General features: G+C 43.3%; 3 protein-coding genes and 7 non-coding genes across 11 annotated transcripts; 7 read left to right on the forward strand and 3 right to left on the reverse strand.

The window, feature by feature from the left end:
• The first annotated feature begins 28,460 nt into the window (after nt 1-28,460).
• On the forward strand, nt 28,461-32,990 carry LOC142185398 (C5a anaphylatoxin chemotactic receptor 1-like). Its single transcript, XM_075260823.1, has 2 exons — nt 28,461-28,508; nt 31,619-32,990. Exon 2 carries the CDS (start codon nt 31,638-31,640, stop codon nt 32,682-32,684), a length of 1,047 nt encoding a protein of 348 aa, XP_075116924.1. The 5' UTR covers nt 28,461-28,508; nt 31,619-31,637; the 3' UTR covers nt 32,685-32,990.
• A 9,199-nt stretch (nt 32,991-42,189) lies between these two features.
• LOC142185463 (TRPM8 channel-associated factor homolog) lies at nt 42,190-51,135 on the reverse strand. Its single transcript, XM_075260893.1, has 7 exons — nt 50,531-51,135; nt 47,210-48,198; nt 45,702-45,796; nt 45,404-45,617; nt 44,652-44,891; nt 42,772-43,106; nt 42,190-42,441 (listed from the first exon to the last, which is right to left on the reverse strand). Exons 1-7 carry the CDS (start codon nt 51,133-51,135, stop codon nt 42,190-42,192), a joined length of 2,730 nt encoding a protein of 909 aa, XP_075116994.1.
• An 8,594-nt stretch (nt 51,136-59,729) lies between these two features.
• TRNAR-ACG (transfer RNA arginine (anticodon ACG)) lies at nt 59,730-59,802 on the forward strand. Its single transcript has one exon. It is a non-coding gene; the product is annotated as a tRNA-Arg (tRNA).
• A 785-nt stretch (nt 59,803-60,587) lies between these two features.
• On the forward strand, nt 60,588-60,660 carry TRNAR-ACG (transfer RNA arginine (anticodon ACG)). The gene has a single exon. It is a non-coding gene; the product is annotated as a tRNA-Arg (tRNA).
• A 365-nt stretch (nt 60,661-61,025) lies between these two features.
• Nucleotides 61,026-61,098, forward strand: TRNAR-ACG (transfer RNA arginine (anticodon ACG)). Its single transcript has one exon. It is a non-coding gene; the product is annotated as a tRNA-Arg (tRNA).
• A 5,065-nt stretch (nt 61,099-66,163) lies between these two features.
• TRNAR-ACG (transfer RNA arginine (anticodon ACG)) lies at nt 66,164-66,236 on the reverse strand. Its single transcript has one exon. It is a non-coding gene; the product is annotated as a tRNA-Arg (tRNA).
• Nucleotides 66,237-70,536: 4,300 nt separating this feature from the next.
• On the forward strand, nt 70,537-70,609 carry TRNAR-ACG (transfer RNA arginine (anticodon ACG)). Its single transcript has one exon. It is a non-coding gene; the product is annotated as a tRNA-Arg (tRNA).
• An 879-nt stretch (nt 70,610-71,488) lies between these two features.
• TRNAR-ACG (transfer RNA arginine (anticodon ACG)) lies at nt 71,489-71,561 on the forward strand. The gene has a single exon. It is a non-coding gene; the product is annotated as a tRNA-Arg (tRNA).
• A 2,216-nt stretch (nt 71,562-73,777) lies between these two features.
• On the forward strand, nt 73,778-104,134 carry SYTL4 (synaptotagmin like 4). Of its 2 annotated transcripts, none has more exons than XM_075260547.1 (17): nt 73,778-73,850; nt 88,776-88,927; nt 90,295-90,510; nt 90,811-90,926; nt 93,744-93,852; nt 94,716-94,832; nt 96,280-96,406; nt 97,282-97,372; nt 97,464-97,567; nt 98,126-98,212; nt 99,856-100,034; nt 100,833-100,935; nt 101,037-101,198; nt 101,900-101,990; nt 102,217-102,316; nt 102,471-102,679; nt 103,636-104,134. In XM_075260547.1, exons 2-17 carry the CDS (start codon nt 88,809-88,811, stop codon nt 103,773-103,775), a joined length of 2,070 nt encoding a protein of 689 aa, XP_075116648.1. In that variant the 5' UTR covers nt 73,778-73,850; nt 88,776-88,808; the 3' UTR covers nt 103,776-104,134. The 2 variants fall into 2 exon arrangements, with proteins under 2 accessions (XP_075116648.1, XP_075116647.1); XM_075260546.1 differs by having other exon boundaries at nt 96,277-96,406; nt 103,636-104,133.
• On the reverse strand, nt 82,620-82,692 carry TRNAV-UAC (transfer RNA valine (anticodon UAC)). The gene has a single exon. It is a non-coding gene; the product is annotated as a tRNA-Val (tRNA).
• Nucleotides 104,135-105,086: the final 952 nt, after the last annotated feature.

Consider the following 105,086-nt stretch of genomic DNA (forward strand, 5'->3'; position numbering starts at 1 on the left):
CCATCTTTTCTATAACCTTGGAGTGAATATGACAGTGATGGAGTTTCTTCATTTACAGTAACATGTAGACATTCAGACATGATCGTATAGACATCACACTCATTATTTATTGGACTTGGGCTGCATCCAGGAATACTTTTCTTCACAATTAATTTTTAATTTATTACGTTTGCCTCGTTACAACAAATCATCTTTAACCAGAGAATGCTCCGGGGACAATCACATGAAAGCCAACACAGGTCTGAAGACATTGGGATACAAATAAATCAGCAACCCAATGGAGTCTTTACACTGATGACGTATCCACAGGAGGTCGCTGGAGCTCATCTGTTCGGGGTTCAGGTCTCGGCCCCCACAGGGCAGATCCTGATATTCCAACCTATCCTGCGAATAAATCATCAGTATGAAAACTCTATTTGGGTTTCACACCGGGCCCCACGTGGTGATAACACCGCAGTATTTTACAGTCACAGCAAAGTGGATGGGAATCTTATGAATCTCATCCCCACTTTGCGGAAAAATGTGCACAGCGGAAACGATGCGATTTCTAAAACCGTTGTGATTTTTGCAATCACAGAATGTTATTATATCTACGGAAGTGCTGGCGGTTTCTCTATGGGTATAATTGTAGCAGAAAGTCTGCAGAGACAACCTCTGCGTTGCTGCTACAGCACTTTTTTTTTGCTGCGGGGCGCTATCGGGGGTCGTAGCCTTAAAGGGTATTTTCCCCTTTAAACAATGATTTACCATTTGCATTTAGAATTTAAGGGATTGTCTAATTATTCTTATTATACCTTTCTTGAAGTGATTGAGCGGTCACATTTCCGAGTCAAGAGGGGTCAGGGTGTGCAGAGACCAGTGGGGTACCTGGAAAGCCTTTGCATGGGAGAAATAGGGGAGAGATGAGACCAGGGGAAACTTAGCCCCAGTGCAAAATATGGAACGGGGCTGATCTTACTATGTCATTCCTAATACTGGTTCTACAGAGTCCTTTGGACCTCAGGGCCGGGTAGTGATGGCTACCTGTACTGTCCTATAGATTTGCCCCACAGGTCAGGGGAATTATAGCAGTCTGATCTCTTTTTTTAATTTAAGGGATATTCACATCTTAGGCCGGGGCCCCGCGGGCAAATGGCGGCGTTGTAGAGTGCAGGCAAAGTGGATGAGATTCATGCGAATCCCATCCCCACTTTGCAGAAAAGATCGCGGCGTGTCTGCGCTGTGATTTGCAAAGCCGTTGTGGCTTTGTAAATCGCAGCATGTCAATTATATCTACGGAAACGCCGGCGGCTTTCCCGTAGATATAATGTTAAGAGAAAGTCCGCAGAGGAAAACTCTGAACTTTCTCTTAAAAGCGCTGCGGAAAGAACCTCAATGCGATCATGCCAGCGCTTTATCACTGCGTTTACAGCCCGTGGGGCCTTAGCGTTATAAGAAATTATTCTGTATACATGGGATAGTGGATAACTTGCAAATTGATGGATATTTCCTTCCCGAATCTGAATGGAGTGATGGTTGGGACAGACGCACATTGGAAGTGTTGGAGATAGCTGAACACTGCTTTGTTAGGAAATGAAGACACAACTCCCCGTTCTCCTGGTTTGAAAGTTAGTCCCAATGCTATGGAGAGAGGATAAGTTCTTTAGATGGCAATACCTCTTTAATTGCTAGACAACCACTTTAAAAATTCTGCTTAGACATCTGGGGAAAGCTGGATGATACCCAATGTGGTTGTAAGCTACAGGTGTCATATGGCTTCTCACCCGTGTATCTATATGATTATAGGGATTCTAGCAATAGAATCACTTTCTCTACAAAGACCATGTCGGAATAGCTTCATAAAGACTATTCTTCTCCTATCTTTATTATTCTCATCTGTGCTGCCATTTTTGTGAATTTTCTTTTTTCTTCCACATGCAAATCAGTTGTCAGAAATCACTGGGTGCGTTCCCTGTGCTGTCCGAAGACTCTCCAGCGATGCTTCTGTCTTCTTCTCTCGACCATCTCTTGGCCGCATCATCGGCTGCGTCATCAGAAGGCAGAGCCAACTGCGCGTGTCAGTTTTGTCATTTTCCTGTGGCTGTATGGACACTCGTGTAAGAGGCCGCAGGACAATGTCTGAACGGACATGCACACACGGCCTATGTCGGCTGATGATGCAGCCGATGACGCGGCCAAGGGGTGGTCAGGAAAAGAAGACAGAGGCGTAGCTGGAGAGTCTTCGGACAGCACAGAAGATGACTCCTGTGCTTTTTGAGCAAATGGGAACGCCCACTGTACTTTCTGAAGACTCATTTGCATACGGAAGAAAAAAAGAAAATTCACAAAAATGGTAGCGTGGTGCAGAATAATAAAGGTAGGAGAAGAATAGCCTTTATAAAGGCTATTCCAAAATTGTCTTTAAAAGGGGTTGTCCCATCACAAGCATCCTATCTATACTACTAGTTTATGTGGATTTAAGACTTTTCCTAAATACATTGCTTTATCAAAACTGCTTTGTTTGGCCGCTATCTTAATTTTTCACTTCATTGTTTACACTGCATTTCTATGACCACAGGGGCCTGTTCTGAGCTTATCTGCTCAGTTCCCCAGTGATGTAGCTGCTTACTCTCAGGGGGGAGGGAGGGGCTGAGTGCTGGAAGCAGCTCTGAGCTGTGTATGTCTCTGCCACAGACAAGTAACAGAGCTCCTCAGATAGGGGAGGTGAGAGCTCCGGGATTTCTGAGCTCTTATCTCCTGCTCTTCCACTTATCAGCCAGTTTAATTGAATTTGGCTGATAACGGCTGAGATAGGGAGTCCGGTACCTCTGCATGTAGTACAAACTGACTCAAATCCAGCTCTGCTACATCAGCCTCTACATCAGCTTGGTAATTCATTTACAACCAATCCCTCATTACTGACTGCAAACATAGCAGATAGCAGAGCAAGGGAAACTCCGCCCACCAATGTGCTGAGAAAACTAGGAAGTGGAGAGAGCACAGAGCCGGCAGGTTGGTGAAAAAGCGAGATGGGACTACCCCTTTAAGCAGATTGCTCTGTGAAATTTTGGAGACATTGAGTGACAACCCATGAAAGCAGCTGTGACAACATATATTTTTTTGTAGCCACCAAGCTTTTCCAGAAGTGCAAATTTTAAGTATCTTGACAAAAGAGGATGACTGAATGACTCCAAGGTCTGATGCAGACATTGCTCATTGTCAGTATTATCTCTCACTTCTACACATATTTGGAGACACAAAATCAGGATCTTTATGTCCCAACTCTTCATCATTTGCTGTATTAAGTCCATTAAACTACAATATATACACTGTGAGTTTTTTAATGTATGAAAATGTATTTACAGCGAGTGGATCCCACAGCAACCCTGCTCTGTATTTCTGTATATACTGACCTTCTATACATCGGTATCTCTTCCCTTTCATGCTGCATTTGGTGAGGTTTGCACTTTCTATATGTAGTTTTTTTGAGTTGCTCTCCAAGAAACATTGTTATATTGCAATAGTTAACACTAAACATGCACCAAACCACTGTCTTGTGTCATTTGTCCCCTGAGCTGTGAATGCTATTGACAAGTGAGCGCATCTATGCACTAGATCTGTCCTGTACCCCATATAATATAGAACACTGGGACTACAATGGCAACATGGTGGCTCAGTGGTTAGCACTGGAGCCCTGGCTTTGAATCCGCCAGGGACAACATCTGCAAGGAGTTTGTATGTTCTCCCCGTTTTTGTGTGGGTTTCCTCCCATACTACAAAGACGTACTGATAGGAGAAAAAGAAATGTACATTGCGAGCCCTATATAAGGCTCACAATCTACATTAAAAAAAAATTAGGTTGTAATTTACCTCATTTTTCTGACAAAAATTAATTTAAAAAAAAGTGATTGGGCAACTGTGGTCCTGTCCAAATCCCACCCTCAGTCTATTTGATTATGTACCGATTCCCCAATATACATTTATGTTATTTGCAATAGTTATATATGGTTATTGCTTTTTTTTTTTCTGAAAATTCATGGAAATTTGTCTTCAGTTAAATGATGTGATCTCATTCTGACCTGCTGGATATTACAGACCTTTCCAAAATGTATGGACTGAGTGACAAAGACAGATGGACAGAAACCCATATCATACGTACTGAGGAAGAACCCGCAACTCCGGTCACAAAATTATAATAAAGAAGATAACAGTGTAGCCTCCCCACCTGTATACATATGGCCAAAAGTATTGGCCCCCCTGCAATTCTGTCAGATAATACTCAGTGTCTTCCAGAAAATGATCACAAGCACAAACTCTTTGGTAATATCTTCATTTCTTTTGCCTGCAATGAAAAAACACAAAAGAGAATGAAAAAAAAAGTCAAATCATTGATCATTTTACACAAAACTCCAAAAAATGGGCCGGACAAAAGTATTGGCCCCCTCAGCCTAATACTTGGTAGCACAACCTTTAGTAAAGGTTTCAGTAAAGCTGTGACAGGGCCCCTGATAGTGGTCCTTCGTTGCGGCACTCCATTGATGTTCCAGTTCCTCTGCAATGATGATGATGGTCCTGGCGACTTGTGCTGATGTCACTGACTGGGTAGTGAGCCACATCATCACTGGAGTGCTGGAGCAGAAGCCAAGGCTATATATATATATATATATATATATATATATATATATATATACAGTGGATGACTACCTGCTATTTATTTTCTCAGATCTTGTCGCATGGCACCTTCTTAGTTTATTTCCATTAGGGCAGAGCTACAATGTCTACAAGATGTCTGAGGTAGCCTGGGGCATGTTCCTGTCTCATCATTGGCTCAGGATGCTGTTTCCGCCATTCCTCTGCTGCTTTGTCTCCTCCACTACTGGGCATAAACACAAGGTAGCTGCAAGTTCACCAGCTGCTAACAACCATATTCCTGAGGTTTGGTGGCTGTCTGTAGCACAGGAGAGGGGGATCTGGAAATATGGATTTTAGACGGTTGTCTTTTTGTAGTAGTGGATGTAGTTTGCGTGTGATACCTCTTAGCGTCTCCAGGTGGGGGTTATAGGTGACAACCAGGGGCACCCGATTGTTTTCCTGTTTGGTATTGTATTCTAATAAATCTGATCTTAGTATTCTTGTGGCCCTGGTGATTTGGTTATCAATTGTTCTTGGATGGTAACCCTGCCTCAAGAATGTGTTTCTGAGGCCTCCAAAGTGTTTGCCTCTATCTGCAGGGTTTGAGCATATGCGATGGTATCTGATGGCCTGGCTGTATAGAATGGAGTTCTTTATGTGTTTCGGATGAAAGCTATCCCATTTTAGGTAGGTAGGGCAGTCAATTGGTTTCCGATATCTTTATCTTTATGGTTTTGGTATCTTTATGACTGTGTGCAGGAAGTTTATTTCCGAGAAGGAGTGATTGAGCGTCAGGTTGATGGTGGGATGGAACTGGTTGAATTGTTCATGGAAGGTTTTCAGCTGTTGTTCAGACTCAGTCCAAATGATTAGGATATCGTCAATGAAGCGATAGTAGGCCAGAGGCCTGGTGGTGCAGGTGGATAGGAAGTCACTCTCAAGCTTGGCCATGAAGAGATTAGTGTACTGTGGCGCCATTTTACTCCCCATTGCGTTGCCAGTCTGCTGTAGATAGATGAAGTCACCAAAGGAGAAGTAATTGTGGGTGAGGATGAATTTTGTGAGTTTCAACACCGATTCAGCGTTCATACCTCGCTTTTCCATGAAAAACTGGCAGGCGTCTACACCGTCCTGGTTGAGATGTTGGAGTTCAAGGATTCTACATCCATGGTGGCCAGGATGGTTGCATCTGAAGAAGAAGGCGAGAGCTTCGAAACGTTATAATCTGTCATCATTATGAGTTAGCCATTAAAAAAGGTATCACCTACTGAAGACTTGCAAGTTTTTTGTTTTTTATATTTTCTACAAATGTTAGTCTGTCTCAATCCACATCAGACACTAGAATGCATGGTCCCTCCATCCCCCAACCCTATTACCATCCTGACAGCTCCTGTTGTTTCACTCGTTCACTGCCAAAATCAGCTTCTTTGTGACATCTCATATATGGGGTCTATAGATGTGTATTTACGTCTGCCACAATCAGTTTATCCAGCAAATACTGCGCTCTGGCTTCTAGCCAGGAAATTCCCAAAATAGGAATACTATGGAAAGATTTCCCCGTGTGCAACCGCCATTGATATTTTTGGCATTTTGTTACAAATTTCTAATCATGAATTCAGGAGAAGAAATCAACAAAATTCCTTTATTTTCTAACAATGGGACTTGATAGGTGGTGGATTATCAAATATTCTGGATTATCGGAGTATTATATCAAAGACAATTAGGAATTTGCTATTCCTGCGTCTGATCTTGTGCAAATGTGTATTATATAGCGGACAGCAAGTACCAGATTTTTAATGCCAAACTAAATGAATTTGCTTTGCAGTCTAATGTGTTGCACATATATGCAAGGTTCAGCACGTGATTTTACCAATATCCTGTATGTTATTAGACAATAGGCAGGGTGAGGGCTCCTGTGCATGTGTCGGGCTGATGTTTATTGCTGTCTGTGTTGTGGGAGAGACGCAGCATAATGTACCAGAGAACCTTCTGACGTAAATGTAATTCTCACTTCAGCTCAAGGGTACATGCAGAATAGTCCAAATGCAGTGAGAGCAGGGGGGAGGCTTGGAAGTCTCATGATTTCTGTGTGTGATGATGGTGCTGATGAGACTCCAGCTTCTCCCCGGGAATACAGAGCAATGCTGACATTCTGAGCCAGGCAGCTGCACCGATGGTCACTTGCTCCTGCGTTGCTGACATTGCTTCATCGAAATAACTGTCTAGAATGTGGATTAGATAAACCAGATTACAGTCGATTTTCCCCCACACTGGAAGAAGAATGACGCACAGGGATGTGGATTCCATTGCTATGCCCAACCAAGACCCAAATTTTTCTGGGGACAAAAAGACTAAGACCCCTGCACTGAACAACAAGCAATGGGTCAGGCTGGCAACCGTCGTGGCTTATTTCTTGTGTGTTTCTCTTGGAGCTATTGTTTTGGCAGTCATCTATGGTCTAATTTGGACTCCAACTAAGCCAAACAATTCTTCTGTAGGACAAGCCGTTCAGAACTCTCAAGGAACCAATTCTGACACCCTTGTCCCCCAGTCCTTGCATATGAAGAAGCCTGATTTGGGTGGGAGATCCAAAAGAGGATACAAAACCTTTCTGGTTCAGAGTTCTGGTCCCGATGGGCAGGGTCCACAATTTCAGCTAGTTCGAAAGAAGATCCCAACACCTCTCCATACCCCAGTGGAGCTCAACACCAAGAAAGAAGGGAAGCCCCTAACACCCAAATGTGGCTCTAAGGTGATGGAAGGCAAAGATGGTCCAGGGGGGACCTCAGAAGAAGCAAGTGGAGCTAGACCTGACTGTGACTAATGATGGGACTGCAGTGATGGTTGGTTGGATATGCCTTCTCATGACAAAATGGAAGCCAAATGCTTTCTGTGATTACTGTCTTTATGTTGGTCATTTATGACTTGAATGGATCTCAGTGGACTTTCTATATATTTCTAACACATCAGGGGTGATGGACAGACATGGCAGTCTGTGGTCAGCCATAAATTTACATGACTCCTTTGTGGTGACATGTAATATCCTGTTTCACAGCTATAGGGTATATAAAGTATATGCATTTATGTGTTTGTGATATTTCATGTCTGTGTTTATGTCCATGTATGAATATTAACTTTACTTATACATAGAGCCATATATTTTACTATTACGTGATCCGCCATGCGTACGTAGAATACACATATGTGCAGATAACATGGCATAAAATGCAAAACTTCTCTCTCTGCAATGCTACAGTATTTGTGTGTCTGCATGCATACGTGGCACTAAGAGATTAAAAGCACACTGGATAAGAAATGAGCATGTCTCAAGTCCTGTTTAGGTCTCAAGGGTCAAGGAGCTGCAGAAGTGATATAGACAGATCACTATGGAATACAGGTAGTACTTTATGAACCACCAAAATATCTGCAGGTGACAAATATCTTTCATATGTGTATGTCTTACTGGTAAAGGTTCACCTATTGTGACCTGTTATTATTATTGTAACGGTGACTTTCTCTCGTTCCTGCCTCGCCTATACCTTTCTTAAAACATGCCATAAATATTTCTTGTTGGAACCCTTCTTTAACATTAGTTTGATTTCATATCTATCATTATGTGCATTTCATATGGCAACCTATACCCATGTGACTACAACTTAGAAGGAATCTACCACCACCAAAATTGCTTATAAACCTAATGACATAGTGATCAACTTTTAGTCCAAATGCAAATTAGCTGGTTGGTGCACCAAGGGAGTGGCTGCCCCTGCCGGACCATCCATTTTCACTTATGGTTACTTCCCTCTACCTAGGTTGATAGGTTCCCAATGTGTGGTGACCAAAGGTGCAAATGCTCTGGTATAAGAAATGCATCTACGATATGCAAGTAATGACCCTACAACAGCACATAAGTAGCTTAGAAGCAACTTTGGTGATGGTAGACTCCCTTAAAAAAAATTTCTTGAATTTTGTCTAACATTGAAGATAACACTCCTACAGTATATGGTACAACATTGTCCCTGGTCACTAACTTTTTCAACAAGCTTTGCACAAATCAATAGTACAAGCAAATGTACTGTATATACTTGAGTATAAGCCGACCCGAATATAAGCCAAGGCCCCTAATTTTACCACAAAAAACTGGGAAAACCTATTGACTCGAGTATAAGCCGGGGGGAGGGGGGGGGGGAAATGCAGCAGCTACTGGAAAATTTCAAAAATTAAAATGGTTGGAGTTTTTGGGTGCAGTAGATGCTGGGGAAGGGGAGGGGGTGTTTTGGTTGTCTGTCTGCCCCTTCCCTGAGCTTGATGACTGGGTTTTTTTCCCCCACTTGGAATTCAGCCTGGCTGACTATAGGGTATCTGCAGTGCTCCTATTAACCCCTTCCCGACGGAACAGGAGCACTGCAGATACCCTATATTCAGTAGACACAGGGATACCTAATGTGTATGTGTTTCGCAGTCATTTTCTAGTTTTATATGTATTCTAGGGAAAGGAGGGATTTAGAACTTTTATGTACTTTATTTTTTTTTATATTTTTTTTTTCTTTTGCTTGACTCGAGTATAAGCCGAGGGGGGGCTTTTTCAGCACAAAAACTTTGTTCAAAAATTCAGCTTATACTCGAGTATATACGGTAATAAACTTTATAATGTATCTGATAAAAGAAAAATGCTCATTTTCCCTCAGATCTGGCTCCTTTCCCTCATCCTGCCTCTCTCCTAATCTGACACTCATTCTGAAATCTCTGCAGAAACAAGACAGATGTACATAGAAGTCTAAGGAGAGAGGAGCTGAAGTGATGAGAAGGAGCTGAGTGAGATCGGAGAGGCACTTGCACAGGCAGAGGCTGTTGGAAATGATATGATACTTGAGAAAGTACTGGCACTGCCCGGGTATTTAGTGTGGGTGTGCCATCGGAACCCAAGCGGTTCCAGTCTCAGATTGTCAGGAGATGTCCAAATGAATTAATTATATTGAGCTCGAGAAGAAGAATGACCAGGATACAATGTGTTCTCTATGATAATTCTCTCAGGTTTATTGAGGCTATCATAACTTCTTTCCATGTCAAATGGATTATACTAAGCAATAATCTTTGAAGAGGGTGAAGTCCCCCCTTCCATCTATCTAAGGACTGGATACAGTCCAAATGGCCGTGTCTTGACCAGCCACAATTAAAGAATATTTCTCTCCAAAGGGGATTCTATACCTCACAATTGGGACATGTCCAATACAGTGGTGGATTAAATCTCAATTTATGCTTTTCATCCTCAGGGGGCCCTCAGGACCGTTATTGCCTCTCCCATCTTCCTGTGTCCAGTTTGCCTCCAGGGGGGCATTTCAACATCCTTCGTCAATTTACTCACATTTTTAACACTCTCCTCTCTCAAACACAATGTCTCGAGCTGATTTTCCCAAATCCTTCATCTGCTTGCTTTTAAAGTTACCCATCTTTGCTTAAAGGGATATTCCCATGAACATAGTCATATCTATATTTGTAGAGAATTAAAAGTTAAGCATTTTTGCACATAGAAGTAGTTAAAAATTCTGCAGAATTTTAAAGATTTTCTCTATCTTTGTGATGACTGTCTGTTGTCTTAATTGGTTGCCAATCTATACAACCACGAATACAGAAACTTTCTATAGTCTGGCACTTGTCAGGAACCCAGCCATGATTTTCTTATTATATCAGAGTTATCAGACAAGGACACTACATGTATGAGAAGATAACCTGACCACAATAAGGACATCATGGCTGGTTATCAGGAGGGGACACTACATGTATGAGAAGATATCCTGACCACAATAAGGACATCATGGCTGGTTATCAGGAGAGGACACTACATGTATAAGAAGATAACCCGACCACAATAAGGACATCATGGCTGGTTATCAGGAGGACACTACATGTATGAGAAGATATCCTGACCACAATAAGGACATCATGGCTGGTTATCAGGAGAGGACACTACATGTATAAGAAGATAACCCGACCACAATAAGGACATCATGGCTGGTTATCAGGAGGACACTACATGTATGAGAAGATAACCTGACCACAATAAGGACATCATGGCTGGTTATTAGGTGGACACTACATGTATGAGAAGATAACCTGACCATAATAAGGACATCATGGCTGGTTATCAGGAGGACACTACATGTATAAGAAGATAACCCGACCACAATAAGGACATCATGGCTAGTTATAAGAACACTACATGTATGAGAAGATAACCTGACCACAATAAGGACATCATGGTTGGTTATCAGGAGGACACTACATGTATGAGAAGATAACCCGACCACAATAAGGACATCACGGCTGGTTATCAGGAGGACTCTACATGTATGAGAAGATAACCTGACCACAATAAGGACATCATGGCTGGTTATCAGGAGGACACTACATGTATGAGAAGATAACCCGACCACAATAAGGACATCATGGCTGGTTATCAGGAGGACTCTACATGTATGAGAAGATAACCTGACCACAAGACATCAGATTTCACCACTTTGATTGTTAGAGAAAATCTTTAAAACTCTGTAAAATTTCTGATAATTTTTCTTTGTCACATCTGTCCCCTTGTCACTGTCACAGGTCTAGGTGTAGAGGACGTCCCCTTGTCACTGTCACTAGTCTAGGAATAAAAAATATCCTTAGAAAGTTCTTTGTATTGTCCCTTCATGTATTTGTACATTGTTATTAGATCTCCCCGTAGACGTCTTTTCTCTAAACTGAATAACCCCAAGTTTGTTAATCTCTCGTTGTTCTCCAATCCACCCATCCCCCCAATCATTTTGGTTGCCTGTCTTTGCACTTTTCAAGTTCACTTATGTCTTTCTTATATATCGGGGCTCAAAATTGCACACAATATTCTAAGTGTGGCCATACCAGTGATTTGCATAGAGATATAACTATGTCCTTGTCATGAGAATCTCAATCTCTTTTGATGCAAGAGACTGCCATTAGGTCCCAAGATGAGATTCTCAGACCCCTTGTGAGACCATATGCTGGTTCGGTTGGCCCTGGGTTCCTCCTAATGCAGGACAATGCCAGACCTCATGTGGCTGGAGTGTGTCAGCAGTTCCTGCAAGATGAAGGCTTTGAAGCTATGGACTGGCCACCCGTTCCCCAGTCCTGAATCCGATTGAGCACATCTGGGACATCATGTATCGCTCCATCCACCAATGTCACGTTGCACCACAGACTGTCCAGGAGTTGTCAGATGCTTTAGTCCAGGTCTGGGAGGAGATCCCTCAGGAGAACATCCACAACCTCATCAGGAGCATGCCCAGGCCTTGTAGGGAGGTCATACAGGCCCGTGGAGGCCACACACACTACTCAACCTCATTGTCACATGTCTTAAGGACATTACATCACAGTTGGATCAGCCTGTAATGGGTTTTTCCACTTTAATTTTGGGGGAGACTCCAAATCTAGGCCTCCATTGGTTAATACATTTTCCATTGATGATTTTTGTAAAAACTGTGGGGGTTTCTGGATGGGACATTAAACTGGGGGCAACTGGGAGTGGATTAGAGATAGGTTGGAGGAGCCTTTTTTTAGACACTCAGCTGACACTCAGACATCTTATATGTTAGTGGATCAGCTGAGAGACATATATGGCTCTTATAAAATTATTAAAAATTAAGTTTTAGTTGTTCCATTCTGTTAAACCCTTTTAATGCTGGATTGTTTCTCCACAGAACTATGTATTGAATTAAACATTTACTAATAGGAAAGGAACTTGATGAGAATGAAACAGATGAGTATTTGGCCCCAGTCAGACAAAGACTGTCCGGCTGCAGAATGAGCAGGCATAAATCAGATTATTCTACTTCTGCCGCTGTAGAAGTGAATTTGGGATTAAAAGCGTATCCCTACTCCCTGGGACATATTTAATGGAGAGTCTAATCTGGCCTAGTGGCCTTTGTTGAGGCAAATAAACTAGGTCAGCTGTGCGGGGGAACAGATCTGACACAAAATACCATTATCATAATCATCTAGTTGTATCACGAGAGCCTACGTATCAGATACAAAAATACGCTATCATGTGTGAGATTAAAGATCTAATCGGAAGCTGTGTCAGAAGAAACAGTAACGGTTAAGATAACATACATGAAAGATATGCAGAATTCTGAAAGTAATTCTATTGTTCAAATAATGTAAATGAAGCAACTCTGCAAATAGTCTTTATTAAAATACCTTATGTATACAGCTCCTATGCACATCTATGTGTCTAAATGGCTGCAGATTACGAATAAACCCTGCGTAGTCTGACCTGCAGTCATGTTTTACTCCATTATGTTTCCCCCCTCTTTGCTATTAACCTCAGTGGCGTAACTAGGAATGGCGGGGCCCTGTGGCAAACTTTTGACATGGGCCCAAAAAACGCCTCCCCCCCCCCCCCCGACACCAAAGACCTCGACCGACCACCTCCTCAGCATTCCTGCTCGCTCTATTATGCCCCTTAGTGGCCCCTGCACACAGTATTATGCCCCATAGTGGCCCCTGCACACAGTATTATGTCCCATAGTGGCCCCTGCACACAGTATTATCCCCCATAGTGGCCCCTGCACACGGTATTATGTCCCATAGTGGTCTCTGCACACAGCATTATGCCCCACTGTGGACACCCATAAACAATTATTATACTCTGGGGTCTGAAAAGATCCCAGAGTATAATAATCGGAGACCCAGGGGGGATAAAAAATAAAAAAAAACACTGTCACTCTCCTATCTCCCGGCTCCGCTGCAGTCCTCCACTGTCGGCCTCCGCTGTGGTCCATCTTCTATGACGTCAGACGTCACATGACCCAGGATGCAGGCCGGGGTCCAGGGCCGGCTCCAGGTTTTTATGGTCCCTTGGGCGACAGAGCCTCAGTGGGCCCCCTTGTAAAGGAGGCAGGGGAGTCGAGACACTGTGCGTTACAGATGAAGCAAGTGACGTCACCAACGTCATACCTCCCAACTTTTAAAGAATAGAAAGAGGGGAAAAATGTGCGGCGCGCTCTGCGCGCAGCGGCAAATTTGGCTCCACCCACTCATTCATTTATCATGTGCTCCCACAGAGTATAATCCTCCTACAGTCACCCGTAAATGATATGCCCCCCCTCCATCTCTCATATATATGTTCATATATATATGTTTCATATACACCTTTCCTCTGCCCCCAGTTTCATGTCCCCCCTCCACCTCTGTCCCCAGTTTCATCACATTCTCCCCCTTCATCTGCCCACAGTCTCACGTCCCCCGTCTCTGGCCCAGTGTCATGCTGTTCCACCCCCCCATCTGCCCCAGTGTCATGCCGTTCCCCCCTCCCCTTCATTTGCCCCCCCAGTTTCATTGGGCCCCCTCCATCTCTGTCCCCAGTGTCATGCCATTCCCCCCTCCCCTTCATTTGCCCCCCAGTTTCATTGGGCCCCCTCCTTCTCTGTCCCCAGTTTCATGCCGTTCTCTCCCCACCCCCTTCATCTTCCCCAGTGTCATGCCGTTCCCTCCCCTTCATTTGCCCCCCAGTTTCATGGGCCTCCTTCATTATGTTCCACCTTAACATAATACAAAACAAACACACTCATACTCACCTTCCATCGTTCCCCCGACGCTCCTCTCTCCGCTCTCTCACTCCAGTCACATAGCGATTAAAGCAGGAACTGTGAGCGCAGCTCCTGCTTTAAAGACGCGGCCCGGCGTGCGTGTGTAAGCGCGATGTGATGACGTCATCGCGCCTACACATGCAAGCCGGGCCGCGACTTTAAAGCAGGAGCTGCGCTCACAGTTCCTGCTTTAATTGTCTATGTATTCAGCACATCGGCGTCCGTCGGACACCGATGTGCTGAAATCGGGACAGGCAAGTGCTGGGGCGGGCAAGTGCCGGGGGCCCCCAGAGGCTCTGTGGGCCCCGGCACTTGCCCGACTATGCCGTGCGCTGACGCCGGCCCTGCCGGGGTCATGTGATGTCAGAGACGTCAGACGACTAGGCCTGAAGCCTGGCCGGATCGTGGAGAGGTAAGCAACAGTGATCGGGCCTCCGATCATTTCAGACCCCCGAGTATAATGATAGTGTTTGTGGGGCCCGTGGCGTCACTTACCGATCCCGGCCCCTGCCAGGATCTGTAAGTAAATAGAGTAACTCCTATTTTAAAAAAAATTAAAAATGGGGGGGCGTCCCCATCGCTGCCAGGGAAGTGTCTCCAGTGATGCCTCCTCCTTCGTCCGCAGCGTCATCTTCAGCGTCTTCTTCCGGTGCAGGCTCATAACTTCTAGGCCTCGGGCCTTGGCCAGAGCAGACTGCGCAGGTGCATAGGCCACGGGGGAAATGGCCGCTTGCACAGTATTGTTAGTGGCCATTTTCCCGTGGCCTGTGCGTCTGCGCAGTCTGCTCTGCTCAAGGCCCGAGGCCTAGAAGTTACGAGCCTGCGCCGGAAGAAGACATTGAAGATGACGCTGCAGACGAAGAAGGAGGCACTTTCAAAATTCTCTTGCTCATTAACAGATGCTCAGTAAAATCCAAGATGGTGGATACCGGATGTCCACGTGCTAGTCACGCCTACAGACCCATTTATTCTTGACCACTTGACCAATTGTATTACATGTTTTATATATGATGTCAGCATATGTTTTTCTATATTGTGAAAAAGCCAACCCATAAAATCATGTGACCAGTAAGGTATAAAAATCTGTGTCTATTGGAAGTCTGTGGGCAGACACACCATAGCTTGTATGCTCCTGTTTGTTAACAAATAAAGCTAATCTTCTTTTGTTTGATGTCATGATGTGGTAAGGATTTAGAATTTTCCCCACACCTAGACTCCATCTTCTGCTTATCTCATCTGACTCTAGTAGGCCTCAATTGGTGAATTACTCTTTATCACAGCGGATTGATCCTTCTTGGGTTGGTGTGCCCATGTAGACTGCAAATGTTCCCAGAACCAGATAAACACACTCCTGGTGCAGAAGCTCCACTATAGTCAAGGTATACAAAAGAACAAAATTATAAAAAAAATTCCAGCATGCCATATAAAATATAACTGGTTCCTATGGTAATGTATAGAATGTTAATGCATTCTTTATTGCTATAGTTGGTGTTGGGTCAGGTTTCTCCACGGACAGACCACAGGTGGATGCCGGCAGGGTCGGACTGGCCCACCGGGAAACTGGTGAATCCCCCGTTGGGCCCCGAGCCTTGACTATCAGTCCTCATTTTATCAATGCAAATGCATTGGTCAGCAGCCCCGACCTGGCCCCTTACCATCCCGATCAGGCCCCTGACCAATGCATCTTCATTGGGAAAATGAGGACTGATAGTCAAGGATCCGGGCCCAACGGGGGATTCACCGGTTCCCTGGTGGTCTAGTCCGACCCTGCCTGCATCCACCTGTGGTCTCTCTGGAGGGAAACCAAATTTTTATCTGGACACAAAGTCCTGCATGTCCAACTTTTGTGTCTGGACAAAAAAACGGGTTCCCCGCAGAGAGCCCACAGGCAGGCATCGGCGGTCATCTTTGCAAACCCATTCAAGTGAATGGGTTTTAAAGTTGAATGCTGGGTTGCTGGGGCTGAGGACGGAAACCCAGCGGAATGGCAAACATTGGACAGGGGCACAAGTGTGAACAAACCCTAATTGAAAAACATTGCAACACATTGATTTAGAAAATAAGAGATAATCTAACATTTCCTGTTCAGGTCCCACTTGTGGCGATTTTCTTTCCTTCCACATGCAATCCACATCCGTTTTTGCAACCTTCCTTCTATGTGGCGAGTGGTACTGGTTACATCAATTTCCCTCAGACCAACTTTGTTTTTTTAACATCCTGTTTAATAAATGTTGTAGGTTCCTGATCAGAAGGTGAAGACGGCCCTCACTCCCCGCTCACCCGTCACATGAATATAGCAAAACATGTAAAAATCCACTTTCCCCTTCATGTTTGGTAACAGGACAATATAGTAGTATTGCAGTCTATGGAACAAAAGAGCTTATGCTCAAACACCTTAGCAGGGGCTAAAAAACGTTAAGAAAAGGTTTTTGTTTTTCTTTAAATGAAAAATGCTAAAAGTTTAAATCACCCCCCCCCACACACACACACCCCAAACACACTTCCCTAGATCACATATAAATATAAACTAATACAAGTACACATTAACACACAAGGCCTCCCTGAGTCTGAAAATGCTCAATCTATTAAAATATAAAAACATTTGCCCCACACGGTAAACGCCGTAGTAGGAAAAAAACATTATAATGTCTGAATTGGCGTTTTTTTTGCCAAAAAAATGGAATAAAAAGTGATCACATCAAGCAATTCCCAATATGGTATCAATAAAACCTACATATTGTCCCACAAAAAAAAAACAACTTACACAGCTCCGTACACTGACATTTAAGAAGTTACAAGTGTCAGAATATGGTGAGTCCAAGAATTTTTTTTTCTTCAAAATTTAGAATTTTTGTATTAAATTTTGTATTTTGTACACGTTATTAAAACACAAAAAAAAAACTGTTCACCGTGATCACCATGAGTGTACTGACCCAGAACATCAAGCTAACATTGCATCACCTTTACGTCATGTAAGGGTTAAAGAAACAGTTCAGCAAAAGCACTTTTTGCTCTTCTCTGCACCTCTCACCAGATTGTCTGACACATTCAACACTTATTTTTTGTATATTCCTCCTGTCGGTCTGATCATACATCATCTTCATGGGGTTTTTTTTCGCTTTGCATTGTAATTCCTCAGCACAGAATCACATGGACAGCTAGAGGCAGGACCATTTGTGTGGGGTAGGGTACTTTAGTATACTTACCCTTTTTTCTTTATAGTCTCCTAAAGTCTATTAGACCACAAGAGCAGTATACAATTCGGGGAAGGGGGTCATCTTCTTCACTATAAGGATAGGTTCACATCTGCGCCAGGCTCTGTGCTGTCTGGGTCCACTGGGGCAGGGATCCCCAACTGCCGGTCCGCGGACCAGTACCAGGCCGCGGGGCATGTTGCACCGGTCCGCGTACCGGCGGCGAGGAGTCAGCAGTTGCTGTGGAGCCGGCAAGTGCCCGGAGTTGAGCCAGGACCCCAACACTGACCCTTGGATGTTGCTCATCGGGATAAGGTGAGCAAAGTGCGGGGTTGAGCCGGGACCTGCTGTATGTCTGGGATTCTAGTACTATGCAGGACATGCAAGTACTAGACACGGCCGGAAGAAGACGCAGTGAAGACCTCGTTCCAGACGAAGATGGAGGCGGTGCTGGAGAGTTCTCTCTCAGCATGAGGCCGCCCCCAGTGCTGTTTGAGTGCTGGGGCCCGCCCCCAGTGCTGCGAAAGAACTCATTTACATACCGAGAAAAACTGGAATTTCAAGTGAACAGCGGAGTGGAGAAGACAACAAAAGGTAGGAAACGAATAACCTTTCTTAAGGCTATTCCGACGTTGTAGGGAGAAAAAAATTTGTTTGAAAGATAGGATCCCTTTAATATATAGTAATGTCTTTGTAAGTTCTGTGTTGTACTTGATGTTTGCGACTCTCTTTCAGGTCTTTCTTGGACAATATATACATATCAGATCCTGTTCTGAGCCTTGATGTAAAATCCTGAGAGCACCTGTTGATAATAATATTGTTGTGCGCCTATATGGAGTGTCTTTATATACTTTGATTTATCCTAGTTTTTTACTGTGTTGAATCTTACTGCTCATGTTTTCTTTTTTTAATCTTATGTTGTAAAATCTGGTTTTATATCAATAAAAATCAAATTTGAAAAAAAAAAGAAGAGTTTTCCCAATGATAGAATGCATTTAAAGTGACAAAGAGAGAAGTCCTCCATGCTGGACTTTTCTCTCCTCTAACTCCAACACAGATGTGGACCTAGTCTTATCCTACGTGAGTGATAGGAGGTTATATAATCATCATCAGAAGCTTAGATGAAGAGCCTGTGGGCGACAGTCCATGTAATTTCATAGAAGAAGCAAGACTGTTGTTTTTGGAAAGCACAGAAAGGCACGTAACTATGTGATCACATGACCCAATTGAAGAGAATGGATCCAATGGATGTGAACCCAGGCTAAAGTAAGCAATACTCCCTGAATTATACACATTTGGGGAATAGGTACATAATGAAAGGAATAAAATTACTGGACTGTCACTTTAAAGTTCACATAAGTAGCAGCAGCTCTATCCTTCACCAGGGACGTATGGAAGCAGTGGCGTAACTACCGCCGTAGCAGCAGAGGCAGCTGCCACAGGGCCCAGGACATTAGGGGCCCAGGGTCAGCCGCTACCGCTGCTATCATTATACTCGGGGGTCTTTTCGGACCCCCGAGTGTAATGATCGGCGGCCCGAGAGAGGTAAAAAACAAAAAAAACACTGTTACTTACCTCTCCACGATCCGGGCAGGCTTCGGCCTAGTCGTCTGACGTCTCATGACCCCTGCATCATGTGACGTCTGACGTCATTGAAGATGGACTATTTCGGAGGCCGACAGCAGAGGAGTCGGGAGATAGGTGAGCAACAGGTTTTTTTTTTAAAATGTTTTTCACCCTCTGGGTCTCTGATTATTATACTCTGGGATCTGAAAAGACCCCAGAATATAATAATTGTTTATGGGTGTCCACAGTGGGTCATAATATTGTGTGCAGGGACCACTATAGGACATAATACTGTGTGCAGGGGCCACTATGGGGGATAATACTGTGTGCAGGGGCCACTATGGGACATAATACTGTGTGCAGGGGCCACTATGGGGGATAATACTGTGTGCAGGGGCCACTATGGGGGATAATACTGTGTGCAGGGGCCACTATGGGGGATAATACTGTGTGCAGGGGCCACTATGGGGGATATTACTGTGTGCAGGGGCCACTATGGCGGATAATACTGTGTGCAGGGGCCACTATGGGGCATAATACTTTGTGCAAGGGCCACTATGGGGGATAATACTGTGTGCAGGGGCCACTATGGGGGATAATACTGTGTGCAGGGGCCACTATGGGACATAATACTGTGTGCAGGGGCCACTATGGGGCATAATACTTTGTGCAGGGGCCACTATGGGGGATAATACTGTGTGCAGGGGCCACTATGGGGGATAATACTGTGTGCAGAGGCCACTATGGGGCATAATACTGTGTGCAGGGGCCACTATGGGGTATAATACTTTGTGCAGGGGCCACTATGGGGGATAATACTGTGTGCAGGGGCCACTATGGCGGATAATACTGTGTGCAGGGGCCACTATGGGGGATAATACTGTGTGCAGGGGCCACTATGGCGGATAATACTGTGTGCAGGGGCCACTTTGGGGCATAATACTTTGTGCAGGGGCCACTATGGGGGATAATACTGTGTGCAGGGGCCACTATGGGGGATAATACTGTGTGCAGGGGCCACTATGGGGCATAATACTGTGTGCAGGGGCCACTAAGGGACATAATACTATGTGCAGGGGCCACTATTGGGGATAATACTGTGTGTAGGGGCCACTATGGGGGATAATACTGTGTGTAGGGGCCACTATGGGGGATAATACTGTGTGCAGGGGCCACTATGGGGGATAATACTGTGTGCAGGGGCCACTATGGGGGATATTACTGTGTGCAGGGGCCACTATGGGGGATAATACTGTGTGTAGGGGCCACTATGGGGGATAATACTGTGTTCAGGGGCCACTATGGGGTATAATACTGTGTGCAGGGGCCACTATGGGGGATATTACTCTGTGCAGGGGCCACTATGGGGGATAATACTGTGTGCAGGGGCCACTATGGGGGATAATACTGTGTGCAGGGGCCACTATGGGGGATATTACCGTGTGCAGGGGCCACTATGGGGGATAATACTGTGTGCAGGGGCCACTATGGGGCATAATAGAGCACGCAGGAATGCGTAGGAGGGGGTCGGTCAAGGTCTTCGGCGCCGGTGTCGGTGGGGGCCCCATGTCAAATGTCAAAAGTTCGTCACGGGGCCCCACCATTCCTAGTTACGCCACTATATGGAAGTGAAATACAAGAGTTCACCGACCACCACAACATCCTGATATACAAAGTACGAAATTCTATTGACTTTTGCTTACTATGTAAAAAAAAAATAATGTGTCATTAAAACTGAGAAAAGGGAAGTATTCCATCTTTAGGAGTCTGGTAGACACTTGCAGATAACATTGATTCAGGAACTGACTATTCACTTGCTTCTCTGATGTTATTCACTGTACCCTAAGGGGTAAGGCCACATGTGGCAGCTGTGATGTGAATGTAAGATGACTGTTAAGTAATTGTTGTTTATCACTTGTCACCTGCAATTTAACTATATGAACTATAATCCAGTCAGGAGCAGACGTCCCTTTGGTAGATAATATGTCTATAAAGATTAGGGTGGCAGCAGTAGTGGCTGCCCCAGGACTTGGGATATTAGGGAGGCCCCTGATGTTTTTTTTTTCTTTTCAATAGGCCTTTACCTGATGGAGTAACCTCAGCAGGTAACGGGTCCTATTTGCTTACCATTCCCCACTCCTGCTCCCAGACGCCTGCGCTTCCCCTACTGCGGGGGCGGCTGTGAGCAGGAGCAGGGATCAGTAAGTGAGGCCATGGGCCCGCGAGCCCCAAAAAACACCACTATCATTATACTCTGGGGGGAATTTCAGACCCCGGAGTATAATGATCAGAGGAAGAGGGGAGGGGAGGGATCTGTGTTACTTACTTCTCCTGGGCTCGGGCAGGCTGTGGGCCTGTTTGGTGACGTCCTAGGCCAGCCCAGCGTAATTACGTGTCATGATACAGACCTGGCTCACGTGACGTCTGGTCCAACATTGAAGATGGCCGAAAGTAGCGAGGAGTGCGCTGGAGCCAGGTAGAGGTAAGTAAAGTTGTTTTTTTTTATGTATGTATCCTCCCCTCAGTCTCCAATCATTATACTCTGGGGTGTTTCCACTTACTTACACCTCTTACAGTATAGAACCATCTCCTAGGGTAGGCTATTCCTCAGATTCACAGTCCTTACAGTATAGAACTAAGTCCTGGGTGAGTTGTTCCACTTATTCACAGCTCTTACAGCATAGAATCAGCTCCTTGGGTAGGCTATTCCATAGATTCACAGCCCTAACAGTTAAAGTTCATTTTGTTGCTCTGATTTTTCTTGTTTCCCAGTGAACAATTCTCCATTACAATTATTTAGGGGACCTACCTATTCTGACCTCATTTTTTGGGGGGGATTTATGTATTTCAAGAATTTGGGGGGGTTAGCCACCTGCATTTTATTATGTATTTCAGCTGATTTTATTGCACGTTTACAGATGTTATCAAGCACTTTGTAATTCTCAAAGGTTACAGTTGACCCTTCAGATTTATATTTTTTAATTTCAAAAGTATTACGTTTCGATTACAGGACACATATCAAGCAAGAAGACAATAGCAATATAATTACAAAGATCCTACTAATAGTATAAATGTAAAAGTTTGTGAGTTTGGATGTTTGTTCCTCAATCACACAAAAACAGCTGAATGGATTTGGATGACATTTGTCACATAGATACTCTGTAACCTGGAGTAACACATCGGCTACTTTGTATCCCGGTAAATGACATGGCTTCATGACTGTTATGAATTTATGGTCACATACTATATTACACTGCTCCTGCAGCAGCTTATCTCAGGTCCCAGGTCTGTTATCTCTCTATGTAACCACACAGATAACCCTCAGTCCATTGTGTACAAGCATCTGCATATTATCTGATCTGCTCCAGGCAGTGCTGACACACTGGATGGGAAAACACCTTTAATCCAAATTGGCAGTTTGCTAATATTAAACATGGGGAAAAGAAAATCTAATTTGTTGCAAAATTCTTAAACAATGAGAGCTATGAAGGAGCCAGAAGTCACAGAGTTCTCCTCAAGCGGAGCTCAATGGGATAGAGGCAGCTGTCAGTGTCAGAGTGAGTGCGCCTAGGAGCGTTAGAGAGCACCAGGGAGAAGGCAGTGCTGAGGAGCAGCCAGGCCGGCAGCGGGGGGAAACACCAGAAATCGCCTGTGTACTCGGAGTTAGCTGGCTCACCTCGGCTCTCCGCTAAAGAGTTCGCTCAGGGCTGGTGTGTTGCTGCGGGGGAATCAAAGAACGTTGGAGCAGTGAGGTGTCCAAGATGGCAGCTGGACTCTGAAGCCAGTGTAGGCCACAAAACACCATAAGTCATTATACACTGCTTGGTGGCTAAATCTTCAGTGTTTAGGCAGTATAGCCGGAGACACGGTGCAAAGATGTGAGTTGGATGGTGTGAAATCGGGCGGATAATGGATGGATGCCCAGAGATTCCGTGGAGAGCACAGAAATGTGCGCCCATACTCTTGGCTAGCTAGTCATTCCCCCAAACTGATAATAATCTGTCGAAACTTAAAACATAAAATAATGAAGGAGGATAAAAAGGTGCCAAAAACCAAAACTAACATGGGAGGAGAGTATAGCTCTATAGTGCACATGAATGGAAGGTGGACAGTGAGAGAAATGATCTTCTCCAATTGTAGGCGATGTGAATTGCATCAAGAGTGACACTTCCCACAAGTCCCACATTATTAGAAATGATCAGATCTCAGTGTTGGATCTTCTACAAACTGGCCCTGCAAAAAGTTGAGTCTCCTCCGTGAAACTCGGTTCGTGTGTTGGACGGATTTATCAGCCTGAACATCATGCCAGAAGCCGGACTCCTAGCAGTATAGTTATCTATGATACCAGGAGTCTCTGCTTCTCCCTGCCATACTGTCCTGTAGTGTGATAACAATAGCAACTGAAAACTCCAAGTAAAATGATGGCTGACTTGTGAGATTGGTTGTGAGTCACTGGTTTATAACAATGGCTAATTATAAAATATGGGAAGTATCTGGTTTCTATATTGCACCATTATCCAATTCTCAGTAAGCAGCTGCAAATGTAACAATGGAAACTTCCCTTTTGATTTTCTTGGTTGTGTTCAGGAACATCCTTTATGTATACATGTAAACCACTTTCTACTCTAGTTTATAATAGGGATACGGACACACATTATAGATGTGATGTTTAACAAACAAGCAGATGGTTTGGTTGTAAGCAATGTACATCATACTTACCAACTTTCTTGGAAAAGACCAGGAGCAGGGGCGTAATTACCAGGAAAGCAGCGGAGGCAGCTCCACAGGGCCCGGACATTTTGGACCCCCCAGTATAACGATCGGAGGCCCAGGAGAGGTAAGATAACATAAAAAACTGTGTTACTTACCTCTCCAGGCTCCAGGCAGGCTTCGGCCTACCTGCGTGACTTCATATGACCCGTGACGCAGGGCCCCGGTCACATGACGTCCCAGAAGATGACCGACAGAGATGGAGAATGCAGCGGAGCCGGGAGATAGGTAAGTAACAGTAATTTGTATCCTTCTGGGTCTCCGATGATTATACTCTGGGGAAGGCCATTATTCCAGAGTTCCCCCTAAATTTTTTATCCAATTTTAGCACTGGTAATGCATATACATGGAGCAGGACATTAACCCCTTAGCGACCCTTGACGTAACTGTACGTCATGGGTCGCATGGGGATGTATGGAGCGAGCTCACACGCTGAGCTCGCTCCATACACGGCAGATGCCAGCTGTATCATACAGCCAGGACCTGCCAATAACAGCAGCGGTCGGTGCCCGAGCCGATCGCTGCTGTTAACCCTTTACACACTGCGGTCAAACGCGACCGCAGCGTGTAAACAGCGCAGGCGGCATGGGCGCCGCCATGTTTCCCCGATCGCCGCCCTCCTGAACGTCACATGAGGGCGGTGATCGGTTGCTATGACAATGCTCCTATTGAAGGCTTCCAGGCTTGTCTCTGCACGAGATCTATTAAACGATGCCAGAGGCATCGTCTAATAGAAGTGCTGCGATTTTCCTATTCACTGCAATACTGTAGTATTGCAGTGAATAGTATGGGCGATCAGACCCCCTAGGTTTCAAGGTACCTAAGGGGTCTGATCATAAATGTAACAGAAGAAAAAAAAAAGTTTTTAAAAGTATTAAAAAAATAAAAAAAATATAAAAGTTCAAATCACCCCCCTTTCCCTAGATCAGCTATAAAAGTAATTAAAGAACATTAAACATAAACATATTAGGTATCCCCGCGCTCCAAAATGCCCGAACTATTAGAATATTAAAACATTTATCCCGTACTGCGAACAACGTAGCGGCAAAAAAAATAAAAACAGCCAAAAAGCGTTTTTTTCAACACTTTGCCTCTTATACAAAATTGAATAAAAAGTGATCAAACCATCAGATCTTTCCCCAAATGGTATCAATAGAAATGTCATCTTGTCCCGCATAAAAAGACACCACAACCAGCTCCATACATGGAAATATGAAAAAGTTACAGGTGTTAGAACATGATGACACAAATTTTTTTTTCTATTTTGCAAAGTTTATCATTTTTTTAAAAGTATCAAAACATTTCAAATACTATATAAATTTGGTATCACCGCGTTCGTACTGACACGTAGAACACAGGTAACATGTCATTTGTACCAAACAGTGAACGCTGTAAAAATTAAACACATAAGAAAATGGCGCAAATGCATTTTTTCTCCAATTGCACCTCATTCTGAATTTTTTTCCAGCTTCCCAGTACATTGCACAGCATATTGAATGGTGCCATTACAAAGTACAATTTGTCCCGCAAACAATAAGCCATCATGTGACTCTGTGAACTGAAAAATGAAAAAGTTATGGCTCTTGAAATGTGAGGAGGGAAAAACGAAAATGCGAAACCAAAAAATGGCCTGGTCCTTAAGGGGTTAAAGACGTTTTCCAGCCACTATTCTTAGTGTTTACAATCAGGTGGTCATGGGTGGAGAAAAAGTTTCTGTAAACTTTTTAGCACGACTGTAGGTCCCCAACCTTTTGTTCACTGTGAGCTACGGTCAGTACAACAAAAGTCAATTTTGAGAAATATATTCTGAAAATACTTTACTGTAATTATACTAGCTGCACAGGTAACAGATTATAGCACCTACGTTGGTACTGACAAGAGATTTGGATACATATTCAATATTGCCAGTATTTATGCCATATTGGAACCAATAGTTATGGCCATAAGTATTCCTTCCTCGCTCCTTCCTCACCCCTGAAACTACCAAGATGCTCGTCCAGGCCCTCATAATCTCCCGCTTAGATTACTGCAACACCCTTCTCCATGGACTCCCAGCAAACACCCTCGCCCCCCTCCAGTCCACCTTAAACTGCGCTGCTCGCTTAATCCACCTCACCCCCCGATCTTCATCGGCTGCTCCCCTCTGCCAGTCCCTCCACTGGCTACCTATAGCCCAGCGAATTGAGTTCAAGCTACTAACGCTAACATACAAAGCCATCCACAACCTGTCCCTTCCATATATCTCTGAACTAATCTCCCACTACCTGCCCACACGCAACCTCAGATCCTCCAATGACCTTCTACTCTGCTCTGCTCTCATCCGCTCCTCACACAACCGCCTCCACGTTTTCCCCCGTGTAGCCCCCATACTCTGGAACTCCTTACCAAGACACATAAGACTGACCCCCACAATCACAGGATTCAAGAAGGCCCTGAAGACTCAGATATTCAGGAAGGCCTACAACCTCCAATAACACTATCACCGCACCACCATCTGTACAGTCTCCCCCTCTCCTTCTGTCTCTCCCCCCTTCCCCCATAGATTGTAAGCCCTCGCGGGCAGGGCCCTCTACCCCACTGTGCCAGTCGGTCACTGTTGGTATTATATCTACCTGTATATTTTGTGTATTGTATGTAACCCCCAAATGTAAAGCACCATGGAATTAATCTAATAATTTACAGCACCATGGAATTAATATAATAATGTGCAGCACCATGGAATTAATATAATAATGTACAGAACCATGGAATTAATATAATAATGTACAGCGTCATGGAATTAATATAATAATGTACAGAACCATGGAATTAATATAATAATGTACAGCACCATGGTATTAATGGTGCTATATAAATAAACAATAATAATAATAATAATAATAATAACTGAGGACTTCCATGGCAAGCCACGTAGATGGGGCTCAAGAGTCCCCCTGGTTGGGGACCACCCTTAGAGTTTGGAGGGACGCACCTCAAGTGACAAGGAGGAATGGAAATATCTAATTAATGTGAAGGAGTGTGAGTAGTCAGAAGAACTGTGAGGGTGAGTAAGTGGGAGATTCTATTGATCAGATATGGCGAAACTTTGTCATACTGCACTGACACAAGGATGGGAGAAGTATACAGATAAAAGGGAAGGGTCAACGTCATTTATGGAGTTTACAAGTTCTAGTAAAAGGAGTGGAGAATTGTTTATATGCAGATGTCACTTTTGGCCCATTTTCACATTCATAAACAAATGCCTGATATCCTATTCTACTAATATTATTTGTGAAAGTTTGTGGGTTTGGATGTTTGTTCCCCAATCACGCAAAAAACGGCTGAACAGATTTGCATGAAATTTGCCACATACATAGATAGGAACCTCAATTAAAACATAGGCTACTTTTTATCCTGGTAAATGACGTCACTACATGACTACACGTCACTACAGTGAAGGAGTTTGGGTTCACACAACACTAAAGACCTGTGATGACATCATTACAGGTCCTTGAGCCATTCTAGGATAGGATCATGCTAGGCAGTGGGCGGAGCTACATGCTATTTTGTAGACGGAGCTATATAGGATGAAGCTGCGCAGTGTGAAAGCTGAAGAAAATGGAGTCTCATGGAAGATCAGGAGACTACAGAACATGCAGGCTGTGTGTGGGCAAGAGGAGTATATCAGGTGTAGAGTTTCAGTGAGTATGACGGGGAATGTGTTGTTCTGCCTCTGATGGGGGAGGGAGGTGAACTTTGGCACATTTCAGCAACATCCATTCAGCCCTTTGTAACACAGAAGCTGCTCAGACAGTCACATAACAAAACCCCTGTAATCACAATTGCCTGATGTAGCAGAGCTTACGCAGCGCTGTAGCACACCTCTGTAGGCTCTCCATATGCAAAAATGTACATACAGCTGGGTATCCTACGCATATGCAGCGATGTAGCAGAGCCGAGACGCGGGAGCAGGTGGATCATCCACAACAGCAATTGGCTAAATATAAGTGGCTCAGCGCCAACACCAACCCGCGGGCAGATGCTAGTAAACAATATAAAATCAATGTTTATTAAGAACTCTTAAAAGATAAATCACATCATCCGCCCAATATGACATTGGTGTGGGATAATACCTATGAATCATGTCTGGGTGACAGTTTTGGTACCTTGCCATTATCACGGAGGTAGTCTGGGTGGGTATTATTCCCCAGTAACCTCATATTGGGTGGATGATGTGATTTATGTTTTAAGAGTTATTAATAAACATTGATTGTATATGATCTATTTCAGGCATTTGTTTATGAATTTGACACATTAATAGACAAATACCCAAATATCACTTTTTAATTTTTTTTTTTTTTTTTTTCATTTACCTGCTTTTCACCATCTATGTGGCTTCATCTGGGGGCAAAGATTCAGTTTGTTGCCGTAAACTTGTATCCAATTACCCCGTCCAGCTTGTATCTATGCCCTTGTTAATATTCTTCTTCCACATTCATCATATAGTCTCTCAACAAGTTGGACAGTAATTGATGCCTTGCAATCATCTTTGTCTTATTCCACCCTCCACTGCTTGGTACATCCTCCTTTGGATATCATCACTGACGAGTTTTACTGAAACAGTAGGAACAATCTGTTGTAATCCCCATACGTAGGGGGTTGTTCAATATCCTATCTGATGTACTATATCCTGCAGTGACGTTCACCACCAAGACTCTATAAAAGAAGTCATGCAACTAACCCTTTACTGGAGAGCCGCCACTAGCCATCCAATCCTTCACTCCTGGTAAGTCTGATTGCATGTACATTTTGCAAAAATATGGGAATGTCAATGATAGGCGTAGAGAGTAATATATCAGGGAGAATGAATTATATACTTAGCACTAGGAATCATAAGTACTGCATACTACTCTACTTATGTAATGCATAGGGTAGCAGTGATAGCACTAAATCTGTAAAGTACTGATTGTTCAGTAATATGTTACTGGAGATGTCACATACAAATATATTGTTTAATATTGTTCAATTACTGGTAAATTCTGAAAAACAGAAAGTACTTATCAAAATCTGTAACCAGAACAGATCCTTTTAACTTTGGAATCCATAAACTTGCCAGATACTTTAGATTGCAGTCACCCAAACTGACTCCTCAATACACATGCACACTTGGCCGTGTTGAGGGGTGGGAGAGGGGAAAAATCTTCTGCTTAAAGGGGTTGTCCAAGACCTCAAGTGTTTTGGATACTGAAGACCTGTCCTCAAAATAGGTCCTCAGTATCTGATTGGTGGGGTCGACACCTGGACCCCACACTGATCAGCTGATCCGGCTGTCTCTGCACCAGAAGCTGTATACATGGTGAAGAACCTTCTATTCAAGTGAAAGAGAGCAGGGCTGCAGTTATCCCTCGCCTGCACTTAAGTGTCTATAGGCTCCATGCACTGTATTGTGGTGTCCAGGAACTGAAGTTCTGCTCCCATTCACTTGAAACCATATACAGTCTATAGGTGCAGGTTCTTGGTATGGGACCACACCAATACTTTGAATGAGTATCCAAATCATTTGGGGTCTTATATAAGCACTGCATCATTTTTTGGATAGAATCTTACCATCCTAAGAACAAAAGAACCAGGTAGATGGACCTATGCCTTTGGAGAAATGGCCACCGAAAACCATTAAAATCAGTAAGGTTGTGAGACACACATCTAATCTGTATGCCAACATATCATCTAAATTGTGATACCCAGGGGTATATGCCATGTGCCTTGGTGAGGAGATCATAATCTTTAGGGTACTTTGATGCAATGTGTTCAATAGGGGTGGCTTAAAATATTGTCAAATACTGATTTAATAAATAACCATGAAAGATAACAGGATCTCCCACAACCAAGAGTCAAGTGTTGGGGATGTGACTGTGCTATGCTGAGCCAGACACTCAACATAGAAGATATACCCCAAAATAGAATGAAGAAGCCGCTCGGTTCTCCCCCTCCCCTGTTTTCTTTCTTTTTCTTGTGTTTTTGTTGTATTCTTGTTATTGCATTTTTCTTGTTACTGTTCCCTGCAATCTGATGGGATATTTACAGCTGGTTCTTTTTGTTTCTCTCCTGATTGATATTCTGCTATTTCCTTTATTATTGACAAAGCTTTAATTAAAAATGACAGTTATTAAAACAAATATTCTTGCCCCATCCATATATTGTGCAAAGGGCATTTTAGGGGCCCCATATCTGACGTGTGATTTGTATACTGGCAAATTTATACTCTAGTCATGTGTACCTGTATCTCTAGAATGCAAATTATTAGTGACTGGTTATAAGTAGAGATGAGCGAGTAGTTTTCGATCGAGTAGGTATTCCATCGAATACTACGATATTCGAAATATTCGTACTTGATCGAATACTACTAGCTATTCGCAGTAAATATTTGATTCAGAACCAGCGTTGATTGGCCGAATGCTATACAGTGTATAGCATTCGGCCAGTCAATGCTGGTTCTTCAGCAAGCTCGCTGTTACGAGGGAGCTTACTTTTTCTCATAGGAATGAATTAACCAGCGTTGATTGGCCAGTGTATAGCATTCGGCCGATCAACGCTGGTTCTGCCAGAGGCTCATCTGTGAGGAGGCGGAGTAAGGATCGGACCACAGCAGTCTCCATTGTGGTCTGATTTTAGACTCCGCCTCCTCACAGACGAGCCTCCGGCAGAACCAGCGTTGATTTGCCGCAGGCTCGTCTTTGCTAGTCAGGAGAGCTGGCAGCTTGCTGTTACGAGGGAGCTTACTTTTTATCAGCGCAACTGCAAGCGCTGTGCGGTTAAAGGGGCTCTATCACTGGGAAAAGTCATTTTTATCTAATCACATGCTTGCATAGGCTTTAGAAAGTCTATTCCATACTTACCTTTTGTATGTAGCTTGCCTCAGTGGTGTCTGAATAAGTCCGTTTTTATTCATATGCTAATAAGCTTCCAGCCAGTACAGGAAGTTCCCAGCAGCCCTTGTCTCTCCTATTATCTTCTATGCAAACAGGAAGCCGAGTCATCATCATCATCATCATCAGTCTCCCATAGAAAACAATAGGAGAGGTGTGCATGATCTATCGTGCACCATTCTAATTAGTATATGAATAAAAACGGACTTATTCAGAAACCACTGAGGCAATCTACATACTATAGGTAGGTGTGGAATAGACTTTCTAAAGCCTATGCAAAGGTTTGATTAGTTATACATGACTTTTCCTAGTGATAGAGCCCCTTTAAAGCGCACGGACCCCATAGACTATAATGAGGTCTGTGCGCTTTAACTGCACAGCGCTCCTCCTAAACACTCTCCTCCTGCTATTCGTGGACTTGGTGACTCTCCTTTAGTCGAATATTGGCTTCCCCTGAAATGAGCATTTTTTCCCATAGACTATAATGGGATTCGATGTTCGATCGAGTAGTCAAATATTGAGGCTCTACTTGAAACGAATATCGAATCTCGAATATTTCACTACTCGCTCATCACTAGTTATAAGTGATGCTTTTACTCCTTTTAGTAAAGAACTAATTTGCATTCCTTTTCCTAGGACCCATTACCTGGAAGACTCCCTATATTGCTTATAGAGGATCTTTCACCACTTCCAACTCTCTGCATGATTGAATAAGCGTTGTTCCACCGATTCTGGCACAGGTGGAATTTTTTCTTTAGCTCTCACCACTCTTGAGCAATCTGTGTTCTTAGTTTTCTGTGTTCTTACCTGAAATCTCAAATAGGAACAAACAAAAAAAGATATATTGAAAGATTCAAGGAGTTGAAGTTGGGGAAAGGTCAAGACAGCATTTGATAATGAAATCTTGATAATAACTACATTGGTAACACTTGTGAGGAAAATGAGTCACGCTATTTTTTATGTTTTACAGGTTGAAAGATCAATTTGCTATGGATTTAATTTCTTCCTCTACTGAATATTACGACTACGGCAATGAAACTTTTGTACATTCTACTATGGGACCGGCAACTATTCCTCCAAGAACAGTCTATGAATGGATTGCTTTATTTCTCTATGTCATTGTGGTCGCGGTTGGTGTACCTGGGAACGCTTTAGTGGTGTGGATAACTGCCTTTGAAATGAAACGCTCAGTGAACACAGTATGGTTCTTAAATCTGGCAATTGCAGATCTCCTGTGCTGTCTCTCTGCTTCGCTGAGTATCATGACCATAAGCTTAAGATACTGGCCCCTGGGTCTCTTTGCCTGCAAGTTTAACGCATCTGTTCTCTTGATCAACATGTTTGCCAGCGTCTTCCTCTTGACTATAATCAGTATTGACCGTTGCGCCTTGGTGGTAAAACCTGTATGGTGTCAGAACCACAGAACTTTGGGAAAGGCATACGTGGCATGTGCGTTTACGTGGATCCTGGCCATCATCTTCAACAGCCCGTCCTTCATCTTTCGGACCGTTGGTATTTCCTATGGGAAAGAAATTTGTACACTTGACTATTCAATAATAAGAATTGAAGATCGACAACGCGTGGAAAACTTCATCGCTGTTTTTCGTCTACTAGTTGGCTTTATCATTCCGCTTCTTGTTATTATCACCTGCTATAGCATACTAATGTATAGAGTGAAAGTGCGATTTACGCAGAACACTAAGACGATGAAAGTCGTCCTTGCGGTTATCATCGGCTTCTTCGTATGTTGGCTTCCTTACCATGTGGTGGGAATGATTCTCGCTTTAAATCCCAATAATTTGGATTTATATAAATCTTCATTACAGGTGGATACCATACTGATCGCCCTTGCTTTCATGAACAGTTGTATTAACCCCATCATCTATGTGCTAATGGGCCAAGATTGTAAAAGCAAATTAAAAAAATCATTGAGATATATTCTAAAAAACGTATTGGCAGAGGAAGTGAGTCAGTCAGTTGACTCCAAAAAGTCAAAATCAATTTCAGAAACCCGGAATACAGAAGCCTCTGTATAATGTAATGGGGCATAAACCTCTATAATCCAGGCACTTGAGACAATGTAGTGTAACTGGTATAAATATGCAATATAGTTTATGATTTATTTTTAGTATTTAAACATCCCGATCGCGTAATCCATTCTGTAAAATTACTTCAAAAATGGAGGAAAATCGTAATACCAGTGAAGGGGACGCAACCGACAAGGATTCAGGATCTCCCTGCAAATTTGGACAGAACTTTTTCAAAATTAACAAGACTAAATCCGAAGTGGCAGGGACAGGACAAAAAGTGTCTGCGTACTGCAAGGCCTGGCCGAACAAGCTCATCACGGGTCAAATAAACTCAACGTCCAACTTCCTTAAGCACTTATGGCAGGGGTGGGCAATTTTTCGAGTTTTGGAAATAAACTTAAACTTAAAGGTCTTTTTCCATTTAGCCTGTGTTCAATTGTTCTATTTTTTGTTTTTATTAAATTTTTGGTTTACATTTTTCAAGTATTTTAGTATTTTTAAAATACTTTTGAAGTCGTATTTTGTACTTTGTATTTAAAATACTTTCCCAAAGTATTTTCCTGAACACTGATCATGTCATACTTAGTTCATGGCAATATAGAACTGAGCAGAAATAAATTATAAAATTTGTATTTTATTAATAAATACAGTATAAAAAGAAACAATAATAAAGGAGACGCAACACAGAACATAGTTAAGAAATAACATCATGTAAAATGGCTCTGCTCATACAAACCCCTATAGAGATTTGTACGCGTGCGGCATATAGTACTCTTGTAGAACATTTAAGCTCATTGTGACAGTATTTGTATATGTACACAGCACTTTATATTTTGTATACCTACAGGTGTTTGTACACTCCTCATTGTGTTTTACTATGGTATAGTATATTTTGGTTCTTGGTTCTAGTGTTAGTTGATAGAAAGTCAAATGCCATTAAATTAAATAAACATTGATTTCATTCATTATATTGTGTCTTATTCATGTAGCTGCAGTGTTCATTAGAGGTATATGTTGGGAGGATTCCCCAATGTATACCTTGATGGTTGCATAGGAGAGATGCTGCTGTATCAATCATGGTGCCTGGAACATGATGGTAGCTGCTTGACCAAGTAACACAATGTGCATGTTTTAAACTTTTGGATGTCACAGTCAAACAGGACCATGGCATCCAAGGGTTTCGCCATATAAATGTCCCCCATCAACCTTGGGTGGGGCTGCCATTATGTATTTTCTGCAGTCCAGGGTCTGAACAGTGACCCTGGGCTGCTAGGAGCCCATATACCTAGTTGTTCATGCCCCCAGTGGCGTAACTACCGCCGTAGCAGCAGAGGCAGCTGCCACAGGGCCCGGGACATTAGGGGCCCAGTGACAGCCGCTACCGCTGCTATCATTATACTCAGGGGTCTTTTGTTTAGTGATGGCTTCTGGGCACTGATTCCACCATGGAGGACATTTTGAGACATAATCCTACAAACTGTTCTAGTGGACACAGGGACTTGAGGTGACCAGGCTTGTTGGAGCTCTGCTGCAGTGGAAGAGGGGCTGGTTTTGATTTTCTAACCAACAAACGTTCCTCCTGAGTAGTTGTCTTGCGGGGTCTCCTGGACCTGGGCTTGTCTAAAACATCTCCAGTCTGTTCAGATCTTTTTTTAATTCTTTGTACTTGACGCTGAGACACATTAAAGGTGCCAGCCACCTCTGCAGTGGATCTGTCACCACTGACTGCCTATGTCTGTGATGTCACCACTGACTGCCTATGTCTGTGATGTCACCACTTACTGCCTATGTCTGTGATGTCACCACTTACTGACTATGTCTGTGATGTCACCGCTGACTGCCTATGTCTGTGATGTCACCGCTGACTTTCTATGGCTGTGATGTCACCACTTACTGCCTATGTCTGTGATGTCACCGCTGACTGCCTATGTCTGTGATATCACCACTTACTGCCTATGTCTGTGATGTCACCACTGACTGCCCATGTCTGTGATGTCACCACTGACTGCCCATGTCTGTGATGTCACCACTTACTGCCTATGTCTGTGATGTCACCGCTGACTGTCTATGTCTGTGATGTCACCACTTACTGCCTATGTCTGTGATGTCACCACTGACTGCCTATGTCTGTGATGTCACCACTGACTGCCCATGTCTGTGATGTCAGGGAACCAGATGACATAAAGGACGACAATTCAATGTATGTTTGACTGGACAGGTCTGTACATGACAGGCTGATTGTGGGGTTTTAATGCAGTTTTTGATGACAGAAAAAGTAGTGTTAGCTAACAATATACACTGAAATCCTGGTAATTTGGGGGAAAAACACAGAATTTAGATTATTTTCACTTGCCTTTGCAATATTTTTAGCAAAACCATAAAGCATCCATAAACCTGTCTATGTGTACAGGTAATGCACATCATATACAGAATGAAGATGATGATGGAATCAGATTTATTGTAATGGCGATATTAGATAAGAATGATGGCCAAACAAATGGAATCTCCGCAACAAGATCCGGAACCTTCTTGTAACTGTGGTGTACGCTATGGAAACTCCAGCACTAAGGGGGTATTCACACATTGGGATTTGGTACTGAACGTGAGGTGGAATATGCCTCAAAATCTGCATCAGATTCCACTTGAAATCTGCCTCGCATTCACTTCTATGGGAGATGACTGCTGATCTCTTCTTATTCCAAATATTACAAATTGTGTTATCTTCACCTGCACTGTGAATTTAGGAACAAAAATCGTAATAAAAGGACGAGGGTCTAATGAGATTCGCTGTATGACTGTGATATATATAACTGAGATATATGACTGTGATATATGATGGTGATACACATGACTGTGATGTATATGACTGCAATATATGGCTGTGATATATGACTTAGATATATGGCTGTGATATAGGACTGTATTATATGATTGAGATAAATGGCTGTGATATATGACTGTATTATATGTTTGAGATATATGTGTCAGGATACGGAGTCGCCGCGGTCTCCTTGCTGCGCGGCGTCTCCCTGGGAGACGTGTTAGGAGTTCTATTGGGTGTGCTTAGGTCATTAAGGGTTAATCTTATCCTTGCCTTCAGTCTCCATGTCATTAGCCATCAGGTGTGTTCTCTGCTGCTATTTAAACCCCACCCAGGCATGGATCCTTGCCAGCCATTCACTTTGTGTTTCCTGGTCCCCCTGCTCAGTCTTATGCCCTGTCTGTTTGTATTCCATATGTTTCTTGGTTTTTTTTAGACCCGGCTTGTATTTTTGACTCTCCCTTGTCTTTTGATTCGGTACCTTTATTATATCTCCTGGCTTGACCTCTTGCTCGTCTGACCTCGCCTTCTCTTCTGTGTCTTGCTGGGACTTGTGGTCCTCCCTGGTTCCATGCTGTTTAGTCTATAGTTTTGCATTGCAGTTACACTGTGCTTTCTGTTCAGGTGTGACCCCGTGACTCCAGTCCCTAGGACTTTCAGGGCCTCCTCTTCCCTTATCCTAGCCGCCGGGATAGAAGCGTAAGGAGTTGTGGTAGGCGCACTTCAATTAGGAAGTGCATGGGTCTGCCTCATCTCAGATACTACAGCATAGTCATAGCCGCAGGGCCTACGACCCCTTTTGTCATTAGTTGCACAGTGTTGCTTTCCCAGCTGTGTCACTTTGCACTGCCTGACCCTGACTCCAATCCTTACATAATGGCTGGCCCTTACCCTAGACATGCCGCCCGGCGGTTTAGTATGGATGCCGAACACTCCGTAACTGACCGACTGGATGAACTGTCAAGGCAGGTGCAGGGCATGGCTGGGTTAATTAACCAAGTCTCGCAGCGTCTGGAGGCTTTGCCTGATCCAGCATCAGCAGCTGCAGGTTCTTCTATTCAAACACCAGTTTTTCCCATATTGAATACCCGTCAGGATCCTAAAATGCTCTTGCCTGACCGTTTTGACGGTAAACCAGACAGATTCCGAACATTTCGGGAATCTTGCCATTTATTTTTTCGTTTTAATTTCCTTTCTTCTGAAGCAGAGCAGGTGGCGCTGGTGGTGTCCCTTCTACGAGGATCACCACAAGACTGGGCCTTGGCTCTACCTGCTGGAGCTCCTGAATGGAATTCATTAAATAAGTTTTTTCAAACATTAGGTCAGATTTATGATGACCCTAATAGAGTTGCCTTGGCCGAGTCCCATCTGTTGTCTATTCAGCAGGGAGTTAGAACTGCCGAGGACTATTGTACGGACTTTCGTCAGTGGAGCTCTCAGTCAGGGTGTACAGACAGACCTTTGTTAACCCTTTTTAGACAAGGCTTATCTGATTCTGTAAAAGATGCTCTAGTAAGTCATCCAGTCCCTGAAAATCTAGGAGACTTTATGTCCTTGGCTATTTCTATTGATAGGAGGCTTAGGGAAAGGCGTAGAGAGAAATTAAGCAAACCTGGGTCCTCAGCTAAATCCTGGTCTGTCCTTTCGGAACCTATACCTCCTTCTGCTGTCCCTACCTCTTGTTCTATTCCTGAAGAAGAACCAATGATATTGGGGTCCACATCCGCCTCCAGGAGAAAGTATCGCCTAGAAAACGCTCTGTGTCTGTATTGCGGCAAGCCTGGACATATCCTGAGAAACTGTCCAACCAGACCTAAACCACCGCCGGGAAATGCCAATGCCTGAGTGATTTCCGGGAGGGTCACTCAGGCACACAGGTACCTCCTAATAATATTGAGAGATGTTTACTCCCTGCTATTCTTGTTAATGATAATAAAACTTTTGCATGTCAGGCGATGGTGGATTCAGGTGCCGCCATGAACTTCATCCATGAAGTGGTGGCACAAGCTCTAGGAATTGAATTAATTCCCTTGCAATACCCATTTCAGGTATCTGGAGCAGATCTAACCCCTTTGTCTGAAGGGAAAATCTTAGCCCGTACTGCTGAGGTGCAGTTTTTTGTCGGCAGTTTACATGTTGAAAAAGTGTCATTTTTTGTTATGAAAAAACTGGCTGCAGACGTTATTCTTGGTTTACCCTGGTTGCGTGTACATAATCCAGTCTTTAATTGGGAAACTTCGGAGTTGGTTAGATGGGGAGATTCCTGTACTTCTCATATTAATACTATTTGTACTATCAAAAATGATATCAAAATTCCGGAATTTATTACCGAGTTCAAAGACGTCTTTGACGAGCTCAGTGCGGAGGCCTTACCTCCACATCGACCTTATGACTGCGCAATTGATTTGGTTCCTGGAGCTAAACTACCCAAAGGTCGCATTTTTAACCTTTCAGCTCCAGAGCGCGAGTCCATGCGCCAGTACATTAAAGAGAGCCTATCTAAAGGACATATCCGACCTTCAGTTTCTCCGGTGGGGGCGGGGTTTTTCTTTGTTGAAAAAAAAGATGGTGGTCTCCGACCTTGTATTGACTACAGGGAATTGAATAAAATTACGGTCAAAGACCAACATCCTCTGCCACTCATCCCGGATCTTTTTAACCAGGTGGTGGGAGCTCGGTGGTTTTCTAAAATTAACCTCCGTGGAGCTTACAACTTGATTCGGATAAGAGACGGGGATGAGTGGAAAACCGCATTTAATACCCCGGAAGGTCATTTTGAATACCTAGTTATGCCTTTTGGTTTGAGCAATGCTCCGGCGGTATTTCAACGTTTTGTGAATGACATTTTTAGGGATCTGTTAGGTAGATATCTAGTAATTTATTTAGATGACATCCTCATATTCTCACCGGACTGGGAGTCACATCAGCAACATGTAAAAGAGGTTCTTCTTAGGCTACGTCAAAACCACCTCTGTGCTAAGTTATCCAAGTGTCAATTTGGAGTCCAGGAGATAGGTTTTTTGTGATACATCCTTACTCCTGGTACCATTGGTATGGATCCCAGAAAGGTATCTGCAGTACTTGAATGGGAGAAACCTACTACCTTAAAAGAAGTTCAAGGGTTTCTAGGTTTCGCCAACTATTACCGAAAATTTATCCGAAATTTTTCTTCCATTGTTAAACCTCTCACCGATTTGACCAAAAAGGGGGCGGATCCTGCCTCCTGGACACCAGAGATGGAGGTAGCGTTCGTCACCTTGAAACAACTCTTTACTTCTGCCCCAGTCCTGGTCCATCCTGATCCGGAATTGCCCTTTATTGTAGAGGTTGACGCTTCAGAAGTAGGTGTAGGAGCCGTCCTGTCTCAGGGCACTGAACCATTTACCAACCTCCAACCTATCGCCTACTTTTCCAGGAGGTTCGCCACTACTGAGGCCAATTATGATGTTGGCAATAGAGAGCTTCTGGCAATTAAGTGGGCCTTTGAAGAGTGGAGACACTTCCTGGAGGGGGCCAGACATAAAATTACTGTACTAACTGACCACAAAAACTTATTATATTTAGACAAGGCAAAAAGATTAAATCCCCGTCAAGCCAGGTGGGCTCTATTTTTCACTAGGTTCCACTTTGTAATTACCAACCGTCCCGGCTCAAAGAATACTAAAGCAGATGCCTTGTCAAGAAGTTTTGGTCTTAGTGGTAGTTCTGATGGGGAACCTGAAAATATACTTGCTCCTGGGGTGGTAGTGGCAGTTTTGACCTCGGATCTTGAAACCCGTATTCTCAACACTCAGGAGGCTGCCCCTAGTGCGCTACCACCAGGTAAATTGTTTGTCCCTAGCCACCTCCGCTTGGAGCTCTTAGAGGAGATCCACTCCTCTGTTCTGGCAGGTCATCCAGGCATTGCTGGTACTGGGAATCTGTTATCACGAACGTATTGGTGGCCATCTTGGCAACGAGATGTTAAAAATTTTGTTCATTCTTGCGAGACCTGTGCCAGATCTAAGGTGCCCCATGAACTTCCAGCGGGTCTTTTACATCCACTCCCGCTACCCAATCGACCCTGGTCACACATCTCCATGGATTTTATTACCGATCTCCCGTCCTCTAAAGGGAAATCGGTAATTTGGGTTGTAGTAGATCGTTTTTCTAAGATGTCCCACTTTGTTGCCTTGAAAAAATTGCCTTCAGCTAAATTGTTGGCCTGGTTGTTTATCCGCCACATTTTACGTCTGCATGGTATTCCTTCTAATGTGGTGTCGGACAGGGGCGTACAGTTTGTGTCCAGGTTTTGGAAAGCCTTTTGTAACAGGTTGGGAGTCTCTCTTTCTTTCTCCTCAGCCTTCCACCCAGAGACTAATGGTCAAACAGAGAGATTGAATCAATCTTTGGAAAAGTATTTGAGGTGCTTTGTGTCGGATTGCCAAGATAAATGGAGTGAATATTTGCCCATGGCTGAATTTGCACTAAATAATCATGTCAACTCCTCGACTCAGTCGTCTCCTTTCCACATTAACTATGGTTTTCACCCCAGATTCTCCTCAGGAACAGGTAATGAATTTGCCTTTTCCTCAGTAGAGGACGTTGCTAAATCTCTCTGTACTGTATGGGCTGAAAGCCTGGCATCGCTGAGAAAAGCCCAGGCTAATCAAGTAAATTTCGTCAACAGAAAGCGCCGCCCTGGACCTGACTTTGTGGTGGGTGACAACGTCTGGTTATCCACTAAAAATCTCCAACTTCGTGTTCCATCTACTAAGTTTGCCCCGCGTTTTATTGGTCCATATCCCATTTCTGAAATAATCAACCCTGTGTCATTCAAATTATCACTTCCTAGGTCCCTCCATATTCACCCAGTTTTTCATAAGTCCCTACTCAAAAAGTATGTTCCGGCAATGGTCACTCGTTCCCCACCCGAACCAGTGATCGTTCAGGGGGAACTAGAGTATGAGGTGGAACGGGTCATTGATTCACGCAGAGTGCGGAATTCCCTTCAGTTCCTCATACATTGGAAGGGGTATGGACCAGAGGAGCGTGTTTGGGTGGCAGCCAGAGACCTTCACGCTCCTAGATTGGTGGAGAAGTTTTACCGTTCTTACCCTACTAAGCCAGGGGGTCCTCTTGAGGGTCCGGAGGCCCCTCCTCAAAGGGGGGGTACTGTCAGGATACGGAGTCGCCGCGGTCTCCTTGCTGCGCGGCGTCTCCCTGGGAGACGTGTTAGGAGTTCTTTTGGGTGTGCTTAGGTCATTAAGGGTTAATCTTTTCCTTGCCTTCAGTCTCCATGCCGTTAGCCATCAGGTGTGTTCTCTGCTGCTATTTAAACCCCACCCAGGCATGGATCCTTGCCAGCCATTCACTTTGTGTTTCCTGGTCCCCCTGCTCAGTCTTATTCCCTGTCTGTTTGTATTCCATATGTTTCTTGGTTTTTTTTGACCCGGGTTGTATTTTTGACTATCCCTTGTCTTTTGATTCGGTACCTTTATTATATCTCCTGGCTTGACCTCTTGCTCGTCTGACCTCGCCTTCTCTTCTGTGTCTTGCTGGGACTTGTGGTCCTCCCTGGTTCCATGCTGTTTAGTCTTTTGTTTTGCATTGCAGTTACACTGTGCTTTCTGTTTAGGTGTGACCCCTGTGACTCCAGTCCCTAGGACTTTCAGGGCCTCCTCTCCCCTTATCCTAGCCGCCGGGATAGAAGCGTAAGGAGTCGTGGTAGGCGCACTTCAATTAGGAAGTGCATGGGTCTGCCTCATCTCAGATATTACAGCATAGTTATAGCTGCAGGGCCTGCGACCCCTTTTGTCATTAGTTGCACAGTGTTGCTTTCCCAGCTGTGTCACTTTGCACTGCCTGACCCTGACTCCAATCCTTACAATATGGCTGTGATATATGACTGTATTATATGACTGTATTATATAGGGGATAATCATACACATTAGGGAGAGTGTCTGCCTACATAGGCAGCACGGAGACTTACAAGTCATTCCTGCTCCGCTAGGGATTCTGGGTAAAAAAATATGCAAATCTATTCTCCTGGATGTAATTAGGAGAACAGTGCACTCAGTATGCCCTGGAGAATAGATTAGCATATTTTTTACCCAGAATCCCTAGAGGAGCACGAATGACTTGTAAGTCTCCGTGCTGCCTATGTAGGCACACACTCTCCCGAATGTGTATGATTATCCCCTGACCCTGGTTTATAGTCTCTCACTCTGCCAAATCAGTATCCCTGCGCTATGCTGAGGAGGTCCAAAAGACTAAAACAGCACTGTCAATAGCTGGGAATCTGTTCCTTTTGGAATAGAAATACTAATTTGGCAATAAACTCCGCATCATGTCAGTAGGCTTTTTGACTGAGTCATGCATGATGTTAAGGGGGCTGCCCTCTAGAGGGCGGCATACAGAGGCAGTGTTCTCCTAATTACATCCTGGAGAATAGATTTGCATATTTTTTACCATGTATTATATGACAGAGATATATGGCTGTGATATACGACTGCGATAGATGACTGTGATACATGACTGTGATATATATGACTGTATTATATGACTGCGATACATGACTACTATAGATGACTGCGATACATGACTACTATAGATGACTGTGATACATGACTGCTATAGATGACTGTGATATATGACTACTATACATGACTGCGATACATGACGTGGATCCCGATTATGGCTAAACTTGGCCTATCCAGACTGAATATATTTCCTCATTGGGTTTTCATTCCATTCCGGGAGAGATGAGAGTTTTTCTTCAAGTCCTTCTTCAATGGGCCACCCCCATGTTCTAAAAAACGAGAGTAAATTTTTCTGCACTTGAAGGGAGAAGAGTTCGGCCCAGAGATTCATCTTGGACTTCATGTCATCCTTGACGTCTTTTCTGTTCCTGTAGGCTGAGAATAATTCACTGAAAGGCTCCCAGCCGAAAGCTTCCTGCAGCTGAAGGAGAACATGGAGAAGGGTAAAGCAAGTGTATGATATCATGTCTTGTGGATAATAAAAGATTAGAGCATTAGATCATTATGGAACTGGAGATACCAGCAGCACAGAGGATTTCAGGAAAATCGTGCACTGAATTTGTGGGAGACCGTGGCCTGTAATGGCAAGCGGTGGCAAGAATGGAGGTGAGAGGATGATACTGACAAGTAGGAAATGAATGTCAGAACATTTTATAAAATAGAATTTTTTCTATAAAAATTTCCTGTCGATTTTAATATTAAAAAAATGACATTGTACAAGTAACCTGGGGCCTAAGTACCCCTGCATTACCTGAATATAGGTCTCCAGGCACACCCATTTATTCCAGCTCTGCAGTTGGGCCCCTTCCTCCAAATACTTTCTGATCCTTTCCTCTCGCGCGTGGGGCTGGAGCTCGCGGTGTGCTTTCTCCCTGGGCGTGCCCAGCACATTCTCATGTACGTATATAGCCCACAGGTTACACAGCGCTTCAGTGGTGTGTGGGGGAAATTCACATTGTATTAATTGTTGGTTGTGCCCCAGCTCATGGAGCGCTCCCCACATATCTTCATTGTCTGTATCTACAAGGATCATGGCCGCAGCGGACTTCAGGTGACACACAATGGGGTAGCCAGAATGCATCCAGCCTGGAAATGCAAGACGTAGAAATGTACAAGTGACTCTGATAACGTCAGCAATCATCTTCATGAAAAATGATCCATTTCATCAGAAACACAAGGCGCGCAACACAATGGTGGCTGTAGCTCCATCAGGACAGGAGGCCTGGAGCCCTGTTCTCAGCATCATTGGGAGTCTCAGCATTCGGACCCCCATGGTTCATGATGTTATCCCCTTTTCTAGCAACAGGAAATAACTTCATGACTTGGTACAACCCCTTTAGGCCACAGCCCCATATTGCTGAAACGCAGCTTTTTTTGTTGAAATTATTTTTAGCCAAAGTCAGGAGTGAATTGAGCAGAAGGTAGAAGTATAAGAACTAGAGATGAGCGAACAGTGAAATATTTGAGATTTGATATTTGATTCAAGTAGAGCCTCAATATTCGACTACTCGATCAAATATCAAATCCTATTATAGTCTATGGGAAAAAATGCTCGTTTCAGGGGAAACCACTATTTGACTAAAGGAGAGTCACCAAGTCCACGAATAGCAGGACGAGAGTGTTTAGGAGGAGCGCTGCGCAGTTAAAGCGCACGGACCCCATTATAGTCTATGGGGTCTGTGCGCTTTAACTTCACAGCGCTTGCAGTTGCGCTGATAAAAAGTAAGCTCCCTCGTAACCGCAAGCTGCCAGCTCTCCTGACTAGCCAATCATCGCAGGTTCTGCAGCAGGCTCGTCCTTGCTAGTCGGGAGAGCTGGCAGCTTGCTGTTAGGAGGGAGCTTACTTTTTTGTCATAGGAATGCATTGACCAGCGTTGATTGGCCAGTGTACAGCATTCGGCCAATCATCGTTGGCTCTGCCGGAGGCTCGTCTGTGAGGAGGTGGAGTCTAAGATTGGACCACAATGGAGACTGCTGTGGCCCGATCTTAGACTCTGCTTCCTCACAGACGAGCCTCCGGGAGAACCAGTGTTGATTGGCCGAATGCTGTACATTGGCCAATCAATGCTGGTCAATTCATTCCTATGGGAAAAAGTCATCTCCCTCGTAACAGCAAGCTGCCAGCTCTCCTGGCTAGCAAGGACGAGCCTGCTGCAGAACCAGCGTTGATTTGCCGAATGCTGTACACTGTATAGCATTCGGCCAATCAACGCTGGTTCTGAATCGAATATTTACTGCGAATAGCTAGTAGTATTCGATCAAGTATGAATATTTCGAATACCGTAGTATTCGATCGAATACCTACTCGCTCATCTCTAATAAGAACGTTATATACCTCGTAGATCTCCCATTCCTCTTGTAGCCATACTTGGCTTTAGCTCAAAAAACTGCAACAAAATCTGCAACAAAAAAAGCTGTGTTCCCGTAACGTGGGGGCCTTAGCCTCAGGACCAAATCCCCGGACCAATGTCCCATCTCCAGATATCTACGGTAATACTAGAGACTTCCATCATTCCACTGCTCTTACAGTAAAGAATCCTTCTATGTAATGCTAAGCTTGTTCTTGTTTTACCCTATTTGTGACCAATGACGGTAAATATATTGTGTACACGTATGTGAGATAAACGATACCGTGTGATGTCTGAATATCTGCTACAATCCTCTCCTTTCTCTCCAATACAGCGGGCAATGAAGACAGTTTCAAAACCCCCTCCATAATTCGGTCCCAGAGCGCAAGTTTTTCACTCGGCTTCTCGAGGGCTCGCACTGAATCGGACGGTACAGTAAAGATGATGTTCTTGGTTTCGAGCTCTGCCCAAGGAGCAGGATAGTGTCGGAGAGCGTCCATCCAGACAGAATCGCTGGTCTCACCTACAACAAACATGTAACCAATATACACAAATGAGTCTTTGCTTTTCTAATCCTATTGTGAACAATATCCAATGCATTTCTTTCCTTGGCCCGCATGGCCAATAGATTTGTGATGACTTGCTCCAATCCGTCTGTCTCTTCTTGTCACCCCAGACAGACTGGATGATGTTGATATCAGGGCTATATCTGTAGGGGCCACATCATCACTTCCAGGACTCTTCCTCCAAAGGGCAAAGGTCACACCAAATATTGACGGGATTTACATTTCTCTTGTCTTCATTAACTTCATTTTGTTAATTACCAAGAATAATATATTAACCCTTCTGTTTCTGAAAGCATTCTTACTCTGTAGCATTTTTTTCACACCTGCCTAAAACTTTTTCACAGGGGTGCAGAATTAGACTCAGTACGTAAGATAAACATCACCATCTTCTCAAAGCTAAAATAAGAGATCCGAATAATATAACTCAGGTCCATCGTATCATCCAGCCTATACGTTCTCATTCACTTACCATTATAGAAATAGGGAGCCAGCACAGCGCCCTCTATGGATATTCTTATGTTTCCAAGGATGAGGCATCCAGGAATAATTATGTAAATAAGTCCACCAAAAAGCGTGGAGACCGGCAATGTCACTTTGTCTACGCAATACCTCTGTACAACCACTGGGGGGCGCTTTAGGTTGGGCAGGTTAGTAAGGTTATCTGAGTGACAACCGATCTGCACCTAAAAGTAATACAAAATAGAGACCAATATAAAGGTAATAGAAGTCTACAACTTGGCTTCTACTGAAATATTTTATTGAGGTACCTGCAAGCCAACATGGACGGCTGACGCTGGAAAAATCACAATGGCCGTTCCCCCTGGTGGAAGATACAGTCCGGTGCTCCGCCAGGCTACACCTCCTGTGGTGGGAAAGTGGACTAGTGAAGCCAAAAGCCTAGCTTGGGTACCCTTGTATAACTTCTCCCCACACTTGTCAGCCATGTCTGATCTTTACATTTTAGCAGCATTTACATTTCCCTTCTTCTCTACCTGGCCCAGACCACCATGACTAGAACGCAACATGTCTGTTCACAGAAGCTGCCCACCCCCTATTGATTCCCCCTCCCAATAATTGTGTGCCTTATACGCCATAGTCTCCCTCCATGGAATCTTTTCTTCATTATATGACAACTGCTCCTTTTGGTTCATGTTCTCCTTTCTGACAGTGGCAGGCTGTGTATCCTAAATCTTCTCACTCTAGCGCACCAGAGGGCAGGGGGAATACATCCTCACTAATATTATAAATGTGAAAGTTTGTGTGTTTGGATGTTTGTTCCACAATCACGGTGAAACGGCCGAATGGATTACAGTGAGATTTCACACATACCTAGAATGGCATCCGAAAGGAAATATAGGCACATTACCATCCCCGTAGGTTCCTGGTTTTCACAACCGTGAGCACCAAAAGCATGGTCGGAGGAGGCTGAAGGACCTGAGATGACGTCATCGCAGGCCATAGCGCTGAACTCCGATTGGAGCAAGCAATGGAGGGGGCGGAGCTAGAGAGACTCATGCCGACCGCTGAGCCATCACGCTGGGCTCAGATTGGACCGGATGACACAAGGGGTGAAGTTATCACGTCTCGCCGAGCGAGATGAAGAACATGGCGGCGCATATGCGGAGTATCGAACATGCTACCAGCGGTAGAGCCTGGCGCACGGAGTGGATTGGTGAGTCCGCCGGGGGCCCTTAGGGTGGGAAGATGAGGGGGAAACTGGAGTGAAGTTCACAAACCCACAGTCTCCTCATCGTGTGCAGTGCATGACCGCAGCTGCCGCGGCACAGTCTGCACAACACATGCACTCCGGGATACTAGGCCCATGGGAGGGGGAATCAGGGTCATGGGCGGGGGGAATCAGGGGGGGGGGGGCAAGCCGGGGTTGCGCAGGGATGCGGAAGCGAGCCAAGGCCCCCCAGTTGGGAAGGCGGGGTAGTTTGGGGGGAGTCGGGGCCGCAGGGAGGGAACGGGAAGCTGGGGTAAGGTTTGGGGTGGGCCGGGGGCCCGGGGTCACGGCAGCCACAGGGTAGTAGTTGGCGGCCGGGGCCGCGCTGCAGGTGTGTCAGGCAGGGCGGGAACGGGGCCGCGGATGAAGTCGCGGGTATTGCTAGTTTACAATATATCACAGGACATCAAAGGAAATCGCAAAGGAGATCAAAGAAGTTTAAGCAGCCCCATTGTGGTGAGCATGGCCGGTGTTAGTCAGAAAGTCGACCAATTGGTTTACAAAACCATATTAAGGACAAGGGTTTTTTCTAATACCGCGTCTGTTCACCTGTATTGGTGCAGTCGACCTCCAGGCTCTGAATAGGACTCACAGGAAGAGATGAGGTCTCAGGAATGAGTTGAGATCTTAAAGCTTCAAAATTAAGCATCATGTTGTAAAGCCCAGATGCAACTCTCAGTAGAAAAGCCTCCTTGCTCCCGCCTTCAATGGGTTGGGCTGCGCTAACTTTAGGTATTCCAGATTTAAGTAGAATATCGATGAGGACGCCTCGAAATGGATAGAGAGTCTGCTTGTCTACATGAGCTACGGACAAGATTTTTGCGCAGTCTTCTGCCAATGTCCTCATCCATGAGAGAAGAGGCTCCTGGAGGTCTTGGTTGGTGTCCATCAACATGTCCAGCTGGTGAAGAGCTCTGCGGCAATGATAACTGTGTGACGGGTCTTCGGTATTCATTGCTTGAAATCCACTCGGATACATTTCATCACCTACAATACTTATCCCAAATTGACCGATTATTTTATTCCCAGGATAATCGATGAGGTCTACTTTGCCAGAATTTTGAGAAGCCCAGTACCAGGCTTGTCCACCTATGAGAAGTCCACCTCCCTCGGCAACAAACTCCAGTATATTCTCAGCCTCCTTATCGCTATAAGACGTGCAACAATAAACACTAAAGGATTTCTTGAATTTTGAGAGCTGACTTGTCACCCCCTCCTCTAGAAGATCCTGCAGGGTCTCTACCTCCAAGTCTATTCCTATTTCCCCGTTCCTTCCCGCATCCAACCACCAGATCAGATTGTTGACTAGTTGTTTTTGGTTAGATTCACTGAATTGATTCTCATGACCGGCTACAACCACCCGACCCTTCCCATAAAATGCGGCTGCAAGATAAGTTTTGTGGTTGTCATCTAGAAACAGAGGAAACGCTCTCTGGCCATGAACAAGTAGCTGAGATGGAATTCCGCTTTGTAATGGGTGCAATTCAGTAATGTTATGTAGCAGTTGCTTTAAATCGCCTTGTAGGTCAGAATTATACCTGAAATGTAAAAAAATACAATTACAATTTACATTGAAGGTTTTCTAGACATGCCCCTGTGCAGAGAGGGGAGTAGAAATGGTGTGACATCATCTATTGTCAGTAGTGGATGCAATGGGGGCTCAGAGGTGTTATCTTCTATTGTAATTAGGTCTTTGATTTAAAGAAAGTTAATTAAGCCAAGCAACGAAAGCCCTTATAGAATTTGCAAGTAGTTGTCTATTATTAGGCTTAGTGGCCAGAGTAAAAATTACAGGATTCAGCCCTTTTTCAAAATATAATTAGTGGCATGGATATATTAATATATATTATTACATAAATAGGCTTCCAACTCCACTTATCGGGCTGAGTTACTTATAGAAAATAGGATAAAGGGAGGGGGAGGCCGGTGGAAAAGACACACAAATAACTACAGCTGCTAAACGCTGCTATACTAGAAGAGAAGCAGAGCTCTTGTGACACTGCTGTATCTTCAAGATAAGACTCTACCTTCACGGAATGAGGCAAAAAATCAATTGACAGCCCCCTCTCCATAGACTTCTGTGATACAGAGATTATGTAAGAGTGAAGGTAAGGAAGCGGAGAGCAGCCTAATAAATGGGGAAGGAAACAGATCTCTTTAACAAGATATATTACAAAGTTTCTTATATTCACCTGCATTATTCATTTATGAAAAGCGGTTTTAAAAGTGGAGGTTCTCTCTAAAGTAACCAGCAGAATAGTGAGTGCAGCTCTGGAGTATAATACAGGATGTAACTCAGGATCAGTACAGGATAAGTATTGTAATGTATGTACACAGTGACTGCACCAGCAGAATAGTGAGCGCAGCTCTGGAGTATAATACAGGATGTAACTCAGGATCAGTACAGGATAAGTAATGTAATGTAATGTATGTACACAGTGACTGTACCAGCAGAATAGTGAGTGCAGCTCTGGAATATAATACAGGATGTAACTCAGGATTAGTACAGGATAAGTAATGTAATGTATGTACACAGTGACTGTACCAGCAGAATAGTAAGCGCAGCTCTGGAGTATAATACAGGATGTAACTCAGGATCAGTACAGGATAAGTAATGTAATGTATGTACACAGTGACTGCACCAGCTGAATAGTGAGCGCAGCTCTGGAGTATAATACAGGATGTAACTCAGGATTAGTACAGGATAAGTAATGTATATACACAGTGACTGCACCAGCAGAATAGCGAGTGCAGCTCTGGAGTATAATACAGGATGTAACTCAGGATCAGTACAGGATAAGTAATGTAATGTATGTACACAGTGACTGCACCAGCTGAATAGTGAGTGCAGCTCTGGAGTATAATACAGGATGTAACTCAGGATTAGTACAGGATAAGTAATGTAATGTATATACACAGTGACTGTACCAGCAGAATAGAGAGTGCAGCTCTGGAGTATAATACAGGATGTAACTCAGGATCAGCTGAAGATAAGTAATGTAATGTATATACACAGTGACTGCACCAGCAGAATAGCGAGTGCAGCTCTGGAGTATAGTACAGGATGTAACTCAGGATCAGTACAGGATAAGTAATGTAATGTATATACACAGTGACTGCACCAGCAGAATAGCGAGTGCAGCTCTGGAGTATAATACAGGATGTAACTCAGGATCAGCTGAAGATAAGTAATGTAATGTATATACACAGTGACTGCACCAGCAGAATAGCGAGTGCAGCTCTGGAGTATAGTACAGGATGTAACTCAGGATCAGTACAGGATAAGTAATGTAATGTATGTACACAGTGACTGCACCAGCAGAATAGTGAGCGCAGCTCTGGAGTATAATACAGGATGTAACTCAGGATCAGTACAGGGTAAGTAATGTAATGTATGTACACAGTGACTGTACCAGCAGAATAGTGAGTGCAGCTCTGGAGTATAATACAGGATGTAGCTCAGGATCAGTACAGGATAAGTAATGTAATGTATGTACACAGTGACTGTACCAGCAGAATAGCGAGTGCAGCTCTGGAGTATAGTACAGGATGTAACTCAGGATCAGTACAGGATAAGTAATGTAATGTATATACACAGTGACTGTACCAGCAGAATAGCGAGTGCAGCTCTGGAGTATAATACAGGATGTAACTCAGGATCAGCTGAAGATAAGTAATGTAATGTATATACACAGTGACTGCACCAGCAGAATAGCGAGTGCAGCTCTGGAGTATAATACAGGATGCAACTCAGGATCAGCTGAAGATAAGTACAGCAATGTATTTTTATTTATGATGTAAATCTATACAAAATGTGACTGATAAATTTACCAATGAGAAGAATGATAAGTCATTTATATAGATACTTACGTAACGTGTAATGGTCTGGTCGGTATCTCTGATGTTACAGGAAATTCTCCCTTCTTTCCATAATTGCTCAGGAAATGGATACCGGCTACGCTTGTCACCTTGTTCCCTGGATAATCCAACAGAACACTTTTAGACTGCCGATACGAGGCCTGACCGCCAATAAGCAAACCTTTGCCTTCTTTTAACGCCGCGATAAGTTCCTCTGACTGTCTGTCGTCATATCCGTCCATACAGTAAACCCCAAACCTGTCGTAGAAGTCAACGTTGGATTCGACATTATGGCCTTTGTCACCGAGCTCCTTAGCCAGTGAGAGGAATCTCATATGGACGCCCACCAAAGAATCGAAAGAAGGTTTCAACCATTCTATGGCATTTTCTATGAACTGGGTAAAGTGAGGACTTGTTAAGTATCCTTCATGTGCCACGACCACCAGTCGCCCCCGTCCGTACTGCGAGGCGGCTATTAGCCCTTGACCATTAGGATTCACCAAAACTGGAAATGCAGAATCCCCAGAAAGTAGAAGATCACAGGGGACGTCTTCTTCCATAAAGTTTAAGGAGTCGATATTCTTAACTAGAGCTTTGTAGGACTCTGTAGGATTCATGTCCTAGGATCAAAAGTGAATTATTACGCCGCAAAGAATAGAGAAACAGATATCTTATCAAACGTCTAGTGAACGAATTGGGGTCCGACTGTCCTACCAAAGGGACCATCATAAGACACAAAGTCTTACCCGTCCCCTCTTTGGTGACCATGTACGAGTATCCTCTCTGCCCCCTTCTGTAATTCTTTATACAGTTCTGTACAAAAGTTTTAGACAAATGTGAAAAAAAATGCTACAAATTAAGAATATTTTCAGAAATAGAAGGGTTAACAGTTTATTGTTGTCAATGAACAAAATGAAGTGAATGATGAAAAGAGAAATGTATATGCCATCAATATTTGGTGTGACCTTTACCCTCTGGAGGAGGAGTCCAGAAAGGGATGACACGGCCCTCACTGATATAGCCCTGATCTCATCATCCTCCAGTCTGTCTGGGATGACATGAAGACACAGACGGATTGGAGCAAGTAACATCCACAGAAGATCTGTGCTTAGTTCTCCAAGATGGCAGCGGGAACAACCTCTGCCAAAATCTGTCTTCAAGTACCGAGAAGAACTGATGCGAGGCAAAGGGGAAAGGTCACAATGAAAAATTAACAAAAATAAAGTATTAACCCTTTTATTTTTTCTCAAAAAAACAGCAGAAAATCTGCAATAAAAAAAAGCTGTGTTTCTGCAATGTGTATTCTTTTACATCCCAAACACTCACAGTGAATACGGACACGTTACCCAATACAATCCACCGGTTACATGATGATATATTATTAATATTATTATTATTATTATTATTATTATTATTATTATTACAGCCATAATATCCAACAATATCACGTTTATGATCAAGAAAACTTACTGCAATGCCCGAGGTTTATGACAAGGACTGAGTCTTGGTCTGTGACTTGTGAAGTCTACAATACATCGTGTTCTGTCGGGGTCGGATCGCTCTATTTATATCGTATCCCGTGAACTTAAGAACCCACAAATGAATCTTCGATTGCATAAGGCGGGTAATTGTAAGGATTAACATGCACTTAGTGATGGGATCGCCAGAGATACAAAGGAATTTTAGGGATTTGCTTTGACCCCTGCTGAACCTAGGCTTATTTTGCAATAATTCAACTAAAAGGAATACAAAATAGATATTTTTTGCACCACCAAAAAGTTGGACATGTAAAGTTCATCGCTCCATTTAATTAATAATAGATAGAAAATATTTTGTTGAAAGAATGAAAATATTTTGCGATAAAGTAAAGGGAAAGTTTTGTGAAAATAATGTAAAAAAAAATGCAAAAAAGAGTAAAAATTAAATAAAATTTTTTTTAGGAAGTCTCTAATGAATGTTAGACAATGAGAATATGGCTGAAAAATAGACACTGCCTCTACTAATATTATTATTGCTATCAATACCCACGACTTTGTCCGCGGCCCCCTTCTCTCCATGCGCGAGACACCTGCAGTGCGGGCCGGGCAGCCCCCCCAATCCCAGGACCCCCACCGTGGGACTAGTGTCCCGGCGTGTCTAGGGTTTGCAGAGAGTGGGGCGCAGCAGCTATGGACATACATGGCGCTGGAGGGGTATACGGCGGTTTGGTGAGCTGTGCTGCACTCTCTCCCCCTGCCAGCCGCAATCCCGGAACCCCTCCATGAGGCTGCTATGTGCCTAGTGTCCCGGCGTGTATTGGGGCTGCAGACTGTGCTGCGCAGCAGGTACGGCAGGCATGGCGCTCGACGGATACCCGGCAGGTTTGGGTTTGTGAACTTGGCTCCAGTGTGCCTTTCCCTTCCCACCCCCGGGCATACGGCGAACTCACCTATCCATTCCAACGATGCTGCTGTGTCCTGCATTCCGTATATGCGCCGCCATCTTCCTCGTCCCACATGTCGGCCGGCCTGAGCCACGATAGCTCCCCGCATCGGCCGCTCCAATCAGATGCCAGCATGAAGGCTCTGCGGCCCGCTTGCGTATCTACACCTCCGCACTCTCCATCGCCTGCTCCAATCGGAGCTCAGGGCGATGACGTCCTCTCAGGTCCTTCAGCCTCCGCCGATCGTGCTTTTGGTGCTCGCGGTTGTGAAATTCGCTAACCTACGGTGATGGTAAGGTGCCTATGTTTCCTTCCGGGCGCCATTCTAGGTATGTGCAAAATCTGTCTGTAATCCGTGCGTCCGTTTTGGCGTTATTGAGGAACAAACATCCAAACTCACAAACATCCAAACACTATTAGTAAGGATTATTATTATTATTATTATTATTATTATTATTGTTATTATTATTATTATAATAACAACAACAATATTATAATAATAATAATAATAATAATAATAAAAAGTAACAATACAATAATAATAATAAGAATAAGAATAACAGCAACAACAATAATTTTATTATATATTACATATGCCGCACAACTTTATACACAAATAAACAATATTGGACATTATAATGTAACAAAATAATTAACATATGAAACAATAGGAGCGAGGGCCCTGCTCGCAAGAGCTTACAATCTAGGAGGTTTTATGACTTTCTAGTTATATCTATGTCGGGGCATTAAATATCACATAGGCGTTACATTGAAGATTGAGTATTGTCTCCACTATCGCTAAGTATTTGGAGTTATTACTGCAGTATTATTCCGCAGTACGTCTCCACACGAGGCCGGCCGAGACAGACATGACGCACCTTTTCCAAATGCTTCATTACACAGGGATAAGTGAATGTTATTTGCTAAGTTCTTATAATGCAGACAAAACGCAAATGTAACAAATGTCAGAACCAATATCAAAGACAGACGTTACAATGATCATAGATGTTGTCTTTAGTTCCCTCGGTACAACTGGATATATACAGTATATAGATGACGTGAGAGGAGAATGAAGATGTATATGTGATCTGTCTGTCTTGGAATAATATTGTCTGACTTAGTCAACTGTGGCAGAACAGGCGGCCGTCTTATGTGTATGGGGTTCTCTGGATTTGCCCAATCCTGGCAGGAGTTTATTCCTTTCTTCCCATAGATAACACATGCATGCTCAGCCGAGCCAGATTTATAATACATGAAAGCTCCTCATACATTATATACTTGGTCAGTCCATCAATATCTGATACATTTCTAACACTAGGGTCACACTAGGATTCGGGGACGTTAAGCAAAATGGGGGACTCTGTCCCCAAATACTAGTGTGAACCTATCATTAGAAGTGTATTGGATATTAATGGACTGACCGGCTGTATACTGTGTATGAGGAGCTTCCATGTATTATATTATTGCTATATGTACAGACGGATATTTCTATTATCAGTAACAAAAGGTAACAATTAAGGTGAAGCCTCAGGATGACATGGGGGAATAAGATTCTGAATACACAAGGTGCGGTGCGGTCTGGAGGGGATGACGCTTGTGGATTACCAATAAACCCAATCTGACATGATAGATTCTGCAATGACAACAACAGAAACTGATACAATACAGAAATATTCGAGGTAGAGTCAACGTCACAAAATATTTGTAGACAGTTTCAAAATCTTGAGGTTTTGTTGAGTTGTTTCTGAGACTAACGCTTGTGAAATCTTATGGATGATAAAGATCCATAGAAAAATGTAGAAAAAGCGAAAATGTCACTACCGCTATAAAACCGTAAAAACCGTAAAAAAAGGTGATTTATTGTTGTCCCATAGACTGTGAATGGAAGACGTGTTATAAAGATGATCTCTGGTGAGCTCCGCTCTGGACCCCCTCCAGTTTGTGCAACGTTGGGCTTCAGCCTTAAGGTGCTGGGCAGCCTGTCTGTCTGATATTTAAACAATAGTATGGTATGGTGTGCGCCTCATATTATCATGTGACATTGCCTTGTATAAGTTTTATTTGTGTGCATCCCCTCCCCCATGGATTGTAGGTGTGAGAATTGATGTTCCATTAGCAGGTTGCACCTGTGTGGTTCCTACTAGATCATGTATTGGGGCCTGCTAGTCTCCCGCACAGCTATATATCGTCCGGTATGGGGTAAGCATGGCCTCCTTTTGAAATATATTCATAATATTAACCAATACCTCAGGGTTACCTAAATCTTTTTTTGCAGGGCGCATCCAGGCGCTGTATTTTTGCAGGGTGCTGCTACTGTTGAGGTGCTGACCTAATAGTATGGGATGTGACTAAGCTGGGCTGTTCTCTGGCGCTGGGCCTCATATTATCATGTGACAAGTGCCGCACCTCCCATGAGGCGACCTGAAGCGAGCGCTTCAGGCGGCACTATGCCAGGGCCTCAACGAGGGCGGCATTTTTGCTAACCTAAGCCAGTCCAGGACAAGCTGTCCTGGACTGGCTTATCACCGAGCGGTGGTTTGGGGAGGCCACTGGAGCAGCGCTGCTCCAGCAGCCTCCCCTCACGCTCAGGCAGAGAGCAGGCAGTCTCCGGGCCTACTCTCTGCCGGCGAACGGGGCTAAGCCCCGCCCCCTTCACTCGGCCACGCCCCCGATCCGACGACCACGCCCCCAATCCGCCCCCCTCCTCCCGGCGGGGGTGGGGGGCGGCTTTCTGCAGTTAGCCTCGGGCGGCGAAAGAAGCAGGCTCACCCCTGGACATAGCCTATGCATAAGTCTCATTTTTGTGCATTTAAAGTGCCGGCGCCCCCTCCTCGTGGATTGTAGGGGGTGAGCGCAGGTTTCATTAGCATTTTCATACCTCCCAACCGTCCCGATTTCCGCGGGACAGTCACGATTTGGGTGACATGTCCCGCGGTCCCGGTTGGAGGGAGGTATGTCCCGATTTCAACTCAGATCTGCGTCCAGAGGACGCAGATCTGAGTTGAACACATATGCGGCTGAAGCAAGGAGCTGACACAGGTCAGCTCCTCGCTTCGCCGCTGCCCGCCTCTCTCCCTGACACATGCGGCTGAAGCTGCTCGCGTGCTCACTTCGCCGCTGCGTCTCTCTCTCGCTGACACATGCGGCTGAAGCGAGGAGCTGACCTGTGTCAGCTCCTCGCTTCGCCGCTGCCGCCGGCTCCTGGCTTGTAGACGCGATGTACAAGCCAGGAGCCGGCAGCAGCAGCGAAGCGAGATGCTGACACAGGTCAGCTCCTCGCTTCAGCCGCATGTGTCAGCGAGAGAGAGATGCAGCGGCGAAGCGAGCACGCGAGCAGCTTCAGCCGCATGTGTCAGGGAGAGAGGCGGGCAGAGACCGGCGAGGGAGCGGAGGAGAAGGTAAGTTTAATGTGGAGGTGGAACGTGAATCTGGGGGCAGATGAAGGAGAGGACGGCATGACAGTGGGGGCAGAGATAGAGAGGACGGCATGACACTGGGGGCAGAGATGTGGGGACATGAATCTGGGGGTAGAGATGGAGAGGACATGAATCTGGGGGCAGAGATGGAGGGACATGAATCTGGGGGCAGAGATGGAGTGGACATGAATCTGGGGGCAGAGATGGAGGGACAGGAATCTGGGGGCAGAGATGGAGGGACATGAATCTGGGGCAGAGATGGAGTGGACATGAATCTGGGGGCAGAGATGTGGGGACATGAATCTGCGGGCAGAGATGGAGGGACATGAATCTGGGGCAGAGATGGAGTGGACATGAAACTGGGGGCAGAGATGTGGGGACATGAATCTAGGGGCAGAGATGGGGGGACATGAATCTTGGGGCAGAGATGGAGGGACATGAATCTGGGGGCAGAGATGGGGGACATGAATCTGGGGGCAGAGATGTGGGGACATGAATCTGGGGGCAGAGATGTGGGGACATGAATCTGGGGACAAAGATGGAGAGGACATGAATCTGGGGGCAGAGATGGAGGAACATGAATCTGGGGGCAGATGAAGGGTGTATATGAAACTGGGGGAGAGATAGAGGGGGGACATATAATTTACGGGTGACTGTAGGAGGATTATACTGTGTACGTGCACATGAAAAATTAACGAGTGGGCGGAGTCAATACAAAAGTGGGCGGGGCTCAATTTGCCGCGGCGCGCCGCACATTTTGTCCCTCTTTCAGTTCTTCAAAAGTTGGGAGGTATGGCATTTTGTACCTGTGTTTTTCTATCTCATCTTGCAATGTGGGCTCCTAGTCTCCCGCACAGCCATGTATCATCCGGTGTGGGGTAAGCGTGGCCTTTATCTGTGATATTTTTTGTATATTATGTCCCTTTCAGTTCTGCTCTCCCAGTTTTAGCAGTGATGGAGGCTCCTGCCATCAGACTCCCAACATTTATTACTCAAGAATCCTTGGACTAATTTCTTGGCTCTGACCATATTATATATGTATATATTCTCTGCAGTCAGATCCCAGAGCTCGGGCCTATAAATCAGGCGAAGCTTATAAATAACCCTGATTCACTTCTGCTTCTATTTTTAAATGCAATGTACTGGAAGAAGTTACTGTGGTAATGTCTATTGTGGCCAGCAGGGGTCAGTGCTCATCTTTTCTTTTTTTTTTTTATTATTACGTTTTGAAGGTTTTGTACAATAGATCAAATCTACAAATAGGGCAATTTCTCCAAAAAATCTGAGTTCCCACTTCACAAAGCTGAAGATGAAACAGTTTTCTTACGTTTTATTGTTATTATATTTGTGAAATATTTAAAGAGATTCTACTAGGGATGAGCGAACTGTGAAATAATCGAGATTTTATATTCGTTTCGAGTAAAGCCTCAATATTTGACTAGTCAATCGAATATCAAATCCCATTATAGTCTATGGGGTCCGTGCGCTTTAACTGCACAGCGCTTGCAGTTGCGCTGATAAAAAGTAAGCTCCCTCGTAACAGCAAGCTGCCAGCTCTCTCGACTAGCAAAGACGAGCCTGGTGCAAATCAACGCTGGTTCTGCAGCAGACTCGTCCTTGCTAGTCAGGAGAGCTGGTAGCTTGCTGTTACGAGGGAGCTTACTTTTTTGTCATAGGAATGCATTGACCAGTGTTGATTGGGCAGTGTACAGCATTTGGCCAATCAACGCTGGTTCTGCCGGAGACTCGTCTGTGAGGAGGCGGAGTCTAAGATCGGACCACAATGGAGACTGCTGTGGTCCGATCTTAGACTCCGCCTCCTCACAGACGAGCCTCCAGCAGAACCAGCGTTGATTGGCTGAATGCTGTACACTGGCCAATCAACACTGGTCAATGCATTCCTATGAGAAAAAGTAAGCTTCCTCGTAACAGCAAGCTGCCAGCTCTCCCGACTAGCAAGGACGAGCCTGCTGCAGAACCAGCACTGATTTGCCGAATGCTATACACTGTATAGCATTCGGCCAATCAACGCTGGTTCTGAATCGAATACTTACTGCAAATAGCTAGTAGTATTCGATCAAGTACGAATGTTTCGAATACCATAGTATTCAATCGAATACCTACTCGATCGAATACTACTCGCTCATCTCTAGATTCTTCCACTAAATATGTATTTTTTTGTGGATAAGACGTCGGAATAGCCTTTAGGAAGGCTATTCGTCTCTTACCTTTAGATGTGGTCTCTGCACCGCTGTTCCTTAGAAATAGCGGTTTTTACCAGTATGCAAATGAATTATCTCACAGCAAGGGGGTGGGACCCAGCGCTCAAACAGCAATGGGGGCATCCCCACTGCTCAGAGAACTCTCTCCAGCAATGCCTCCATCTTTAGCTGCATCCTCCCTGCGCATTCCGGACCAGCGGCCATTTCTTCGCGGCCGCAATTGCTAACACACACAGTACGCTCCTCTAAGTCTACGCCGGACAAAATATGGCCACCGGCCGGCATGCGAAGTTGGCTCTACTAGTGTCTCGCTGGCAGAGCCAACTGTGCAGGCTTCGGAGCTCACGTAGAAGGAAGACGACAAGAGAAGGGGAGGATGCAGCTGAAGATGGAGGCGTCGCTGGAGAGAGTTCTCGTGCAGCAGTGGGGACGCCCCCATCGCTGTTTGATGGCTGGGGCCCGCCCCCATTGCTGGGAGAGAAGCATACCGGTAAAAACTGGGATTTCTAAGGAACGACGCCACGGAGACCACGTCTAAAGGTAAGAGACGAATAGCCTTTCTAAAGGCTATTCTGATGTCTAAAGCAGAAAAAACAGCGATTTGTGGTAGAATCCCTTTAATCCTAATAATACATTTAATGAAGCAAAATCACTAACGATAATAATCTAATAATAAAACTCTCTTCGTACTTGTTGCTGCTAACAGGAAAACAAAGCCAAAATTTTTGGAGTGTTCCAATAAAACAATGACTCGTAAACTTTTCTGAGAGTTGCCTTAAAGGTCCGGTGGCGCAATGGATAATGCGTCTGACTACAGATCAGATGATTGTAGGTTCAACTCCTGCCTGGCTTGCAAGTTTTTGGGTTTCTTAGCTTTTTTTTTCCTTTGCTTTCTAAAATAGATATTTTGACTTTTACTTTTTTGCTTTTTGGAAAGATTTACAGACATTACATGAATTATAAGAAGAACAGTATAAATAAATCCCAAGCGTTCATTTCTTCAATCGGCCTAATTTCAAGTATCATACTTTACCAAATGCTTAGTTCTTAAGATGTCCAGATCAATCATCTTAAGAGAGAATCAAAATTTAAGACATACGAAGATAAATTATTTGGGATTCTGGTAGACCTCCTGAGACCCTCAGATAAGGGGGCCAGTGGCGCAATGGATAACGTGTCTGACTACGGATCAGAAGATTGTAGGTTCAACTCCTGCCTGGCTCACAAAGTTTTTCAAGTTTTGTAAGATTTTATTTTATTACTTAACTGTAACTAGAAAAGAAAATTCTGAAGATTTTTTTTATTTCTCGACAAAACCTAACATTTAGGATTTACAAATAGAGCAACTTTAAATCAAAGATAAGGAGAAGAGTAGAAGATAAGATAAGATCATTCTTAATAAAGTCTCACCATGGGGAAATTCAGTATGTTACAGCAGATAATACAATACAAGGATGCAACATACAAAAAGTTGAGATAAAAAGATAAAGGAGAGAAGATAGTAGGAGGATGTCACAACTTCAGGACCATTTAGTTCTCTGTGCAGAGTGATCTTCGCTTGGTCTGATGTAGATTATACAGCCTGATCATGGTTGGGAGGAAGGATCTCTGATAGCTCCTTCTCACACTTGGGTTGAAGCAGTCAGTCACTTACAGTGCTATCAAGGTCTCATACATGGGATGGGAGTTGTTCTCCAGCATGGAGCTCTCCATGGACAGTGTCCTTCTGTCACCCACTACCTGTACTGGGTCCAGTGGGCTCCCCAGGACAGAGCTGGCCCTCCTGATCAGCCTGTCAAGTCTAGTCCTGTCTCTGGCTGGTATGCTACTCCCTCAACAAACCACTCCGAGCAAGATGGCTGATGCTACCACAGAGTTGAAGAAGGCCCTAAGAAGTGGCCCCTGGACTCCAAAGGCCCTCAGGCCTATAGAAGATCAAAATTTAAGAGTTCAATACTAAAGTAAATTATTTGGAATTCAGGTAGACCTCCCGAGACCCTCAGATAAGGGGGCCAGTGGCGCAATGGATAACGCGTCTGACTACGGATCAGAAGATTGTAGGTTCGACTCCTGCCTGGCTCGCAATGTTTTTTTTTTTATTACTTAACTCTTATAAATTATAAACTATAAAAGAAAATTCTGGAGATTTATCTTATTTCTCAACAAAACCTAACATTTGTTATTTATTACTTGTCATTTCTTGTTTTTGAGCAGGATTTACAAATAAGTCAACTTTACATTGATGAAGAGAGGGAGAAGAGTATAAGACACACCCGAAACATCTGGTAAGTTCAATAGACCTTATATTAATATTACGACTCCTGTTTTTCCAAATATTTAGTTTTTATGATGTTGAGATTGATAATCATAGGAATCTAGAAAGTCAAAATTTAAGAAATTTTAATTATTTTGGATTCTGGTAGACCTTCTGAGACTCTAAAATAAGGGGGCCAGTGGTGCAATGGATAACGCGTCTGACTACGGATCAGAAGATTGTAGGTTCGACTCCTGCCTGGCTCGCAATGTATTTAGATTAATATAATAATCCTACAAATTGTTATTTAATTATCTAAAATTTAAGGGAAATTTGCTAGATTTTATGTAGAGAACTTTGATTATACTCTTGTAATTTTTAACTACATTTATAATCAGATTAAAATTTGACACCATTTTCCTTGCTGTATATAAAGAGTGGGAAACAGAATTGTTATTATGTTATAGGATGAGACCACCATATAGGTGTGTGGAGACTTGTTAAGCCTTTAGCGCTCCACTTTGCAAGGAACTATGGGAAGAATATGCAAATCTGCCTTCCATGATGTAATTAGGAAGACAGTTGCTGCCTCATTGTTGCAAACCAATAGAGGGCGCTCACTGGAATGTGCAAGCCCGTCTTAAGACAGGATTCCAGTGAAACAACCCAATAATGGCTGCTCCCTTTAGCCTCATGCCCGACCTTCCAAGAGGCCTTTGTTTAGCAATGACGCTGGGATTAATACCAGGTATAGTCTCTCAATCGAGGACAGCTGTTTCGATCTGGTTGGATCTCATCAGCCCGATGTAGAGAGGACTATAACCTGGTATAGGTGAGAGGCTTAGACAGGGTTTGGGGGATATTGTCACTCCTTATCTCCAGATCGAAACAGCTGTCCTCGATTGAGAGACTATACCTGGTATTAATCCCAGCGTCATTGCTAAACAAAGGCCTCTTGGAAGGTCGGGCATGAGGCTAAAGGGAGCAGCCATTATTGGGTTGTTTCACTGGAATCCTGTCTTAAGACGGGCTTGCACATTCCAGTGAGCGCCCTCTATTGGTTTGCAACAATGAGGCAGCAACTGTCTTCCTAATTACATCATGGAAGGCAGATTTGCATATTCTTCCCATATGTTATAGGATACATAGATGGATATATAGGAGATAGATAGATAGATAGATAGATAGATAGATAGGAGATAGATAGATAGATAGATAGATAGATAGATAGATAGACAGATAGGAGATATATAGATAGATAGATAGATAGATAGATAGATGATAGACAGATAGATAGATAGATGATAGATAGATAGATAGATAGATAGATAGATAGATAGACAGATAGGAGAGAGATAGATAGATAGATAGATAGATAGATAGGAGATAGATAGATAGATAGATAGATAGATAGATAGATAGATAGATAGATAGGAGAGAGAGATAGATAGATAGATAGATAGATAGATAGATAGATAGATAGATAGATAGATAGATAGATAGATAGATAGATAGATAGATAGATAGGAGAGAGATCGATAGATAGGAGATAGATAGATAGATAGGAGATATATAGATAGATAGATAGATAGATAGATAGATGACAGATAGATAGATGATAGATAGATAGATAGATAGATAGATAGATAGGAGAGAGAGATAGATAGATAGATAGATAGATAGATAGATAGATAGATAGATAGGAGATAGATAGATAGGAGATATATCGATAGATAGATAGATAGATAGATAGATAGATAGATAGGAGATAGATAGATAGATAGATAGGAGAGAGATAGATAGATAGATAGATAGATAGATAGATAGGAGATAGATAGATAGATAGATAGATAGATAGATAGATAGATAGATAGATGATATATAGATAGATAGATAGATAGATAGATAGATGATAGACAGATAGATAGATAGATAGATAGATAGATAGATAGATAGATGATAGATAGATAGATAGATAGATAGATAGGAGAGAGAGATAGATAGATAGATAGATAGATAGATAGATAGATAGATAGATAGATAGATAGATAGATAGATAGATAGATAGGAGATAGATAGATAGATAGATAGATAGATAGGAGATATATCGATAGATAGATAGATAGATAGATAGATAGATAGGAGATAGATAGATAGATAGATAGATAGATATAATGTATTTTTCTGTATTTTTAATGTATAATACAGATAATAGTTACCATGCAGGAAAAATGACATCCCCTTGTATCGTCACTTCTTGGGTAGTGTGAATTAGGAAAAAATTCTCAATCTGGATTTGTTGTACTTTATCATTACATTAAAATATTCACTTTAGCCAAAGATCTTATTGAAAAAAAAAAAAAAGGGAAACAAAAGTTCCGAGCCAGGCAGGAGTCGAACCTACAATCTTCTGATCCGAATTGAATGAATTGTTATTATGTTATAGGATACATAGATGGATATATAGGAGATAGATAAATAGATAAATAGATAGATAGATAGATAGATAGATAGATAGATAGATAGATACATAGGAGATAGATAGATAGATAGATAGATAGATAGATAGATAGATAGATAGGAGAGAGATAGATAGATAGATAGATAGATAGATAGATAGATAGATAGTAGATAGATAGATAGATAGATAGATAGATAGATAGGAGATAGATAGATAGATAGATAGATAGTAGATAGATAGATAGATAGATAGATAGATAGATAGATAGATAGGAGAGAGAGAGAGAGAGATAGATAGATAGATAGATAGATAGATAGATAGATAGATAGATAGATAGGAGATAGATAGATAGATAGATAGATAGATAGATAGATAGATAGATAGGAGATAGATAGATAGGAGATAGATAGATAGATAGATAGATAGATAGATAGATAGGAGATAGATAGATAGATAGATAGATGATAGACAGATAGATAGATGATAGATAGATAGATAGATAGATAGATAGATAGATAGATAGATAGATAGATAGGAGATAGATAGATAGATAGATAGATAGATACATAGGAGATAGATAGATAGATAGATAGATAGATAGATAGATAGATAGGAGATAGATAGATAGATAGATAGATGATAGACAGATAGATAGATGATAGATAGATAGATAGATAGATAGATAGATAGATAGATAGATAGATAGGAGAGAGAGATAGATAGATAGATAGATAGATAGATAGATAGATAGATAGATAGGAGATAGATAGATAGGAGATATATCGATAGATAGATAGATAGATAGATAGATAGATAGTAGATAGATAGATAGATAGATAGATAGATAGATAGTAGATAGATAGGAGAGAGATAGATAGATAGATAGATAGATAGGAGATAGATAGATAGATAGATAGATAGATAGATAGATAGGAGATAGATAGATAGATAGATAGATAGATGATAGATAGATAGATAGGAGATAGATAGATAGATAGATAGATAGATAGATAGATAGTAGATAGATAGATAGATAGATAGATAGATAGATAGATAGTAGATAGATAGATAGGAGAGAGATAGATAGATAGATAGATAGATAGATAGATAGATAGATAGATAGATAGATAGATAGGAGAGAGAGAGAGAGAGAGAGATAGATAGATAGATAGATAGATAGATAGATAGATAGATAGGAGATAGATAGATAGATAGATAGGAGATAGATAGATAGGAGATAGATAGATAGATAGATAGATAGATAGATAGATAGATAGATAGATAGGAGATAGATAGATAGATAGATAGATAGATAGATAGATGATAGACAGATAGATAGATGATAGATAGATAGATAGATAGATAGATAGATAGGAGATAGATAGATAGATAGATAGATGATAGATAGATACATAGGAGATAGATAGATAGATAGATAGATAGATAGATAGATAGATAGATAGATAGGAGATAGATAGATAGATAGATAGATAGATGATAGACAGATAGATAGATGATAGATAGATAGATAGATAGATAGATAGATAGATAGATAGATAGGAGAGAGAGATAGATAGATAGATAGATAGATAGATAGATAGATAGATAGATAGATAGATAGATAGGAGATAGATAGATAGGAGATATATCGATAGATAGATAGATAGATAGATAGATAGATAGTAGATAGATAGATAGATAGATAGTAGATAGATAGGAGAGAGATAGATAGATAGATAGATAGATAGATAGATAGATGATAGATAGATAGATAGATAGATAGATAGATAGGAGATAGATAGATAGATAGATAGATAGATAGGAGATAGATAGATAGATAGGAGATAGATAGATAGATAGATAGATAGATAGATAGATAGATAGATAGTAGATAGATAGATAGATAGATAGATAGTAGATAGATAGATAGGAGAGAGATAGATAGATAGATAGATAGATAGATAGATAGATAGATAGGAGATAGATAGATAGATAGATAGATAGATAGATAGATAGGAGATAGATAGATAGATAGATAGATAGATAGATAGATAGATAGATAGATAGATAGGAGATAGATAGATAGATAGATAGATAGATAGGAGATAGATAGATGGATAGATAGATAGATAGAATGTATTTTTCTGTATTATTAATGTATAATACAGATAATAGTTACCATGCAGGAAAAATGACATCCCCTTGTATCGTCACTTCTTGGGTAGTGTGAATTAGGAAAAAATTTTCAATCTGGATTTGTTGTAAAAGTTCCGAGCCAGGCAGGAGTCGAACCTACAATCTTCTGATCCGAATTGAATGAATTGTTATTATGTTATAGGATACATAGATGGATATATAGGAGCTAGATAGATAGATAGATAGATAGATAGATAGATAGATAGATAGATAGATAGATAGGAGATAGATAGATAGATAGATAGATAGATAGGAGACAGATAGATAGATAGATAGATAGATAGATAGATAGAAGGTAGATAGATAGATAGATAGATAGGAGATAGATAGATAGATAGATAGATAGATAGGAGATAGATAGATAGATAGATAGATAGATAGATAGGAGATAGATAGATAGATAGATAGATAGATAGATAGGAGATAGATAGATAGATAGATAGATAGATAGATAGATAGATAGATAGATATAATGTATTTTTCTGTATTTTTAATGTATAATACAGATAATAGTTACCATGCAGGAAAAATGACATCCCCTTGTATCGCCACTCCTTGGGTAGTGTGAATTAGGAAAAAATTCTCAATCTGGATTTGTTGTACTTTATCATTACATTAAAATATTCACTTTAGCCAAAGATCTTATAAAAAAAAAAAAGGGAAACAAAAAGTTCTGAGCCAGGCAGGAGTCGAACCTACAATCTTCTGATCCGTAGTCAGACGCGTTATCCATTGCGCTACTGGCCCTTTAAGAGAGGGGGTTCCAAAGTCTACTAAAGTGTGAGGGGAGTCTGGGTTTCCCTTTTTACATATTGATACTTATTTTTTTGTTTACCCCTAAATGAATCTCACTTATAAATAAGTATAAAACCGATTTTAGGCGAAATCTCCCACAATGGCTACAAAGACTCTGTTCTCCTGAATTTTTTTCTCTAGACCTCAGCATTCCAGACAAATTAGCTCTGTTTCACAGTTTCAGCACCTTATATGCTAATTAGGCTATTATTTGTCAAATGGGCGGTCCCTGTCAGTCTGCTCCAGCCTAGGACGGCCCACTTGACAATAGAAAGCCTGATTAAGATATTGGGTATTAAAACTAACAGCAACGGTTGCTCAGAAGAAAAAATTCCAGCCACCTTGGGCCCGCCTGCTCCTGTAAAAGCGATGAGGGCAGCGCAAAATGACAAAAAGCTGCAAATTTTTGCACAAAAAGGGGCACGAGCATAAACATGTGATTGACGCCACAAACATTCGCACTGCGTGTAATAAGCTCCTCCCATCGCCTTCGCTTTTACACTTTTAGCTCAGCACAGGTTACAACACCTTGCCTAAAAATGGATCTCTGCGGCGAGATAAGCTGCTTTTAGCAGGTAGAGATAGAGCTCGCGGACACTTGTTACACGGCTCGCAGCCATTCGTTACATTCTCGCTCCTGTTTGTTTTTCCACTCACAGATTCTGTTTTGTGTGTTTAACATCTGGGCTGCTTAGTTTGCGGTAACTTGTCACACAAGACACCGGAACATGACAGATGTCCCGGCAGTGTGGTGGGATAAGTTACACATGGTCCTGGCTGCAACACTGATGACCATGACACCATAGAGTCACACAGGCTCTGCGGCCTACTAATGAATGTCTTGTATCCACCACTAGGGGGAGCTAAAGGAAGACACTCCCTTTTAAGTTTTGAACCAGCATTGGGAGGTTGCAGCCATATAAACAGACTAGAATGGAAGGGTTAGATCTAGGTTCTCCATGTTACGGCGCGGATCCTGGAGGTGGCGTTGCCTTTATTTTTGGCATTTTAGCTCCGCCTTCCTGCCCTTGACAGTTAACACTTCCTCCAATGCAGCATGGTCTAAGTAGTAACCCCATGTGCCTTGCCTTAATGCAACCCTAACCCACGTAGGTGGTGGTGCCTTAAAGTAACAGTCAAAAGAGGGGGGGTAAACAGCGAGACCTACTAGATGCACGCCAGACCATGGGGATACTACTTATAACCATACTCCATTCTAGCATCTACCATTACATTATATCATGGGGGGGGTTTTCCCTCTATGGTGTGTATTATTATCCCGAGTACATCTAATTCTTATTCTTTCTATCCCTGACTCATGGCTTGGCGTCAGTAACTTGTCGCACTACTTTACATGTACTTGGATGATGACAGCACAAACTGTGTTAGTTCCAGGTTACACAAACAAAGGCGTCTGACGCAGGAAGGTGGGAGTTCCTTCTTGGCTGGCCCTCAGCTTCTCACAAGTCTCAGCTATGCACATAGACTAGAAAATCCTAAAGTATCCTGGTAAGATTGTTCCCAGTCGGTACAATACAAGGACCATATAACAGGGTATTAGTAGTAAGAAGACATTAAGGGAGTCCTGCGCCGGAGCCGACTGTTCTGTAGTGGGCAGAACCTACAGATACCCTTGAGTCCAAGGTAAACATTCGCCCTGTGGACATCGTACACACTTGTACCATATCAGTCACATTCTACTAGATTGTAGAAAACTAAGAGCCATGGCGCGTCAGGTGACTATAAAGCAAGAATGTAAAGGTGACCATATCACCTATCACATGTCTGAGAAGCCCAATGACGTCTTCAGATCGGTGTTGTCACCCAGAGCATTTTGGTGTTTAGTTTATCCAGATCCATTCATCTATTCCAAAGATATAAGCCTTTTTAATGTTGAAGTGAATTAGAGTCTAGTAGCCAAGTGGGTGGTAACATGGTGGTGTCTCTGTGGGCTGTATATCATGTAGTGTTACCACCCCAGGTAAGTCTAACATGTTCTGCCCCCCAAATTGTCGATAGGAAAGCAGATGAACTCTGTAAGTTTATATATTTGCAGTTTCCATTTCTCTGTTTTAGGGCAGTGATGGCGAACCTTTTAGAGACCGAGTGCCCAAACTGCAACCCAAAAGCCACTAATTTATCACAAAGTGCCAACACAGCGATGTAACCTTAATAATGTGCGAATCCACAATTGCACAAAATTACAGACCTGCAAAATATGGTCATATGAATGGGGCTTTATAGAGCTTTCTGCTCCACTGTGACCCTCACACAATCTAATCTACTTCACAGTGACCCCACACAGTACAATCTGTTCCACAGTGACCCCACACAGTACAATCTGCTCCACCGTGACCCCACACAGTACAATCTGCTCCACAGTGACCCCACACAGTACAATCTGCTCCACAGTGACCCTCACACAGTACAATCTGCTCCACAGTGACCCTAACACAGTACAATCTGCTACACAGTGTCCCCCACACAGTACAATCTGCTCCACAGTGACCCTCACACAGTACAATCTGCTCCACAGTGACCCTCACACAGTACAATCTGCTACACAGTGACCCCCTACACAGTACAATTTGCTCCATGGTGGCCCCCACATAGTATAATCTGTTCCACTAATGGGTGCCCAAAGAGAGGGCTCAGAGTGCCACCTCTGGCACCCGTGCCATAGTTTTGCCATCACGGTTCTAGGGGAATAGTTAGACCAGACGGGGAATAGGATACTGACCATCCCAACCAGGAACCCCCAATCAAAGTCAACAGAGGTAGTTTTTAGAGACCATGATGGCTCTTAGCTTGAACCTTCATATCAATTGTTGTTTCCTTGGATGATCCCCTTCTCCGTCTTCTGGAGTCCATTATTCCTACTTATAATAAGTAATAAAGGATGACTTCTGAGTGATAAGTATTTACGGTTGTCTTCTTCTGTGATGTAAATGAGTCTCATTTTCCACTGACTTCACATTTAATTGGTTGGGGCAATAATGTCAAGGAAAGCTCCAGGGATTAACATAACAAAGCATCCACTCCTTAAAATAGCCCATTACAGGATGTCTGAGCTGAAGGTAATCTCTAGGTCTTGGTCTTCTTTCAAGCGAGATTTCCCACCCACAGGGTCTTGGTCTCTGCACCCCATGGAGATATTCACTGAAATAAATGTCAACTCATCAGCTCTTCAGCAGGAGGGATGTTCTTCATTCTCATGTCAAGCACATCTGTAATTATTGCAGGACTGATATCAGTTTACACGGCACCGGCAGCCTCAGGTTGTTATAGTTTAGAATATATATAAGTGTGATTTATAGAGAAATATCACCAATAGGTCTCATGGTCAGATACAGCACATAGAAGGAGCAGTGGCCACAACCAATGTTGTCAAGATGTGAGAGTGATTTTCCCACTCGGCTATGTATTATATTGGGTAAAGGTTAAACTTTTTTTTTGCAACTATAAGTAATTAAAAAATTTACAGAGTTTTTTTCTCTAACTATCTTAGTGGTGACATCTGTAGTCTTAATCAATTGCCAATGGATATGACCATGAATAGAAGAAATTTCTAAGATTTGGCACTTGTCAGAAGCCAAGTTATGATGTTCTTATTGTGGTCAGGTTATCTTCTCATACATGTAGTGTCCTCTCCTGATAACCAGCCATGATGTCCTTATTGTGGTCGGGTTATCTTCTCATACATGTAGTGTCCTCCTGATAACCAGCCATGATGTCCTTATTGTGGTCGGGTTATCTTCTCATACATGTAGTGTCCTCCTGATAACCAGTCATGATGTCCTTATTGTGGTCAGGTTATCTTCTCGGTGCTATAGATAATGCGTCTGCCTATGGATCAGAAGATTGTAGGTTCGACTCCTGCCTGGTTTGCAATGTTTTGTAAGGTTTTTTTTTATTACTTAACTGTTATAAATTATAAACTATAAAAGAAAATTCTGGAGATTTATCTTATTTCTCGACAAAACCTAACATTTGTTATTTATTACTTGTAATTTCTTGTTTTTGAGCAGGATTTACAAATAAGTCAACTTTACATCGATGATCGGGAGAAGAGTATAAGACACACCCGAAACATCTGGTAAGTTCAATTGACCTTATATTAAGACTCCTGTTTTTCCAAATATTTAGTTTTTATGATGTTGAGATTGATAATCATAGGAATCTAGAAAGTCAAAATTTAAGAAATTTAAATTATTTTGGATTTTGGTAGACCTCCTGAGACACTCAGATAAGGGGGCCAGTGGCGCAATGGATAACGCGTCTGACTACGCATCAGAAGATTGTAGGTTCGACTCCTGCCTGGCTCGCAACATTTTTAGTTTAATATAATAATCCTACAAATTGTTGTTTAATGATCTAAAATTTAAGGGAAATTTGCTAGATTTTATGTAGAGAACTTTGCCAGCCATGATGTCCTTATTGTGGTCAGGTTATCTTCTCATACATGTAGTGTCCTCCTGATAACCAGCCATGATGTCCTTATTGTGGTCAGGTTATCTTCTCATACATGTAGTGTCCTCCTGATAACCAGCCATGATATCCTTATTGTGGTCGGGTTATCTTCTCATACTTGTAGTCCCCTCCTGATAACCAGCCATGATGTCCTTATTGTGGTCGGGTTATCTTCTCATACATGTAGTCCCCTCCTGATAACCAGCCATGATGTCCTTATTGTGGTCGGGTTATCTTCTCATACATGTAGTCCCCTCCTGATAACCAGCCATGATGTCCTTATTGTGGTCAGGTTACCTTCTCGGTGCTATAGATAATGTGTCTGCCTATGGATCAGAAGATTGTAGGTTCGACTCCTGCCTGGTTTGCAATGTTTTGTAAGGTTTTTTTTTTTATTACTTAACTGTTATAAATTATAAACTATAAAAGAAAATTCTGGAGATTTATCTTATTTCTCGACAAAACCTAACATTTGTTATTTATTACTTGTAATTTCTTGTTTTTGAGCAGGATTTACAAATAAGTCAACTTTACATCGATGATCGGGAGAAGAGTATAAGACACACCCGAAACATCTGGTAAGTTCAATTGACCTTATATTAAGACTCCTGTTTTTCCAAATATTTAGTTTTTATGATGTTGAGATTGATAATCATAGGAATCTAGAAAGTAAAAATTTAAGAAATTTAAATTATTTTGGATTTTGGTAGACCTCCTGAGACCCTCAGATAAGGGGGCCAGTGGCGCAATGGATAACGCGTCTGACTACGGATCAGAAGATTGTAGGTTCGACTCCTGCCTGGCTCACAACATTTTTAGTTTAATATAATAATCCTACAAATTGTTGTTTAATGATCTAAAATTTAAGGGAAATTTTCTAGATTTTATGTAGAGAACTTTGCCAGCCATGATGTCCTTATTGTGGTCAGGTTATCTTCTCATACATGTAGTGTCCTCCTGATAACCAGCCATGAAGTCCTTATTGTGGTTTCATACATGTAGTGTCCCATCTATATTTCTGCCCCATTTCTCCAACTGTCCTATACAGTGGTACATGACAGGTGTGGGCTGTGTTACAGATTTTTCACTGGGGCCTTGAAGATTTAACCTACATATTAGGTTTTTGGGCCATTAGATAGTCCTTGCAATCTGTAGTCACTGGACAAGTGGAGATGAATGTCACCAGACATATTAGGCAGCAGACTATCGGTCTGTAGGTTACTGGATCAGTTCAAGCTAATGTCTATGGCCAACTCCAAACTCCAATCTGTCAATGTCAGGGCATCCTACTTAAAGGAGCACTCTGGGCAAAGCTGATCTCTGGAGACATCAGAGAACTTCCTTACTAGATCTTCCTTAATAAAAGTGACTTTGCTCAAATTTTTCTTGCAAAAAATAAAAAATCCCCCCAAACCAATGACTGTCAGCAGCTGTACTATAGGTCTGATAATGGACCGTCCTGAGACCATGGAAGCAGCAGGACAGAGGACAGCCTGACCGGTGCAGATCTTTGCTGACAGTGACTCTCTCCGTATCTGTGGTAAGTGCGTGTTCACATTCATTAATGAAGAAGAGAACCCACAGCGACAATTACCAGCGCCACCTGCACATTCATGTCTCATTACCGCCATACCGCCATCATATTATCAGTATCTAGGTGCAGAATTATCCGTAACCAGGAGATGAAAGAATCCATTAGCATGACTAACACGGCGGGCTAGGAGATTATTACACAGGAACAGCGCTATCTGGCAGCGTAGGAGCAACATATGAATACGTCTCTATATATTGTATCTGATTAGTACCAACAATACTCCAGTGCCAGATGACCTGTATACAGGGCCAGGCTTGGGGGCTCCCCTATAATATTCACTCTGAGGGTAGGGTTCGCTGCCTCTAATATATCTGTCCCAGGAGACCTCCCAGTAGGCTGCTGACTCGCTCTTGCCCCAAACTAGGACCCTCTTTGGTCTGAGAGCCACAGATATGCACCAGGCAGCGAGTCTTGTCAGAGGGGGCCTGGAGGTGGTTCTTCCCAATATAAAGATACCACTATTATAAATGATACATTACCATTGGGGGCCTGGTACAGTTTTTGCCTGGCATTGTGACACATTGTATCTGATTTATTGACCTCAGGTCCTACATTTCATTTCCAAGCCACCTCCCTGTGAGCAGTGAAGCCAGCAAAAAAAAAACAAAAAACATCACAGCGGCACATGACCTTGGATGTGGGAGGGATTTATTCTCTGTGATTTTATTGCTGAAGAGAGTGGGGGGGGGGCGCACACAGAGAGTGGGAGCAGGCAGATGAATCCTGGGAAATGTAGTCTGTCCACAGATTCACCAAATGTAAATAACAGTCCTACAAGGAGCAGCAAGTAAAATAAAGCCAAGCAAAGGCTGTGAAAGGGAGCAGAAAGGTACTTTGTGATCTACTTTCCTGTCCGCATGATTCGTGCAGACACGGAGCAGACAACACACAGACTCCATTATAGTCTATGGGGTCCGTTTGCTTTCACTGCACACCACTTGCCAGTGCTTCAGTAGTCCATTTGGGGGGTCCCCATGTGCACTCCCCGAATAGAATACCGAATGCTGAGGATAAGAAATACTGAGGATTTCACTGCTATTTTTTTATTTTTTTTTATTTTTTAAAGGCAAAATGCAGGAGCCAGTGCGCCCTCAATGCTTCATGTATACAGAATGACCTATAGTTACCCCTTTATGTCCTATTTAGGGTCAGGCTCGGTGACCTTTGCCCTACATAATAAAACACTACAATAACCAGCCCATCACATTCTGCAAATATTTAGTAATTGGCCTGAAATTCTCTCTCTTTTCATCAAATCCTACTTGTTTGTTCTTTCTTTTCTGGTTTTCTAGCCGGTGGCAGGATACTGAGCCGTTGTTGCAGCTCTCGGAGAATTGGAGCGCGGTCCCTTTAAGAGTTGCTGCCTCTCCCTGAGTCCTTGCTGCAGCTGCTCCAGTGAAAGTTTCTGATCTGAGTCTGTGTCACTCTCTCCTGTCTGTTGTGGACACTGGATCTTGGATTCCTTCCTCCCCGCAGACGCCTGAGACCCTCCAGCAGGACAGGTGAGTCCCAGGACCCCTGAAATATTACACAGGGGGTGTTTTTGGGTTACACAATAGGGTGTCCAAACTTTTGCAGGCAGGTGTTGTCCCCTGAGCCGCCGCCACCTGTTTCCTGGTCACTTCTTTTCCATATCTCTCTTGGTGTTGCTTTCTCCATTGCTCTCAGTGTTTGTTTTTGTGATTTTTATATTTATTTACATTGTATCTTTTTCTGTATTTTTGTTGCTGTTTTGAGGATTATAAATCTGCATTTCCAGCACATTAACCCCGAGCGGACCATCTGATAGATTTACTGAATGGATCTGCTGTCTGTGACATGTAGCAGAGCCGAACCTCAAAGTAACCGGCGGCCACATATTTAAAAGCACTCGGACCCTATCCATAGACTTCTCTGATCTTACTACTGTATCAGTCATACACACGGATGTGAATGTTTGGAGAGGTTTTTTGCACTGGAGACATTTAAGACAAAGCTCTGATTTAGGGATTTGTCGGTCATCCAGCCCCACTTAATGTCAGATAATGGGGAACACTAGAGTGCGTGCAGGTACCCAGCAGATACTTTTTAAGAATTATGTCCCTTTGATAGACTTCCTGGAACGTATGGCCTTGTATCAGCTGCCCGGACTTGTTATCCCTTTGCATTAATCTCTTATAGCTTGTTTTACTTGATTTTCTCTGCTTTAATCTGGGGTTGGACATCCCCCTTTAAATGCCCTATTAGAGGCAGCTGAGGAGGAGAGCAGGGGGTCTCAGGCACCCCTTCCCCCATGTCAAATACTGGTCTTTTATTTCTTTATTGACTTCAGTGGCTGCATACCTCCCCATTGTCCCCACGGTTCCTACTTCTGTCCCTTGTTGCTACTTAAAGGGGTTGTCTGAAACCCGGGCATAATGGATACTGAGTATCAGATTGGTGGTGGTCTGACAGCCGGACCCTGCACAGATCAGCTGATTTAACAGCCAAATGAAACTCCCATTGAAGTGACTGGAGTGGAGTTGCAGTTCCCCGGCGTCTCTGTATACTGTATACTGATTCTGACTCCTTACACTGTATAGTGGTGGTTCTGGGAAATAGGTGTGCATTGATAGTTACCAATCTGTTCCCATTATTCTGTTGCTCTCATCTGTCATGGAACGAGAGTGAAGGACATTTCTCTATGTAATTCTCCACAACCACAAGACTGACCTGAAAATCATCAAAACTGGGGATTTTGTTTCAAAAATTGTGCAAAAAATAAAATGTTGCAATGACCTTATGGGTTTATTGGTCGCTGTTCAGATCTTCCCTTTTTATTTGCTTCCATGGTGTGTGTTTTACAGTGTACTGGGTTAGGCGGGCGCGCTCACGTCAGGGTGTTGTTCTTGAAATGACAAGCCTGGATTATTGTAGCGACACTTCCTGTGAAGAGTTACCTGCTCGGAGCGGATCTCGTGTTGTTACCGGATGATTCACTCTTTCTGCCCCGTTGTTTTTGTTTTTCTGTGTTTTTGGTACATTGCAGATCTGAAACAAGTAACAAGGGTTAATGCCACGCCCCACTGGTTAAAAAATAAAAAAAATATATATATTAGTCCCGTACTTATCTGCTTTATTTAAAAATCTAACCTGCCATCCCCTGCTCTTAAAGGAGCCACGTGTAAATACTGCAGGTGTGGCCGCCTACTGTCCAATGTTATCCCATGACTGTATCTCCTGGTGCTGTATATGTAGTTATGATGTCATATAAAACTGCTTGAGGCCTTAAAGGGATCCTATCATTAGAATCCCTTTTTCTAACTAACATGCAGGAATAGCCTTAAGAAAGGCTATTCTTCTCTTACCTTTAGATGTCTTCTCCGCGCCGCCATTCGGTATATATTCCGTTTTCTGTCTTTATGCAAATGAGTTCTCACGCAGCACTGGGGGCGGTCCTCAGCGCTCAAACTGCCCCAATGCTGCGAGAGAACTCTCCAGCACCGCCTCCATCTTCTTCAGGAACCGACCTCTACGCGTCGTCGTCCGACCTTGCGATCAATCTTCTAAGCATGCGCCTGCTGGCAGAGCCAACTGTACCTGTGCACAGCCATTTTTTTGTCGCCGCTTACGCGAGCTCTTGTAGTAAGCGACCCCAAAAAATGGCCGCGCATAGGTGCAGTTGGCTCTGCCAGAGGCCCGCTGGCAGAGCCGATTGCGCATGCGTAGAAGATTGAAAGCCTGGCCGGAAGACGACGCGTAGAGGCCAGTTCCTGAAGAAGATGGAGGCGGCGCTGGAGAGTTCTCTCGCAGCACTGGGGACGCCTCCAGTGCTGCGCAAGAACTCATTTACATAAAGACAGAAAACGGAATATCTACGGAACAGCGGCGCAGAGAACACATCTAAAGGTAGAAGAAGAATAGTCTTTCTGAAGGCTATTCCTACATGTGAGTTATGACAAAAAGGGATTCTAATGATAGGATCCCTTTAAGGTCTTAAAGGGGTTTTCCAGGAGGAGGAAGGGACATGGATTAAAAATCAATCCTCCTCTTCCCTCGTCCTCTGTTCCAGTATCGGGTCCCCTGTTCTGTTCTCAGCCCACGTATTTAAAGACAATACATAAATGGGTCTCAGCAGGAGAAGGTGAAACTTCATGTATAAGATATTGGTGGAGCTGTACATATAAAGTGAAGTCTTCTGACATGACGGCACAGGCTCTCGTATCAAGACATGTCAGAGATCTTACAACCACCTATAGCTGTCGGCTGTAGCGTCTCATGTCAGGTCTCCCTCATATACAAGGTTATAGAAAAATGTGGATTATTTTTACTTTTGACAGCAAACCTGTCACTGATCCGCTTCCCTGTGTATGAGATCAGGCCTTGTAGCCGAATGCAGAGAGGATTCGGTACATTTTTGCACCCTGTGGCCACTGATGTTCTTCTCAACTTCCTGTTGTTGCTTTTACAAAAAAGTGACATTAATGAATAAAAAAAATCCCAAAGAAGAAATTCTTGCTGTGTGTTCTAGGAGGATTTGTCTTCTTCATTTATGGTGTCTGTGTTCCCTTTAGTTGGTCCATGTCAGAAGAGAAGGCCATCGATGTCCATAGACCTTCACTAGTTGTCGCTGAATGGTTGTTCGGTCATCAGCTATTCTTGTTAATGTCCCCCATATATATGACGGCTCTGTGGAGGGAGGGGAGTCAGCCATTGCCAGACCCTTCCATAGGCCCGATCCTACCCCCGTCCCATCAACATTTAGGGAGAATTGGCCAATCTTGGTAAAATTGGAGTATTTGGTTATATGTAGAATTAGGAGATCCTTTGCTTAGTCAAGACTAAAGGTGGGCGAATCTCCTGAGATTGGTTTTGTATTGGGTGACTTATTCTACTTTGGGGTTTCTTCATAGCCCAGGGAAGGAGAAAAAAAAAAAAGAAAAACATGCAGTCATGACGCTTGGTGTGCCCAACTTTCACCATTCCTAAATCCAAAATCTGTGCTCATTGCAGCCCAATTCCCACCGGTTGTTGGGATGGGCTGAAGAGTTAGTCTGTGTATGGTGGGCCCGAGGGCTGATGTCTCCCCATCTCCAAGGCAAGATAATACATGGGAGGTTCTCCAGAACTGTCTCCATCCAAACATTCGGTTCTGGGGTATCTATACAGCCCTCTTCTCTCGGTGACTTCTTTGTTTCCTAAACACAGTTTCCAGTTACATTGGGCCACGTTCACACTGCCATTCTTTGTTCATTGTTCGTATTTTTATTGCTGTATAAAGTAAAACCTTCCTCTTTGTCTCCATCCTAATCCACGTCAATATCAAAGGGGTTGTCCGGGATTTATAGCAAACTCAGGGGTGGGTGTAAAACAAAAAATTATTCTATAGTCATGGACCCCTTTCCCCCCCTGTGCCTGGACTCAATGAGAGAGAGAGTCACATGACCTCAGTGACATCAGCAGTTGCCGGTGATGTATGTGAGTGATGTCATCGGTCTCTCTCCAGTTACCACTGAGGTCAGTGATTGGTCCCAGCAGTCATGTGAGCGTCTGGACCAGCACGTCCCAATATGGGAGGGAAAGGGAACCACAACTACAAAACCGAGTGAAAAGAGCACCAGGGATCAGGGAGTGTTACGGTTTTGTTTTTTTTTGCTATAATTCATTATTTTTTTTTCATTATTTTGTTTAAGATAGGAAATCTGGTCACTGTCTGCGTTATTTCAAAGGTAGATCTGAATGAGACCAGATACAAAAGGTGTTATCTCTTAATAAGGAAAATAGGAGAAAATTATCTGTCTGTTGCTCTGATCAATATGTGAGCTTTCATATGTTAGGGGCCATTCACACGGAGGAAAATGGTGAGGAATTTGGTGTGGAATTTCAGCACTGAAAAAAAAAAAAAAAAAGCCTCCCATTGACTTCAATGGGAAATGTTTAGAAAAAGGAACCCACTGAAGTCAATGGGAGGCTTTTTTTTTTCAGCGCTGAAATTCCACACCAAATTCCTCCGTGTGAATGGACCCTTAGGCTGGCTTCACAAAGGGTTTTTGGGTCTGGAAACTGAGGAGGAGGCTGCCTCAGTTTCTGGACCAAAAAACAAGTAGCTGCGACTCTGACAGTGCAGTGCACCAGCATCCAGTTGTGCACTCCGCTCCGGATTAGGCCCAAACGCCTCCCGGAAAAAAGACCTGACCGGCTCCTGTTGATTTCAATGGGAGCCGTCTTTTTGGTCAGGATTTTGAGGCACATTCAGCCTCAAAATCCTGACCAAAAAACTACATGTGAACTCAGCCTTAGGAAAAGGCTGTGAGCCGGTCAGGTCTTTTTATCCAGGAGCCATTTCTTCCGCCTCCCGGAAAAAAGAAGCAACATGCTCATTCGCCTTGCAATTCGGCCTGAAGACACTCCCGACTAGACCCATTCATTGGCTTTGCAAATTGCAGCATGTCCGAAACTGCGTTTTTTTTCCCACAAAGTGGGCATGGAATTCACATGAATGAAAATGTCGCAATTTTTCCTGCAGCGTCTCTGCTGCAGGCAAATCGTGGCGTTTACGTCACATGCGGCCTCGGCTTTAGGGTTTTTGGCCGGCCTTCTATAGAGCTTTTATGTCACTGGCACCAGAGTTACCTCTAGGGATAAGGAATTGTAACAATGAGTTGCATCTTCTTAAAGAGACTGTCAACAGAAAATGAACTAAATTTTTTTTTTTTTTTTTAATTTACACATATTTTTTTAAGAATTTTCGATTTTTAACGCCCGGTCATATAACTGTCATGTACACTTCTACAGGAAGCCTCTGAATATGATCTAATGGGGTCATTTACATGACAGGGAACACACTTCCTCCCTATGGGCGTCTTCCTGTATACTTTGGCATCATTTTTATATGCAAATGAGGGGAGACGTTCTTTGAGGGGGGAGGGTGTCTTGACTTGTTATTTGCTTTGTTATTCTGTATTCTCTAGGTGTGGCCTCCTCTATACCCACTGTGCCCCCTGACCCTACATTCAGGTATTCTTAAGGCTAATCCATGACGCCTCTAAAACATTTCCACCAGCAATAAAACCTCCTGTGATCTGAAGCCTGATACTGGGGAGGGTCCCAGGGAGTCCCCTCTGGTGGGGCCGTAATCCATAGCTAGTTTACAGGGACGTTACAATAGCGCGGATGTTTATTGGGCTTCATGTCCACCCACTCAACAATAGTAGAGCAGTAAAGGTGTAGAAGGATAAGCGATGGTGGAAGGCTCGTCTACGATCTCACTTAGTATTTCTGCCCAAATCCACCATCCCATTATTTCCCATTCTGCGTGAATTTCTTGTTTTAGCTGCCCCTCCACTAAAAATAATTGAGGAAATAAACTCTACAGTAAAAACAGCCTTCAGCACAAGTGTGAACATAGCAATATGTCTAGTGTTGGGCCCAAGGGGATGGGGCATATCACAAAGATTCCAAGGACACCTGAGATGTTCCCTGTGTTATGTTCTGCCCCGTCGGACCCTATTCCAGGTACCTGCTTGTTTTATTCCTTTAGGGCACAGATTGGACGCCTGGTGACAATTACACACAAAATGGCCAATATTCAGAAACGCGGGTGCCTATGTGCATTTCTATTGTAGGAGAGGATATAGGTTATACTGTGCAAAAGTTTTAGTTAGTGGTGGGAAAATGCTACAAAGTAAGAAGGATTGCCGAAATAGAAGGGTTAATAGTTTAGTTTTGCCAATCAACAAAACAAAGTAAATGAGGAAAAGGGAAATGTAAATTCCGTCAATATTTGGCATGACCTTTGCCATTTGCCTCCATCAATTCTTCTCAGTACTTGCAGACAGTTTTTGGCAGAACTGGACAGGGAGGTTGTTCCCGCTGCCATCTTGGAGAACTAAGCACAGATCTTCTGTGGATGTTGCTTGCTCCAATCCGTCTGTAAACGCGCGCTCCCATTGAAGTGAATGGGATGTGTTTTGAAGCGCTTGCGTGTACAGGTGTAAATGAGCGGCACGCTTACGCCGTGTGAAGGGGCCTTTACTGTGCTGCATTTTTTTCTGCACCTTGGACGGTTTTTGCTTCTACACCCAGGATGCCTTTCTCTTCTTCTAAGGATTTCTTGCTGTCTAGGCCGCTAGACCTCTGCTCTGGGCAGGTGAGTGTGTTTGAGCCCAGGAATAGTGAATCCTCATCTGCAGCTTTATCTGATTTATTGTCCTGCCTGAATAACCTCAGATGATGTCACCTGAGCCTGCAGGACACGGGCGGGGGCCGGCGAGTAATTACCACGTTCTGCGCACTCACAGCTCTCAGGCCTGGATTTTGGCATCAATCAAGTATAATTATAAGTTTTACACTCGTTGGCAGAAATCTACAAAATCCTCCCTCCCCTCCCCTCCCAGAAGGACAAGGAATTGTAAGACATTATGCAAGATGGTGAGAGCCGACTCCATGGCAGTTTTATGTATTAGCCAAGGGGCACATAGTTTTTGTCTTGTTTATTGGTTGATGCAACAGATAAATGTTGTGCAAATAGTCAATGCATAAAAGTAACCTGGACCCAGGGCAAATTCTGCAATGCCCCTTCCCACCTGACTACCAACTGCGTATCAGTTATAATAGTGGCCTCTTATCATGTGATCTGTAAATTTACTACATCCTGAAATTTTCACCATGCCCACTAAGCCTAATAATAGACTCAACACTTGCCAATTCCTTAGGGGATTTCTTTCCAGCAGTCACCTCATTTATACTGCAGACATAATGACAATAGAAGGTAATACCTGGGTAGATAACACCACTGACCTAGTAGTGGATGCATTAATGACAATAGATGACATCAAAGCTTATCTCCTCCCCCTCCCTGCACAGAGCATGTCTAGAAAACTCTCTTATAGACTTCATTGAGTCTGCTCTGGAAGGCCCTGGCAGGGCACTAGTCCGATAGGTTTGCAGACTATGTACTATAAGCATTTAAAACGCTGGATTTTCTTTCTACAATTGAACTTTTTTGACTTTTTGTTTGAGAATCTGTCTTGAATTCCTCCAGAAGTCGCGGCCACCAGTCTTTTGCATACAGATGTCCTCTCTTTAGCGAGTCTCTGTGTATAAAACAGGATACAAATAAAGTTTAATCCACTACAACCGGTTCCCAGGAAACCGTACAATACAGGGAAATAACTTGGCAGAGGATTCTGTGCAGTGTGTCATGTTTGTCTGGTATATATTTATTCAGTCAGTTACGCACCTTACTGTCTCTGCTGGAAAGAATCTCCTAAAGGCCAATATTACTGGAGGTGACGGGGGAGGGGGGCATGTACACATCCGACATCTTGTAGTGTAGAGACCCGTCTTGACCTCGATACGTTTTATTTGTCTGTAGTTATTGTAAGTGTTCCGGTTGTATGACGTATGGTTGTATTGTAAAGCGGCGCTGTCAAAGCTGGCCATGGGGTCACATAGGAGAGCAAAAATATACAACGGTTTAAAAAAAAATGCAAAAAATATTTCTCTCATTATTTGCTCTAGCTCCACCTTTTGGAGGGTCGCTCCCTATAAATCAATGCCGCCTTCTTTTTTTTTTTTTTTTTTTGTGATCTGGTATTAAAGCAAAACCAAAATATTTCCTCCAAAAGGAAGAGACCGATCCGCAGGCGGATTCCACCATTTGTATAATGGAATGTACCATTATGTACCACGTGACTATGTAATATGAATGGTGCACTTGGGATATGCACCTATAAAATGAATTGTACAAATTCCACAGCGTTAACCGGGGCCCCACCCATAGGATCAGGTAATACATGTCTGGCTGTGCTTCTATAAAGATCAGAACATTTTTTGAAACCCCAAAATAAAATGAATAGATTCAGAAGAACAACAGATACAAAGCAAACAACACAATCCTCTCCCCCCCCCCGCCCCCCCCGAATGCATTCTCTTTATAATTCCTGCACTCAAAAGAAGGCGTAGGCTTGTACTGCAGGGCGTCATGAAATGTGATTACTCTGTGTGTTATGGAGTGGGGGTCTGTCACCCCTACTATTACCTGGTATTTCTGGGGTAGGTGGTGCACATTCACTATCTTTGGGAGGAATTAAATAATATATAGGGTTTCAGCCATTATGGGTTTGTACCACTAGTAATATGCCAATCTTAGTTTCCTATGTGCCAAGTTAGGTTTCATGCAGATGGTTTTAGACAACTTATACATACTACAGCACCAAAAGCCCTTCTACACAAAATATACAGGTAGATATAATACTAACAGCCCGCGAGGGCTTACAATCTATGGGGGAAGGAGAGGGAGAAAAAACATTTGGTTCCACTGGGGCTCGAACCCAGGACCTTCTGCGTGTAAAGCAGACGTGATAACCGCTACACTATGGAACCATCTACAACCAGTGCAGCATATAGTGCCTTAATACAGCACCCAGTAAAGCATGTAGTGCCTTTCTGCAGCGCCCAGTGAAGCATATAGTGCACTTCTACAAAATCCAGTGAAGCATGTAGTGCCCTACTACAGCACCCAGTGAAGCATGTAGTGCCCTACTACAGCACCCAGTGAAGCATGTAGTGCCTTTCTGCAGCATCCAGTGAATCATATAGTGCCCTACTACAGCACCCAGTGAAGCATGTAGTGCCTTTCTGCAGCATCCAGTGAAGCATATAGTGCCCTACTACAGCACCCAGTGAAGCATGTAGTGCCTTTCTGCAGCATCCAGTGAAGCATATAGTGCCCTACTACAGCACCCAGTGAAGCATGTAGTGCCCCTCTACAGCACCCAGTGAAGCATGTAGTGCCCTACTACAGCACCCAGTGAAGCATGTAGTGCCTTTCTGCAGCATCCAGTGAAGCATATAGTGCCCTACTACAGCACCCAGTGAAGCATGTAGTGCCTTTCTGCAGCATCCAGTGAAGCATATAGTGCCCTACTACAGCACCCAGTGAAGCATATAGTGCACTTCTACAAAATCCAGTGCAGCATATAGTGCCCTACAACAGCACTCAGTGAAATCTATAGAGCCCTTCTACAGCACCCAATGAAGCATATAGAGCCCTGCTCTGCCACCCAGTGCAGTGTATAGAGCCCTACTGGTACCTATCAATAGAAAAAAATCCCACTGGATGCGGTACAATGCAGCTGTTCTACTCTAGAAGTATTACTTGTAGCGTACAATACTACTGCAATGCAATGTTGTATGGAGACACCACATAGTATAGAGCCGCTCCACGTGCTTTGGTACAGTCTTTTGCATGTCGCCTTTGGTTCCAGGTTTTGTTGCTTACTTCTCACTATACTGTTGCCGCTGCAATCCTACACTTTAGGTAGTATAGATAATGGGAGATAACTGCTTATGGGTTTCACTAACTTGGGTGGGGCCTTTTCACAATCCGTTCCTAGCCTTTACATTTGAGACTTATTCCCTGAGACCCTGCAGAGAACGATGAGGATGATGATGATGATGATGATAGTGGCTGCTACAATGACCTGGTTTTCCAGAGATACAGTTAGCAGGGCCGGTGACCTCGATTCTCGGCTTAAACAGACCACATGTACAGAGCTCTGAGCATCTCTACACGAGCATGGAGAGCTAAGCTGATGAGATGGACTATTCTGGTTACTTCACAATGGAACGTCAGATATAATGTACAATACAGATTTATGTTCCTGTGGCAGAAAGCCAAAAAAAAAATTGTGTTTCAATAAAGCAATTTCTGTGAGTGCTCTTCTTGCTTCTGGGTAGGAGAAAGAACATGGAGAACTGGGGGAGATTTATGAAGACTTTTATAACATCAGGTTTCATCTCCCCGGCACAGGTGGGACGTCCATCTTGTCTATGGCCCCTGCACTGAAAACTGCTCAAAGCTGGCGGAGATATCCGGGATCATTTATGGTCAAATAGATCATAACTGAGAGGAGACCGCTCGCCCTGGCCAGTCAAAATTCCCATTCAGGAAAGTGGCCAAGACGGTGTAAAAGCAAAAAAGTTGCAAATTTTTGCACATCAATGTGCAGCTTCTTCATGATCTATATAGACGAGGCGCTCCTCGTATTTCATCTATTTTTCATTGATTCATTGTTAGGGGATGTTGAAAAATAAAGAAGACCGCGTCTGTTATGTGATTATCAGAAAATGGATGGCCCTGGGATCAGACGCGTATCAGAAATGGAGCAGCCTAAGGCTTAGTGGGTTTTTGTGTGTGGGTTTTTGTTTTTCATGCAGCGGCCATATGTTAGGAAGTTGTGAATAACCCTTCATACACGTTGCTTCTCTTCCAAGACTGGATATTGATGGCTTAGCCTTAGGACCGGTCGGGGGTCCGAGACCCCGGGGTGCCAACTGATTAGCTGTTTATGCATGATTCACGTTCTGCTTCTTACACTCCACATTGTGCTCCGAGCAGGTAATCGGTGCGATGCTGGGTGCTGGACCCCCACCGATCTGATATTGATCTCACATCCTGAGGCTAAGCCATTAAAGGGGCTCTATAGCTGGGAAAGTCATTTTTAACTAATCACATGCTTGCATAGGCTTTAGAAATACTATTCCACACCTACCTTTAGTATGTAGATTTCCTCAGTGGTTTCATATGTTAATTAGACTGGTGCACGATGCATCATGCAACCCTTTGCTACTGTTTCCTATGGGAGATAATAGCAGAGACGAGTGCTGGCTGGAGGCTCATTCACATATGAATAAAAACGGACTTATTCAGAAACCACTGAGGCAATCTACATACTATAGGTAGGTGTGAAATAGACTTTCTAAAGCCTATGCAAGGGTGGGATTAGTTAAAAATGACTTTTGCCAGTGATAGAGCCCCCTTTAAAGGGATTTTCTGTGTTTTTTGATATTAATGACCTGACTTTGAGTTATATAATCCATATCGGATCGGGGATGTTCGCAAACACCCTGACGGATTAGTTGATACGCAGAGCTGCCATCTCCATTATCAGAAGGCTCCATCCACTGTGTATTTGACAATCCCGATTTACTGCAACTCTGTTCCCATGTAGGAGTTTTAGGACATCCCCTCACATCTTAGATGATGGTTTTGAAAACTTTCATGTTTTTTGGGCACCTGAATTTGATCTGCGCCCTCCTACTTCTCAGTGTTGGTGTTTGCCTTACATGTTCACACTCTTTCCTATTTCTCGCACTGCATATCTCTATCTTTGTGTTAGTTGACTCGTGGCCTTGTACAAGTTCTGGAGGAATGAGGTCAAACCAGTATGGGAAGATCTCACGGTCACTCTCCATGATGAATGGCTGTCACACAATGCCGGGTGACGTGAAGTAGGTTGTATTGTAGGGGTAGAAAACCCTTGTAAATGATTGTATTTGCTCCAATAAACACGCTGTATGAGTCACGTAGAGGAGGCTTCTGGTCATTTCAGCTTCTCATGGGAGCTTTGGCTTGTTTTGCAAATCCGAAGGGAAACCAAGAAGATCGTAAGTCTTTGACACCAAATATTAAAGGCGTCACTTGTTCAGTATCTTACTTCTACATTGTCCAGCTCTTAAACCCTGAAAATGTATCTGGAAATGCACCAGGGGAACGCCATTGGCTCTCCCATCTTTATGGTACATGGCTCGCTGGCAGATCTGACTTTAATACTTTTCAGCATTTATTGCTTTCTCTGCATTTACACAATACAGTCAGTCGAAACGTTTCAGATCCCGACTACAGTTTCCTATAAATGTCCCTGGCCGCCTTCCTGTTCTCCGGTCTTTTCTCCCCTGGCATGTCGCTGTGAGCAGGTGGAGCTGCTTTATCAGTTTTTCAGTGATAAGGTCTCGGTGACAGCTGTGTTTGTGCCCAAACTATATTTGCTTGTGTCCGGGTCTGCGTCACGATGTAATCACTACGTTCTATATACTATTGTGGGTGGGGAATATTACTGAAAATCCATTTATACAGTGCCCACCAGACGCCATATTGAATATGTGAGCTCTTAAGCTCCCTCTAGTGGTGGCTGCAGATGGGCAATTTATCATGTAGCTCTGACTATGTAGGGAATTTGAGCTCTGTATTGGAGAAATAAAGCACCAACCACTGGGTAGCGCTGACATTTATTAGTGATACGTTACGTGACCATTGAGGCCAGTGGTCACATGACACTGCATCTCCAGACTGGGCAGTCCATGGAATGGAGGGAACTGGGGATGCACCACTGAAAACCAGGACCAGGGGTGGGCGAGTTCCATTCCTTTTCATGAATTTTAATGTGTTGTGAAACCCCTTTGTCATAAACACCTTTAAATCCAGCAACTATACAATTTTTTTTTTTTTTCTTCACTGAATTTTGTTACGTATTGTGAGTCCTTTTTTTCTTTGCAAGAATTTTTTTGCAAAGTTGTGGTAAAACTCGATTTTCTAAAAATAGTTGCAAAAACACAACCCGATCTCCACATAAACGCAGTCCGTGTGCTGTGGCGGCCGCTGTGATATCTTTGCCTTTGCCAAAATGATTAAGTGTCTGCACGAGATGTGACTACACCCAGGCAGTGTCAATAAAGCTTTGTTACCAGGGCAACCTGGTACTGAGCAAAAACAGGAAAACTTTCAGGTGTTTGCTTAGCTTCGTGTCCTGAGATTTCGGACATCAGTTCCTTGGGCTGGGTTTTCTCTTTTTCTTTCGATGATGAGTTGTAGGAAATTTGAAATATTGTGACAAAAAAATGAGACAAATTTGTCAAAGTGAAAGCATAAGTTAAGTCTCTTTATTTCATAAATCTATAGTACAGTCAAAGATTAAAGGTATCCTGTCATTAAAACTACCACGTAGGAATAGCCTTAAGTAAGGCTATTCCTCTCCTACCTTTAGATGTTTTCTCTGGGCCACCGTTTGGTATAAATCCTGGTTTTCGTCGGTATGCAAATGAGTTCTCTCGCAGCACTAGGGGCGTCCCCAATGCTGCGAGAGAACTCTCCAGCGCCGCCTCCATCTTCTTCAGGAACGGGTCGTCTTCACGTTTTCTTCCGGCGGTGGCTTCAAACTTCTAGGCCTTGGGCCTAGGGCAAAGCCAACTACGCATGCCCGCCAGCCACAAGAAAATGGCCACTTACACAGTATTCAAGCGGCCATTTTCTTGTGGCCGGCAGGCATGCGCCATCGGCTGCCCGAGGCCTAGAAGTTTGAAGCCACCGCAGGAAGAAGACGCGTAGGACAGTGGTGTAACTAGGAATGGCGGGGCCCCGAGCGAACTTTTGGCATGCCCCCCCTACCCCCAACTTTTAACCGACACCGACGTCAAAGACCTTGACCGGCCCCCTCCTCCGCACTCTATTATGTCCCTTAGTGGCCCCTGCACACAGTATTATGTCCCTTAGTGGCCCCTGCACACAGTATTATCCCCCATAGTGGATCCTGCACACAGTATTCTAGCCCATAGTGGACACCCAGAAACAATTATTACACTCTGGGGTCTTTTCAGACCCCACAGTATAATAATCGGAGACTCGGGGGAATAAAAACATAAAAAATTACTGTTATTTATCTGTCTCCCGGCTCCTACGCTGTCTTCTCCGCTGCCGTCCTTCTGAAATGACGTCAGACATCACATGACCCGGGACGCAGGCCGGGTGCATGTGACGTCAGAGACATGTCACATGTCAGAGACGTCACACAACTAGGAAGGAGGCCTGGCAGGATCGTGGAGAGGTAAGTAACAGTGTTTTTTATGTTTCTTACCTCTCCCGGGCCTCCGATCATTATACTCGGGGGTCTGCAAAGACCCCCCGAGTATAATGATAGTATTTGTGGGGCCCGCAGTATCACTTACCAATCTCGGCCCAGCCAGGATCAGCAAGTGAATAGGGCTCATAACGGCCTATTAAAAAAAAAAAAAAAAAAAAAAAAAAAAAACCCACAGCGGTACCGGGAGTCACCAGGCTCCCTAATGGCCCGGGCTCTGCTGCAGCCGCTTCTGCTGCCTCTACGGTAGTTACGCCCCTGGCGTAGGAGAAGAATAGCCTTTCTTAAGGCTATTCCTAAGCGGTAGGCAGAAAAAAATTGAGTTTTAATGATAAGATCCTTTTTAAGAGGAAAAAAAAAAACAAAAAACCTTTGTAATGGATTTTTGCCGCCTTCTGCCACTGATCAAATCTGTACAATAGAAGTCTATGGAGAAAGAGGAGAGCTTCTCAAAGCAAAGAGACATCTTTACTATACAGGGACCGTTTTCTTTAACAACACAGCCAGGTTATTGAGAATAGGTCAAGAAAGATAACACCTAAAATATTTCACTGACCGCAGGCATCACAAGTCCTGACGCCCTGCCCCCAGTGCACCAATTGAAACATTTGCATAAGGCTTCATAGCTGTTCTTTTATTCTAAATCTACAGAAGTGACATAAGAAGGTCTGAGGTTTGTCAGTGTAATGTCTCTGTAACACACTGGAGAGGATGTGGACTCTGGCCGATCTATAAACCTAATATTATTTCCCTTCCTATTCTTCTGTCCAGGCTGTTCTGCATGGTGTGAACTGAGGAGCAACCATGACACAGAATCCAGAAATGGTAAATCTGTCCTATCTGTCCGAGACAGAAAAAGATTTCATCCTGCAAGTCCTACAGAGAGATGAAGAACTGCGCAAAGCGGAAGATCGGCGGATTAGGTGAGGGAGGAGTTGACGACGCTCTGACCTGCGATATGATTATCAATACGCTTTCTTGGCTTTCCTATGAAACCTAATGACAAAGCCTATGGAAGTCGTGATGATAAATGCTGGTTGTTACCCGATATCTAAAAAATAGCTGACAATCCCGTCTTGGACAGTTTAGGATTCCAGGGCTTTATATTGGTGATGCTTTGTTATATAAAGTGGTAAAGGCTACCTAAAATTTTATACTTGCTTTTTTTATAGCACAGGTAAACTTTGTAATATATTTTATGGAAGACTCTCAAGTTTTTTTGTTTTTTTTTATAATATATTTTATTAATAAAAAGTGAAGCTTTCTTCACTTATTTATCTCCATTTGCCCCAGATTAAGTCCATATACAGAGGGGTTTTTTCAGTTCTATTTAGCAGACAATAGAAGTCTATGGAGAAAAAAGGGGAGATAAAGAATCCCTCGGCTCTATACAGTGACCGTTTTAGTTTATAGTAAGTCGTCCAGCCTTATTTTAACAAAAATGACTCCCTACATGTTGTAGAAGACAGTTCTCTGCCCTCTATCTTCCCTCTCTCACTCCCCTCTTCATAGACTTCATTGTAAACTGATCGGTCTGTGTATGGACGTCTGTTTACAGATCAGATCAGGGAATGGAGGGTGAGAAAAGAGGAAAGTTTTATAACTTTAGGTACACTTTAAAGCAGGTAAGTACTTAGAATAGAGAAAGACTTTGCAGCGATGACAGCTTCTTCTCCTTAAGGGGTTATTAATTGATGACTTATCCTTCAGGATAGAAAATCAAATGCTGATCAGTGTGGGTACAACACCCAGCACAACCATGAATCAGTAGTTTGGAGCAGCATCGGTACTCCCCGAGCACGGCTTCTGCTTCACAGGCCACGTGACGTCATGGGCTGAGCTGCAGTACCAGTACCCACCACTATATAATCTACAGTGCTTCAGCCACTTCAAACGTGATTGTTGGGGGTCTGACACACAGGACCTCAGCCAATCTTTTATTGATGATGGATAGGTCATCAATTATTAAGCCTGGGAAACCCCTCTTAAAGACAGATTTATAATGTACCTGCAGCTACCACTAGGGGGAGCTCACTGTATACAGTTTTACAGATCTCCTGTAGACTACAATCCTAGCTATATACTTACACCTCCTAATGGTGGTTGAATTTTATCAGAATATTAAGATAAGTAGCAGCCCAACTTTGGGAAGGGCAGCCCATTCTGGTATATACCATAACTTCAGTGTATGTTTGGGGAAAAGTTCTATATAATATGAATGAATATGGACAGATGGAGATACAATATTATGAGTGAATTTGTGTCAATGCTGAGTTATTTTTTTCAATAGGAGATTAAAGAATGAACTTTTGGATATAAGAAGAAAAGGTGCAAAAAGAGGGAGCCAGCGTTACAGCGAGCGAGCCTGCGCCCGCTGTCAGCAGAATGTGGGGCGCTTGGTCCCCAGAACAAATACTTGTCGAAGCTGCAACCACCTGGTGTGCAAAGACTGCCGAACGGAGACCGCAACTGGAGGATGGAAGTGCAACGTCTGCATGAAGGAGGCGTGAGTAACACATACATGACAGCAGGGGGTGGTTAGGACCCTTGAAATGCACCAAACCTTTTAACTGGACAGATGCTCGAACACAGATGATTCTTCTATTAAAGGGGTTCTACACTTTGGACAATCCCGACTTATTAAGCCAATAACAGAGTATCCCGCTATTGTGACCACTAGTGATCAGCTCTACTCAGTAGGGACTGCCCGCATTCTCATCCAATAACTCTGACATCTGACTATCCTGCAAGTTTTCCTGTGTACATATATAGAATATAACGTGTAATGTCTTCTTAATGCTTGCAGGGAGCTGAAGAAATCTACAGGAGATTGGTTTTATGATCAGAGGGTCAATCGTTTCGCTAACAGACTGGGCAGTGATTTAGTGAGGATATCGCTACGCCGTAAACCTCAGGGTTCAGGTAGGCTTGATTCTACACCTACAAAGCTCTATACCTTCAGCACCGAAGTTTACCTTCAGGAGAGCCAGAACGCTTAAAAGTATATTAGCTCCGAGTAGGTTGAGGCCCTTTAGAAAACAATCACGCTCTACCTTGGCCAATTCGCCCACACAGACGGGCAGCTACCGTTGTAACAAGAGACGGTGTAAATGCTGTTTATCTATCTCTAATGGGGTAAAACAAGTTACAAGTAAAGTTACAAAAGAAACCTTTACTATCCCTAACCATCTGAACTGTGCATCCTCTTATATAGTATATCTTTTAGAATGCCCTTGTGGGCTCCAGTATATTGGCCGCACCACTATGCCCCTAAGAAATAGGTTGAACAAACACCGTTCAAATGTGGCGAATGGCTATATGAAACATAGCGTATCGAGACATGCGGCCAGACATCATAATAGTAGCTTTATTGGCTTCAAAGTTACCCCTATAGACTTTATTCCTACTCATGTTAATGACAGATTTGGGGTTCTTAAAAAGAGGGAAATCTTTTGGATTTATAAGTTTGATTGCCTGGTGCCTAAGGGGTTAAATGAAATGCTGGAGGATGTTACTAGATAAAGTTCAGCATTGCCATAATCCAGCCCCTACCATCTCTCGGGTTGAGGTTAATTTTAATTTTAATTTTAAATTTATACTCTTCTAATTATTATTTTTGGTTCATTAGTCACTTTTCAGCTAATTTTTAGCTTGGTTTACTTAATCTTATATAGTTTTATTATCATGTTAATAGCACCAATTAGATATGGGTCTCCTAGCTGCTCCCAACAGGTTCTGACTACTGCCATCATCTCTTATAGGATATTTCCTGTTGAGGCTTGCATAGGAGTGTTTTATGTATTATTGTTTTTGCTCAGTGTTTTTGCCTATGGGGAAATTTTTTTTATGTTTTTAAGATGCAGGTTTTAAGTTGTTAAATATAGATGTCATCCGTCCTAGGGAGTATGATGGGAATTGAACTCGGGTCGCTGGTATTCTATGCGACCCGATAACTGTGTTCCTAACTGACCGCACTATGTATCGGACTCATAAGCCCGCGCATGCGCAGTTGCCCGATACTTGACGCCGGGATGTGTTACACTGGCAACGTGGTCACGGGCTTCCTGCCGTGTGATGTCACTTCCTGCCGCTTATTGTATAAATAATCAACCTACTGTTGCTTTCCTCAAGCACTAACCCTTAACTAGGGAAGGTAAGCACAGAGGCTGGTTTTCCCACTTACTTGTCATGTATTCTTGTTATGTTTTTATATCCTCCCATCAGAACCATTAGGATTTATGGTGAAGTAGGATTTGAGTGACTCCCCTGGCACTTTATTTAGTGCTTGAGGGATTTTTTACAACATGGCCTGATCTGTATGTTTTATCTATAGTGAGCTATTTATGTTCACCTACAAGTTGAATAATGTTTTAGATTGCAATGATTATCATCTCTCCTATTTGTGTTGTGTTAGTAAGGTTTATTTCATTTAGCAGTTCTATTCTATGTGATTATTCACACATCTAATGAGACTGTTAGAATTCTCTTAGCTTAGTCCATAAGTGTAGCAACTTACTGGACCTTATCATGATATCCTTAGCCTTTGTATAACTGGATATTTTAACTATTTATCTAAATTTTGAAGTATTTATTGTTGTTCTGGATGTTGTTGTTAATTTTAAGGTTGATCATATGCACTTGAGAAAGAGCAGTATGCTCGAAACGCGTTGTGCGAAATAAAGTCTTTTCATTGTACCTGGGCGAGCGCGGTTTTCCTTTCATCTTCCATAAGGAGGACGGTCCCTCTTTCGCTTCATATTCTCCCAATAGGTGGCTCTGGGGAACTAACTTGCATTTCTTTTCCCACATTTCCCAGTTGTAACATATTTGGCCTCCCTACACATGAAGCGTTGCCCTCCACAATCCTCCTTACTGTAGGGACCGGCGCCTCTTACAAGGAGATCCAGTGGTGAAACTTCCATTTTTATAGGGCATGTTCCACCAGTGTAGCCCCTTTCCATATGTCTTATAGGACGTTTGGGTTCCCTAGGGCAGTGGTCCCTAACCATTAGCTCAGGAGCCATGTGTGGTTCACAACCCCCTTATGTGTGGCTCGCCATGGAAGCCCTAGGTTATGGCCTTAAACGCTGGTTATAACGTGACATAAAGGCCGGCAATATTGAATATATATCCAAACCTCTTGGCAGTGTCCATTTAGATGAAATAATAGAACGCTACAAATGTTAGAAATTTCAGAATTTATTTCTCCAAATTTACTTCAGTCCCCAAAGTAGAATAGGTATAAGCCATATACTCTCCTGGCCTCACCTCTTCTGGGTATCCTTGTGGTGTTTGGCGGTTCCCCGGCGTCGTCTTCCATCCTGTGGCTGACATCACACACCACTGGTCTCAGTGGTTACATGGGGGAACCCCAACATCATGACATCCGCGCACCCCATGTGACCGCTCAGACCCAATCACAGGGCTCAGCATTTGCCCCAGGAATTGTGACGTCAGTCAGATTCTGTAAGAGGACACTGGAGGACCTCAAGATGCCATTAAGATGCCCAGGAGAGGTGAGGCAATGTGTCTATGTTTACTCACCTCCCCTGGGCCTCCATTTATTATACTTTGTAGTCTGAAATTTCATGTTTGGGTTAGTCCATAAACTTTGAATGAGATGAGTAATGGGTTAAACCACAAAATGTATTTCTGACTTATGTAGGTGGGGAGAGGGGTAAAACATCATTGTGATTCCTACATGAGGTTTCATATAATCTACAATCTTCATATTCACAGTCAATAAGCGAGAGACGACTGCACAGACATTGCTGGAATATTCCCAGATAAATGATCAGAAGGCAAAGAAAGGACAAAGGAGTCCACAGGAGAGAATGAAGGCGTCTGGGTAAATAGATTCCGAAATTCTGGCAATGGGTGATGGCCGCCATCCTGACACAACCTGGCTGCTCAAAATCTGCTGATCAACATGACTGGAGATTTGTAGATTCTCAGCTGCTAAGTTATAAGGTTATCCAGGGATGTAACTAAAGGCTCCTTGGCCCTGGTGTAAAAGCTCAGTTTGGGGCTCCTGCGTAACTTTGCATAACAGTCATCCATGTCCCATCCGTACATTTTGGTCGTGTTTACATTTCTCTTTCCTCTATCCGGCCCAGACCACCATGAAGACTTGTTCACATGTCTTTGCGCACAAGCTTACCATTATTGCCATCCCATCAATGCCCCCTTGTGTGCCACACCTCCCCCTGTGGAATCCCTCGTATGCTGTTGGCCAATTGCTATTTTTGCCATTAAAACAGTAGTTCTCCTTTCTGACAGTGGAAGGCAGTGTATCCTAAATCTCCTCACTCCAGTGCACCAGAGAGCAGGGGGAATACATTGACGATTCACAGACTGAGCTTTCTTGGTAAAGTGGTATAACTAGCCCTAGAATGGTGGACACCGCTATGATCACTGCAACCTCTGTAGTTACACCAGTCTGGTCATCATCTTCATTATTAAAGGGCAACTCCAGCAGAAAGAGTTTATAATTATTTGCTAAAGATTCCCTCAGAGCTCCTCCGTCACCAGCTTGTAACCATGTCACCCTCACAGAATGTAGTGTAGATGTATCCAGTCGCTGCCTTAACCATGTATCTAAATAGCATAACCAAAAGAGACCAACCCGGGGTCCAGCACCTTGTGCCCTGATATTTACCGCCCCCCCCCCTTCTGTGCCCCTGGGTAAAGGCTCCTCCTATTCCATTGCAGTGCAGTGAGTGGATCTCCAGACCTAAGAGACCAGAGAAGTGACACAGAATCCACCGAGCAGATGAGCATCAACAGTTACAAGATGGACTCCAAGAAAAGCACGCCCACCTTGTCCAGGTGACTATGTCCTATCTCATAGTTGGGGTGTGCAGAAATAATCAAAGAAAATAAATCTGTTAATAATTCTTATAAAATCTTATCAACGATCTGAGATCTGCACTGAACGTGGAGAGGGGCCCTGCACAACAGGTGGGACGGTTGTATAGGCGAATGTCCGATGCCCAAAAAGTATCTGCTATGGGTCTTACCCTAATTCATAGCACCAATTTTTTTTTGCAATTTTATATTGATGTTGGAAGTCACCAGGGCGAGGTTTGTATGATGGCATCTAGGATGAGGGACATCTTGTGTTACACAATGAGATATGGACCACTGGCTTTTACTTTGGTAGGAGATATTTTGCCAAAAAAAAAAAAAAACTTGCAGGTTAACGGGTGATGCAGATCGGCAGTGTAAAGTAGGGTGGGGTGACCGTCGAAAAAATATTGTGGCTGCCCTTCTGGGATTTTGGCCGCACCCCTTCCTCCAAAGAATACACCTCTGAGCGGATTGAAAGCCGCGGTCATCTTATCTAATTTCTTGGAGCTTGTCACACTAGTCCCAGTCGAATCTCGGACCTTAATGCCAGCCAGTATTCTTAGGATAACCTTAGGATAACCTTTCGCTGCTTGTCTAGACAAATTCAGCTTCGGGATTACTGGTGAAAAGCGTTGTTTACACAAAGGGCAGGAATATTTCAGTAGTCGCCCTCGGCTCTCACCTATATTAGTCATAATCGGATGGAACGAGGGATGGCGCTTGGCATGTCGCAGACTCTACCAGACAATTACAGGACTCTCTCAACTCGAAGGATTCAGCAGAATGGACCAAGAAAAAAAATATTTTGACAAATTGGGCAGTCTTCATAGGCCCCCATTAAGTGACCTTAGGAGAATGGAGTGGAGTATAATCTTCACTACCCTGGACCACCAGGGACTTAAAGAGGACCATTCACCAACAATGTCAACTCTTTGCATCCTCTAATAGGCGCTGTTTACCAATTCTGATGCAGTTAGGTAATTTTTTTTCTAGCCCCCACCATTCCTGAGTAACCAGTGCGGTTAATTTCAGCACGCAATATGCTAATTAGGATCTCACCTGTCAGGTGGGTGGTCCTGGGCTGGATCAGACAAACAGAGACCACCCATTAGACAGTATAGAGCCTAATCGGCACATTGGATGCTAAAGCTAAGCACCAATGGCTCAGGAATGGTGGGGATAGAGAAAAAATTCCAACTGTAGAAGGTGGTGAAAGGTCCTCTTTAATCATGATCTCTATCACTGTTTAGAAATCCTAGATCTTTATCATTTGAGCGCTGAATTGCATTATTATGTTTGCGTTGCATGATGGAACTATTATTTGGGATTGTATTTTTGCACTTTGTCTTTACACCAGTCGTGTCATCAGGAATTTGTCAGTGATGAAAAAAGTAGAGAATTAAACATTTTGATTGTGTTTAAGGAGGAGTTCTATAGAGAAGATTAGCTCATCGCCAGAAGGAAAAAAGATCTATGGACCCAGCGGGGCCAAACTGGACACTCTGACTGTTCCCGTCCGGTCAAGGGATTATCACCACTCAGATTCGGAAGGGGTAGGTTTATAATATTAAATATTTCAGAAAATACTATCAATGAATCCAAATTTGCCATTAAGTGGAGCCAAGGATTGTGGGAAATAACCTCCGACCTCGATCCCGCGGGAAAAGATGGGAATCTGAAACTGATCTTTTCCGATCCCGATCGTCCAACCCTAACTGTGCTACTTTTAAAGGGGTTATGTGATGTATATTTTTTTCAGTGCATTTAGGGTACCATATAAGATTACTTATTGTATAGTGCCCTGATAATAAGTTTACAGAGTGTGGGGGGTGGAAGAGACTTGTTCCTTAAAGGGATTCTACCATTAAACTTTTTTTTTTTTTTGTGTGTGGATGAGACGTCGGAATAGCCTTTAGAAACGCTATTCGTCTCTTACCTTTAGACGTGGTCTCTGCCGCGCCGTTCCTCAGAAATACCAGTCTTTACTGGTATGCAAATGAGTTCTCTCGCAGCAATGGGGGTGTACCCCAAAACTCAAACAGCGATGAGAGCGTCCCCACTGCTGCCAGAGAAGTGTCTCCAAGCGCCACCTCCTTCTTCGTCTGCCTCGTCATGTTCAATGTCTTCTTTCAGCACAGGCTCGTAACCTAGCAGAGCCGAATGCGCAGGCACACAGGCCACGGGAAAATGGCCGCTAAAAATACTGTGCAAGCGGCCATTTTCCCGTGACCTGTGCATCTGCGCAGTCTGCTCTGCTAGAAGTTACAAGCCTGCGCTAAAACACATTGAAGATGACGCGGGTATAATAAATATGGCCTTGTGAAGGCTATCTGAGTGATGGAAGCCACTCCATCCAGGGATCCAGGCTCTCTTCCACGTAGGGTGACCTACACCCCTAATGTTCTTATGCCTTATCTTTTTACTTCAGGAACCACGTTTAGGTAACCGCAGTGCCAGCTCTGCAGATGAGAGCGAGGCTATTTTTAAGAAGAATCCCCGAAGACACCTAAAACCATCAGGTAGAGCAATAAGTGTCTTCCTCCTCATTGTAAGTGCAAACATGGAGTCCTCCTGAAACTCGCTACATAATCATTCTGTTCTGTGATTCAGACTATAGTAAATCCGTGATAGATTTACGCCCTGAAGAAAAGCCGGGGGAAGTAAACACGTTGGGCGATCGGAGCAAGTCGGTTCCTAAACTTACTACTGAGATGGTACGTATATATGATATCAAATACTGAGTAAGTTCTGTACTACAATCCCATAGTAAAGTTCTATAATAGTGCACATATCCCTCCACCCCAAATAAGTGAACCCGTTCTGCACCGCATTAGACCATAGAGGCAAATGGAATTGTGTTATATCCTAATAGTCGTCAGATGTTTCAATGTCTGCTGCAGTAATAGGACGGCATCATCAGAAAATGACCTATTTTTTTTTCTTTCGATTTTTAAAAATGTTCTATCTATATTTATATACATTTCCATAAATGCTGCAGTTATGACTCTGACCACTAAGCCAAATTACACGCTGAGACTTCTTGTGTTCTGCAGGAGATTTCTTTGCAGCGGTCACCTCACTTACAGTTCGGACCCTCAGGGACTCTGTTGCTGCTCCTTAGGTTCTGTCCACCTGACCGTGCCCTGAGGGTCGAAGAGCAATTTTCAACACATAGAATTAATTCATTTTTTCGTAATCTTCACTTATTGGTAAATTGATTTGTTTGCATTTAGTCAAATGATATCACAGATTGTCCGACATTTTGTCCCTAGGAAGAGGAAGATGAAGACATTGACAACTTGGTGGAAATTCATCGCTTGACCAATCGTAGAAGCAGCTTGCGCAGTGGAGCGTCCTCGGTAAATCTCTGCTATTTGCTCAATGTAGGGGGCGACGTACAGCAATAATGTGTTACAGGATGGAAAATGTAAAAAAAATTGATTAGAACATTGTTACAAAGAAAATTCTCCATTCTGTTTGTTTTACGGTAATACCAGCAGTCTCCAAATGTCTTGGGGGAAGGGGGGGGGGGGGTAAAGCCCAAAAGCGGAATTGCCCAAGGCTGCCAATCGGACTCTGAAGTCTGACTGGTCATCCTGGGCACCTGCTTTCCAATTTTGCACTATTGTTGATTCACCTTTATACAAGGTTGTACAGGGGTCACTAGAGGAAATGGTTCCATCCTCTGCTAGTAGTCCCATAGTGGCCCCTGCACACACTATTCTGTCCCTCAGTGGCCCCTGCACACAGTATTATGCCCCATAGTGGCCCCTGCACACAGTATTATGCCCCATAGTGGCCCCTGCACACAGTATTATGCCCCATAGTGGCCCCTGCACACAGTATTATGCCCCATTGTGGCCCCTGCACACAGTATTATGTCTCACTGTGGGCACCCATAAACAATTATTATACTCTGGGGTCTTTTCATAATAATCGGAGACCCAAGGGGAGAAAAACATAAAAAAACCTCTGTTACTCATCCATCTCCCAGTTCCTATGATGTCGGCCTCCGAAGTAGTACATCTTCAATGACATCAGACGTCACATGACCCGGGACGCAGGCCGGGGTCATGAGACGTCAGACGACTAGGCCGAAGCCTGCCTGGATCGCAGAGAGGTAAGTAACAGTGTTTTTTATGTTTCTTACCTCTCCCGGGCCACCGATCATTATACTCGGGGGTCCGAAAAGACCCCCGAGTATAATGGTAGCAGCTGTCACCAGGCCCCTAATGTCTCGGGCCCTGTGGCAGCTGCTACCACTGCTACCACGGTAGTTACGCCACTACCCGTGTGACCCTGGCCTTAGAATGGATCCTGAGACAAATTCTCCTCACCTGCACCAGGTGTATCCTAAAGTTGAACATTTTGGCACCACCGTTACAGCCAAATCAACATTTTTTTCATCTAGGAAGCCAAGGACCACAATCCTACATCCAATGGCCTTGCATTCACTAATAGACAGTACACACGTTGGCAGTCTGAAAAATTGCCCCCGTGGTTGATGCTGGATGATAAATCTGGCTCCTCTTTACACTAGTATTGTCTAGTCTACATTGCTACCACCTCTTAGCTGAATTACTTTGAGGTAGAATTTTTTGACACAATTTTGGCTCTTTTTTTTTTTTTTTTTTTTTGGCACATCGTGGCTTGTTTAAACCATATAATTTTCTAAGAATCCACACCCAGAGGTCGAAAAATTTTAGTCCAAACTACATGTGCCATGTTACACTAAAGATATGCCTTGTCTACACCAGTATCTAGTCATGAGCCCAGTAGGGCCATTGTACCACCAAGGGAACCTCATTGGAAAGGGATCTCTCGCCCCTTGCAGACTCACACTGAGGTTCAGGTTCCCATTGGTTTTGGGTTGTTGTAGAAGAAATATCCAGAATTAGTTACTCTTAAAGGCCTATACCAAGACCAAATAGCTGGGATAGATGGTTCTACGTGAGAACATATCTCCCCTTTCAATAACCAGCTTTCCTTCTTCTTCTGACAGAGCACACTTGGAAGTATGATGAGCATTTACAGTGAAGCCGGAGATTTTGGCAATGTGATTGTTACAGGAGACATCGTGTTCTGTATGAAATACGATGGCAAAACGCAGATTCTGAGCGTTATTGTGAAGGAGTGTCGGAACTTGGCCTATGGGGATGACGCAAAGCGGAAATCTAATCCGTGAGTACTTATTATTCTCTACAAGAAGGTCGCCATACACCACTGATAGAGGTTGGTTAAGTGTTCAGCAATTATCCCTCTCTACGACTCTCATATTCTTGTGTTTTCAATGGACAATTCGCCTCCAGACCCCTTTACATGCAGGTTATGTCCTGCGGGAACAAAGGATTGGGCACAATAATTCAACATGCTTGATGCTTCCTTCCTCTGACATCTGTTGGGCCCGTCTGGAGGTCCCCATACACCTAAAATCAACCCAAATTGATTATTCATACTGATAAACTATCCACAGGATAGGTTGACCCCGGACGACCCCTTTATGGTCAGGGTATTCCTAAGTTATAGACTCTAAGAAGGAAATCTTGATTTTTGGAGATGAGCTAAAACAATGTATCATCCTATGTAATGTTAGATAGTTTTGAGGAAATTGACTCACCCCTAGATTAGTCTGGTTTTCTGAAAACTACAATACTCCTCAACCATACATTGCGTTATCCAGCGCCGCACCTCCGATGAGGCGACCGCTTCAGGCGGCGCTATGCCAGGGGCCCAGGGAGGGTGGCATTTTTGCTTACCTAAGCCAGTCCAGGACAAGCTGGAGGAGGCCGCTGGAGCAGCGCCTCTCCTTGCCTGCTCTCTGCCTGCGAACGCCGCTAAGCACCGCCCCCTTCGCTCCACCACGCCCCCTCCGCTCTGCCCCCTCCTCCCAGGGGGGCAGCTTTCTGTCATCCACCTCGGGCGGCGGAAAGGGCAGGTTCACCCCTGGCGTTATCCAATGACCGTCATTCTATTTTACAGATACGTGAAGTCCTATCTTCTCCCAGATAAATCCAGACAGGGGAAACGCAAAACTACAATTAAACGTAACACTATAAACCCTTTATATAGTGAAAGCTTACAGGTAGGTTCATGTGTGACCTCGCTGTGACGTTACTGGTAGCATTATATCATATCTGCAGCACCAGGCCTTCATTGTGTTCATGCGCTTTCTTCTTCTCTTAGTACATAGTCCCAGAGTCCATTCTGCTTATGAGAACCCTACAACTATCTGTGTGGCATCACGATCGCTTTGGAAGGAATACATTTCTTGGAGAGGTCAACGTTCCTCTGAGTTCCTGGAACTTTGACAGTATGATGGATGAGTGTCTTCCTCTTAATGGGAAGGTATGTTTTACGTATTTACATATTATCATCCAACCTATGTGTATGAGAGTGTTATAATCCAATTCTTCATACTTTTTCCATCTTTCGAGGAAGTCTTCTTCAACAGATACCTGTAGATTAAAAGATGACCTAATGTCAACTGTGTAGAAATTGCCCCAAATAGCTGTTACTTATAATGGTCAGATGCCGGGGTTGAAAGTTGGATGTTGGAAAGATTTCTTTATAGGCATTATATAGATTACATAAGCATATGTGATGTCTGCATAAAAAAAAAAACATGGCCGATTCATTAACATTCTTTGGCTGTTGGGTTTTTCAAGGCACAAATTTGTATTCAGTCCTCCAAAGGTTGGTTGTCACCCAGCTAGTGCCTATGGTGCGTCCTGCTTGTTGTATATTTTGCACTCTAACACAAATACAAAGGGCTTTATTAGCATAACCAAAAAGACAATTGGTATTACCAAAGCAAAGAAGGGTTGGGGGTACGTGTGTCCTTGGGGTCTCATCGTTCTTGTTTAGGACATGTGGATATGGGTGGGCGATAGGTTGGTTTAATAGTCTTTGGGGGTATCATCTTCCTATTATTTGGTGACCGCTGGACACGTCTTGGGCAGCGATCTTCACCGTGGACTCCTCTTCTCCCAGTAGGATGTAGCGTTTTTTCTTCTCGTCTAACACTATTTCCCCCAAATACCTTTCAGGGCATAGCGGAGGTAAACACGTATAAGGGCGAGCTGATCGTGTCATTGAAGTATATTCCACCATCCACGGGAGGAAACGAGAGGAGGAAAAGTGAGTTCTCCTGAAGTTCCTGCACACCTCTGTGTTCATAGTAGTGATGTGTGTATATGGATCCTCCATTGAGGTCTCAATAGGTTTCTAATATACAGAGATGTCCAAAGACAACCAAAATAGACATAAAATGAAGAATAGACATCGAAGACCAACTTTTTGTACCTTGTAGGATGGTGAGGTTTTTTTCGGTTTTCCAAATTTACTGAAATCTTTCTTTTTCCAGGTAAAACAGATGAAGGCGGTGAGCTTCAGGTCTGGATTAAAGAGGCTAAAAACCTGACGGCTGTGAAATCGGGCGGGACGTCGGACAGTTTTGTCAAGGGGTGAGGAACTGTTGTGTCTGAATAACTTGACTTTTGCTATTTTACATTCTACTTCTCAGAGATAAACAAATTGTGTAAGTAACGGGCCTTCCGTAAGTAAGAAATTCTTACCCAGACAATAAGAGTTTTTGCTTTTTCTTTCTGTCCTCTTTAGTTACCTGCTGCCAATAAAAAGTAGGAACACCAAGCGTAAAACACCAGTCATGAAGAAGAGCCTGAATCCTCACTACAACCACACATTTGTGTACAACGGGATTAAGCCTGAAGACCTACAGAACACGTGTCTAGAGCTGACTGTCTGGGATCGAGAACCTCTGGCCAGCAATGATTTCTTGGGAGGAGTAAGACTGGGCCCAGGAACAGGTGAGAGCAGAAATGGTTTTGGCTTCTAGATGGTCCCAACCACAGTTTTACTTTGAGGGTCCCAAGTTTTGGAGTGTTGAGTATGGAGTCTTGGAACGTAACTTTATTTATTTATTTTACATTGAGCGAGGCTCTAAGACATCTCTTCATATCTAATTCACACCCTTGTCCAATCACAATTTGTTTGTCCGCTTGGGCTTACTTGGGATTACTTACACAGCACAGTTTCAAACAAGTTGCACTAGTTTCTGAAAAAAAAAAATCCCAAATTGAGTTCATTTTTAAGTTAAAATGTCAGGATTGGAATACTTATATCATATATTATACAGCTGCATATTAATATCCCAACTGTTTTAAACCAGTGATGTCTCTGCAAGTTTATATGTTTTATAACACCCGAGGGTCCGTTTGCAGTGACCCCTCCCCAACCCTCATTTCTCTCCATGTTACACAGCCCCGCGCTCCATAAACTGTGAGGGGCAGAAAAAGCTCTCAGTACAGAAGCAAAGGCAAGAATAAAAAGGCAGGATTTCACAGAAAGGAGACAATGTGTTAAAGTATATTACAAATATACTTTATAAAAATTTTTATAAAAGGAGACAAATATTGCCAGAAAATCAAATGCTTAGTTAGACTTTAAACCTTTATCTTGGATCTAAAGACATTCTTAAAGGGATTCTACCATTAAAACACTTCTTTCTTGTTGACATACAATATGGGAATTTTTAAAGGACTTCTCCTCAACACCGGCACCACATCTATAGAAAACTATTGTGTATTGAACTTGTTTGAGTATAAGGGAAGATCAACAAGAGCATGTCTATCTATGAACCAGAATCCGGAGGAAAACTTTTGCTGTTGACCCTTATCTGAATGTCTCTGATGTTGTTCAATCCATACCTGTTAGTTTTGTCATGGCTGCTAAGGTATAACACAAGTTTTATGGGTTTTTATAGGTGTATACAATGGACAAGCCGTAGACTGGATGGACTCTACCGGAGAAGAGCTTAGTCTCTGGACTAAGATGAGACAGTATCCCGGCTCCTGGGCTGAAGGGTCTTTACAGCTTCGACCCACAATGGCCAGATCAAAGTAAACCCAAGTCATTGGAGCTTAACAAGAAGGAAGCGGACCTGTCTTATCCCATCAGTTTTACAGGACTGTGTATTTGATATGACTGGAACAATTGTGTTTTATTCAGCCAATGATTGTAAATGTTATTGATTATTTATTGCATTGTCGTGTCTGATTTTTAAATTATTATGGTGGAAAAGTTCTTCAATGGTTTCTATGTGGCTGTTTTAGGTTCTGCCGGACACTTGCATGGCCTTGTTCAAGGGTCTCTGTATTTACTGCAGAGAAAGACATTTAGATTGGGGGATCGAAGCAAAAAAAAAAGTCTGATCAAAACTTTCACTGTGTAATGTCCAGCTACTCGTCTTGGGTGTAGAAATAATAAATGTATCTTCCCGAAGCTTTTTGGTTTTATTCTCTGAATGTTTCTGTTGTTGGTCACTCTGCTCAAATTATTTGATTTTTTTTTTTTTTTTTTTGGGGGGGGATCTAAATATATTCTCAATAGAAACTATTCGAATACTTCTGCTCCCATAGGAATGCATAGGAGCGGCCGTACCACAAGGGGTTAAGCGTCGGCTGCTAACATGCATTCGTATTGAGCGAGGGATTCGAATCTAGTATTCAAATCATCTCTAATTCTCACCACCACCCTAAAAATACATTGTCTGATCTGGAGCTTTTGCTAAAACATATTCTATTGCAAAAATTAGCAAATGAAAACAAATAAAATGTTCTCATCTCTCCAACATCCACTATGACTGACCTGGAGCATCAATGTGTTTTTAACCCCTAGAGAAGCTAAAAAAAATAATCACTATACACTCGCCTCCTTTCAGATGGGGATCCAGCAGCGTCTCCATTTGGGTCACCAGTCTTTGGTACCTTCTGTCTGGATGTTGGTAGGTCAACCAATCAGAGACTGACCCTTGAACAAGGCATCAATGCTCCGCCACTGATTGGCCGCATTGGTTATGTCCAGGCCAAAAGGTCACACCGAAAACCTGAATGGCAACTCTTCACTGTATCACTGATCTAATGGAGAGTTGAGTATATAGGGGTTATTGCATGAACCTTAGCTAGGGTGATGGGGAAAAAAAACACATACTAGAAGTCAGTCTATAATGGCTTGTAAAAACCTACCAGAGAATTTTCATATATTAGGATTCCGCATGTTTCTAAGGAGAAAGAGTTGGCGATTACATTTACTTGGCACCACTTGCAGTCAAGTAAGTCCTGCTCCTTCCTCAAACATGGCCTAAGGTCTGAAGTTGGAAACTGAGGGGGAAGATAAAATAACTCCAGGAAAAATTCACACGACTTGTTTCCTTCT

Source organism: Leptodactylus fuscus, chromosome 11 (genome assembly GCF_031893055.1).
Source record: "Leptodactylus fuscus isolate aLepFus1 chromosome 11, aLepFus1.hap2, whole genome shotgun sequence".
Lineage (NCBI taxonomy): Eukaryota > Metazoa > Chordata > Amphibia > Anura > Leptodactylidae > Leptodactylus > Leptodactylus fuscus.

Bases quoted from the DNA above. Each gene is read 5' to 3' on its own strand.
- LOC142185398 (XM_075260823.1), top strand. From the start codon at position 31,638: ATGGATTTAATTTCTTCCTCTACTGAATATTACGACTACGGCAATGAA.
- LOC142185463 (XM_075260893.1), bottom strand. From the start codon at position 51,135: ATGAATCCTACAGAGTCCTACAAAGCTCTAGTTAAGAATATCGACTCC. The intron at 44,892-45,403 runs GTAAGTGAATGA...TGTTTGTTGTAG, and splicing joins GGCTCCCTATTTCTATAATG to GTGAGACCAGCGATTCTGTC. The intron at 42,442-42,771 runs GTAATGCAGGGG...GTTCTCCTTCAG, and splicing joins GCCTGGAGACCTATATTCAG to CTGCAGGAAGCTTTCGGCTG.
- SYTL4 (XM_075260546.1), top strand. From the start codon at position 88,809: ATGACACAGAATCCAGAAATGGTAAATCTGTCCTATCTGTCCGAGACA. The intron at 94,833-96,276 runs GTGACTATGTCC...ATTGTGTTTAAG, and splicing joins AGCACGCCCACCTTGTCCAG to GAGGAGTTCTATAGAGAAGA. The intron at 100,936-101,036 runs GTAGGTTCATGT...TTCTTCTCTTAG, and splicing joins TATATAGTGAAAGCTTACAG to TACATAGTCCCAGAGTCCAT.